The sequence below is a fragment of the Hibiscus syriacus genome, unplaced genomic scaffold (assembly GCF_006381635.1).
Source record: "Hibiscus syriacus cultivar Baekdansim isolate YM2019G1 unplaced genomic scaffold, ASM638163v2 tig00000340_pilon, whole genome shotgun sequence".
Taxonomy (NCBI): domain Eukaryota; kingdom Viridiplantae; phylum Streptophyta; class Magnoliopsida; order Malvales; family Malvaceae; genus Hibiscus; species Hibiscus syriacus.
The window spans coordinates 2,842,427-2,986,605 of NW_024061783.1; the positions used below are offsets into that span (position 1 = coordinate 2,842,427).

Below are 144,179 nucleotides of genomic sequence, written 5' to 3' on the forward strand. Positions count from 1 at the left end.
TCAGCTTAAACCTTCATATTTTACTTCCTTTAATATTTCTAACTTCCATACACATTTTTAAACTCATTTCTATTCAATAACCACTTCTTTAAACCCAAAACTCCATCATTTACATGGCATTCAAGAATCACACTAAATTTTCAATGTGTTCTAATTCCAATTCTAACACTTCATACTTCTTAATTAGATTGATGACAAGTCAAATTCATTCATAAAACTTCAACAACCATACCATATCAAAATTTCATCTTAAAACTCATATTACAAATTCATTCTTAATTCCTTTATCTTTATGTTTAAATTCCATATAAGCTTTCCTTAAGCTTATTTAATACCCAAAGAATCAAAACTAATTTATAAATTCAAGAATTAAGAAGCTGAAATTAACTCACCCTTATGAAGTAAACCAACGGGAAGAAGAAAGAAGAAGAATGAAGCTTTCCAGACACTTCCTCACCCATAAGCTTCTCTCTTTAAATAAGAGATAAATATCTTTTACATAAAAAGACCATAATACCCTTTCAATTCTTCCATAATTACCATTTAATCCACTATCAAAATATTACACTTTAAATCCCTAAACTTTTCAATTTTCCTAAATTGATCACCAAATTCTGAAACTTTTCAATTTAGTCACTAACCCGGTATTGCGGATGTTACAATTTATATTCTCCTTCTCATAATCTCATATGTCCTGATTAATAGCTTATATCATATATGTACAAAATAACTTATCTCATATTATGTATTCGCGTAATCTTATATTTCATTTCTATATATCTCAAAAATCTTATCACATAACTTCTCTTTTATATTCATATAATTTCTTATCATATCATCATAACATAGCATATATTCACATCAACCATGAAATACATATACAATAACATGTCAACACATACCATAACATATAACTCAGACACTCATAACAAACACATGTTCATGTTCATGCTTCATGCACAATACTATAGAAATTAGACTTGTCCCAAGTCTTATTTGCCATTAAACATCATATATAAAATAATACGCACTCACCTTGGCCTCACTAAGTTCCAATCCATTTTTATAATTTCCTCTCTTGCGATCGAATCATAACTTGATAATCGTTCCGGGACTTGTTCATGCTCGATATCTATATAATCATACATTGATACATATTAGTATCCAATTGATATACACTAATCTATCATTTCTTAGACCAAAAGAAAGGTATAATTCTATTTCCCTTGAAGTGCATCGATGCGTTCTACAGTGTATCGATGCATCCCTTAACATGTGCATCGATGCATTAATTGCATTCGATGTTTCCATTTTTAAGGGTGCATCGATGCACTTCCTGTGCATCGATACACACTAAACAATTTCTGGAAATTTACCCTTGATGCATCGGTGCACATTGAATGTGCATCGATGCACATATCCCATAATTCATTTTTAAACCCAAAATCTACTCAAATCAACTCAAATACTTCATCTTTCAACCCCTTTCATGTTCTCAACTCATATACACATGCTTAAACCAATTTATATCCATATAAACCATCTTTAGCTTCAAAATTATTTTCCTTATATGTAACTCAAGAATTAAACCAACTTTGCAATATGTTTTAATTCCAATTCTATGGCTTCTAACTTCTTAATTAGACCATTGACAAATCAAATTTAACTTCCAACTCTAGTTATGAACTCTATTTCAAGATTTCACCCAAGAACCTCAAATCTTTAATCCCTCATAACTCCATCATACTTTGATTTTAAGATAACTTAAGCTTTCCTTAAGCTTAGTTATCATCTAATAATCAAAACCCAACCTTAAAATCAACAATTAATTCATAAACAAAGAAACTCACCTTTGAGCTTAGAGATACGGGAAGAGGAAGAAGAAGGAAGAAAACTCTGGATAATTCTCTTTTTCCCACGTGGTTCCTTATCTTATAAAAGGAATATAAAAATCTTACTTGTCAATTGACCATTTTACCCTTTAATTCATTCAATAATTACTAAATAACCTTCATCATATTTCCAATATATCATTGAACTATTCAATTATCCTACTTTAATCACCAATTTCTAAAACTTTACAATTTGGTCACTAACCCGGTATTGAGGATGTTATAAATCTTCCCTCCTTTAAAGAAAATTCATCCTCGAATTTTCACTGAACAAATCAATAAGAACACATCTTTTATTGTTCTCATATTACCTCATTTCTTAAGCTTTTCTTCCTTTATTTCTTCAACTACCTTTTTCCTTTATACATTTATCTACTGTCACTGATCATATAAACATTAACAAGTAACTTTAATCCCTTTCTGTCTTTTCTCTCCTTCCATTATGCATTTTCCTTTGACCATTTCTGCGACTTCATATAATATCACTAATCATGTAAATAGTAACATCCATTTTCCTCTCTTGCGATCGAATCATAACTTGATAATCGCTCCGGGACTTGTTCGTGCTCGATATCTATATAATCATACATTGATACATATTAGTATCCAATTGATATACACTAATCTATCATTTCTTAGACCAAAAGAAAGGTATAATTCTATTTCCCTTGAAGTGCATCGATGCGTTCTACAGTGTATCGATGCATCCCTTAACATGTACATCGATGTACTCCTTATGCATCGATGCATTAATTGCATTAGATATTTCCATTTTTAAGGGTGCATCGATGCACTTCCTGTGCATCGATACACACTAAACAATTTCTGGAAATTTACCCTTGATGCATCGATGCACATTCAATGTGCACCGATGCACATATCCCAAAATTCTTTTTTAAACCCAAAATCTACTCAAATCAACTCAAATACTTCATCTTTCAACCTCTTTCATGTTCTCAACTCATATACACATGCTTAAACCAATTTATATCCATATAAACCATCTTTAGCTTCAAAATTCTTTTCCTCATATGTAACTCAAGAATTAAACCAACTTTGCAATATGTTTTAATTCCAATTCTATGGCTTCTAACTTCTTAATTAGATCATTGACAAGTCAAATTTAACTTCCAACTCTATTTATGAACTATATTTCAAGATTTCACCCAAGAACCTCAAATCTTTAATCCCTCCTAACTCCATCATACTTTGATTTTAAGATAACTTAAGCTTTTCTTAAGCTTAGTTATCATCTAATAATCAAAACCCAACCTTAAAATCAACAATTAATTCATAAACAAAGAAACTCACCTTTGAGCTTAGAGATACGGGAAGAGGAAGAAGAAGGAAGAAAACTCTAGATAATTCTCTCTTTTCCCACGTGGTTCCTTATCTTATAAAAGGAATATAAAAATCTTACTTGTCAATTAACCATTTTACCCTTTAATTCATTCAATAATTACTAAATAACCTTCATCATATTTCTAATAAATCATTGAACTATTCAATTATCCTACTTTAATCACCAATTTCTAAAACTTTACAATTTGGTCACTAACCCGGTATTGAGGATGTTACAATGCCAAACTATAAGATAAGTGTTATAGAGAAGAAGTATACTTAAAGAGAATTATGGTATAGGAGTTATGTAAAATTTAACTAAACAAATATATTAAACTGGTATAAATGGAAAATGAGATAAGTTAGGTATCATTTACCTATGAGATAAAATAAGATTATATGAATAAGTAACATAAATGACATAAGGAAAACTTATGTGTTATATGATTTAAGCATTGAAATGAACATAAGATATATATTCATTTGAATTTATTCGGTAATATGAGTATATGGCATTACTATACGGTTTAGATGAAATACTATACATGAATAAATGTTTTTGAATCAAATGGTTTGTATTATGTTTTGGTTTTAGCTAAATAGTATTTTAAATGCACTGTTTTGATTTCAGTGCTATGAAAATATATATTATATGTGAAATACTATAAGTATATGATCTATGTGATAATGTTCAATGAGAATAAATGATAAATTGAATATTATTATATGAAGCACTATGTGTATATGTTCTATGTGAATAAATGCTATAGGAAATGCTATGAGTAATTGATTTATGTGAATAAATGATAAATTTGAGTAATGTTATTTGAAATATTATATGTTATATGAATACAAGAACATGAGATATGTGACATGTGAATTATATGGAAATGATCTATGTGTAAGTGAACTACGTAACTATGTGATTATATGAAAATGTGATAATGAGCTATGTGTAAAAACTATGAGACTATGTGCCTAGGTAATATGAATATGTGAACATGTGAAATGACATAAACGATAATGCCCATGTTATGTGTCATGAGAGCTAGGGGTATAGTTGGCATGCTAAGAGTTGAGGGTCTACGCGGTCCTTTGGGACATATATATATCCTTTGGAACATCTATGAGGTCTTTTGAGACACATACTTGGTCCTTGGAATATGTATATGGATCTAAAGGAATTTTCTATGTGGTTCTTAGGGACATCTTATATGGCACTTCGGTGCATTTCTATGCGGCACTTAGGTGCAATTCTACGTGGCACTTCGGTGCATTTATATGAGCTGTGGTGACAACATTAGTGCACAACATCTATAGACTCACATATCTATAGTTCTCACATGTGTACATGGGCTAATAAAGAAGATGATATAAAAGAATCTTGTATGATATTATGTGCTTTGTTTGTAATCTTTATGTTGAGAAATGATATATGTGATATGATGTTGATGTGTATATAGCTTGGTTAAGAAGAATAGGTACAAGGATATCAGACTAAAAGATAAAGAACGAAAATAAGACTTTTAAGATATAATGATAAATGTATTACATATGCTTTATATGCTTTGTGTGTTAGGAAATATATTATCATAATTATATGAAGATATGTGTGTGTGTTTCTTGTGAAACAATATGTATATATATATGCGTTTATGTTTGGAAGCATTTTATAGTTTATCATGATTACATAAATTGTGTATAATAGGAATTAGTTATGATATACTACAATCAGTTTATTTATGCCTCACTAAGTCATCGACTTAACGTGTGAATGTTTCACACGTAGGTTTCGGAAAGCTAGAAGAAAGGTTAAGAGGATTTAAATGACTTTGGTTATTTTGAATATAGTTGGCATATACTAATTGGTTGAGTTAAATATGCTCTGATTAATTCTGGTTATTGTGGTCAATTTATGTAACTAAATCGCTTTTACTTTAATGAAAGTTTTAAATTTTCTTTGAATTTTGTCAAGGGTCAAAGTTTGAAAAGTCAATGTGACACCTCAGACTCGTATCCGGGTCGGGTACGGGTTGGGGGTGTTACATCGACGACATCATGAATCGAGTAGAAAAGAATTTCTTATCGAACAAAATAATCACATGTACAACATTTTTCAGAAGCATAACATAATTTAATTTCGTGAACATAACGAATAATAATGATACAGTTGTAAGCAAAATTGATATTTATGATGATATTATTATTACGAAGATTAAGTGTGGGTAGTCTTGAATTTGATTGGCAACCATTATTGAAAAATACCTTATTAAGTAATTTTGTGGAAGAGGTCGACAATATATTCTCAAGATGAAAAATCTATTCGTAGACGTGAAAAACTGATTTTTGTTGAATTTGTGTGTTTTATCAAATTTGAAATTTTTTCGAACTGTATTTTTAAAATTCGTGTCAATATTGAGATTGCTAGAATTTGACTCGAATTCTATTTTACTCAAATTAATTGGGGGAAAAGGAAACTAATTTGGTTGAAAGTTTGAAGTCTACTCTATTTTTGTTGATTAAGAATAAGAAACATGGTTTGGATAAATTTCTTGCCATGCAAGTTTCATTTGTAATCATGTGATTGTCCTTATAAATAGATATTGAAGAGATTAGGGTTAGATGTCAAGTTGGTAACACAGATTCCTCTTGTATTCTTCTTTTTTTATATTGGTAAAAAATTATCTTTTTGTACTCATATTTTTTCGAAAGAATTTTCACGTAAAATTTTAGTTGTCTATTTTATTGTACGGTCACTATATATGTCGTGACCGTTTAACATTTTGACTAAATTGTTATATTGTCTAAAGTTTGAGAGTCAAATTAAAAAAAATTAACTTTATTTGTCAGTATTTCATATCGTATATGAAAAGAGAGTTAAAATATGTAACAAATCAATAGCATAAGTGACCAAAACATTATTTTCTAAAGTTTGATGATTGGAATAAAAAGAAAACCAAACAAAAATGATCTCTGTTGTAGTTTACCCCGAGTAAACTATTTGTGAATTTTGCTTAGTTATGCTATCTAGACATCTAATTCTACATTATCCAAATGTTCTCGATGATAAAAGAGTTTTTGTTAATTTTTAAAGTCTCGAGTTCTAACATCAAAAATATTAATAATGTGAAAATTTAATAATAAATGATTTAGAGTTATTTTTAAATAGATAATACTTTTTATTTATTCTAGATAATACATTTTGTGATATTCGTCCTTTTAATAACCTCGTTGTCACGTCCCAAATATCTAGAATTGGAGCATTACTATTACCAAACAAATCAATTTTGGTTAATATACTTAGGGATCTGTCTCGGAATGGTTATAGAATGTTTTGGTCTAAAATTTTATTTGAAACGTAAAATTATTTTCAAATAATTTATTTTTAATAAAATATTTACTTTTAAAACATAATTGTTGACTCAAATAAAAAATCTAAAAAAGTGATATTTTTAAATTAAAAAACTCGTTTAAAGAAGTATTCACAAAGAAATCCTTATTCTTACTCTTTGTAAATACTTCCAATTCTAAGACACCTTATTAAACCGAACAACTCACAATGTCAACTCGAGTCTAATTTGATTTTTCTTATTAGGGTTCAATAACCTGCAAAAGACTCGAAAACACCACGAGAGAAAAATACATTGAATGTATTTATTTTGTAATCAACTTGTATAATATTTAATTTAAATTAGGCAATAAATCATATATCGATAATTATATAAATAAATAATGTAACATTGCTTGGGCATAATTCTTTCGAGTTATAATATTATTAACGAGACTAAAATCAAGTAAGATGATATTTTACAGTGAGAAAAGGTTGTCTCATGTTCTCATCCACAGTGGTGGATACACCACACCTAAGATAGATTGGATAAATATCTATTTTAAATTGAGAAAATAACTAACGTGACCGAAAATGCCTTATAATATACGATTTTAACCAACTTTTTTTGGATTTGCGAAAATGACCAACAAATTCGCAACACTGAATTTCAAATTTGCAACTCGATTTCTGAATTCGCAACGCGAATTTTGTTTTCGCAACTCGATTTTCGAATTCGCAACATGAATTTTAATTTTACAACAGGTTTTAGTTTCACAACACAAATGTTTTGGGTATATAACTACGCAGCAGCAACAACAACTCATAACTTAAACCCCTAAATCACAACTCATTCCATATCCATCTATCACTCTTTCCGGCGACATCTGTTCCTATATCCAACGACATCCTTCCCTATCTCTAATTTTTTTATATAATTTTATTTATATATAAATTTTCAATGATTTCTCTCCCAAATTATCAACTATCAACTTAATAAAGGTATGTTTTTCTCTAAGTTAGTGATGATATGTAGTTTATAGCTCGTTTATTTAGTAAATTAATTTACAATTTGTAGAATGAAATCATCTAATGTTGATCATGTTTGGATAGATTTGTGTTTTGGAGGGTCATGGGAGAATGTTCATGGTGTTTTACAATATATACCTTTACCCATGAATCTTCAACTAAAACTGTCATTAAAAAAGTTAACTTATGAAACTCTAATGTTACGTGTTGCAAATAAATTGAATTTAGAGCCTATAAGTGGATTTAGGTTATCTTATCAAAGAAAATGTAAAGTTTATTTGTTAACCGACAATGAAGATGTTGAACGATTCATTGCTTACATTAGTGTTTCGCAAGAAGATGATGTTACATTGTATGTTGTTGAACCTCAAAGTAGTGAAGTTAGGTCAGTAGCGGGTAGTAATCAACTAAGTTCTTCAACCCCAGTTTATGGTGCTCACAATGTACAACATTGTTATCAACCTCAAAATTTAATGGTTACACCACAATTTAATCACCAAGAAAATTTTATTTCACCACATTTCCAATACCAAACACAATCTCAAAACCCACAACCTTTTCCTAATCCAAATCCCAATAAACTTTCAGCACCAAATTCCGGTTTTCGTATTGACCAGTTAGACGATTATGAGCCAATAGAAAAAATTGTGAGTACTAGTCAGTATTCGAAATTTGATCTTGGTCAATACCCGAACTTTGATCTTGGTCAATACTTAGATTTTTTTGATGATGTTTCAGAAGAAGAAACAGACCCTGCGTGTAATGATTTTGATATTGGTCAATACCCGAATTTTGATGATGAAACAGTCGTTGCCGAGGAAGATGTTGTTGATAATAATGAGGAGGAAGTTACGACTGTGAATGAACATGTTGAACATCCATTCTGTAATTCATATAACCCTGAAGAAGAAAAATAATAATAAGAAGTCCCCGAAGAAAAGAAAAAGAAGAAAATGCCACGGGAGTATAACTGGAATATGCCAGAATTACTTCATATACCGGAAGAAGAGTTGGTAAAGATAGCAGTTGATTATTACACAAAAGTTATTCGTATCAAGAAATATGATTGTTTTGATATAAAGGAAAACTTGAAGATAGCTTTGTATACAAAATGTGTGGAAGATGGCTATCAACTAAAAGTTAACAAATCAAGCAAAGATCGTTTCGAAACAAAGTGTATGATTGACAAAAACTGTACGTGGCGTATGATTGCAAAGAGGATAAAAGATTGCGAAATGTTTCAAATTAGGAGTTTTATTGATAAACATACATGTTCAAGAACCCAAGTTTTTCCTCACCATAGATAGGCAAATAAAAAGGTGTTGGGTGGTTTTCTGGCTGAGTTAATGTTTTTGAATGGCATGGTATATCGGGGACATGAAATTATGACTGACATGAATGCTCTGTTCAATATTAGTATCTCATATTCTCAAGTTTGGAGAGCCAAATGTTATGCCTTGGAATTGTTGAGGGGGTCTCCAGAAGCATCGTTTGCCCAACTGCCGACTTATTGTCATAATTTAAAGCTGAAAAATCCTGGGTCGATAACTCATATCAAAACAGATAGAGATGGACACTTTGAGTTGTTGTTTATCGCCATTGGTGTTGTAGTTAGTAAATCAATAAAATTTTGTTGACTCATTTTTGTTAGTTTCGTTTATTACTTGCATGCGCCCAGTTATTATAGTTGACGAAGCACATTTGAAAGGTCGATATCTTGGAGTAAACTTATTAGCAGTAGCCATGGATACTAACAATGGGATACTGCCAATAGCTTACGGGGTTGGCAAATCTAAAACCTCTTATTCATGGACATAGTTTATGAGGCATCTTAGGGATTTCATAGGTCTTATTAGCAATCTAACAATCATATCTGATAGGGCAAACTCAATTGACAACGTTGTTAGAAGGTGTTTCCCATATGCTTTTCATGGACTTTGTGGTGTTCATTTGTACAGAAATCTAAAATCAAGTCAGCTGGTGTAAAAAATCACAAATGGACATACTGGAACGCTATAAAAGCTTATCGGGAAGTGGATTTTAATAAGCATATAAATTGTTTAAGACGTGTTTTGCCTCAATGTGTTCAAACACTAGAAGATGTCGGGTTTGAAAGATGGTCAAGAGTATATCAACTTGGAGCAAGATATGGTTTCATGACGTCTAATAGTGCAGAATCAATCAACACTCTAAGTCATCATTCCCGGAAATTACCCATTACTATGTTAATAGAGTTTTTTCGAGCCTCTATTCAACAGTGGTACTATAAGAAAAGAAACAGTGCAGGTATTATTTCTTTAAATTTGTAACTTATCATATATTTTACTAAGTATTATTTATTTAAATTTACAGGAACATTGGAACATCGTGTTAAACCATGTACTGAAAAAAGATAACGAAACGTGTTGTGAAGTCAACGTCATGGAGAGTTGAACCATGTTCAAACACTTTGTTTGAAGTATTGGATAATAAATTAAATGGGCTTGTCGATCTAAATGCAAATACATGTAGTTGTATGAAATGACAAACATCTGGTTATCCGTGTGGCCATGTTATAAAAGTTGCTCTTTATCTAAACCAAGATGATTCAAGCGCATACGCTATGGATTGCTACACTACAGAAGTATATCGACAGACTTATGCCGAGATTGTCTACCCTATTCCACATCCTTCTGAGTGGGACATACCAGATGACTTACAAACAGTTTTGCCACCAGTCATGGACAGCAGGCTAAATGGCCGACAAAAAAATCACGATCGTATACCGTCTAAGGGTAAAGAGAAGAGGATAACGACATGTAGTCGGTGCAAGGATAGTGGTCATACAAGGTTGACATGTGGATCACCAGTGCCATCACAATCATCTTTTCCTCTACCAAAATATGGATCCTCATCAAAATCCAAAGCTCATATGGTGTCAAGCAAAAGAAAATCAAAATCGCAATCAAAATCAAAATCCCAATCACAACCGACTTCACCTTTTGAAACTTATTAACTTAGGTGATTTTTAAATGCAAACGTTGTATTATGTGTATTTTATGTGTGAATGCATACATTTCAATTAGACATTCATTAGTAACTTGAGTTTGAACATTGCTATGATCTGTTCAGTTGTTATCACTTATCAGATTGTTGTCTGTTATCTTTTTAAAGGTGTTTTCCTTGAATTCGCAACGCAAAAGTCAAATTCACGTTGCGATTTTCGCATTGCGATTGTTGCGAAAGTCAAATTCGAAACGCAAAATCGCAACGCGAATTTGACTTTCACGTTGCGAATTTGACTTTCGCGTTGCGAATTTGACTTTCGCGTTGCGAAAGTGTACCTTCAACATGTCTTTTTTGCCTTCAACATAATGCAGATTGAAATTTAAAACAACAAATCAACTTTTACAAATCAATTAAACAAGCAAAAAATAAGAATTATTTACACATCAATTAAACAAATCAACTTTTACAAATCAATTAAACAAGCAAAAAATAATTCTTATTTCCTCATCAATTAAACAAATCAACTTTTACAAATCAATTAAACAAGCAAAAAAAGTGTACCCTAGACAGTTGTTTATGCACAAATACATCAATTTCACGTAGCTCACTTCAGGATTAACCTGCAAAAACCAAACATTTTCTCAAACAACACTTTCTATACATCTAAAACCAACAAACAACAAATTATTGAATTCTAGGTACTTAACCAAACATTTTCAAACCAACAAAGAGTATATATGTTAACAACACTTGCTCAAACTTACCAATTGTTTATGCACACTTTCAGCACGCGGATGTAGGTAGGTAACGTCTCGAATATATCGCTCGAGCCATAAAATGCCGAAACCACAACCCTACTACACCTCTATCTCTATCTGTGGGAGGTAGAAACTGTTTACTTCCTGTCGTCAAACGTTCCAAGCACATGCATACAAGAGGACCACAATCTCCTATGGCTCCCTTCGTTTGTTGTGGCGCGGTCTCATCTCTGATCATTGTAACTTTGAACTTTTTTGGCTTCTTGTTTCCAGAATTAGTCCAATAATCAATCGCATCCAAGTATTTAGCCAAATGAGTGCTCCATCCCTTACAAATAATATCTCTAAAATCAGACAATTGTATGTAATTCAACATGCTGTCATATACTATCGTCTTCAGGGATGGGAGTTGAAGCTCGACGAGAAGCCAATGACGACGTTCCAAAACAGAGATAAACACCTACAATCATAAATAATAATTCAATTGCGCACATCAAATTTTTATTTATGAACACCTTTAAAATATTCAAAAATAAATACTAACCTTATCGACCTCCCACCACGCATGATAAAGTTTAGTTTTTCCATTACCCAACACATATGAAGTGTCTCTCTGATCCTTCAAGTGAGCTACGTGAAAAGACGTCGGCATAATAGTCTATCGCGTATTTTTTATTTTCTTCAATTTCCTTATTATCAGAAGACATGACAACCATGCATCAATATGTTGTTTTATAAAAAAACACATATATTAGTGAATTTCATAAATTTAAAAAAAATTAATCAAAATGCAATATAAGAAGAATATAAGACTTACCCCCCATTCAAAATAGCCATTGTCTTCAACCCCTAATAACACACCCCCACCAAGACCGATCAAGAAACAAATGCATATAATCATCGAGTTTGCATATGTCAGTGTAACACCCCTGGCTCCGCTCATATAGATAAAAATCAACCGCGGTCTTAGCCCAAAAGGTATTATCAAGAATTGTGTCCAGTAGTGTTCTCCTCTCCACTTGAGATACCGGAATGGTACTGACCAATAACTCATACGAAAACCAACTCCCATCCATCATGTCGGGCACGTGAGGGGGTTTATCAATATATCGACATATTATGCCATGTGAATTGGGCTCTTGAACGGTGGGAGGAACCTCTTGAACGATGACAAGGGCCTCTTGAACTGTGAGAGGGGCCTCTTAAACGATAGTAGAGGCCTTTTGAATGATGACAGGTGAATCGGGCTTCTTCTTATGGAGTCTTGGCACTATTGGGGTGAACGGAGATGTAATGACACGTGCACGACGTCTGAGTGTGAACCTCATTCTGAAACGATACAACAATCTCACGTAGAGCGGCTACCTCATCATGTAAAGTAGATATCTCACCACGTAAAGCACCATTGTCATCGCGTAAAACTTCTACCTCACCACGTAAAGACCGTACCTCATCACGCCATGCATCATTGTCGTCACGTAAAGTACCGACCTCCTCACATAAAGTATTAACCTCATCACGTAACTCCCCTAACTCATCCCGTGGAGGTAGAGAACAGGGAGATAAATGTCGTGGCATTTTTGTTGGTCGCCTATCATGAGGTGATGGTGGAGAAGAGGCTCGATGATGTGATAGAATAGGCGATGGCTCTCGTTGTGGAGGTGATGGCTCTGGTGTCGAGCTGTAGAATCGGCTCGATCAGGTGATGGCTCTCGAAGTAGGGGTGCTCATCATCCGTGCCATCAAAAAACGCTTACTAGCTTGCCACCAATCAGTGGCAAGCTTAGCCTCTATGGGTGTCAGCCTCTATAATGGATAGTTGACCTCCTAATAATATAAAAGCTCAAACAAAGTTAAACGTCTACTAGTAATAACTTGTTTATATATGGTAGTATTTATGTTAACTTACATCATTCATCGTCGTATATGGTAGTAACTCTTCCCAATCCAACAGTTGGATCCTCCTCCAGGAAATAGCCATAGGAATATCATTTGAATTTTTGATTGCATATGTCTGCATGCTGGGAAAAGCCTCAAATATCCAAATCTACAAACAATATAATACACAAATATTAGTAATTGTTAAATAATTAATTATAATTTTGGAAATATTATGTAACATCCCAAATCAGGGTCAGTGACTAAATTGCAAATTTTGAAAACTATATGCTCGGTTTTAAAACAAGTTAAAAGTTTAAGGATTTAAATAGAAAAATTTCAGTGTTAGATTAAATGGTAATTTTTGGAAAGTTTGAAGGGTATAATGGTAATTCTATAAGAAAGATTTTTATTTCTCCTTTATATAGAAGATGGCACGTAGAAAGGGATGAAAAAAATAGAAAAGTCTGGAGACTTTGGTTCAACCTTCTTCTTCTTCTCTTCCCGTAAGCTCCATGGCAAAGGTAAGTTTAAGTTCAACTGCTTAATTCTTGAGTTTTAAACTTAGTTTTGATTCTTGGGGTGATAAGAAAGATTATTTAGAGATTAAAGCATGTTGAAACTCCAAAATGAATGAGTTATGAAGGATTAAATGTGAAGAGTTTTTAAGTGAATTATTGAAATAGAGGGAGTTAATATATTGTGAAGTTGAATTTGACTTGTCAATGGTTAAATTAAGAGATTTGGAGTGATAGAATTGGATTTAGAACATATAGAAAATTTGGTATGATTCTTGAATGCTATGTGGAGGAGTGAATTTTTAAGTTAAAGAGGTATTGAATGAAAATTAATTAGTTTAAGTATGTATATGAAAGTTAGGAATATTAAAGGTAGTGAAATATGAAGTGTTGATCTGAAAATGAAGTGATTTTAGAGCTCAACATGTGATTTCTGGGCTAGGGGAATCGGTACCCATTCAAGGGGAACCGATACCCCCTCAAACGAACCATAATTTACAGAATATCATGGGGGAACCGATACCCCCACAGGAGGGAACCGATTCCCCCCTAAAGGAAGAAAAGAATATTGGTTTATTAAGTTCGTTTAAGTTGTTAGTATCGAATTACAATATGTAGGTATCTAATAATTGTCTTGAAAATGTATAATTATGTAGATTCAGAGCTTGAACGAGTTCCGGAATCATTGTCAAGTAAGATCGATAAAAGGGAAAGATAAGAGATTTGTATTGACTAGTGAGGTCAGGTGAGTGCATACTAGTAACATGTAGTGTTTAATGGAAATAAGACTTGCGATGAGTCCATTTCCTAGAGTAATATGCATGAAGTCATGAACTTGATTATGTGTTTGTTATGATTATATGTGATTATATGTATTACATTAATTGTATGCATGCATGACTAAAGATATTGATATGCTTTATATATATTATATGATTTGTGTAAAACACTATTATGTAATAATAGAAGAACATGAAATAAGTTGTATGATAAAGACATAAGGACTGAAATGAATATCTGAAATAAGATACAAGTTAATGAAACATTGACATATATATATATATATATATATATATATGAATATAAGATAACCAAGTATAAGTCATATTATATGGTATAAGTGATTACATGAGAAAGGTTAAGAGGCTCTACGAGGATAGTATAAATTTGAGGGCATAAACATAAGTAATGATACATAAGTTTTATATGGAAGATTTATATACTTAAAGGAAACTACAGTTTATGAGTTATAAAGTGAAGAATTACAAAACTTTATGAAAGAGTATTATAGAAGTCATGAGAAATTGAATTAAATAAATAGATAAAACTAGTATATAGATGATTTATGTGAGTGAAAGGGGAAGTGAGATATGATAAGTAGAAACTATGTATAGGATAGAATGAGACTATTTGAACTTGTAGTATAAACTTTATAAAGGAAGACTTAGGTAAACTCATTATATGATACAATTATAGAGCATTGCTATGCAAATTATATTAAAGAGTATATATGAGTATATGAGTAAGTTCATAGGTTATTGATAGGACATATAAGGTTATATAAATGTATGATAATATGAAAAAGTGAACTAAGTTTAATGATGTTGAACCGTATGAGTAGAAGTTATGTGATTATAAGTAACATGATTACATGATTACAAGATATGATACTTGACATGAGATATATGAAAGAGAAAGTATATGTCATATGAAATATTATATGATTATGTGATTATATGGAAAAGAATACAATTATATGTGATAAGCTTTGTGATATGTGATTTATATGACAATGAGTTATGTGAAAGAACTATGAGACTATGTGTATATGTGAATGTATGTTAACATAAATATTAATTCCCATGTTATATGTCTTGAGAGATTTGGGGTATAGTTGGGATGCCAAGAGTCGAGGGTCTACGCGGTCATTCGAAACATATAGGTATCTTATGGAACATCTATGAGGTCCTTTGTGACACATATTTGTTCCGTAGCATATGTATATGATTCTTAAGGAATTTTCTACGTGGTCCTTCGGGACATATATGTATTCTTTGGAGCATGTATGAGGTCTTTTGAGACACTTACTTGATCCTTGGTATATGTATATGGTTCTTAAGGAATTTATATGTGGTCCTTATGGACAATCTTATTTGGCACTACGGTGCAAATTCTACGCGGCACTTCGGTGCAATTATACGAGCTGTGGTGATAGCATTAGTGCACAACCTCTATAGACTAACATACCTATAGTTCTCACATATGTCCATGGGCTAATCAGGAGATAATAACAAATATATGTTTGTCATATGATAATTGTTGTAGAAATAATATGATGTTGTGTGTGTATATATTGTTTGATTAAGGGGTTTAAGTATAAAAGTATGTGATTAAAAGATAAACTGTTGATGATGCTTTATGTGTATGTAGGTATATTTTGTTAGGTAATCTGATATGATTTTGTATGCTATGATAAAATAAGGTGATTTAGTATAGCATGATAGAATGAAACATGCATGCATGGTTAAATGTTATTAAGTGCATTATAATTTTTATTTGCCTCACTAAGTCATCGACTTAGCATGTGAGTGTTTCACACGTAGGTTCTGGAAAGCTAGAAGAAAAGCCAAGAGAGCAAGACAGGTCAGCATCTCCCTTACAAATTTCAGATCAGAAAATAGATGATTTAAATGATTTTGGTTATTATGAATATAATTGGCATGTACTAAAGGATTGAGTCAATATGCTCTGATTAATTTTAGTTATTGTGGTCAAGTTATGTAAATAAACTGCTTTTACTTTAATTAAAGTTTTAAATTTTCTTTGAATTTTGTCAAGAGTCAAGGTTTGAAAAGTCAATGTGACACCTCGGACTCGTATTCGGGCCGGGTACGGGTTGGGGGTATTACACATTATATAGAAATTCTTACCTTAAAGGCCCACATAAAATCTGCCAAAGTGTATTTGGAACCATGGCCACGCAAACTTTTTCGGTCCTCAAATGCAGACGATAACTTTTTCCAGGTAGCTTTCCATAGATATAAACCCCACGAAAACACGTTCCATGCATTTAGGTCCTCTACCAATAATATTAGGTCCTCAGAAATAGGTTGTCTGGCCTCTTTGCCTAAAAAATTGGCATGCAAAAGTAATAAAAGGCATACTCGGACAATATCGAGGTCATTCATCCGAGTAAAATCATCTTTAACAAGTAATTTTTTCAAGTCGTCGACGTGTAAACTCGCCTTCGCCTTTGCCAGCTCAGGAAAAACCTGAGATAACCATGATGGGCGGGCGATATGACTAGTGTACCGACCTACTTCATCGTGTTCGAAGCGTAGACCAGTGATTAAGCAAAACTCCTCCCGCCCAAAACAAGTATACGCCGGAGGAAAATGAAACCATATCTCTTCATCACCACATTGTATCGTCTCGGGTAGATCGTTAGTCATGGTCTGAAGAAACAAATGGGTCAACATAACATCTCCACCTGGATGTTGTACTTTCAGCCATGGCCCGAAGAAAGTATCCTCAAACAATTTTCTTTGTACAGGTGTAAGCGTCGACGCAATTATAGTGGCTAGGCTTAATTTATTCCTTAAGGTCAATAAAGCCGAAAAAAATTTCTACAAAAACAATAAACATACCAAGTTAGATATACCAAACACTACAAATTATACACTATAAACATACATGATATTAAACAGTGAAAACAAAGCCAAATATGTTTCAAACTTGCACAGTATTCACCCAAGTCATTATTCTATCATAGTTCACAAAATGCATCAGATAACATTCCAGAAGTAAGCATTTATATAAACATTTAAAAGGACAACATATAGGTTTAGTGCAGGTTCAAGGACAACATAAAGAGTAGTAGTTTATTCTTGAAACTTAAATTCGCAACACTGTGAAATTAGTATTTGTCTTTGTTTTTTGGTTGAAGTAATACAATTCATTCAAGTTTCAATTTGCAGAAGAAGAATAGTTTATGAAACTTAAAATCGCAACGCGAAAATGAAAATCTCAACGCAAAACTAAAATCGCGTTGCGATTTTCATTTTCGTGTTGCGAATTTAGGTTTCAAATAGTCTTTTGCAAATTAAAACTTGAATGAATTGCATTACTTCAACCAAAAGACAAAACAAAGACAAATACTAACTTCAAATGGTTAAAGACTAAACAGTTTAGTAATATTGGCAACAAACGAATGAATTTACTAAGCAATCTAAGTGAAATGGTTAATCTATTATTGAAATTACCAGTAAATTTATCATCAATTTAAATATGAAAAATCTAATAATAATACAAAAATTTCAAAATAAAAATAATTAAAAAAACTAACTCTCGGTGGTTGATTTTCTATTTCTGACCGTGAATGGTTGTGAGAGTGGCTCTGAGAGAGATAGACGGATTTCGCCGGAGATGGAGACAGATTTCGTCGGAGATGGGGACGGATGCCGCCATAGAGAGTGAGAGATGGAGATGGGGCTGAGTTGTGATTTAGGGTTTTAGGTTATGATTTGCGATTATACTGTTTACATTTGTGTTGCTAAATTAATATTGTGTTTCGATTTCGAAAATAAAATTCGAGTTGCGAAAATAAACGCGCTTTGCAAATTTGACTTTTGTGTTGCAAATTTGACTTTTGTGTTGCGAATTACAAATTCGCGTTGCGATTTACAGATTCGCGTTGCGAATTTGGAAATTGAGTTGTGAAATTGGAGTTCGCGTTGCGAATTTGTTGGTCATTTTCGTAAATCCAAAAAAATGATTAAAATCGTATATTATAAGACATTTTCGATCACTGAAGTTATTTTCTCTTTTAAAATTTTTATTTTTTATTTTTTATAATTTTTTTAATTATATTCACTCTAAAATTTTATTTATCTTCATTTTATATTAAAATTTATATATATCCAACTCAAAAATATTTTCGAGTCTGTTGCTTCAAGATAGGATGATTGGGCCTTATTTGGGATTGAGATTGAAGTAATGTGGTTAAATGGTCTTACTGAGTGCCCTTGATATGCTTGGGGTGTCCTATAAAAGTTGCTCTTATTCCCCATTTGGGCCTTTAATTGACAATATTGGCTTTACTATGGTTGTTTGAGCCGAAATCTGGACCAATGCTACTTCAACACACACTCGGTTCTCAGCTTTAGAATTATTGTTTAAGGTCATATATTATATACCTAATCTCTATTATTTGCATGTGCACATTGCTGTGATCTTTATTATCGGCTAGTTGGACTGGTTGGGGTTCACCGACTCCTCCCTCACGATGGATAAGTTTACAAGGACATGTGTCCTACAATTTGACAGTGGGATCTTGTTTTCTACCTTAATCCATGGATCAATGCCTCCATTATTTGTTTACGTTCGGATTGTAAAAATATATAATTATAATCGGAGTAACTTTTTGATAGGACATACATTTTCTTTATTGTTTATATATAAGATAATTATTTGATTAATAGATGGGAACGTAAACAAAAGTATTCGATGATTACATAGAAACTTTGCATAAATGACGATCTAATCAATCATTTATGTTAATAACATTAGGGTAATGTACACAAATCGTCCCGATCGTAAGATATTGTTTTATTAAGTCTCTTGACTATTAAAAGTGGTCTTCTGATTATAGAAAAGTGTTTGGTTGAGTCCCTCGACTATTAAAAGTTACAAAATGGTCACTCGATTATTTATTATGTTTCAAACTCATCATTTTCCATTAAAAATTAACGTCTGTTTGAGCTGAACGTTAACATGCTAACTGAGATACGATAGTCATTTGAGATTATAATATCATATTTTATCATATCTCAGTCAGCAAGTTATCGTATAACTTAGACAATCGTTAATTTTTTTAATGGAAAATGACACATTTTGAACATAATAAATAGCCAGATGATCATTTTGTAACTTTTAATAGTCGAGTGATTTAACAAAGTAACTCCCTATAATCAAGATCATTTTATAACTTTTAATAATCAAATGACTTAATAAAACGATATCCTATAATCACATAACCATTTGTGTACTTTTCCCTATGTATTAATAGACAATTTGATTGCTAAAACTTTAATAAAAAAAAGCTTTATGTTATGTATCTATCTTATAAATTTAGAAAGGTAAGAGGGGGAACAATCAATGCAAGTCAAGTGTTCAATGGACCAAATCTTCATCTTAGGGGTGTGCTCTACATTTCCATAATTGTCCTTTTATTTGTTTATTATTATCATTCCATTCAATAATATGAGCAAAACGTATATTATTTTTTATAAAATAAAGAATCGGAAATCTTTAAAGGACCGAATCCAATGTTGCAGATCATACTGTGTAGGTGCCACTTAGCCTATAAGAAAGCTACTGTACAAGAAATGTGTGATTCATGATAGAGGGCATGCAATTGACACGTGTTATTTGATGTTTTAAGATAATATATAATCTCATTCATACCTGCCTGTCTCGTAAATGGCATGCAAGCATGTGTTGCCATTAGTCACTCAGATTATCCTTTTCCTTTTGCAGTAACTTCAACAGGTTGAAACTAAATTTGATTTATTTACTAATTAATTCAGATTCTTTGACGTGGTTTTTTATTTCAAAGTTATTGATTTATTAAAAAATTATAAAATAATCATTTCACTATTCGTTATGTTCTAAATTTGTCCTTTTTTTTAAAAAAAAATGATGGTAATTTGAGTTAGACGATAACTTGTTGATTGATATATGATATAATTTTATCTCAGAATCTCAAACGGCTATCATATTTCAGTTAGTAGGTTAACACTCACCTCAAACTGCTATCAATTTTTAACGAAAAGGGACGATTTTAGAACACAATGAATAGTCTAATAATCATTTTGTAATCAATATATAATGTAAATAACTCGTTCTCTAAAATTAGCTTTATTATTTACATTACTAACAAACGTGACATATAATATATTTTTATTAAATGTTAAAAAATATAAATTTATAAAATAAATGGAGAAAGTAAGCATAATCGACCATAAGGAGAGCGTCTTGAACGATTACTCAAGCCTCCTTCTTTCTACTTTTATTTCTATAGTTAAAGATTCTTAATTTTTTTAATTTTATAAAATAGTTTATACTTTCTGTTTTTATAATTGAGAGACTCTATAATCTAATATTTTTATATGATTTATTAATATAGTATTAAAATAATTATTTAATATAACATAATATATTTTCATTTTATAGAGTCTATTTTTTAATTTTTTTGCTTAAGATTTATAACTAAGGATTCTTAATTTTTTAATTTTATATAATAATTTATACTTTTTATCTTTATAATTGAGGATCATAATTTAATTATTTTTTATAATTTATCAATATAATATTAAATTCATTATTCAAAATAACATAATATATTTTTGTTCTATAAGACTTATTTTTTAGTTTTTACTCAAAGTTTGTCCCTAAGTTTTTTCCAATTTTATAAAATAATCTCAATTTTTTTTGTTCTCATTACAGTTCCAAGGTTTCGTCATGGTCAATTCGTACCGACCCACATCGCACGCTTATCATTGGTGGGTGAGTCTCCCAGTATGGTTTTTTGCATATACAATGATTCAAACTTGCTTAAGCAAAATCAAATTGTTTATCACTTGAACCAACTATTTTATATCTTTATAACTCGGTGTCTATAATTTAATCATTTTTCTATAATTTATTAATATGTTATTAAATTAATTATTTTAAATCATGAAATATATATTTATTCTATATAGTCTAGTTTTATATCTTCATTCAGGATCTTGAAAATGTTTGAGACATTTTTGAGCGTAAACAGTAATCAATGGTGTAAAAGGAAGAAGATGGTGTAAAAGGAAGAAGATGGTGTGATCGTAGGATGAAAGGCAAGCAAAGGTGATGGGCGAGCCACGGAGAGGCTTTAGTCGTCTTTTACTGGCAACACTCTGTCCATCACGACTCTTTGACCAATGAGTGTAGTCAAAAAGGCAAAACACAAAAGTTTTTTATTTAAACACACACACGCGGCACTTGCTGGGACCAATAATCATCACAAAGGTAGAGGAATCCCTTCCATGGGTTCGCCTTGCTTTAGCTTTCCATCTGTATCGTTGGAGTGGCGAAGATGTTCATTCTAGAGATGAACTTATGCTCCAATTCATCGCTATTTTCTAGTTACATTGTGGTAATAGTTATAGTACACGCTATAATTGACGTTGTATTGTAACTGTGTTATATTTTTTATGATAATTTTGTTGATTTTTGATTTTTGTTATTATATATAGAGATAATGCTGAAGATGAATTACTGTTTTATCTTTAGAATAGAGATAGAGATACTATATAATAGAGATGAGGGCTGAAGATACCTAATAACATTAAAAAAAATAAACAGAGACAATTGAAAGACGATAAAAAAGAATTATGATTAAGAAAAAGAATAAGATTAACATTTAAAAAAAACAAAAATAAAAAGCACAAAACACAATGTTTTGCGATGACGTTAAACTTAACTATTGAATTATTAAAATTAGTAAATTTCAAAATTTTAATTATAAAATTAAAACTTTTGAAGTTAAATGTCTAAACCAGAGACACATACAAAGTTGAGAGATTAAAAACATAATTTACCCAAAAGTTATTACAACGTATGATTGATTTAAAACTTTAAAATATCCAGACCTAGACCGCACTAAATATGGACATAACCCAAGCATTGTAGAACTTAAAATAAAACCAACATAAATTAGAATAAAGGTAGATAGAATAAATTTATGGTGTGACTTAAACGATAATAAATTATCATGAAATACCATTAGATTGATACTCAATATAATTTAAATTAAAACCAATCATTATAAAATATAGCCAAATTAATGTTTGAATATATATATATATATATATATATATAATTTAAAATAAATTAAAATATAAATGACAAATAATAAAACTTAAATTAAAATATATCAAAGTCTGAACATAAATGAATATACATCAACCTCATAGTGACTTGAAACCAAAAGTAAATTTTGAAAGAGGGCTATAGTTTTATAAAGGTGTGACTCAAACATAAAATCTCACTTTTAAATACTCTAATTTTTTTTTGATAAATTTTAAATTTAATCATAATATATTTAAAAGAAAAAAAACTTTAAAAAGATAAGTATTTTTAATGAATTTAAAATTCATGATCTTATAAAATGTAAGAAAATAAAGAAATAATTTAATTTATCGATCAAATATGTTTCCTTATAGAATAATTATGGTATAGTATATATATGTAAACACATTTTATACATATATTTTCTAAATCATACGTGCGATTTTGTAAATATAATAAGTGTAGCACTTGTTAAATAATAGAGGTTTGACGTAGGAGAAGGAGAGAGAAACCGCCGAATGAACCTATGAAAACGCTTCCACTTGCATTGCTAAGCTGATCCATCACATACTGCAAACACTCACTCGTCTTCTTCCATGGACTATCAAAATTAAATTTTGTTAGCGCAGCTCCCACTCCACCTTGCCTCTATCAGAAACAAAGAACCTCGATTCTCGTGCGACCTCTTCTCTTCTCTTTCCTTCACTTCCACCTCTCTCTCTTTTTAGCTTTAATAAATCTCAAACACTCCTGTATATATGTGTCATGTTCCTCTCACTTCTCTCTTATTCTCTTTCTCTCGGTAATTTGTTCAATCTTCAACAGGCAACTTCTGGTTAAGCTAAACCCCCAAGTTTTTTTTATGGATATGAACATGGGGAACCACAGCAACACCGGTTCTTTTTCTACTCAGAATTGGCTCGCTTTCTCTCTTTCCAACTTTGAACAACATCAAGGTGCAGGTGCAGGTGCAGGCACGACCGTGTTCGATAAAGCCCCGAGGCTCGAGGATTTTCTTGGCGGTTCCTCCACCGTATCCGGCGCTGGTACTGCACCCGTGGACGTGACTGTCCCCCACAACGAGATATATGACTCCGAGCTTAAAACCATAGCTGCTAGCTTCCTTCGAGGGTTTTCATCTGAAAATAAACCACAACAGGCGGTGCCGACGGCTGAGCCGGCACCGAGAAAAACTACTGATAGTTTCGGCCAACGTACATCTATCTACAGAGGAGTCACCAGGTAAATAACCAAATCATACGATACAAATTACAAAGTACAACCATGGAATATAGTTTACCAAAATTTATTAATTTTCGTTTCCATTTTTTTGGTTTGGGTTGATTTATTAGACATAGATGGACCGGAAGATATGAAGCTCACCTATGGGACAATAGTTGCAGAAGAGAAGGCCAAAGTAGGAAAGGAAGGCAAGGTAAATAATAACAAGTTCTTGATATCAATCTTGAAATATTTTGAGAATATGATATTTTATATGAATCGTCGATGATTCTAATATTTTGACATCTTACACGACGATTAACGAATGATTGCCGCCATGGATGGATGCTCGAATCGTTTCATCATTGTTTTCTTTTAGTTTATCTGGGTGAGTTTCCGGTTCTAACCACACTATAATTAAACATCATCGTTTTCTTTTTGTTTTTTCACGTACTGTGACAATAATTACTCGAGAGTTTGAACTTCTGTTGGTTTGCATGGATAACATAGATTCTCATCATAATCACTTAATTTGGTTCCCTTTTTTTTATATAATTAGGTGGGTATGACAAGGAAGATAAAGCAGCAAGAGCTTATGATCTTGCAGCTCTAAAGTACTGGGGTCCGACCACCACTACAAACTTCCCGGTAAACACTACCGTTTCTCCGATCTCGACTCGAAATCATCATTCACTTCTTGGATCTTATACCGAAAATTTTATCCTGTTTCTTCAGATTTCTAACTACGAGAAGGAACTAGAAGAGATGAAGAACATGGCCAGGCAAGAGTTTGTTGCTTCACTACGAAGGCAAGTAAATATTAACTTGTGTATACATACGTATTTTAATAATGATTTTGCATCAGCAAAAAGACTAAGCTTTCTTTTTGGTTAAATTTGATTTTCCCAGGAAAAGCAGTGGATTTTCTAGGGGTACCTCGATCTACAGAGGGGTCACAAGGTTCTTTATTTATTATATATACTGAATTATTATTCATTTTAAAGTAGATTTTAATATGTTTTGCTTTTATATTTCAGGCATCATCAACATGGGAGGTGGCAGGCAAGAATTGGAAGAGTTGCAGGAAACAAAGATCTCTACCTGGGCACATTTAGTGAGTGATTTTTTATTTCCTTTTGTTTGTTTATTAACTAATTTATGTTATTTTCTCAAGAAATTGTTTTGCAGCCACCCAAGTAGAGGCAGCTGAGGCCTATGATATTGCTGCAATCAAGTTCCGGGGGTTAAATGCAGTGACGAACTTCGACATGAGCCGGTATAACGTAAAAAGCATCGCCAACAGTAATCTTCCCATCGGTGGCCTTAGCGGCAAATCCAAGGCTTCCGATGCTAAGATCACCTCGGTCACCGACAACGACAACAGAGATCTCTCTTCTGCTGCAGGCTCCAATCTCAGCAGCTTTGCAGTTCCCATCAAGCAAGACCATTCCGATTATTGGTCGAATATCTTCGGAAACGGCATCGGTACAACAAGGCACCCTAGTGTCACAGTTGCACCAACTAGCATGTTACAAACTCCGGCCAGCTTCGGTTTCGATTACGGATTGAATTCGGCAGTCACCGAGAGCATCAACAACAGAGGTGATTACAATGTTAGTTCATCGACTGTATTCGCTACACCGCTCGTAATAAACAACAATGGCAACGGCATCAACCATAGCTGGGACATTGCGCAGCCATTGCATTCTTATCAGACTGCAAAGCCAAGCCTCTCAGTGTTTCAGACGCCAATATTTGGCATGGAATGAGCTCACAGACAAGAATTACAGCTGGTGGGAGTGGTGTAATTTTTTTCTGTTTTACTTCGAATAGGTGAAGTGGACTGACAAAGGATAGAAATTCCCAGGAGCTGACACTACTAACTTGGAGTTGTTTTTGTTTTTAGGGTATGTATTTGGAGGTATAAAGGAAAAAGGAGAACCCTTTTCTCTACTGTTAAGTCATCGTAGGCTATTTCTCTTGCTCTGAATTCAACCAAAATTATATCTACGTTGACAATAAATTATAAAAATTCTAAATAAATATTATTTTATAATGGATACTATTAAAAAAACAATTTTAAATTGGATGATGGGTGTCCTTGTAGTGTGCACCTTTCGGCGCATATTAGATTTTTCGGCAGACCACCATTGTTGTTTCACTTATTCACTTGACTACTAATTGTTGATTTAGTGCTGGTGCATCATTAGGATCTTTATTTTTTAGTTATCTATCTTTCCATGGACTGTTTAGGATTTAATTTATTAGTATAATGTATAGATTAAGCTATAACTATAATCAATATATTTATATCAATAATTAGGGACGGACGTAAGATTTTATGTTAAGAGGTTGAATTAAAATTTCAAGGGCGAAAATAGATTTATAATACAAAATACATAGAAAAAAAATTTAAAATATATGATAATTTTAAATTTTCAGGGAGACGATTGCCTCCATCCACTCCTTTGGTCCAACAATTGATTGGTCTAATATAACTAAGATATTAGAACTTTTAAGCAATGTCATGGTTCAAATTAGGTTAGAACGGTCGTACTCGTCTACATAATACTTAAATTAGGTTAGAACTTTTAAACAATTGATTTATTCCAAATTCGTTGCGATAGTCCAAAATCGCAGAAGTTCGCGTTGCGATTTATTCCAAATTCGTTGCGATAGTCCAAAATCGCAACGACGGTATTGCATTTGTTTCTTAAGAATTTTCTCTAAAAAGATAGTATTCGTGCGGACGTGTCGAAGACACGTATTACCACGACCACGACCCGAGACGAGACGAGACGGACGGCGGCGGCGCGCGAGAGTCTCCCTTGTTCTCTATCACTCAACAAGGAAGTGGGAAAGCCAAGCCTTAAATACCATTCCTATTAGTGTTTCCAATACTATGTGGGATTGAGCATTACCAACACTTGTTCCCAATACTTTGTGGGATTGAGCCTTATATAGTGATACTATTTTTGAATGTTTTGCTTAAAATTGCAATAATCGCGATTGATTGTAGATTGACTTTTAATTATGACATATTTAATCGTATAATACTAATGCAATTGGTTGCTGATTCAGTTGTTTTAAGGTGCATGATTGTTAATTGTTTCCTGAATAATCACATTGTATTGGAAACAAGTGTTGGTAATGCTCAATCCCACATAGTATTGAAAACACTATTGGGAATGGTATTTAAGGCTTGGCTTTCCCACTTCCTTGTTGAGTGATAGAGAACAAGGGGGACTCTCGCGCGCCGCCGCCGCCGTCCGTCTCGGGTCATGGTCGTGGTCGTGGTAATACTCGGATTGCGATTTAGTTTGTCATTTTGGAAAATCCAAAAAAAATTGGTTAAAATCGTATATTATAAGGCATTTTTGGTCACTGAGGTTATTTTCTCAACGTAAACTAGTAAGAGGACTGTCGTGGACTCAGTTTTTTGACATCATCATTAGGGTTGTAAATGAGATGAGACAGATCGCGAGTTACTCGAGATCGACTCGATCAAGGCTCGATAAATACTCGGATCGAATGGACTCGACTCGAGTTCATAACGAGCCGAAACGAGCTACTTGATATTCGACTCAAAAAGCTCGTGAGCAGCTCGAAAATATAATATATTAAGATTTTTTTAAGAAAACAATATTAATAATATTAACATTATGTATTGATTTTTTAAAAATACAGTAAGATTTTCATATATTTAAGGTTCATGTTCGAGTTCAAGTTTGAGGCTTCAATTGAGTTAAGTTTAAGATTTTTTTTTTCATTTCGAGCTACTCACGAGCTTCAATTCAAGATTTCGAGTTCGAGTCGAGCTTGAAAATTTTAAGCTCGCAAGTTTTCGAGTCGGGTCGAGCTCCATTTCAGAGTTTTCGAGTCGAGTCGAGCTCAGCAATTCTCGAGCTCGTCTCGGCTCGTTTACACCCCTTCGTCGTCATTGTCTCATATTTCTATAGATTCTGTAATTGTCAAGTAAAAATATATGTTCCTTAAAAGCACCCTTAATTTTTTTCACTAAAAATATTGAATTATATGTTTCATTAAAAAAGTTTGATATTTAAAACAGTACTTGAATTTAGTTTTTTTTTCAGTTTGGTACATTGAACTTTTTTTTGGATCAAATTCATACCTGAATTGAGAGACACTGCCCAATTCCAGTATCAATTTAAATATTAAATTTTAAAATGATGTTTTTTTTTTTCAACTTAAGTGCTCAATAATATTCGACAAGGAAACAAAAATGTACCCCAAAGTGTCGAAAACGTTGGTAGCTTGTCTTGAGAATCTTGTGCATGTGGTAAGTGAGAGTCAAAGCAGACAATTATATAATGAATTAGGTAACTTGCCTGCATTAGTCGACCCTAAGCCTATAGAACAAATATTATAATTCAAATTGATTCAACTATTCATATAGAATTCTATAAAGTAGTATTCACATAGTTTCAAGGTTTAATTTAGTAATTAAGCTTTTTTTTTGTTTAATTAGGTACCTAAATTTAGTTTCAATATTTAATTTGGTTCTTAATCTCATCAGTTTTATTCAAGAAACCAGGTTCATGTACTAATTTAAAAAAGGGAGGCAAGCTTAGGTACATGATTAAACGTTAAAATCAAATCTAAGTATCTGATTGGACGAGAAACGATTTAGGTACAAAATTAAGGCATAATGTCAAAATATATGCATAACATTTGAATAAATAATCACTTTAATTCTTTTTTTTCCACATATAGCGATATGTTGAGTTAATCGATTGACTGAATCGGCTAAGAGGGGGTGAATTGGCAATAAAAATTTTGGTAGAAGCTTTTGCAGAAAATTGAAAGAAATTGCACAGCGATTTAGAGTGGTTCGACTTTATCAACCAAAGTCTACGTCCACTACCTTAGCTATCCACACTAAGGATTTTCCAACAAATTCACTAATTTGTTCTTTCTTTTGAGGCCAAAGAGATAACCTTACAACTCCCTCAAGAATATACCCCAATTCTTGAGAACACTCTTTTCTCAAAGAGAAATACAAATTTGCAAACTTACAAGAAAAACCTCACAAGGCAAATATGTTTGCACAATTCTAGAACAAAGAAATAACACTCAAGAATAAATACAATTGAGCACAATAAGTGTTCTTGAAAGCAAAATGAATATTGAATGAAAAATAGGCTTGAAATGCTCAAACTTGAGGTTTGATGCTTTCTCTTTGATTCTCTCTTGATTCTAATTGCTTGATGTTTCTTGTTGTTGATCAATGGCTTCTAAACTTGTTTAAATACTCCTTGAATCAATTCTGAACGTTAGTGATAATTAGTGGAGTTAATAAAGCCGTTATTGTGTGAAAACAGTTAATTTTTTGGGTGGGAGCGTCTCATGCATCAATGCATGACCATTATGCATCAGTGCACTAGTGTAAAAATTTCAAATATTTTGACCGTTGGACTCCTAGTGCATCCGATGTTTGAAAAATAGCCTGGTGCATCGATGCATGTATTGTGCATCGATGCATCAAATGCATTCGATGTTTTAATTAAATCAGTGTATCGATGCATGGAGAGTGCATCGGTGCATGGAATGCATTCGATGTTTCAATTTATTCATTGATGCATCGATGCATGGTATTGATGCATCGGTGCATGCCTTTGAAAAATTGATTTAAGGCTTGATTTTGGTTTAAAATACTTTGAAAAATTGTTTAAAAAATAGTTTAAGTACAAATCACAATTTTACACATTTAGTAAGGATTAAAATTGATCTTCAAAGACTTGGAGTAATAATTTGATATTCGATAAATTGAATCGAATATAAATTGTAAAATCATTTGTAAAAATCTTAAAATTCATTTAACTTAATTTGTTATATCGAAATATCAAAAATGTTTTTAACAATCTCCCCCTTTTTGATATAACAAAACACTTGGAAAATTTTAAGATTTAGAAAATTATTTTTGAAATCAGCTTTTGAAAAATTACTCCCCCTTACTATGACACACATCTTCTCCCCCTTTTTGTTAAATCAAAAAGACTCTATAAAACGTTTTAAACAAGAATGTTTTGAAAAACTTAAGCCAATTGATTTATTAATTATAAGCTGCTAAGATCACAATCAAAAGAGAGGTTAGCCATTAGTTTCATAAATCAATATTCATATAACATGCAATGGACAATTGGTCATATATGTCTAATGATGCAAAAATAAGAAAATTTAACCAAACCAAATATATATATTAAGTTCAAGCATCCATAAATATAAATATATAAAATAAGTCCAGTCAAAGTATCAAAAACAAAGAAACCAGAAATATCAAAATCAATCCAAGTTTTAATTTTAAGAAAGCATAACAAGAAATACAAATCTACTCCATCGGAGGATCGGGAGGAGAAGGATAATGAGCTCGAACTTCAAGAGTCAGATCATCCATACGATCACGCATCTCCCTCTGAAACTCAGTAATCTGAGACTCCATGGAAGCAAATCGTAGATCAAATGCCTCTAAAACATATCGGAAATAAGGTGGTGTTTGATCTTCTTGCCGAGCGGGTTCCGGTGCATTAGCTGGATCGTCAATATCTTGAAATATCCCTTGAAGCTCGGATCAACATTCGCAACCGGAGGAGGAGGAGGAGCACGAGAAGAACTAGCTCCCGGAGTTTGTTTATTTGGTCGGAAGACCCAAAAACCGGTGCGTTCATCTTGAACCCAATCCGCTTTCTTTAAAGAAGTGAGATTGATTTGATTTTGGAGAGGAATGGGAGTGTTGAGAGAAACGTCTAGACCAAATTTGATAAACATGTTACTAAGTAGACATCCGTAGGCTAATGTTTCAACATGTTTAGAAGGAACAATGTTTACGATGTCTACTAGTTGACTAAAAATGACTTGTGGAAGATTTATTTTGATTTTATTTTTAATACAATATATCCACCATAAATCCCTAGCACGTAGAGTGGAGTACCTACCAGCAGAAGGACGAAACCACCAAGAAATAATAAAATGAAGGAAACAGTCGTGATGGGTTCGAAGGGTACTGACACTAACATTAGGAGTATAGGGATAAGCCACATATTCTTTTTCGTCAAACACACCATCATCATCTAACCCGAAATGAGAATCAATAGTTGCGGAATCAACAACAATGTACTGTCCTAGAAGATAGGATCTAATTCTGATGGTTCCACATTGGGTTTGATTTTGAATACAGACCGCATTGGAATAGAAAATGCGGACTAATTGGTGGAAAACGATAGGTTGAAGAAAAAAAAGTTTATCAAACTTCCATTGTTTAAGAATTGGGAGGTATTCGAAATTGATGTCAACCATAGCTTGAAGCGAAGGAATACGCTCTTCACGAATTCTATAAGTTTGGAAAGAATTTCTGTACCTAGAGTACAGTTCGTCTCTACGACGCTCAGGCATGTTAAAACAAGAACCTAATAGACTATTGGGTGGTGGAGGAACGGGATTTGGCAGTTGGTTTGAACGATAACGACTAGACGAAGTTCTAGGACGTTTTGGATTAGACATGATTAAAGGAAACGAAATAAGGAATATTACCTGTAATTTGAAAACATATGTATGCACAATCAATCCCAAAACTCAATTGAGTCCTCAATATTTCAAGGTTCTCTAAATCAATCCTAATGGGCATGTTTTGAAAACTATTAAAAAATTGATAATCATAATAATATAGTTTTCATGAAAACAAAAACAATTAAATCAAAAATCTTACTATATATTTTTTTTTGAAAAATTGTTTGTTTTGGAAGAAATTGTCAGTATAATCTTGTTTAGAATCAAACAAACAATCAATGCCCGATATAATGTACATCCTAGAACTAATTAAAACTAGTTCTAAAATCATAAATTTGTAAAATAGAGGTTTTTAGAAAAATACCTTGAAAATTAGGATTGAGAGAGATGAGGAGTTGTTTTGCACGATTTAATGATTGAAGCATGTTTGGGAGTTGAAAAGCTTGAAAATTCCGTCGAAAAATCGTTGATTTTGAGCAAGAATGGAGATTTAAGAGAGAGAGAGACGAACGACTTTGAGTGAGGGGTTTTTAGGTTTTGAGAAAATGAAGAAAATGAGGCATTTTAACCTAAAACCCGACGGATGCATCGATGCATGGTCTTGTGCATCGATGCACATTCAAGGCATGCATCGGTGCATCATGCGGATGCATCGATGCACATTCAAAGGGATGCATCGATGCATTGTTAAGTGCATCGGTGCATTAAGCACAAAAATGTCAAAAATCCATTTTAAACACTTAAAATGCTAAATTATTTAGCTCTAGTGGTTTTGGCAACTCATATATTGAAAATTAACCATGTTCAATCAATCAAGTTAATCTCTTAAAAATATTTGAACATAAAATTAATTTTCACCAAATAACATAAACTCCCCCTAACTAATAGCAATGAATGCAATCAAAAATTACTATTATAAACATTTTTCATTTATTCTTAAAAGTGCTAAAAATTATTTTAAACACTATGTGAAGATAGGTTGGTTAAACCTAATTTTCTCCTAAGTGTCCAAAATCTTTCTTTGTCTAAAGGTTTTGTAAAGATATCCGCTAATTGGTGCAAAGTATCAACAAAATTCTAGAACTACATCTTCCTTAGTGACATGGTCTCTAATGAAGTGATGTCTTATTTCAATGTGCTTAGTTCTAGAGTGTTGGATGGGATTTTTAGTGAGACAAATAGCACTAGTATTGTCACACTTGATAGGAATGGTACCAACTTCAATTCCATAATCAAAAAGTTGTTGTTTCATCCATAAAACTTGTGCACAACAACTACCAGCTGAAATGTATTCGGCTTCAGTAGTAGATAATGCAACACAATTTTGTTTCTTTAAAAACCAAGAAATCAGCATATTTCCAAGGAATTGGCAAGTACCGGAGGTGCTTTTCTTATCTAATTTGCATCATCCATAATCCGCATCAGAAAAAGCATGCAAGCTAAAGTTAGAGTCTCTAGGATACCAAAGTCCTAAACTAGGAGTGTCTTTAAGGTATCTAAAGATTCTCTTAACAGCTAGTAAATGTGATTCCTTAGGGCATGATTGAAATCTAGCACATAAGCAAACACTAAACATAATGTTCGATCTACTTGCAGTTAGGTAAAGTATAGATCCAATCATTGACCTATATAATTTAACATCTACACATTTACCTCATTCATCTAAGTCAAGCTTTGTTGAAGAGCTCATTGGAGTGTCATGAGGTTTCCCATTTTTCAGTCCAAACTTCTTGAGCATATCTTTGACGTACTTAGCTTGATTGATGAAGATGCCATCTTTTCTTTGCTTGATTTGGAGTCCCAAGAAAAATGAGAGCTCCCCCATCATGCTCATCTCAAACTCACTTTGCATTAGCTTAGAAAATTCTTGGCAAAGAACATCATTAGTAGAACCAAATATTATATCATCAACATAAATTTGAACTACTAATAAATCTTTACCTTTATGCTTTAAAAACAATGTAGTGTCAACCTTCCCTTTTGAAAAACATTTTTCAATTAAAAAATTTGACAATCTTTCATACCACGCTCTAGGAGCTTGCTTTAAACCATAAATAGCTTTTGTCAATTTTAAAACATGATCCGGAAAATTTGAATCTTCAAAACCTGGAGGTTGTTCCACATACACTTCTTCTTTTATAAAACCATTTAAAAATGCACTTTTAACATCCATTTGATTTAATTTAAATTCATTGAAACATGCAAATGCTAATAACATTCTAATTGCTTCCATTCTAGGTACGAGAGCATATGTTTCATCATAGTCTATGCCCTCTTCTTGAGTATACCCTTGAGCAACAAGTCTAGCCTTGTTTCTCACTATATTACCACTCTCATCAAGCTTATTCCTAAATACCCATCTAGTACCTACAACAGATTTATTACTATGCCTTTTAACTAATGTTCATACTTTACTTCTCTCAAATTGATTTAACTCTTCTTGCATAGCCATAATCCAATGTTCATAATTTAATGCTTCTTTAATATTCTTAGGCTCTATGCATGAGATAAATGCAACATAATTACAAATATTTCTAAGAGAAGATCGAGTTGTTACCCCTTTTGATGGATCACTTATAATTTCACCATCCTTGACATAGTTGTACTCTCTTGGATAAGATACTTCCCTTTCTTCAATGGTTGGATTCTCAAGAGGATCATGAGTTTCCTCATTTTTTGTTTCTTCCTTTGATGATGGTTCTCCAACGTCATGTCTAACGTCATTTGTATTTATAACACCTACATCATCATTCACACAAGAATCCTTCCTCGGAAGGGGATTATCATCGAAAACAACATGTATAGACTCTTCTACAACTAAAGTTCTTTTATTAAATACACGATAGGATTTAGAATTTAAGGAATAACCCAAAAAAATTCCTTCATCACTTTTAGCATCAAATTTGCCAAGGTTTTCTTTACTGTTGTTTAAAACAAAACATTTACATCCAAAAGGATGAAAATAACTAATGTTAGGCTTTTTATTTTTGAAAATTTCTTATGGAGTTTTCTTTAAAATTGGCCTAATCATTACTCGATTTACAACATAACAAGCGGTATTTGTGGCTTCCGCCCAAAAATATTTTGGCAAATTATTTTCACAAAGTATGGTTCTAGCCATTTCTTCTAAAGTTCGATTTTTCCTCTCAACAACTCCATTTTGTTGAGGGGTTCTAGGTGCTAAAAAATTATGGCTAATACCGTTAGAGTTACAAAATTCAGTAAATCCAAGATTTTCAAATTCAGTTACATGATCACTCCTAACACTAGTTATAGAGTAACCTTTTTCATTTTGGATTACTTTTGAAAACGTGATGAATTGTTCTAATGCTTCATCTTTAGTATTTAAAAATAGAACCCAAGTATATCTAGAATAGTCATCTACCAAGACAAATGCATATTGTTTTCCACCCAAGCTACTAGTTCTAGTTGGCCCAAAAAGATCTAAATGGATCAATTGTAAAACTCTACTAGTTGATACATCATTAATGGATTTAAAAGAAACTCGCTTTTGTTTTCCTTTAGCACAAGCATAACAGATTTTATCATTATCAAATTTAAGCTTAGGCAACCCTCTTACTAGGTCTCCTTGAATTAACCGTTGCAAAACACTCATACTAGCATGTCCTAGTCTCCTATGCCATAACCAACTATCATGTTCATCCTTATCAACTATGCATAAATTAGTCATATCAAAAGAATCTAAATGCACCATGTATATGTTTCCTATTCTATGACCAACAAGCATAATCCGATTAGATGCAATGTCAATGACTTTACAACCATTAATTTCAAATAAGACATTGAATCCTTTATCGCATAATTGACTAATACTCAATAGATTATGCTTTAATCCATTCACATATAAAACATTTTTAATTTGTATGGAAGAGGTATTACCTATTGTACCAATACCTTCAATGTGACCTTTTGAATTATCTCCAAAAGTCACTTCTCCTCCATTTTTGGCGTTAAGCTCAATGAACCGGCTTTTGTCTCCGGTCATGTGTCTTGAGCATCCACTATCAAGGTACCATGAATTTGAATTTGTTTCCCGTGCCTTGTAGCAATGCTTCTTTCCCTACAAACATAGATTAATTTTTTATTTTTGGTACCCAAATTCTTTTGGGTCCATATTCATTAGTTTCCAAAATCCTAGTCCCCTTACGTATCCATTTGTGTAGGATATTTTTATCTTTAGTAGTAATGAGTTCTTTAGGAACCCACATACTTTTAACGATTTTTTCATTAGAGGTTCTTTGGGGACCTCTATGATTGTAGTTTCTAAAACTTTTTCTAACAAAGTTGGATTTTGAATTTCCACCTTTTTCAAAATGTTTTGTTCCAACTTTATCAAAAGAAGTTTTAATATCATCAATTTTCTTTTGATGATCATCATTGATCTTTGAAAGTAAATTTTGCAAATCTAAATTTTTCTTTTCAAACTCTTCTAGTTTGATTTGCAAATCTTTGATTTTACTTTCAAGATCATTGTTGGTTTTGAATATGAGTTTGTTTTCATTTTTCGATTTTGAAACATCATTTTTATATTTTAAAAATAATTTCTCATAATCCGAAGTCAACCCATTATATTCCTCTAATAACTCATCATAGGATAAATCATCAAAATTAGATGAGTTAGAGGTTACCTTAGAATCTTCCTCAAATGCCATCAAGCACAAGTTAGCTACTTCTTGTTCCTCTTCATCGAAACTTTCTTCATCGCTCCATGTAGCCACATGAGCCTTGTGCTTATTCTTTGATTGACCCTTTTTCCTCAATTGTGGGCAATCATATTTGACATGCCCTGGCTTTTTGTATTCGTAGCAAATGATTGGGTCCTTCTCTTTCGGTTCATTTCTTCCACGATAAGGTCTCATCATTTTTCTGAACCGTTTGGCAAACAATGCCATTTCCTCGTCATCGTCATCGTTATTCGAATCACTCTCATCTTTTGTGGATTTGAGAGCAACTCCAATATTTTTCTTATTCTCCTTCTCCTTTGGTGTCTCGTCAATCTTGTCGAGGTCCACCTCATCTTCGAGCATCATTTCATGAGTGAGGAGTGACCCAATTAGCTCTTCAAGAGTTAAGGACATTAAGTCCTTAGACTCGATGATTGCTGTATTCTTTGATTGCCACGATTTTAGGAGAGAGTAGACTAACTTCCTCACAAGCTTTTCATTTGAAATGATCTCTCCATATGATTTGAGACCATTGACAATCGTTGAAAATCTATCCGTCATAGCTTTGATATCTTCATTTGGTTTCATCCTGAAATTTTCATAGCTATGCGTTAGAATACTAATTTTAGATTTCTTTACCTTATCGGTACCTTCATGAGTGACTTGAAGTTTGTCCCATATTTCTTTGGTGGTTGTACATGATGAAACTCTTCCGTATTCATCTAGTCCAAGAGCACAAAAAATGATATGGATGGCTTTGGAGTTGAGCTGGAACATTCTTGTCTCTCCTTCACTCCACAACCTTGGATGAGTGAGAGGTTTAATGTATCCTTCTTCTACAGCATTCCATGCTCCCATGTCACTTTCTTGAATGAAGTACATCATTCTATTCTTCCAATAGGCATAGTTAGCTCCATTGAAGAAATGAGGCTTGTTGACGAGCATCGAGTCGAGACCGGAGTCGAAGTTTGAAGCGGAGGCCATTGATGACTTTGATTATCGAAATAACTCTTCCAGAATCGACTCAAGAGGCGATTAAACCTTCAAATGAGTTAGGCTCTGATACCAATTGTTGAGTTAATCAATTGACTGAATCGGCCAAGAGGGGGTGAATTGGCAATAAAAATTTTGGTGGAAGCTTTTGCAGAAAATTGAAAGAAATTGCACAGCGATTTAGAGTGGTTCGACTTTATCAACCAAAGTCTACGTCCACTACCTTAGCTATCCACACTAAGGATTTTCCAAAAAATTCACTAATTTGTTCTTTCTTTTGAGGCCAAAAAGATAACCTTACAACTCCCTCAAGAATATACCCCAATTCTTGAGAACACTCTTTTCTCAAAGAGAAATACAAATTTGCAAACTTACAAGAAAAACCTCACAAGACAAATATGTTTGCACAATTCTAGAACAAAGAAAGAACACTTAAGAATAAATACAATTGAGCACAATAAGTGTTCTTGAAAGCAAAATGAATATTGAATGAAAAATAGGCTTGAAATGCTCAAACTTGAGGTTTGATGCTTTCTCTTTGATTCTCTCTTGATTCTAATTGCTTGATGTTTCTTGTTGTTGATCAATGGCTTCTAAACTTGTTTAAATACTCCTTGAATCAATTCTGAACGTTGGTGATAATTAGTGGAGTTAATAGAGCCGTTATTATGTGAAAACAATTAATTTTCTGGGTGAGAGCGTCTCATGCATCGATGCGTGACTATTATGCATCGGTGCATTAGTGTAAAATTTCAAATATTTTGACCGTTGAACTCCTAGTGCATCGGTGCACTAAGAGTGCGTCGATGCATGAAGTGCATTCGATGTTTGAAAAATAGCCTGGTGCATCGATGCATGTATTGTGCATCGATGCATCAAATGCATTCGATGTTTTAATTAAATCAGAGTGCATCGATGCATGAAGAGTGCATCGATGCATGAAGAGTGCATCGGTGCATGAAATGCATTCGATGTTTCAATTTATTCATTGATGCATCGATGCATGGTATTGATGCATCGGTGCATGCCTTTGAAAAATTGATTTAAGGCTTGATTTTAGTTTAAAATACTTTGAAAAATTGTTTCAAAAATAGTTTAAGTACAAATCACAATTTTACACATTTAGTAAGGATTAAAATTGATCTTCAAAGACTTGGAGTAATAATTTGATATTCGATAAATTGAATAGAATATAAATTGTAAAATCATTTGTAAAATTCTTAAAATTCATTTAACTTAATTTGTTATATCGAAATATCAAAAATGTTTTTAACACGATATTTATAATAGCGTTTTTTGAACGGACACCGCAAACTGTATAAATTTAGCGGCGTTTTAGTGACAAACGCCACAAAATATACAAATAGTGGCATTTACTGGTATACACCATAATATTCAGGTACGTGTAGTGATATTTTTTTCCCTAAACGCCGTAATAAATTGATATATTGTGGCATTTTTGCATAAACGCCACGTCGAATATATAATTTAGTGGAGTTTGTGCCAAATCTCTAATTTAGAATTTTCTTTAGAGACATAGAACCAAAGCCGCATGTTAGCTTGATATAAACGTGCATAATACAATTTAGTTAGCATTGCGCGCCAAAAGTTGTTAGTTAGTTAGAGAGGCTGTTAGCTTAACAGAATAGCAGTGTTTGCTATATAAGTGATGTATCAGTCATTGTTAAAGTAAGTATTGAATATATTCCTTTTCATATACAGTTTTTTAATATGGTATCTTTCGCCATTAGTCTTGGGGTTTCTTGAATAACTTTTGCTGCGTGATTCTTGCTTGGTGTTTCAATGGATTCGTCCACAAGTACGGGCTTCTCTCACAAGAAAATCAGCGTTGTTCTTGATGAGATAAACTACCTTATGTGGAAGCAGCAAATTCTGCTCACAGTAAGGAGTCACCGTCTTGAACGCCTGTTGACCGGAGCTCTACAATCACCACCGGAGACGATTCTTGATGATACCGGTGTGATTCGTGTCAATGATGCATTTGAGGATTTTGTTGCGCAGGACAGTGCGCTTGCTTCGTGGCTCCTGTCAACCATTAGCCCTCATCTTCTTCCTCATTTTGTTGGTGCCGAATCTGCAGTTGCAGTATGGAGTGTTGTGCAACAACTCTTTGCCAGCAGATCCACGACGGCTGCTATGAGTTTGCACTGCAAGTTGCAGTCGCTAAGGAAAGGCAATGATAGCATACGAGTGTATCTCACTCGTGTAAAAGAGGTATGTGACGCACTTGCCTCGTGTGGTAGTGCAGTTTCGCATAGTGTAGCTCATGACGAGGTATTCTATTTTTAATTATAATTATTCACATAGTGGCAAATATATTTTTTATTTATTAATATTTTGTAAGTATTAATTTATATTCTACATTGTAAGAAATTACGTCCGACAATAGAGTTGGACGAATAAAGCTCTTCAAAATGACAAAAAAAAAATAGATGTCTATCCTATGACTCTTAATGTTGCAGTAATCATGATATATTTACTGGACATAAAATAATAGTTATGTTATACTTATATTTATAGTATAACATTTTTGTTTTAAATAATTTTTGAATTCATTTTAAATTCTTAATTGATTATTATTGAAAATTGAGTGATAAAAGGATGAAGCATGAAGCTACGGTTTATCTCATGGTTTCATTAATATGGACAAGATTGAAAATCAATTTATTTTGTTGAAAATTTTGTTCTCAGAAGATATGATCGAGTCCGCTATTAGGGATCATTCGTTACTCCGACAAAATATTTTGGATCTAGTTTGTTTTATTACATGCCATCACAAAGCCAATCTTATCAATCATAAATTATTTGATTAAAACAACAATTGACTGAAGTGGATAAAAAACTTACTCAAATGAAATATGAAGTTGAAGTGAGAGAAGCAGAGAGAGAAATGAGTAAAGTATCATATTAGACAAAATATGATGAATTTCAAAAATAACTTAAAGCTATGAAACAGACGATGCAGTAAAATCAAGCGTGAAATTCACCACCCTGGGTGATTTGTTAGGTTCATGCTCTGTTTATTCTGGTTGCTGAACTACATTACATTTTACTTGAATGTTGAACTACATTATTTGAATGTTTGTAAACTTTGATTTATTTATGTTGTTAAGTATTTTTTAGTTAATTCGAGTCGTATCAAGGTTGCTATTGGATATTATAACTGGATAGGTTAAATTGGGCAATAAAGAGTACAAAATAATATTTGTATATCAGTTTCGATCAGCAACGTTTCAGGATGAAAAACGCCAGTAAAGGACTACACATTTGCGGTGTTTTTGGCTCTCAAACGCCTCTATATGGCCTTACCTTTTGCGGCGTTTTATTTACAAACGCCGTTAAATGACATAACCTGTTGCGGTGCTTTTGATTTACAAACGCCACAAACATTTGCGGTGTTAGTTTTAGTGGCATTTCTAGCGGTGTTTTTTCTTGGGACGGGAAGTTTATATGCTGCGCTTAAAAACGCCGCTAGATGACTAAAAAAACACCACTATTGAACAACTCTACTTTAGTATTTATTGGAGTATTTTGACCCCAACGTCCGTGCCTAATGCAGCTTTGCTTCGTAAAGGTCCTTCAATTATTGGTGTTCAATACACGTATAACAAAATCTTAAACAATGGGCTAGAAAGAATTTTGTAGCAGTTGAAGGTGTACTATTTTTGTTTAAAAAGAAGATGCTCGTACATATGTCATTCCCTGTTAAGGCTGCCTTTAAAAATAAAAGCAACTTAGTGAAAGATGGCACTGATAAGGATCGTTACCCTGTAAAAGGGTTCACGGCCGGGTAGGGACCCCTTCTTTCTTTGATTAGTTTAGTCTCAATTCCTTTGCTCTTTTGTTTTGATGTGTTGCTTTGACTGAAATTGGCTTTTATGACCCACATCTGTCTTTGTATGTTTTGTTGATGAAAATGAATAGTGATTTGCTCTACCCCAAGTGAAACAACAATACGTGATTAAAGGAGCTTTTTTATTAATATATATGAAAATTATTTAATATATTAATGGGTAAACTATGAATTTAATACCTAAACTATTAATTTTAGTACCTAAACTTTTAAAAAAAAATTGAGATCATACCTAACGCTTAATTTTGGTTTCATTTTAGTACCTAACCATTAAAAACTTAACGGGCGAGCTCACTGGCCATCGCATCTATAATCGTCGGTCGTCGCATCAATCAATTTTAAGTTTGATCTCATGTACTCGAAGAGAGCTTTTGTGCATTGGTATGTTGGTGAGGGCATGGAAGAAGGTGAATTCCCTGAAGGCGCCCGTGAGGATCTGGCTGCTCTTGATGAGGTTTAATATGAATAAAACAATATTTCAATCATACAATATTAAGTCTGTGGTCATCAAATGAATGGATAATTTAAGTTTAAGAACTATATGAACAAATAAATTAATAAAATAATATTCCATCATACAATATATGACCTATGCAAATTATGCAAATTCATGTATATGTGGAGAATACTTGAGTTCTCTTTGAACCAACCAGCAGATCCATGAACATCTCGTTGCACTTCAGCCAGGTCTGAAAAAGAAAAGAAGTTATGTATCATTAATTGTTATGAACATGAACTAATTGAGGATTTGATGTACCCACTTGGATTCTACTTGTGCTTCATCTTCATCATCAATTCTGGTGAGGATGATGTGTGGCTTAGTGGGGGAGGTGGTCTGTTCCTTTTTCGCATATGCTCTCCACCAGCTCACTCGAAACATCATAAAATTCCACCGTCTTCAAATGGGTTTGATGTTTCCAACCGTATGGCAAGCGCCTCAACTCCTTGCATCTCAAGACGTCCAACGTTTCAAGGCCAGGCATCAGGCCATTCTTTATCACAATCTCCTTCAGCTCACATAAATCGCTTAACTGTAAGCGCTGAAGCTTTTTGAACCCTTCAACGAAACATAAGTGCTCTCCCGCAATTGCATTTTCTATAAGATTGAGTCGCAACAAATTAGGCAATGTCTGGATGTGAGAAATTCAATCTTCCCTCAGTTGAGAGTCTTGTAGGGATAAGAGTTTGAGGTTGAGTAGGGTGTTAAACCAATGTGGCACTTTTCCCAATTTCCCATCTAGATAAAGCTTCTCAAGGTAAGGAGGGGCTGATGGAAGAACATCCAGCTTTAGTGCACCCTGAGGCAGTGAGGTCAACCATAAGTAGTGAAGGTGTTGCATTCTATGAATAGAGATGCACAGATGCTCTTCATCGGCTTCTGTCAATCCATCGAGCCCAATCCTTCTTAATTGTTCCATTTCTTTAAATTTAATTAACAAGTCATTCGTTACCCTGACATGGTATAGAACTTGCAAACTCTTTATCATACAAATATTTGGGGGTACCTCCATGCACTGAAAATCCTCCATGACACCCCTCAGTTCACTCTTAGCCAAATAGAAAGCACTTAAATGCCTCAAATTTTGCAGTTTCTCAACTTCATTCGGAAGCTCCTTAATTTTACTAAACTTGAGGAGTAATGACTGCAAGTTAAAACGTTTACCGATGGTTTTTGGAAGCTTTTCCACTTGCGTTCTTGACATGTTCAGATATCTCAAATTAAATAAATCTCCAAATTCAATTGGTTCCTCATTTATTGGAGCATTTCCCAAATCTAACACGCTTTACAACTTTAAACCAGATGGCAATTTATTGAACTTGGAATTTTCATCAACAACAAAAATGATCAAGGAATGGAGTTGAGACGTACCATTCGCGGTCGTTATTTCTTCATCCTTCACTCGAACTAAGTAGCAATGAATTTCTTCCTCTTCTACTCCTTTGTCTCCATTACATTCAGCAAGAAAACTTTCTTCTTTCGCTATCGAAAGTGCAAAGTCTCGTATAAGGTCATGCATTTTAAATTTTCTTGGCCTTCCAAACTCATTTCTCAGCGTGACTTGAACCAAGCTTCGGCTAATGAGTTCCATTAGGTAACTTTCAGAAACCGCTTCTGGTTGTACATCTTTAATACTTTCTAAAAAGCCTTCTGCCGTCCAAAGTCTCATAATTCTTTTTCGTACAATCTCATAATCTTCAGGAAAAAGAGAGAAGTACAAGAAGCCCTGCTCGAGTTGGAAAGGCAAATCATGGTAACTAAGCATAGAGATGGTTTTCATTATTTCGAGTAAAGGATTGTTGCTTAGCTCCCAAGCCATATTATCATGAACTCTTTTCCGCTCGGTTATCGACTTCTTTGAAGACATCAAGCCTCCTAGAGCTGAAATAGCTAATGGCAGGCCTTCACATTTTTTAACTAGATTTCTTGCCAGTGATTCATCTAGATGTGATGAACACCTTCCTAAACCGTTTGGAAAAGCTTTCTTACAGAAAAGATCCCAAGCATCATTCATTCTCAGGGGTTGAATTCGGTGGACATGGCTTAAAAACCCGGATTGACAAGGCACTACATCTTCTCTTCGAGTAGTAACCACGACCCTGCTTCTGCGCATACCTTCTGGAAATGCAATATTGATCTCCTGCCATAAATGAATGCTCCACACATCGTCTAAAACAACGAGGTACCTTACTTGACTACAAGAAATGCACAAGTGTCTCCACCAATCTTCTGTAGGTTATGGTATCAACCTGCATCAGAACTTCTCTGGTCGTCTGGTTGTAGATGTCTTTTACAATGGACCTAAGCAGCTCTTCAATTGCATATTGTTGGGAGACGGTGATCCAAGTGCAGAACTCGAAATTTCGTTTAACACTTTGTTCGTTGAAGGTGTTGGCAACAAGGGTGTTTTTTCCTGAACCGCCCATGCCAACCACAGAAATGACAGTGCGTCGGGGTTCTTCAGCCATTAGCCACCCCAATAACTCGTGTCGTGCCTTTTTTATTCCCACGAGATCATCATCTTTAAAGAATAGTGATGACTCGCTATGTCTGTTCTTCCAATTAGGATCATAGTGAGAACTGATAGCCTTTTCTTCTAGTTGTCCAGCAACTTGGATGCTACTTCATGCGCAGCCTCACGTACCAATCCTTTGGGAAATGAAGACTTCGTTGGATGAACCTTTTGCAAGTGTTACCTCGCCGCCGCTGTTGACGCTTGTTCTCGTGATAAGTGAATTTTTCAATAACGTCTTCGACTTCTCCCGGACATTTTTCACCCAAACCTTCTGAATTTGACTTCCTGCCCCTACTCTATCAGCATCAACGAGAAAGGACCTCATGTTATGGAGTAGAATCTTCATTTCTCGGATTTCGTCAGGAACTCATAATAAGGAAGATGCTTCATTTTGTAGGAGGATAATGAGTCTGCCTAGTACAAAATCAACAGAGCTTGAACTCATTTTGGTTAGAGGCGATCAATCAATGGTTGCAATGAATGAATGCTAAGCATTTGTGTTTTGTTAAAAATCAATGAAGGAGAAAGGAAGAGATTGGAGATTCATAAGTTGGCTAATAGTGAAAGATTGGAATCCCAAAGATGATGGAGGTTCATAAGAAGCGTACAAGTTGAGGAAGAGACAATCCGCCAGTGGTGCTTTGCTTGGATACTTTACAAACGGAAAGCACATTATTTTCAGGATTCATAAGCTGCAACTAATGCAAGTCAAGGATCAGAAAACCAAAGACAATATCGTTTGCTTGACCTCTTTGGTTATTCCAGTGTTGAGCCATATTTCAAACTTCGGTTCATGGTGATGTTCCATTGACTGGGTAACGATTTGTAGTCACTCCGGTTCATGGTGATGTTCCATAGGCTGGGAAACGATTAGTGGCTACGTAATTTGTTTGTACAATTCAGATGCCATAGGTGCAAAATTCAGATACCAATTTCTTTAAAAGAAAAAAATATATTGATATCACATTTGTAAAGAAGACAAATTCGAATACCAAATTGTATATTTAACCTTTTTGAAAAAGAAACTCCCAAGCATCCATGATAACATCTAAAGATAAAAAGAAATTTGCAAACATGATAGGAAAGAGTAACCATTCAAAATTTCAGTTTATAATGACAACGGAGGCAAAATATTTTTGTGCAAACTGAAACCAAAAACACATTTGAGACACCAAAACTGCTACAAGAATTGCCCTTTAATGACAACCCTCAAACCTCATGCACTTAACCCATGAAAATGCAAAAATGCTCACAAACATAAAATCACATTATTCTTCTCTTCTAGACTCAATACCCCCGTATTATAAACCCACAACTTGTAATATACACATTCTACCGAGAAAATAAGATTAAAAGGGATTCACTTCGATCGTCAGTCCGACCACTTTTTCATGCTCAATCAAAGTTACGCTGGCCTGCGAGTAAGACATCATGCAAAGACAAACAATGGGAGCCTTCTCGGGGAAAGAATTGGTAATGAATAATGCTTCAACACACAGACAGGACGGACATGGATGCTGGCTTTGAAAACAGAAAGATGCTTCTTGGCATCAGACCAATATACTATGAGAGCATGGATTGCAGAACAAGCTGTTGCTCTGGCCTGCGAGTAAGACATCATGCAAAGACAAACAATGGGAGCCTTCTCGGGGAAAGAATTGGTAATGAATAATGCTTCAACACACAGACAGGACGGACATGGATGCTGGCTTTGAAAACAGAAAGATGCTTCTTGGCATCAGACCAATATACTATGAGAGCATGGATTGCAGAACAAGCTGTTGCTGTGGCTGCAAAGATGACCAAGTTGAAGCCAATGTTGAAGCTGGCAAAGTTTGCTGAAGCTGCCTCAGTAGATTCACCATCCGACTTGCAGTTTGCTCTGTCGCTAGATCCTTACCGCAAAGAACCTACATAAACAGCAACTGCCTCTAAGAGAACATACTCACAGGCATATTTCACATCCACAAAAGAGTCCAGCTTTTAACCCTTTTAGGATTGTTACATACTTATTACATGAAATATGTGGCTTGCCAATAACATATGTTTAACACTTTATGTAACATCCGCAATACCGGGTTAGTGACTAAATTGAAAAGTTTCAGAATTTGATGACTAAAGTAGAAGAATGAAATAATTCAATGATTATTGGAAATATATGATGAAGGTTATTTAGTAATTATTAAAGGAAATTAAGGGTATTAAGGGTATTATAGTCTTTTTCCTTTAAAAGATATTTTTTCTTTCCCTTTTATAAGAGTGAAAAACGTGGGAAGAGAGTTATCTGGAAGCTTTCTTCTTCTTGCTTTCTCTTCTTCACGTGGGGCTTAGCTACAATAGGTAAGTTGGGTTTTTATAGTTATTTACTGTAAATATTAAGTGAATTTTGATTCTTTGGGTATTAAATAAGCTTAAGGAAAGCTTATATGGGATTTAAACAATAAGATAAAGGAATTAAGAAGGAATTTGTAATATGAGTTTTAAGAAGGAATTTTGATATGGTATGGTTGTTGAAGTTTTATGGATGAATTTGACTTGTCATCAATCTAATTAAGAAGTATGAAGTGTTAGAATTAATTTTGGATAACATGGAAAAATTGGTATGATTCTTGAATGCTATGTGAAAGAGTGAATTTATAAGTTGAAGAGATATTGAATGAAAATTTATTGGTTTAAGTATGTGTATGAAAGTTAGTAATATTAAAGGGAGTGAAGTATGAAGTGTTGAGCTGAAAATGAAGTGATTTTCGAGCTCAAAATGTGATTTCTAGGCAAGGGGAATCGGTACCCATTCAAGGGGAACCGATACCCCCTCAAACGAATCAGAATTTACAGAATGTCAAGGGGGAACCGATACCCCCACAGGAGGGAACCGATTCCCCCTAAAGGAAAATTGTAAATATTGGTTTAATAAGTTCGTTTAAGTTGCTAGTATCAAATTACAAGGTGTAGGTATCTAATAATTGTCTTAAAATGCATAATTATGTAGATTCAGAGCCTAAACGAGTTCCGGAATCATTGACAAGTAAGATCGATAAAAAGGGAAGATAAGAGATTGAAATGGACTAGTGAAGCCAGGTGAGTGCATATTAGTATTAAATGATGTTAAATGGAAATAAGACTTGCGACAAGTCTATTTTCCATAGTAAAATGCATGAATTCATAAATAGAAGTATATATGTGTATGATTTATACGTGTTGACATGTATTGTATATATGTATTATATGGTTGATGTGAATGTGTGATATGTTATGATGATATAAACCATATGATATGATAATAAATTATATGAATATAAAAGATAAGTTATGTGATAAGATCTTTGATATATAAATGAAATATTACTACGTGAATACATGTTATGAGATAATTTAAGTAATAACATGAGAATATGGTAAAAGTGAGTTTATGAGAAAGGATATGAACTAAGTAAGCAAAGGTTACATAAATAATATATTAACTAGGAGACTTGAACTTCAGTGATACTATGAGCATATAAGATAAGATAGAGGAGAAAGATTCATATGCTTAAATAAAATTATGATACATTAGTTGTATAATAGAAGCTATGGAGTGATATGAAATGATTATAGGAGTTGTACGAAATTGAATTAAGTAAATAGATTAAATTGTACATAAAAGAAATAATAGAAGTAATATATTTAGGTTTATAAGTATAATGTAGGTTAGGTAATGAAAGTGTATACTAAGAAATACATAATAAGGTAGATGATATGATGTAAATTATATTATGAATTAGTGATGTAGGAATGAGATATAAATATGCAATAAAACTTATGTGTTATATGATAAATATGAACATATGAGAATAAGAGATTAGATAAGTGACTTGGTGATAAAAGCTATATGACCATGGATTAGGTAAATATGAATAATTTAAGTGATATGTAACTATGAGTATTTGAGTATGTATCCATGTGAGTTGTTTCATGAGGTTATATGAAATATTATACTATATGACTATGTGAGTATATGAAAAAGAATATAGGTACATGCAAGTTATATCGAAAGGAGTTGTGTAACCATGCTTAATATGTATTACATGTATGGGAATATAAGAGAATAAAGCATAAACTATATGAAAAGATATGATTCATGTGATGTGAACCATGTGAACATATGAGAAAGTGTATAAGTTATATGTATTACATGATATATGTGATTTTACAAGAAATGACATGAGCTATGTGATTACATAATTATAAGAGATCAGACATGTGATAAAAGATAATTAATATGCATGTGTGAATATGAAATGATATAAATGACAATGCCCATGTTATGTGTCATGAGAGCTAGGGGTATAGCTGGCATGCCAAGAGTCGAGGGTCTATGTGGTCTTTCGGGACATATATGTATTCTTTGGAATATGTGTGAAGTCTGGTGAGACACATACTTGATCCTTGGCATATGTATATGATTCTTAAGGAATGATATGTGGTCTTTCGGGACATATATGTATTCTTTGGAATATGTGTGAAGTCTGGTGAGACACATACTTGATCCTTGGCATATGGATATGATTCTTAAGGAATGATATATGGTCCTTCGGGACATATATGTATTCTTTGGAGCATGTGTGAAGTCTGGTGAGACACATACTTGATCCTTGGCATATGTATATGATTCTTAATGAATGATATGTGGTCTTTCGGGATATATATGTATTCTTTGGAACATGTGTGAAGTCTGGTGAGACACATACTTGATCCTTGGCATATGTATATGATTCTTAAGGAATGATATGTGGTCCTTATGGACATTATTATATGGCACTACGGTGCAATTCTACGCGGCACTACAGTGCAATTCTGTGCGACACTTCGGTGCATTTATATGAGCTGTGGTGACAGCATTAGTGCACAACCTCCATAAACTCACATATCTATAGTTCTCACATATGTACATGGGCTAATCAAGAGATATAAACAAATATATGTTAGTGGTATGATAAATGTTATAGAAATGATATGATGTTTTGTGTGTATAGTGTTTGATTGAAAAGGTTAAGCATAAAAGTATGTGATTACATGATAAACTGTTAATGATGAGTTATGTGTATGTATGTATTTATTATAATTAATCTGATATGATTTTATATGATACGAAGAAAGCATGTAATTTGGTATAACATGATAGAACAGAACATGCATGTATTGATATATGTTATAAAGTGCATTATAAGTTTTTATGCCTCACTAAGTCTTCGACTTAGCGTGTGATTGTTTCACACGTAGGGTACAGAAGCAAGAAGAGAATAGAAGAAGAGTAAGACAGGTCAGAACCTCCCTTACAAAATTTCAGATCAGAAAATAGATGATTTAAATGTTTTTGATTATTTTGAGTATAGTTGGCATGTACTAATTGGTTGAATTAAATATACTCTGATTGATTTTGGTTATTATGGTCAGTTTATGTAACTAAACCTCTTTTACTTTAATGAAATGTTTTAAAAATTCTTTGAATTTTATCAAGAGTCAAAGTTTGAAAAGTCAATGTGACACCTCAGACTCGTATCCGGGTCGGGTACGGGTTGGGGTGTTACATTTAATGGTATTAGAGCTACGGTTTAGTCGATTCTCGGCATAAACCGGAGTCTAGAGTGTCGTATAATGTATACATGCCAAAAAAAAAAAAAATTCTGATCTGAAATTGTAAAGAATATGTTGTCTTGCTGATAGAATAAGTTTAATAGAATACAATAGAAATGTGATTATAAAAAATGACAAAGTGAATCGATAGCTGACAAATCTGATGGTGATAGCAATTCACTTGCCCTGGCCAGGCAGGATGAAGAGCAGAAACCTCAGAAAGTGTCTTATAAGATTAAAGGTTGATTTCAGAAATTGAAATCATATTCGAATAGTTATAAAAGGTTCTCACTGTTTCGAATCGAAAAAGTGAAACGGAGAAGTTTTGTTATAAAGTGAATAAGATAGAATATGGTGAGCAAGTGTCACCATAATTATGTTAAAAGATCTAAGGATGTGGTTAGAATTTGTGGAAAGTTCGAGAATAAGTGCATCAGTGACAAGCATATAAGATATATACAGTCAGAGTTGATGAGTTTGAAATAAAAGAATAGCACTGTGTATTAATAAGAATGTGGATAGAATAAGGGTTTGTATTTTGGATGGAAAGAGTTAGCGTTGGCTAACCAGATTATGTGATGGAAAAGGTATAGAATTTAATATTTTGAGATGTTGTCATAATAAGACAACCAAATATGAAATGGATCTGGATACAATTGTATATTTGGATCATAGTACTGTGGTATAGTAAAGGGAATAAGGATTGGTATATTTGAGTAAAGCTGAGGATTGATAAGAAGAGTTTATGAATGGGTATATCGATGATTAGTTTATAAGACAAAGTAAGTCAGAATGTTCAGTTGAACAACGGAATATTGATTAGAAAGGATGTATGTGATTGGTTGATTAGGGTTGTGTTCTAGATTGGACAGATGTTATTGATTAACTGTCAGAGTAAAAGTGATAGAGTTATAAGATTGAAATAAAAGGTAAAGTTGAGTTAATCAATTATGATGTGAATCTGAATATAGTTGGGTATTTTGATCAGATAGCTATGATGTAGAAAAGGATATAAGTATTTGCATGGAATTTTAAGAAATGAAAATACAAGTATAAGAAATAGGTTATCAAAGTTATGAGGATGCAATGAAGATTGATATATAGCGATGAATATAGGTGATAAGACAAGAGTATGTGAACATGAAAGGAAATATATGATTTGTGTATAAGGAATAAATAAAGGAAGAATGGAATAAAGAAATGAAATGGGAATGAGTTAAAGGATCAGACACGATAAAGGTTATATGGAAGTGTAGGTGATAATTTTGGATATACAAGTGAGAAAAGAGGGATTGGTGAGGTGAAAAGATTTTATAAAGTGTATGTTGAATCATATTTAAAGAAGATTTAAGGTCGTGTTCTTGGTTAAATGATGATGGAAAACGAATTTGGTTATTATTATAAGGTAATTAGAGATGGATTTATGATGTTGATTGATAAAAATGGATTGAAGTTACTGGTTGTTGTTTAAGTGACATAATATGAATGTAGAAAGAAAAAAGGTAATTGAAAAGTTAAAGGATTGAAAAGTACGTTTCCTGATGATGACAAGAAAGAGTAAGTAAATGAAGCAACATGAGAACATTAGATGATATGTCTTATCAAAATGTTCAGTGAAAATTCGAGGGCGAATTTTCTTAAAAGGAGGGGAGATTTGTAATATCCGCAATACCGGGTTAGTGACTAAATTGAAAAGTTTCAGAATTTGATAACTAAAGTAGAAGAATGAAATAATTCAATGATTATTGGAAATATATGATGAAGGTTATTTAGTAATTATTAAAGGAAATTAAGGGTATTATGGTCTTTTTCCTTTAAAAGATGTTTTTTTTCTTTTCCTTTTATAAGAGTGAAAAACGTGGGAAGAGAGCTATCTGGAAGCTTTCTTCTTCTTGCTTTCTCTTCTTCACGTGGGGCTTAGCTACAATAGGTAAGTTGGGTTTTTATAGTTATTTACTGTAAATATTAAGTGGATTTTGATTCTTTGGGTATTAAATAAGCTTAAGGAAAGCTTATATGAGATTTAAACAATAAGATAAATGAATTAAGAAGGAATTTGTAATATGAGTTTTAAGATGGAATTTTGATATGGTATGGTTGTTGAAGTTTTATGGATGAATTTGACTTGTCATCAATCTAATTAAGAAGTATGAAGTGTTAGAATTAATTTTGGATAACATGGAAAAATTGGTATGATTCTTGAATGCTATGTGGAAGAGTGAATTTTTAAGTTGAAGAGATATTGAATGAAAATTTATTGGTTTAAGTATGTGTATGAAAGTTAGGAATATTAAAGGGAGTGAAGTATGAAGTGTTGAGCTGAAAATGAAGTGATTTTCGAGCTCAAAATGTGATTTCTGGGCAAGGGGAATCGGTACCCATTCAAGGGGAACTGATATCCCCTCAAACGAATCAGAATTTACAGAATGTCAAGGGGGAACCGATACCCCCACAGGAGGGAACCGATTCCCCCTAAAGGAAAATTGTAAATATTGGTTTAATAAGTTCGTTTAAGTTGCTAGTATCAAATTACAAGGTGTAGGTATCTAATAATTGTCTTAAAATGCATAATTATGTAGATTCAGAGCCTAAACGAGTTCCAGAATCATTGACAAGTAAGATCGATAAAAAGGGAAGATAAGAGATTGGAATGGACTAGTGAGGCCAGGTGAGTGCATATTAGTATTATATGATGTTAAATAGAAATAAGACTTGCGACAAGTCTATTTTCCATAGTAAAATGCATGAATTCATAAATAGAAGTATATATGTGTATGATTTATACGTGTTGACATGTATTGTATATATGTATTATATGGTTGATGTGAATGTGTGATATGTTATGATGATATAAACCATATGATATGATAATAAATTATATGAATATAAAAGATAAGTTATGTGATAAGATCTTTGATATATAAATGAAATATTACTACGTGAATACATGTTATGAGATAATTTAAGTAATAACATGAGAATATGGTAAAAGTGAGTTTATGAGAAAGGATATGAACTAAGTAAGCAAAGGTTACATAAATAATATATTAACTAGGAGACTTGAACTTCAGTGATACTATGAGCATATAAGATAAGATAGAGGAGAAAGATTCATATGCTTAAATAAAATTATGATACATTAGTTGTATAATAGAAGCTATGGAGTGATGAGTTGTACGGAATTGAATTAAGTAAATAGATTAAATTGTACATAAAAGAAATAATAGAAGTAATATATTCAGGTTTATAAGTATAATGTAGGTTAGGTAATGTAAGTGTATACTAAGAAATACAGAATAAGGTAGATGATATGATGTAAATTATATTATGAATTAGTGATGTAAGAATGAGATATAAATATGCAATAAAACTTATGTGTTATATGATAAATATGAACATATGAGAATAAGAGATTAGATAAGTGACTTGGTGATAAAAGCTATATGACCATGGATTAGGTAAATATGAATAATTTAAGTAATATGTAACTATGAGTATTTGAGTATGTATCCATGTGAGTTGTTTCATAAGGTTATATGAAATATTATACTATATGACTATGTGAGTATATGAAAAAGAATATAGATACATGCAAGTTATATCGAAAGGAGTTGTGTAACCATGCTTGATATGTATTATATGTATGAGAATATAAGAGAATAAAGCATAAACTATATGAAAAGATATGATTCATGTGATGTGAACCATGTAAACATATGAGAAAGTGTATAAGTTATATGTATTACATGATATATGTGATTTTACAAGAAATGACATGAGTTATGTGATTACATGATTATAAGATATCAGACATGTGATAAAAGATAATTAATATGCATGTGTGAATATGAAATGATATAAATGACAATGCCCATGTTATGTGTCATGAGAGCTAGGGGTATAGTTGGCATGCCAAAAGTCGAGGGTCTATGTAGTCCTTCGGGACATGTATTCTTTGGAACATATGTGAAGTCTGGTGAGACACATACTTGATCCTTGGCATATGTATATGATTCTTAAGGAATGATATGTGGTCCTTCGGGACATATATGTATTCTTTGGAACATGTGTGAAGTCTGGTGAGACACATACTTGATCCTTGGCATATGTATATGATTCTTAAGGAATGATATGTGGTCCTTCGGGACATATATGTATTCTTTGGAACATGTGTGAAGTCTGGTGAGACACATACTTGATCCTTTGCATATGTATATGATTCTTAAGAAATGATATGTGGTCCTTTTGGACATTATTATATGGCACTACGGTGCAATTCTACGCGGCACTACGGTGCAATTCTATGTGGCACTTCGGTGCATTTATATGAGCTGTGGTGACAGCATTAGTGCACAACCTCCATAAACTCACATATCTATAGTTCACACATATGTACATGGACTAATCAAGGGATATAAACAAATATATGTTAGTGGTATGATAAATGTTATAGAAATGATATGATGTTGTGTGTGTATAGTGTTTGATTGAAAAGGTTAAGCATAAAAGTATGTGATTACATGATAAACTGTTAATGATGAGTTGTGTGTATGTATGTATTTACCGTAATTAATCTGATATGATTTTATATGATACGAAAAAAACATGTAATTTGGTATAACATGATAGAACAGAACATGCATGTATTGATATATGTTATAAAGTGCATTATAAGTTTTTATTCCTCACTAAGTCTTCGACTTAGCGTGTGATTGTTTCACACGTAGGGTACAGAAGCAAGAAGAGAATAGAAGAAGAGTAAGACATGTCAGCACCTCCCGTACAAAATTTTAGATCAGAAAATAGAGGATTTAAATGTTTTTGGTTATTTTGAGTATAGTTGGCATGTACTAATTGGTTGAATTAAATATGCTCTGATTGATTTTGGTTATTGTGGTCAGTTTATGTAACTAAACCTCTTTTACTTTAATGAAATGTTTTAAAAATTCTTTGAATTTTATCAAGAGTCAAAGTTTGAAAAGTCAATGTGACACCTCAGACTCGTATCCGGGTCGGGTACGGGTTGAGGTGTTACACTTTACCCATAACCCATCCCTAAAAGCAAAAGAAGGGGCAGGTTTGGAGCAAATAAGGCTAAGACTCGACCACATCCTACTTTAAAAATGCAGTAGGAACAATTCAAGCTTTGACATTACCATATGAGTTTTCTATTACAGCAACAGAAATAAAAATAGGGGCTAAAACAAAGGAAACTTGTTAATGAATAAACTAGCCGTGCATGTGCCTAAATATAGACAGCTGCTAGACAGAAATGTGTGAATATGCGTTCATGTTGGATAACTCATGTAAGCTCCTAGACAGAGACACCTGTAAACGTGACAAGGATGGATATGCATGCTAATGTAGGATAACTCATGCATGTGCCAAGACAGATTCCTTCCAGCATAATGAGTGTGGGACAGTATAACTTTCTCACTCACCAAGAGTCCAACAATATAACAACAAACCACACAAGCACATGACTGTTCAAATTATATTACTCGAAATTTCATAGAAATTATGTAAAAAGTTTAAACAATAGGAAACATAATGCATCCACGGTATTATAACTTATGGAATTATTAAGTCCTAAATGTCAAATTTCTTCCAAGATACTGTTCACTCTTTTTTTTATTTAATTAGTATTTCATCCACAGTTTTATAACTTATGGAATTATTAAGTTCCAAGTGCCTAAAGGAATGATGCATGATACTAAAAAATTGTCAGGTTATTAATTTTTAATTATTTTTCAGAATCAAGTTCATTGGATTATAAAAATAGCATGTGTTTCAAGAAAAATTTAATGCAGTAACTTGAAATTTTACCTCAGCAAATATTGCAACTATCTTAGGAAGATACTGATGGTTAGGACCCAATACATCGTTGTCCGGCCTGAAAACATATTAGATACATTGTTTATAATGAGAAGTAACAGCACATTTAGACAATGAAATTGTGGAAATCAGACCAGTGCAGTTAAAACAAGAAAGCTGAGTTACCTCTCGACCATTGAACAAAGCTGTTCGTGAACAACTTTGGCTTCTATCAGATCCCCTTTTATCGGCAAGCAGTTTAACCATGCAGGAACAACCTAACCAACACAAATGGGAGTATTCAAAGCAAGTCAAGATTGAGAACAGAAGTAAGCACCAAAATAAGTAAAATGACATACACAACCAGAGCATTACTTGGTTCAAAAGAACTTGCGAAATTGATTCAAAAAATTATAGTGACAGAATAACTGCAATCCATCTGAAATTGTAGAATGGATTTAGCCAGAGTATGTATTTTGAATCTTGCACGATAGCAGCACATGCATGTGCTTAATCCAAAGCACAGACCCTCGCCATTCATATCAAAACAGCTAATCAACATGGAAAACAATTTTATTGTCTGCCATACCTGAGCTGCATCAATACTGTCCCGATGGAACAGGCATATTTTTCCAAAAGCGGAAACAGCATTATCGTATGCCATCACATATTCTGATTGCAAAGCATTGGGATGCCGTATTACAGCATTTAACCTTGATAGAGCCTCTGGAAAAAGTCAAAAATACATGTCAATTTTGGAAAATGAAACAAAACACCTTATCAACAATTATACAAAACTTACCTCCAACAAGTGGCTTAAATACAGGACCACCAAATTCTGTACAAACGCCAAGTCCATACACTGCTGCCTGAACATTAATCATGCAATTGAATTACAATCTCAACAATAAAAGGTGCATTAGTTATTCAGAAGTAAGAAAGTACATGCCTGTCGCACATCTGGGCTCTCATCATTGCAAGCCTCCAATATGAAAGGAAGATACGTGTCATAATACCTGTTTCAACAATGTTACCGCAATTGCGTCAAATGAAAGTTCTCTATGGTGATAATTATCCTAAGAAGTTCATGAAGCGTACTTTATAGCTGCCTCACGACACTGCTCAGCAACATCATCAAAAATACAAATTGCAATTCTTCTTTCTTCAGCTGTCTTATCCCTTCCCTGTATTTAAGACACAACACACATTAGCACAGAAAATTTTCTTTTGGCTGTTCCTTGAGAACTGTAATCTGACATTTCAAACAGATAATGTTCTGGGAACTTACCCACATAGGTGTAAGATATGAAGATAGCTCATCAAAGAAAGGCAAGAAAGAGGCTTTAAATGTTTTGACCAAAGTTCCCAAGATTTCACCCACCTGGAAGCAGAATATTCATGAAGTAAAGAAAGAGTGAAGCATTGTTGCAGTCTTGCAGAAAAACTCTTATGCACTTATTAAGACAAAAAGGAGGAAGCATTATAGTTACAGGAAAAAAAAACTTATGGGCAGTATACCATAGATCTTTTATGAAGACTTACTTGGTCAAAAACTTCTTCCTCTTGTTCATTTTCCTCTTTTATCAGCTCTCCTTCCTCAGCGTCAAAGTCTTCGGCTTTGGCTCTTTCAGCTCTCTCCCTTTTCCTGCTTGCACTAGCTGTGATTACTTGTTTTATCTCGTCCACAATAGATCTAACCTGGCTTTCATCCAGAAGAGTACCAGAGATCTGAAAGGAAAATGCTCAGAATTTCTACAAGAGTTATGTACTTTATATGATATACAATAACAAAGAGACATAGGCTGATTAGACCAAAGAACATCCCTGGTCAATGGTACTCATACATGTCCATTAAAATAAATGAACCATAAAGGTCATGAATGGAACTCCGAAATGATATACTCTCTCGATAGCTTAACTACACATGTCAACTAAAAAAGAGATAAAAAATACCTAAAGAAATTACTTGCGTACAGTTTTCAACGTAAGTCAATATGAATGATTTGACTTAGGAATTAGTTCAAGTTACAGCAGATATTGAAATACCATATTAAGTTCAAGTATTTCCCATTTTTCATTTATTTAAATATATTTTCACTTCTAATTATCTGTTGCCCCATAATGTTAACTAATAACCGAAGCAGTATGATTTCAAACAGATGGCAACAAACAGAAAAGACTGTATAATTAAGTTCACTTCTTAGTAGAACAAACCTGTATGCATTCATTCAACGCATCCAACATGCTTGCACAAATTTCTGTATCAGGCTCCTGCAAGAAAGAATATGACAACTTAAGTACTTCACGTAAAACAAGCAACACAATGGCAAAGCAATTGGAGATTCAATAAAAGAAAAATATTAAAGCCAAAACAACAATAACCTTATGTAATGCCTCCACCAAAGCAGGAACGATGTAGTCAGACAATTGCTTTACATAGGTCTCATTACGCCCTTGAGCCATTCCCTTCTCTACAGCTAATTTTGCTGAATGCAGTAACTCCGGCATGGCTAGAAATAAATTAGAAAAAAGGAAAAAGATAGAATTAATAAAAGTCCTAACTTGACAAAGAATTATTCAAACCCGAAAGAAAAGTATATACTTATACCTGAAACAGCAGCTTTTCTAACTTCCTCATGGAAGTAAAATTTAAGAAGAGGAACTAGAGTTGGAGCAACCTGCATAATGTGTTCAACTTTTTGTTGGTATTAATATTGCTAGAAAATAACCTGATACCAATATAATGAATTGAGACAAACCTGATCAATCCATGAAAAAAATCCTTCCTTCAACTCATCAGCATAGCAACATAGCATGTTACATGCTGTAGCCTTTTCCTCTAGGACACTAGTCTTGATCCCAATTCTTTTGTCCCCAAGTGTAATAGTTTCCATACTGTACAATACCAACATAATCTTACAACATCAAATAACAGTACAAACAACATGCCATAGTAATTAGCCATACACAAACACAGCGAAGGGCAAGACTCAGTGCAGCTAGTGGTGTGTGAGAACATGCCAACTTGTGTGCATGTGTGTATCTCACTGTTTCTGCATAACAGAGAGAAGAGAAAGGCAATAGAGTTTTCCAAATCTATATGAATGAGTGAGGAGTGCAAACAAAATATAAATGCATGAATCAATGTTTCTGCTACTTATTAACAGAATATATTATAGTTAAAGTAGCAAAGTATAACCTTTCATCATCATAGTCCTCAATGTCATTATCTGAATCTGCAGATGTAATAGTTACATCTGGCTTAAGTTGAGCAGACTGAAGAAGGGGAGGCATCACAATGCTCATGTAAGGGAGGAAGTCTTGTCCCAAACACTTGCAGAGTCTGGCCCATGCCTATCACATGGACAATATCATCATAAGCAAGGATGACCAAACATGCAAAAGATATGATATTTTTATGTATTTTGGTGCTATGGGCATACTTGCAGCATGTAACTTGTTGTTGGATCATCGGTTTCCATTTGGGATCCTTGCAATGACATAAGCACTTCCATAACCTTGTAAGAAAAGTGGAAGGGAAAAAAGTTAGATAAAAGGTACTCCTATTACTGATGGAAGAACATACAAGATATTCAACAGTTCGATTTCGATATAACTGAAACCATGTAATGAAAATAAAACAAAGAACAATGAGAAAAACAAAAAGAAAAGTACATGATACAAGTTACAGAAGACACAAGTCTGCTCATAAGCAGGAAGGTGGGGTCGATACCGAGGTGTACAACAACAATTATGCAGTAAGGTTTCTCAGGTATAGATCGCATATAAAAATCTAAGACAAAATGGAAATAAAGTACTCACAGTCATTTAATAAAGAGAGACTTTATTTTTGGCAAGTATAAAGAGGGACTTGACTTGGGTTTCCTTATCAACAGGAAATTCAAAAGAAAAAAGGAACAAAACCCAAAAGTGAAGAAAAATGGTGGACATTAATGAAGATCCACAACCAGGTGTTGTAGTCTGAATTCTCAGACAGGGGAGGAAATTATAAAATTAAAAAACTGGTTTTGGCTCCGGAACAAATACATCACGAATGCGCATGACTGCGAGCAATTGAATTTCTTAGGATGTTAGAGTTCAAGTTTGATATAATCAAGAGAAAAAGCCAATAATAGATCAACCTGATGGTACCCTCCCTCAAATTGATATATAGCCCATCACAATCACTTTCAAGGAACAAAAAATGCTTATTCTTTTCTAAGGCTAGAGAACGCAAGGTGCATGCTTTCTGCAAATTATACCATTGCAGACTTGCAGTTCATAACCAATGTCAAATGATATCACTGAACTCAAATAGCTCAAAGTTGTACCATCAATCCATGACATTTTGAGATCTAAAAAAACTACAGTTGTAAAAGTAATCAAATTGAAAGAGAAAAAGGTGTTTCTACACGCAAAATCCACCTGCTTAGCATCATCTCTGAACTTCTCTTTTCCAACAGCCATTCCAACGAGACTAATACACTCCATGGATTTGGCACGTAGCATACGATTAGATTTATCAGTTGCATTCATCAATATGGCTTTCAGGTAAGGCATAACTGCATCATAATATTTTTGGAATTGCTCCTGCAACCCAATATTGTTGAACTGAGTCATTCATATAAGAGATACAAATTAAAGCTCCGTCTAGCTTTATTTTGGGTAAAATTATACCTGAGATGAGTCGGCCACTGATGCCAAAGCAGTCAGGGCACCTTCTTGCACCATTTGTTTCCCATTCTGCATGATATATTTCAAATTCAGACAACAATGATCTCCTTAAAACAAAGCAAACTGATGCATTGGGATTTTAAAACATTTCTCATACCTGTAAAAGTACAAGCAATTTACTAACTATTCCATCCAAGTAAGGTGTTAAAATTTCCGGAGTGCATTTCTCACTGAAGTTGAGTACAGCTGAAGCAGCATGGGCCTGTTTAGACACAAATTACACGAAAAAACAAACAGTTAGCCATATTAAACAAAAAACGTTGAAGTAAAAGAAAAAAAAGAAAGAGAAAACTGACATTATAATAAGAATACTAAAGCATAAGCTAGTTTAGTTCAGTTCAGTTCCTTTTGTAGGCATGTTTTATCATCTATAAACTGGAACTATCATTAAACCAATATCCACATGAAGACTTGAAGATGGTTTTTCTCTATTATCCATAAAATATTTCAAGCAATTACAACTATGGAGAATTGACTTTCCAATAAATTGTTTCTCTTCGCAATCAGTTAAGAGGCTCTTACAGACAAATCCACCATTGCAGAAGCTAATCTGTATAGATGCTAGCAACACTTAAATTCAAGTTCTGTTCTATCTTTCAAGAATCATGAAAGCAAATACGTGAAACAAATCTTTAGTAACTTTAAAAAGCATAACCTTGAATCTTGAAAGCAAAATCATACAACTCTGACTAACCTGCACTCGTGGATTCAGGAAATCATCCATAGCACCAGCTAACGCTGGCAATACTCTTTGGTGATATTGGTTCTGCAAATCTGGACCCAGGTCGGTAGACAATTGCCCAATTGCATTAATAGCTGCCCACCTCACACGGGGATGAGAATCATGAAAGGAGTTCAAGACCATAGAAATCACTTGTTCCAGATTTTTAATCATCACCTGCAAGTGTAGCAACAAATGAAAATTAAAAAAAGGAACATCTTCCTAACTTTTTACTTCAACTGCAGCATCTATGTTTTGTAATACCATTTTTTCCTTTCAAACATAAACTAATTCCCATGAAAAAGCTATGTCATTAGGCTATGGAGAAAGATATTAGGAATCCACATATACTACACAAAGTTCCCTCCAATTGTTAGTGAACTGAAAACACCATGAATCAAAACGAAAGAAGTAAATAGGATTGGGACTAATGTCCAGGTCATGCTAACAATCATTGCAGCACATATTAAACATGTTGAAATATTATGTATACCTTGGCACACCCCTCGGCAATCTGAGCAAGGGCAATCAACGCAGCATGGTGCTTTTGCCACTCAGGTGCAGCCAGGTAAGCCGGCAACTGCTCTGATGCAACTGGAACAATAGTGTTTCCACCCAAAGAAATTGCCAATCGATCTAAACACTCCTGCCCGACACTGTAATTGCTTGATTCTCCAGCATCCTCATCCTCAGTTTCTGCAGTGTGCCATGCTGCATCATCCTCAATATCCAAAAGCATTTTCATTAGTATTGCAAATAGCCTATTAATAAATTGTGGCAACTTCCTCATCATTCCTGGTGCACGCTCTCTTGCTTCTGCCAATGTAACCACGAACTCGATCGACAAATGACGAGTGCCTTCCTCAAGTGATTCAGCTTCTGCTATCTGCAACATTGATCCCACCACATCAACAAGCTGTCTTCTAAGAAACCGTGGCTCAGTCCCGGCCAACTCAATCAGCAACTCAAGGGCCTCTTGTGCAGTTGCCTCGTTCCCGTTATTTAATGCCTCTGTCAACGTCTTCATCATTGCTGGCAACAAATCCTGAAATCTATCCCGATCAGTTGAACAGTCCAAACACTGAACAAAGTTTGTTACCGCATTCAAAGCAGCAATTTTGACATCGGCATTGGTACTTTCACTCAAACATCTCAAGAACACAGCGTGGAGATCCTTTATAAAAGGAGTCAACACATCCCCGATATACTGACTCAACTGTGCAAATATCAAAAACGCAGGTTCCTGCAATTTAGGGGAATCCGAAGAAACACACTGAAACATAAACGGCAAGAGCTCCGGCCAGCCATTCTCGGGCAAAATACCAGAAGCGAGCTCCGCAACAGTATCGCACAACTTTTTAGACAAATTTTTGGCAGTTTCCACTTGGATTTGAGACAAAAGCACGGATTTGATCGAGGACTGAGTGCTAATGTTGAGGCGAGGCCAGATATAAGAGTCGTCACGCGTCAACAACTTACGGAGGAGAATACAGGACATGGCCCGAGTCTCGGGTTGATTGCATACTTGGAGGAGATGTGCGAGGCGGAGACAGAGCGCGTCGGGGTCGGATTGCTTGCATAGATTAAACAAGGCCTCTGCGTGAGAACGTTGCTCGTTCGAGGATGACATCAAGTGGGAGACTAGGGTTTCGAATGGAGCCGGGTCGGGTCCCAAGATGAGGGCGAGCTGCGATTGCTGGTCCATGGCGGCCAAGGAGAAGGAGGAGGAGGAGAAGGATATGGTGGATTGATTCCTTAGTCGGCCCTTTTGATACGGTTTCTGTAATTATGCCCTTGAGAGGGGGAATTAAGGATTTTAAGAGAGAGAAGCAACTAGGGCTGACGGAAAGTTTACAGCACTTTAATATACAAATAATAAAATGCGACATCGAAAATATTATTATTTTTAATATTTTTGATAAAAAAAATTATTTAAAATATTATTATTTTTATCAAAAATATTATTATTAGTCATCTTATCGGGTTTGTTAATATATCTGATAAAACGTTACTTCAAATATTATTTTTTTATAAAAAATGTTAATATGAAACACTTTTGAAAATTTTAAAAAACATTAATGTTTTAAATAAAAAATAATATTTAGATAATTTTTTACTGAAAATATGAAAATGATAATAATATTTCTGATAACTTTTTTTTCTAATCGTAAATTAAGGTTGCTAAAGTTTATGTTGATAACAAAAATAAAGGGGGTTGATTAGTTATTAAAAATATATATTCTAAAATCAATTCTTTCTTTTGATTAATTATTGAAATGTCATTCTCAAAAATAATAAATAAAATGTGGAAATGTATTTCAATTGATGAGTAAAAAAATTGAATCTTAACGTTAAGTTGAAAATATTTTATGATAATAAGCAACATATAATTATTATTTATTATATAACATACGAACATTTATAAACTTCTTCTAAAATTGAAATATCTTTGAATGACATTACAGTTATATGAGCAATGTACCTATGAAAAATTGAAAAACCTTGAATGATAATCTCTTAATGTGCCCTGTAGACACCTATCTACTCTGAACTTTCTTTTACAACCGACAACTTAACATTCATGTGCTTCAACTTCAATGTTTTTCTCATGTTATTGAAATAATGGATTGTAATTTTATACAGATAAGGGTAGCTCACAACCTGTTCATCACGTATTGATCCCATTCTTGCAATCTCTGGTTAAGTTGTAAAAGGTTCCTACTCGTGTATTTGCCCGGTAAAATACCTCCGTGTCCACAGCGACTCTCATAGGCCTGTAAATGAACTGAACGTTCAGCGAACCGTTCATGAACCGTGCGGCGGGAAGTTCGTTTATGTGCGTTTATTTAATAAATGAACGAACATGAACAAGATTTTGTGTTCGTTTAATTAAATGAACGAACATGAACATAGGCCTCGTTCGTTCATTTACGTTCGTGAACGTTCGGTTATGTTCGTTCGGTTATGTTCGTTTATGTTCGTTCGGTTATGTTCATTCATTTATGTTTAACCCAATCTTCTTAAATCAATTTTGGTGACCAATTTGTAAGTATCTTAAAAATATTAATTAATCTGATATTCTGATGACCAATTTCATAATTAACCCAATTTTATTTGGAAAATCCAACAATATTAACACGGTTTAGTTCTTTTTGAACGATCCATAAGCTGCATACCCAGCACCGTCAACATCTACTGCGCCGGAACCCTATGTGACTGCACCACCAGCTAGTTATCCGATGAGCAAAGAGGAGTCCCAAAAACCGGTTGCTTTCGAAACCAAGTCCAAAGGTGATGGATTATGGAAGGGATGTTAAGTATTAAGCACCGTTTCTTCTACTCAAATAATCTTCTTTTCTTTCATATATAATGGAGTATTCGAATTTACAAGTAAATAGTGATCAACCAGCAACTCAAGTCAGCTTACTTTGAACTCAAGAACCCAATAATGGTGAGGCCTTATTACATAGGTTGAGAAGTTCTTTAACGCGTTTAATCAAACAAATTTTGTGCACCATCCGGATATGAAAGTTTAGCCAGCCGAGAAAGAATGGTTTTTGATGTATGAGTTGGTGTGAACAATAAACCAACATACTTCTCTCATCTCCCAATTTTCAACTTCTACATAGCACAAAGCTAAGGACATGGTTGTTTGATCCCCATGGATTAAGGTCGGCAATCACATGAAACACAATCTGTGTTCATATCGACTGTTGTTGAAGGAGATAAGAAGAAAGAAAGTGGAGGAACGTTATGCAATCCGACATCAGTAGCAAACAAGCAGCTCGGGGTTGGTAACTTATATAAAAGAAGATGGGGGAGAATAGGTTTAAGCATATTTGCGCTTGGGGCAATGTCGAGCTCGGAATCGAGCTTGAATCGAGCTCAGAATCGAGCTCAGAATCGAGCTTGAATCAAGATCTTAAATTTTTTTTGAGTTCGAGTCGAGTTTCAATATTATATTTCGAGTTCGAGTTGAGCTTGATAATTTTAAGCCCGCGAGTTTTCGAGTCAAGTCGAGCTGACTTTGAAAGTTTTCGAGTTCGAGTCGAGCTCAGCAATACTCGAGCTCGACTCGGCTCGTTTATACCCCTAGGTAGGGTCTCCAACGTTTATGTTCGTTTATGTTCGTGTTCATTTATGTTCGAGTTAGTTTATGTTCATGTTCGTTCATGTTCGTTTATTTATTAAATGAATGAACATGAACAAGTTATATTCCTTAATAAACGAACATGAACAAAAAATATTTTGTTCGTTTATGTTCGTGTTCGTTTATGTTCATTTATTTATTAAATGAACGAACATGAACATACCTCCGTTCGTGTGCGTTCGGTTCGTTTACAGGCCTAGACTCTCATGTATCCATCAAACTCGATGGGTTTTTTATCTTTCAGCTGTGTCGTCTCGTTGTACCACTCACTCGCGTTGCTCCATAATTTCTTGTAATCATCAAGCAAATGGACCTTGTATTGAGAGTTAAATTTATCAAAGTAATTGTAGAATGGTTCGTTCGTTGCTACGTAAAGGTATTTTTATCTCTTAACAGTTAAATCATTAATTTATCGGATTAGATATGAATTTTTAGGTATTTATTGGCACCATAATTTGATTTTCATTTTAAATGAATAAGATGATCACATGCACATTAGTCTCTTGCACCGTAGTTTCTCTTTGGCTCATTTTTTTAGCTCAATTAGGAAATTATATATGTATATGCTTAGATGCACACATATATTATAAAGTAAAATTTATTTTCATAATTTAAACTTTTTTATTTTTATATATTTTAAATTATTTAATGAGTGAAAATAGATAACTAAAAATAAAAGATTTTAATTTATACTTAATATTAAAAATTTAGTATGAATCACTAAATTATAATTCAATGATTCAAAGCATATAGGGTTAAAAAAGAAATTACATTATATTCGTTAACAATTAATTCAATTTGAAACAAATCAGTTAGTCGAATTAATAAAAAATATCAAATATATTATACATATTAAATACATATTTAAACTTAAATCAATTAAGAATTAAGATTTAACTATTTTTTTCACACTAAACCATTAAATTGTCAAAGACATAACTAAATTTTAATTAAAAATTACTAAAAAATTAATAAATTAGATCGATCAAATTAACTGAATTTAGTTCGATTTAATTAGTTATTTTAAAAAAAAATAATTTGATTAATAATTATTTTATTCAATTTTAAAAATTTTAATTCGGCCCAGTAGTATGGGTTCTAGAATTGGGCTGCCTCGCCGAACTACATAGGTCCAAAATATTCAAAACATTCGCAATCTATGAATTAGCATGAAAAGCGTGGCGCGAGCAAAGAGAAGGTAACCTAGAGTAGAGACGCTATATGGCAAAAAGGGAAATTCCAGAGATCTATTTTATCATCCCATTTTCCTAACCCTAGCTTCACCCCTCTGCCTTTGCCGCTTTCTTCAAACTCCGCCTCCGCCTGGTTTCTTCCATCTTTTAATTCTAGGGTTTTGCAGATAGGTGCACTGTTTGCATTTCTTATCCCCCCATAAATGAGAGGCAGGAGTTATACTCCATCTCCGCCCAGAGGCTACGGCCGTAGAGGGCGGAGCCCTAGTCCCAGAGGCCGTTACGGTGGTCGTGCTCGCGATCTTCCTACGAGCCTTTTGGTTCGCAACCTCCGCCATGACTGCAGGTTTCTTTTGCTCTCAGATCTTATTTCTAATGCATTTTGAAATTTGAATTATTATTAATTCATAGGAAATTTTGTTTTTCGTCTCCCATTGTTGAATGAATCATTAAATCGTAGCTATTTTTCAGTGTGGAGATTATTTATTGATGCGAACTTTTAACCCGTTATTTTTTTCTCTGATAATGTAATGGATAAAATTATTGACTATTTTCTTTTCTACCTGCTGCATTCTGATATTGATTTTTCTCTTTTGCAGGCCTGAAGACCTTCGTAGGCCATTCGAAAGATTTGGCCCTCTTAAAGATATTTATCTGCCCAAGGATTATTATACTGGGTAAGGTTATATTTGTTGCCTTATGAATGTTTCAGTTGTTTAGTTTAATTTTTTTAACCTTACCACAGGTTTTGTGTGGGATAGGCCATCATTAGCCATGTTTGGCGACTTTTCATTCTTTTTGGAACCACAGAAACTCTTGTGTGTTAACCTTTTTATTTTCAATTTCCACGATGTACTTCATTTTCATTCATTTTTATGATTTCTTTTACTGTAGAAAATTCGTAACTTTGATATTCCATTTAGGTTGGCCTTGGGAAATTTGTGGTTCTTCAAAATTCTCTTCTCTAATTTAGGGGTTCAAGCCAAGTTTTAAAAACCCATCTTTTTTCTCTATGCTTTTACCAAGCACGCCCTGCTCTTGCTCCTTCATCTGAATAGCCATTCTGATGTTGGGACATTTCTTTAAGTATACTCGTTTGTAATCACAAATTGGGTGTGTTAATTTGAAGTTCTTGAGGTTTAACAGTGAAAATAAAGTTTTGAAGACAACAATGTAAATAGAGTTCTTTTGAAGATGATGTTAGTGGTAGTGACGATTGGAAGAAAGTTGGTTGGTTTGAATACATTGTGAAGATGTTCCAAGTCTTGAAGATTTTCAAGTGATCTTTAAATTGATACTTGCAATGTTAGCAGGCAAGTCCTTGTTAGATTTAATTTTCTTTTGTTGCCTTGAAGTTACGCTTCCATGTAATTCTTCAGGGAACCTCGAGGGTTTGGTTTTGTCCAGTATGTTGATCCTGCTGATGCTACTGAAGCTAAATACCAGATGGATGGGCAGGTTCTTCTTGGTCGAGAGTTGACCGTTGTCTTTGCTGAAGAAAACAGGAAGAAACCTACTGAAATGAGGCACAGAGAACGAGCAAGGTACAATTTTCAGCATATTTACCGAGCTGTAACATATGTTTTTGACAGTTATACAACACATTCTGTTTCCTTTATTTGTCAAGGGCAAGCTATTTTGTTGTCTGGCTTCCAAAAAAATGTCGTTTTACTAGATTTTGAGCTTGCATCCATTTGAGCCTTTCCAAAGATGACCTCATAACTGGTCTAGTTTACTTTTTTTCCCCTATAATAATTAAGAGAATGTAGGAATATTTTAATTTACTTAAAATTTACAACTTCCTTTGGGGGAGATGATATATAGTAAAATGGTCTTATTGAGATGCTTGTGATATTTTGAAGTAACATTATTTTTAGTTGTAGGTAGCTTATCTGCGTGTCTTAGGAGCAATGTTGATATGCTAATATCCATGTGTATTTAGTAGGTTCAATATTCTTAGAGCTGTATGTTTTTGTAAAAATTTGTGATGCTAAACATATTCATAAATGGCATGGAGCAAAGTAATTTCCTAGGATAGTTTGGATTTGCCTTACATTTCCTCGGAAATTGTTATGATCTTTCCTTGTCTCTCAACCTTCAATGTTTTCTGCACCAGTGGAGGTCAATATCGTGATAGGAGAAGGTCCCCTCCTCGATACTCTCGCTCGCCACCACGTCATGGAAGATACCAGTCTCGAAGTCGTGATTATTCTCCTCCTCCTAAAGATAGGCATTACTCAAGGTAGTGGATGTGTTTCTTCCTCAACTCTAAAACCTCTTAAATACCCTCTTCTTCATAGGCTTATGGTTAACTCCATGATGTTTGCTCCATGCAGATCTCCTTCACCGCAAGGACGCTACAGCCGAGAGAGGTATTCACGTTCTCCTCCACCATACAATGGCTCAAGGAGCCGGAGCCGGAGTCTAGACAGGGGCCAGGGTCCCAGCCAGGGCAGAAGTCGCAGCCCAGTGAGCCCAAGGGAAGTTAGAAGCCCAGTGAGAGGCAGAAGCCGGAGCCCAAGAGAAGTTGGAAGCCCATTGAGAGGCAGAGGCCAGAGTCCATACCATGAGGAGTACAAGAGGGAATTAAATGGAGAAAGGTCTCCTAGTCAATGATATCTGTGCTGCAATCCTTTTTATGGTTTGGTGTTTAAACTGAAGTTTGTTAGGATAATTTGGTGGATTTAAGAGTCCAACTGGTAATGCCGAACATGGAATAGGGGGTGCTGAAATATTCTTTATTAAGGGCCTATGTTAACTAGTACTGAAAGTACTTTTTTGGTGATCCTTTTCTTTTGGTGCAACTTTTGAATTTATGCTGGTATGGTATCATTAGCTTATTGTGGATGAAATTAGTGCTTCTGAGATATTATTCTTTACAATATTACTCACTTTTAATCGCCCCCCTTAGTGAAATCATAAATGTTTAGATCTGATGAATTAATTTACATCTGGGTTCCCTTGTTAACGTGAGTGCCTAGGTTCTCATGTCTTATAAATTAAGGTGATACCATTTAAATTCTGGAGCATTAATTTTTTTTATCTTGTTAACGTGTTCTCATCTCTTATATATCTTTAGAATTTAATTTACATGTCATATGTTTTAGATCATTTAAATTGGTATTTAGATTAATAAACAATTAATAAATAAACACTATTATTTAATTAAATTAAAATCATGATTAAAGTGATAAAATATTTAAATAATAAAGATGATGTATGTAATAATATATATTCATTTAATTATCGTATTTATTTTTTTGTTAATTAATTACTGTGTCAGTTTTTTCGTTAATTATTAAAAATAATAATTCAGTTGCTATTATTTAAATAATTAAATAATTTAATTATAAAATTAATATAGCAATTATAAAATTAGGATCCCATAATTAATTGGCTATTCAAGAAGTTTACACTTGTAAGAATTACACCCATAACGACAAGCTTGATACCTTGTACTGATTTCAAAAGAAATTGATTAATTTAATAATTCATTTATTTACCATACAGTCCCCAAACAAATATTCTGATGCTTTCCTCTGGCAATATTTTCCATTTCATATAAATTATTGCAAAAAAGATAACCCAAAAAACAATAAAGGTGGCGTTTCGTTCGCTGGAATGTTTATGAGAGAATTAGAATCTGTGAAGGAATTGGAATTGGAATCCAATTCCATATTCTGTTTGGCTGGCAGAAAATATTTTGTTTGGTTCGCAGAAATGTCAGATGAATTTGATTTCAATAATGTAAAATAATAAGATTGTCCTTCTTGTTTTTTTTACTTAATTTTAGTTTGTTTTATAAATTACATGTATCAATATATTATAAAAATTTAAAAAATATTAAATTTTAATTTTATTGATTGATTATTCATTTCAATAAATTATAAAAATCATGCTAATAAACACTATAAGTTAAAATCATCCCAATTAGGGATGGTCATGGGTTGGGTTGGATCGGGTTTTTGGTCCACCCGACCCGACCCGAGAACAAGGGAACCTCTATCCGAGACCCTACCCGACTAAAATAAAGTTTCACCCAACCCGACCCGAATATATGAATTAGAAACCCGACCCGAAATAATAAAAAAATATTTTTATTCAATAAAAACAGTGACTTAATTGAAAAAAATTATATATAGAGGGGTATTATTGTAATTATTCATAAATATATAAGGTAAAGTTATATATTTTTTCGGGTCGGGTCGGGTATTTTTCACCCTAAACCCGAACCCGACCCGAATATCAAACTTAAAAAAACGACCCTACTCGACCAAAATAAAATTTCACCCGACCCGACCCGAAATAATAAAAAAATATTTTTATTTAATAAAAACATTGACTTAATTGAAAAAAGTTTTATATAGAGGAATATTATTATAATTATTACTAAATATATAAAGTAAAATTATATATTTTTTCGGGTCGGGTCGATATTTTTCACTATAAACCCGAATTGACTCGACCCGACCCGAATATCACACTTAAAAAATCTGACCGACCCGAATCCCAATCAAAATATTTTAATAAATTACTAAAAGATGATGAATGTACTATACCAAGCCTTTGAAAACTTGAACCAAATATTAAAAAAAATATATAGAATTAAATTTCAATTTTCCTTTATTCCAAATGATTCCTACTAACCAAACGCCATTAAAGAGGTGTTGAGCACCACCAAGCCATTTGTTTCAGGAACACCAAAGAACGTCAAAGATCAAACAAACACAAGCTGACATCACAGACGTTTCTTCACTCTGCATCCGAAACACACTATTTTTTATTATTAAAGTACTTTTTTCCTACTTGCAAATGTAAGTGGATGTTTTTCTTTCTTTTAGTGCTATGAAAAATGTATTTAATAATGTAAATAAAGGATTTCTTTTATCAGCTGAAGCCTTACAGCTCTGTCTGTTTTTCTCCCTAGATTTCTTCTGTTTGCAGCTTGGGGAACTTGGATCAGGTACTCTAGAACTTCCTTATCTTGATTTCTTTGTCTGGGTACTTTTATTTAGTGGAGTTGGCTACTGGGTAGTTTGAAAAATGCAACTTTGGGGACCCTTTGCATCTGGGAATTTTGGAACTAGACTTTACTTTCACAGTTGCATTGCTTGCCATTATTGGTTTTTTTATGCTCAGAATGTGAAAGGGTGTTTTAGATACTTTAGTTTCTCAACTTCTTTTCATAAATGTCTCTCTTTTTCTTTGTGCAAGACGTCTAAAATACTGGTTTGATGAGCAAAATTGATGCGCAATAGGTTTTGAACCACTGTGGAGTCTGGTCTGGGTCTAATATCTCCTGCTAACGCTAAGATTTCCCTTACATTATGTCAACAACATGTTCATACAGGACAACCATTGTTGAGGAAATGGACTTACAGTAGTATCTACTCTGTAATGGATATGGAAATTTACTTTTACTAACCTTTTGAGTTAGCATTTGCCTTTTAGAAGATATGTATATTTTTCAGACACCAAGGTCAATAATTTTCATAGTTTTGCCATATACATAGATTTCTTGTGGCTTTTATGAGTTTATTTTATTTTCTTTGTTCCATAAATTCTTAGTATTTGCCAACCATTGTCTGCTATATCTGATTCTTTTATTTTCTGAACATCTTAGTATTTAAGCCCCGGCTGAGAGTTAACAGCACAAGACAGTTCATTTAAGTTGGCATTTGTTTATGATCAGATGATTCCTGACAGATGTTTTGGAAGCTTGCTTCTGGTTCTAATTGGCATGTTTTCCAATGTTATAGGTAATTTAGAAGTTTTCATTGATTGTTTATCTTTTAGGCCAAGTTTTATTTGAAAGCTTAGTATTATTCAAGTCTGCTATTACTTTTCGGGTTAGCCCTTCCTTCAAGTCTTTAAGCATCAGTTGTAAAATCATACTTATTTTAAAGGATATTTCTTATTAATGAGTTTTTTTTTAATTAGTTTTACTTTTTTATGTTTTTTTTGGTTTTCTGATAGTAACCACTTTCTGTACATTTTATGGATCAAATACCACCAATGAAACCATTTTAGTCATGCTTACTGGTAATAAATACTTTGAATAGGTTCAGTCTGTGTTTTCTTGTCATAGTATTTAGAAGGTGCCTACCGGACATGCCTTCGAAGATCTAGAGACCATTGAAAATCGAAATGCTTGTGTTCTGTTTGTTTCCATTTCTGTTTTTTCTTTTTAACAGGTGCACTGATGATCACCATTGAAGCAAATATAAGCTAAAAAATATGAAGCACAGTGGATTTGTCATTATGTTATATGAATTTACCTCTAATAATCCAATGGGGCAATTTGTTTTTCATTTGAGTTACAAGGGTGTTCTTAATGTTAGGTGATCTACATAAAAATATCATGCAATTGGGTTTTTGGCTGGTTCTTACTGACATAAATTATTGACTTTATAGGTGCATTTGTCGGGGTAAACATAGGCACTGATGTTTCCAGCATGCCGTCAGCTTCAGATGTCGTTTCCATCATCAGAGCCCATCAAATCACTCACGTACGACTCTATGACGCTGACTCTCACATGCTGAAAGCCCTAGCTGGCAGTGGGATTGAAGTAATAGTCGGTGTGACGAATGAGGAAGTCCTAGGAGTCGGACAATCGGCATCAACAGCAGCAGCGTGGGTCAACAAAAATGTTGCATCCTACGTGCCTGCAACCAACATTACAGCCATTGCTGTTGGCAGTGAGGTTCTTTCCTCAGTCCCTCGTGTTGCACCGGTTTTAGTTTCTGCTATGAACAACCTCCATAAAGCTCTTGTTGCTTCTGATCTGAATTTTCATGTTAAAGTCTCGAGCCCCCAGTCCTTGGACATCATCCCCAAGCCTTTCCCTCCATCTACTGCTGTCTTTAATTCCTCACCGAACTCTACAATATACCAGCTTCTTCAGTTTTTGAAGAACACCAACTCCTATTACATGTTAAATGCGTATCCCTATTATGGTTTCACTAATGGAAATGGCATATTTCCAATTGATTATGCACTTTTCAAACCTCTCCCCTCCGTCAAACAAATTGTTGACCCGAACACTCTCTTCCACTATAACAGCATGTTTGATGCGATGGTTGATGCAACCTATTATTCTATGGATGCTCTCAACTTTTCTGGGATCCCCATTGTTGTCACAGAAACAGGATGGCCTTCTCAAGGTGGAGCCAATGAACCTGATGCGACTGTGGAAAATGCTGGGACATTCATTAATAACTTGATCCAGCGGGTTTCAAATAATTCGGGTCCGCCCAGTCGGCCGAATATTCCCATAAAAACATACATTTACGAATTGTTTAACGAAGACAAGAGACCTGGGCCTGTCTCCGAGAAGAACTGGGGGATGCTTTCTACGAACGGCACCACAGTTTTTCCTTTGAGTTTGAGTGGTTCTACTCAGACTATGGGAAATGCTACCGCAGTTTTCTGTGTGGCGAAAGACAACTCCAGTGAAGATAAGTTGCAAGATGGACTTAACTGGGCATGTGGGCAAGGACAGGCCAACTGCAGTGTTATACAATCCGGGCAGCCATGTTATCTCCCAAATAGCATCAAGAACCATGCATCTTATGCTTACAATGATTATTATCAAAAAATGCGTAGTGTTGGCGGGACATGTGATTTCGATGGGACAGCCACAGTTACCACTAATGATCCAAGTAAGTATGACAAGTTTTCTCATCATCTATCTGTAATTTTGATCTTTTAAAAATACATTACATCCTCGACTGAGTTTTTCCCGCCCTGCCAAGATTGTTCCCTAGAGAATGTTCTATGTCTGAATATAAACATATGTATATTATAAATAAACTTTGTGCCAAGCTTCGTGCTGTATCTGAAATCGAGTTCGCGACTTTTCATAACCCTTTTTTTTGCGACATCAACCGTATTGCATACTCATGTTCTTCCTGTCATTGCAATACTCATGCTCTTCCTGTCATGATATCCGGCTTTTTCTTTCTTGTTTTTGGATAATAACTCCATTGGTGAATAACTCGTGCAGGTTACAGGTCCTGCATATTTACGGGAAGGTGAGGTTCAACATCTTGTGCAGTTAAATATGTTCCATATTATCAATTCCTTATATAGGATCATGACCTTTTTCTTTTATTGAAACAGTTCTAATTCAAGCGCTGGCAGAGGGCTTTTTCCTGCCGGAGATTTCGGTCCTGTAAGTCCACTGGGAGAGGGTCCAAAGCTTTCGGTATGGAAGATTCAGTTTGCAATCTCAACGGCTTGTCTTTTCGTAATCTTGCTCTAACATTGGAAACTTCGTTGGGGTCGAAGATCATTACGCAATGAAATCTGCGACCAACGAACCATGATAACGGATTGTTATTTTTGATCTTTTACGAATCATGGTGGCATTCACTTGTTCATCTTTGACCATTATTGCTTACTCTTTCAGTTATCTGCTGTTGTTCAATGGTAGCAGTAGGCTGCCATTTCTAGCCATGAAATTTTAGGGAACTTGGATTTTGTTTTCTTCATTTTTATATTTATTCAATGTTAGTTGCCAAAGTAACATTTAATTAATGACTTTGACATTTTCAAACTGATCCTTAAATTTTAGGTACTTTATATTGTGATATATCATTCAACATTAACTTTTCAAGAAAAACTATAAATCTAAGTCATTTACATATATGCATATTGATTTTTTAGGGTAAACTACATAAATGACCATATAACTAAGAGTTAGGTTGCGAAATGACCACCATTTTCAAATTTGGCTCAATATGATCACTGAAATATTTAAATGGTTTTAATATAACCGCATGCCGTTAGCATTTAATAGAAATGTTTAGTTATAGTTAATAAAATTTGTATATTAGGGCGCGATCCTTGGAAAGTTACATATTCACGGCGTTGGAACCGTACTTGATTTTCTTTCATTTTAATCACAACTTGTATATGATTTGTTTCCTTGGATTTTCATTTAATGCAATTTGATCTTCTGTTTTTAATTTGTCTAATGCCTTTGTTTTTCCTACATTCAAACTTTAAACAAGTCTCCTAATGCAACACTGCTCGTCCACCTTCTAGAAGGCGCGCTGACTAGATCTTCTAGAAACTGTCGCTAACTGGACCTTCTAGAAACTGCCACGTCAGACCGTGTCATGCCCAGAGTCGTGCCCATGTCTCTAACCGTGACCAATTAATAAAAAAAATGCAGAATGCGCCCGTTTTACCACTAATTCTGGAAAGTCAGGCCCTGCACGAAAACAAGCATAACACAACCAAATTAGCACAATAAATCAATAAAATGAAAGAATTAACGAGCAAATATTAATGAGCAAATACTACCGATTATGAACACTCATCGATGAGTAAAAAGTCTATTGAACTTAGGCGCAAGATAAAGACACACACATTTTGTAGACGAGACATACTTTTTGTAAAATACTAGAATTTTTATTATTTTTATTCAAAATATTATACAACTTTTACTTTAATATTTTATATCGAATTAATAATGATTTGTTTTAATTGATATAAGAATAAGAATATATTAATAAAAAAAGTAGATGGAAATACAAATTCTGTAAATAAATTTTATTAATATTATAACTATATAATATTATAATTATAAAAATAATTATAAAAATAGTTATATATATATTTTTATTTATCTATATATTAAATACTTCTTATATAAAGCAGGGTGAGAGACATTAGGCGGTAATATAATGTTTATTATATTAATTTATTATATGAGATTGAATTGGGATTTTTAAATTGGAAACGTAAGAGATTTAATTTTTAAACAAAGTCACCAACTGAGACTTGCACTTCAAACTTTGGAAAGCATTCTGTACACAGCAGGCCCAATAAAAGAGCTTGAAATTATACAAACTAATGGGAACAAGTGATTAGAACATGCAAATCAAGGAAATGCAGAATCAGAACAGGAAGCAAGGAGAAAAAAAAGGTCATTCCATTCGCAGCCTTTAGGATGTATAACTGCTGGAGTCGAGCAATTGGCTTAGTGTTATCCTGTGAAACAGCTCCAGTGAGGGTGGATTACGAACCGACAGCACCCGAGAAACTTGCTGCATACTCGGTCGAGATTGTGGACTGGCATGTAAGCATTGTGATGCTACTTTCACAATGGAGACCACTTCTGCTGCCGTTTGTTTCCTCGGAGATGGAAGTCGCTCGTCTAACAGATCTTTCACTAGTAAATGACCGAAGGCTGATGACGATGAGCATGATGGAGAGAGTGAGGAGAACGATTACGAAATGAAAGATATCAGATCTCCGGGATGCCTTCCCATAAGCGTTTCCAATGTCACCACTCCAAAGCTAAACACATCGCATTTTTCATTGATGTGCATTGTATAAGCAAGCTCTACAAAAGAATAAGCATGCTCAAGTACACGATTATGGCTTCAGATTGTGTTCAACAATTTGCTTCGTCTAAATTCAGAACAATTACAGCATAAAAGAATGAAAAAAACATACCTGGAGCCGAGTAACCAAAAGTGCCTTCAAATGGTGTCCAATTGGATGAGTCAGGCTTTAGAAGCCTAGCAGCGCCAAAGTCTGCAACGTGAGCCACATAGTCTGAATCGAGCAGAATATTCTTGCTTGAAATGTCCCGATGGACTATGGGAGGGGAGCAGTCATGGTGCATATAAGACATAGCATTAGCCAAGCCTTTAACAACATTTACCCTCTTCTTCCAATCAAATTCCGTCGCTTGTTCATCACTCTTTAGTATCTTCTCCAGGCTTCCCCCTTCCAAGAACTCGTGTACCAAAAATGAGTGTCGGGGATGGGAACAGAAACCATGAAGCTTCAGAATATTCCGATGGCGTATTTCGGTCAAGGCCTGGATCTCGCTGTTAAAAGCTTTTTGATCTACCACCCCATCTTCTGAAAGTTGGTGAAGCCTTTTCACAGCAACCATTTGGCTATTAGACAATTGTGCCTTGTAAACGCTTCCGTATCCCCCTACTCCAATGCAGTATTTGGAGTCAAATTCTTCAGTTGCTTCGACGATGTTTTCGTACGCCATTTTCCCATCAATGTTGAAAACTGCAAACATATCTTCACTTACTACAACCTGTGGCGTGTTCTCGGTATGCTTTTCTCTTCGCTTTGAAGAATAAAGAATCCCAAGGACAATGGATACAAGTAGTAGTGTGCATGAAATAGGGACTACAGTTGCAATCACAATTTTACTTTTCTTCTTCTGATCTGCAGTATGGTTTAAATTTGATGAACATGATTCCAACCCTGTGATATTTCCGCACAAGCCTTTGTTGTTTTAAAAGCCTCAAATGAAGCCTCTCGAAAGGCCTTGGCATGTGGAAGAGGACCCTCCAACTGATTGTGGGATATATCAGCAGATGTTAAGCTTAACATACCATCAAAAGTTGAGGGAATGCGACCGAAGAGCTTATTGTGAGAGAGGTTCAGCTTTTCTAATGATTTCAAGTTCCCAACTTGCTCCGGTATTTTACCGATCAACAAATTGTGACTGAGATCAAGAACTTGAAGAAAAGAAAAGCTACCAACCTCAAAAGGAATTCCTCCACTGAATCTATTGGCACTCAGATTTAGTTCCAAGAGTGTCTTGAACTTGCTCAACCATGGTGGAATGGAGCCATTTAAGTTGTTTGCAGCCAAGTTAAGACCAGCAAGTGCAGACAACATTCCGATTTCTGAAGGAATACTGCCCGAGAGATGATTATCATTCAGCGTAAGGTTGAACAAGAATTTCAGCTGTCCAGTTCCTTTGGAATGCCACCGGTTAGATGATTTGAAGAAAGACCGCACACTCTAGCTGAGTCGCCTTTCCAAGTTCCAAAGGTATCTCACCGGATATATTATTGTTCGAGAGCCTTAGACTTGTTAGATTGTGGCACTGACCCCATTTTGACGATAGCTCACCAACCAATTTATTATAACTCAGATCAAGATAGTTCAGTTTCGGGTATATGCCTAAATCTTCAGATATATTCCCTGTGAGTAGATTGTGTTCAAGCCGAACTCTGTATAAGCTAGTACAGTTCTTCAAGCTCTCGGGGATTGGACCTGTGAAATAGTTTCCATATGCAGTAAAATTTTCAAGTACTCCACCAAGGCACACATGTTGTGGTAAACGGCCAGTCAAGTAGTTCTCACCGAGTTGAAACGATTTCAGATTTGTAAGATTGTTCATCTCTGCTGGAATGAAACCACTGAGACTGTTGTTCAACAGCCTTAAGTTAACAAGAGAACCTAGCATCCAATTTCTTTTGGTATGGACCCCAAAATTTTATTGCCAGAAAGACAGATCAGATAAATCGGTTAAATTTCCAATAGATGCAGGGAGAGAACCCACCAGATTATTTTCAGAGAGGTGGAGCCCATTCAAGGACTTCAACATTCCAATTTGTTGAGGTATAGATGCAGGTTTGTCAAGTTTCCAATGGAAGGATGAATTTCACCAATAAGACTATTGTTGTACAAATAAAGAGTTTCAAGGGAACCCAACATTCCAATTTCTTTAGGTATGGACCCTGAAATTTTATTGTTAAAAAGGCTAAGATAAGATAAGTTGGCCAAATTTCCAACAGATGGAGGGAGAGAACCGATCAGATTATTTTCAGAGAGGTCAAGTACATTCAAACACTTCAACATTCCAATCTGTTGAGGTATAGAACCAGAGAGTCCATTTTTGTATAAGTAAAGAAACAGCAGGTCTGTCATGTTTCCTATAGAAGCAGGAATTTCACAAGAAAGATGATTGGAAGACAAGTCGAGGTATGTTAATCTCGATAGCTTACCAACATCTGATGGAATGGTTCCACTGAGATGATTGGAGCTTAGATCAACCACAGTAAGTTTGGGTAAAGAAGAGAAGTTAAAACCATGAAGCGAACCTTTCAAACCGGAACTCGAAAGGTTTAAATGGCTTACACTTGTAGACTTGTCACAAATGATCCGGTCCAGTTACAGGGGCCATTTCTATCCCAAGAAGAGAGGAATGACTGGCTTTGAGCATCAAGACTGGCCTTCCATTTTAGAAGAGCATCGGCTTCCTTCTGTCCTGCCAATGATTCATCTCTAAAAGTGGCAGAAACAGAAGCAAAGACATGGCAAGAAGAAAGAAGCAGCAGGGTAAAGAAGAAGACCCTGAATGATGAAGATGTTAACTTGTTGGCAAAAGGTATCATGGCTTGAAATTGCAGGGGGAAGTATCGGTTACACTTAACTATAAAGGGAAACCAGTTGCTGTGAATATGATTAAGAAGAAAAAGTATTACATTTGTAGCTAACTTACTTTTCCATACCCTTTGACATTTCAAGCATGCAACCAACAGGGTAGCACCGTCTTCATCGGGGTTGAAACTTATGGGGGTGACCACCTGCTTCATATCCTGCTTTTTAAGTACCATTATTTTCAGCCTTTCATTTTCTGAAATAACCTTAACATAGGGCTTCCCTCAACTGACATCTTCCTAGAGCTTCCAATAATCTCAGAAAATCTGAATGTATTAGGATACTCGTCTAATAACTTGAGTCAAAACTAATAATTGAACGTGAAGTTTTGAAAAAATTGAAAGTTTAGCTACTAAACGGCAAAATTAATAATTTAGGTTCTAAAAGAGTTAAATTTTTAACGACGACGTATTAAAATGAAATAAAAAAAACGTTAGATATAATTTTAAAAAATTAAATTTAGATATTAAAACTGAAAACTAATAGTTCACATACTACATGTTTTAATTTACCTTTAATTTTATTGATAATTATTGGTTTGATAAAACTTTCTTTCATGAGAAATATATACACAATTAATAAAAGGCTTAATGCCTAAATAAGTGCTCAAACTGTCCCTTTTGTATCCAATAAGTGCCTACATTATTTTTTAGTCCATCTAGGCGTCTAACGTTACAAACGTTACCTTTAAGTGCTCGGGCCATCAACGACATTGGTTTTCCCTATTAAATGACACGTCTCGCAATCTAATAATTTTAAAATTTATTTTTTAAAAATATTGAAAATATTATTATATTTAAAAAAAAACTAACTTCTTTTAAATTCCAAAAATCCTCAAATCCCTAAAATCCCAAATACTAACAAACACTAACCCGTCGTTAGCACCCTCCCGACCACGACCACTGTTGTCAACGTAGTCCTTGCCATCATCCTAGTTATATGTGTTGTAGTTGTCGTCGATTCATCGTCGAATCGCGTGAGATCACGATTTTCATCATAGGATTCGCGAGGTATAAAACATCGATTTATCGTCTATCGGTCATCAACCGATCATGATTTCCTAAGGGTTTTGGTCTCCGGGAGGAGGGGAGGTAGGGTGGAGCTTCTTCGACGGCAGAGAGCGACGGTCGGCGTAGGTTTAGAGGTTGGAATGAAGATTTTAAAGTTTAGGGATTATTTCGAATGAGCCAACTCTTTCCCGACTCCCAACTCTTAACTTTCTTTGCACTTTAAACAATAGAAAAAAATCCGGCTGCCACGATCTTCGACCGAGGAAACAGCTAATCGAGCACTTATTACACATCAAACAATGCAGTGTACCTTATCGTTCGATAACTTGATTTGCCCCGTTTTGCCTTTCGATGCGCAGATGTTGAAGTTCGTAGGCGGAACATTAGCTGTGCAAATGATGGTCGCAGGTGTGGCTCCCTGGCATGAAAGGAAACGGCAACAAAGAGGATTAATGCAAAATTTCCAACAATGCAGGCCACTAAAATATACGAGCTGACTAAGAAGGCTATCGGAAGGTTCGTTAAAGTTACGGCATTTTGACTTGATGCATGCAAAACACTCCCATCTTGCCAGATGCTTATATGGTTGCCCAAGAGACGAGAGACCGACTGAACATTCAAAAGAACTTAGTGGAAGCAAAGAAAGATCCGTGAAAACAGTTTTAAAATCATTCTCGTTGTATAGAAAAAAGATGCGACATGAGTAGCATCAAACTCACGTTTGCCAACAATCTCGAATGATCTGTGCAACCATCGGATCAATGTCTTCGGGGATTTCTAGATGCTTATTTTCGAATCCAACAGCTCCGACAATTTGCATTGGATTCAAACCTTTCCAGGGAATGCATAGAGTAGCCAATTCCCATAATATCACGCCGAAACTGTACACATAACATCTGCAGCCAAACCAGTCTATTTGTATAAGAAACATAATAGATACATCAAAGAGTAAAAACATTCTATTTGACAATTAAAGTGACTTACTTCTCATTGGCCGGCTCATTCCTTAAAATTTCCGGTGCCATCCATTCAGGCTGCAGTTCAGCAACAAACTTTTACTTCAAGAAAAGGATATGATGGATTTGGAGAAACATTGAGATTATCACTTATGAATATTACCGTTCCAGCAGTAGACTTTGAGGATAGGAAAGTATGATGCTTCATGCGTGACAACCCAAAAGCACAGACCTGAACAGAGAAGCAAATCGGGGAAAAATTGAGAGGCACCTTTCTGTAGAAAATAAAGCAATCTGTTAAAGATGCTTAAATAAACTACAAGCAAAATCAAGATGCTTGGGAAGAAAGTAGTTTTGAGATAAGAACCTTTACGACCCAGTTCTTATCAACAAGGAGGTTTGGTGTTTTCAAATCTCGATGCACTATAGTAGGATTGCTTGTGTGAAAATACTTCATTCCTTTTGCCTGCAAACGACAAAAGAGCTCCACTTTAACTATTTGAAAACACATGCAGGGAGAAGCATGGAAGGAAGCGGGTCCGAGTGGGGAAAGTAATTTATGCACTTGTGGTTCCTACCACATCAAGAGCCATTCGCATTCTTCTTTTCTCATTGAGTTGAATATTGAATCGATGCAGCAGCTTATACAAACTTCCCCTGCATAACGAGGGAGGGGCAAGAAGAAATTAAGACAGGATGACCAACCTTGTCGTTTTAAATTAATCAATTTCTCAATAGAAACCAGATCAACAATAGAGAGATACAGAAATTTATCTGAATATAAATGAAAACTCAGACCTAGAGAAGGATTCCTTGTTTTCATACACAGAAAAGCACAAGATGCAAGCACCAAGTACCATACATTGCAGTAAATGTATCAAAATCCTGGCATAAGGACAAAACATGGACAACATTCTGATCGGGACAGACTACAGGGTACAAGAATTAAGATTATTTTCAGGATCCATCCACAATTTTTTCATTATAGTTTACAACATTGTAGTTCTGCAAATAGCACACAACATATGAATTAGTTTTCCTTTTAAAAAGAAAAGGGAATAAAACAATTAATTGGTCCTGACACTACTCACTGAAGACACGAACATGAACCTTTCAGCCTGTACAGCTAAATCCTAAATATTAGGTTTAGCATATTCGTCAAGGCTTGCTTGGTTACTAATTCATTTTGGGTTTAAATCCAATTAAATTATTTTATTTTTTTCCGCGTAAACTTAAACAAGTTATAAAACATATGTATTATCTCAATAACAAGTGTGAGAATTAGCTCAGCTGTTAAGGCATGTCTAGGTTAGCCTTGGGGCCCCAAATAATTAAATTACATTATACAAAAGGTAAAATGTGTCACAATTTGTTTGAGAAATAAATTTATTAAATTAAATTGAAATTAGAACCTAATTAAAAACTAAGAATTAAAATTAATCTTGATGATCAAATTGATTAATTTTAAAATCTAGGGGATTTAATCTATAAATTTAATACATGACTAGAATAAAAGATTTTAAAGTTAATGCTCAAATTGAGGCATTAGACAAATTAAAAACAGAATCAATATCAAATTGCATTAAATGAAAATCCAAAGAAACAAATCATATACAAGTAGTGACCAAAATGGAAGAAAACAAAGCAGGGTACCAACGCCGCGAATACGTAACTTTAAAAGGGCCCGTATCCTAATTATACAAATTTTATTAACTGTCACGTAAACACTCCCGTTAAATGTTAATGGTAGGTAGTTATATTGAAACCATTTAAATAGTTCAGTAGTCATACTGGCGTAAATTTAAAAATGGTGATCATTTCGTGACCGACACTTAGTTATGTGATCATTTATGTAGTTTACATTTTTTTAAAACTTTAAAATTTATAATAACATATTAATTTTCAACTGATTATGTGGTACAATCTTAGTTTGTCACATAATCGCCTGAACATTAAATCCGATTTTAGAACAAAATTAAGAAAAATTATAAAGTTTCAAGATTAATGTACACAAGATTTAGGGACTAAACTAAGAAAAGTTGACAAGTTTAGTGACTAATGTTACTTTATGCCTTTACTTTTTTATTTTATTTTTTGCATTATCAACAAGGAATCAACACCAGATTTTAAATTAATCCAACTAGAGAGTAATATGAGAGATCCGATCTAGGCAGGGATTTGTGAGAGATTGATGTCGTGATGCAAGGGAAAAAGAAAAGGGGATGGGGGAGTTAGGGATGCAGAAATCAGGGCAGAATGAAGAACATAATTAGAAAAATCCAATTGATACAATGGATAAGTATAAACGACATCGTTCTCTTAAAATGATGTACATAGAGGGGCTGACAAAAGGGACATGCCATACTAATAGCAGCCCAATTGAGGATATAAGCCCACACTTGCAAGATATCCGAAAGGAAGATTGTAACATCCTCAAAATATTAGGAGTAAATAGAATCATTTTAGATCTTTCACGATAATTAAAGAATTATCAAGATTGGGGGGCTATTATATTAATTTACCCAAAATTTGGGTATTTCAATATCCCCACGTTCTTTTTCTTTTCTTTTCCTTTCCCTTCAACTGCAAAACCTCTCTCTCTCTCTCCCTCTCTCCCTTTCCGTTTTTATGTTTTGTTAACATTTTCGTCGCTGTTCGCCGTGTGTATCACCACCAACATCCTCATCTTCAGCTCGTCATCGTTGTTCGTTCCGTACCCTCCCGTTTATCGTTTGTCATTTTCGTTTGCGTCGAGTGAGATAATAGAGTCTCGGTTTTTTAAGAAAACTCAATTTCGTCGCTCTCCATTGTGATTCGATCTCGATAAGTGACTCTCCGCCATTTTAATTTTTTTTTTTGTATTTTCCCATAATTTTCTGGCCACCGAGTGGCATCCCACGCGTCACCGTGTGCGTGTGGGAATGTCCTGAAGGTTAAAATGGACTGAACCAATTACCTTTAGATCGAACCAGTTGAACCCCTGACCCATTGATCGACCCAACTCGTTGACTGACCTGATCCATTGACTTTGATCGTTGACTGTAACCGTCGTGAGTATGTTTTCACATTTTGTTTTGCCAAATTCTGTCCTGAAAGCCCTTGTTTGTGTCATTTATCATTTGAAGTCATAAGTTTATTTAGTAAATTATGGGATTTTAGACTCACCTTTAAGTGTTATTTTCTGAAGGTATTCCCGTGTCTCCAGATCGTTCTCCTGTAGACCCTAATCACTCATGTTTTGCTCAGTTTGATTCCATTCACTTGTTTCGAGATACATGTAAGTCCTATTTAGTGATTTAATAATTTATTTCTATTTAGATGTTGGTATATCATTTAAGGGTTTTATTTTTAGGTCCCCACTCTGCAAGACCTAGTACGATTGACCATGGGAAGTGTAAGGCATCGGTGTTACTTAGCTACTATAGATGTGTCTTCTTTACCTGTTCGATTCTCTGATCTATTATGTTATTATGTTAAATATTAATGCCTAAAGCATGTTCAAATTTTGATTACAAATATGTGTGACATTTATGATTCTGAATATTGTTGTATCATTTGTGATATGTTCATTGGTGCATTCTTGATTCTGTATGGGATTTATTCCCCGTTCTGACACTGCAAGAGATTAATTCCCCGCTTTGACATCTGTATAGGATTAATTCCCCGTTCTGACATCTGTATGAGATTAATACTCCATTTTGTTTTCGCTTGGGATCCTCATTTGAGGTGTAAATCCCCATTCTGATTTCTGTTTCTGATTGAGATCTTTTTAGGAGGGAACGACCCTATTCTGTTTATTCGTGACGAAAGGTAAAGTAATGTGCTATTGGTGTTGCATTTTGATTTATTGTTACATTTTATTTGTACTATTTTGGATATACTTCGATATATGCTTTACTTTAGAGAACACACTGAGCTTTACAACTCGCTTTCTAGTTTCTGTTAGGGATGTAAAAAGTTGACCCGACATGCAAAACTAACTGAAACCAACTTGAGTCAAAACGTTTTTGACTCGAGGTAGTGATGATCCGAAATCGATTTGAGTTTGAACTGGTGTTGACCTGAACCCGAGTTGGACTTAGAAATTTACAAGCTGCACCCGACCTGAACCCAAATTGAACCTGATAATGTGAAAACCCAACCCGACCTACATCCGACCTGATATGAAATCAAACCCGAGATTAACCTGGTAAATAAATGTTTTTACCTAACATGTTTTCAACATGAACTGTTATAAACCCGATCTGTAATTGAGTCAACCTGTAAAAGATCTGACATGTTATTAAACTGAATTGATATTTACCTGACTTGTATTTAACTGTAAGTTGTAATTGATGAAGTTAGGAAATTATAAATTTCTAATATTATAGTGTGACATAATACATCTTCACAATTTAGAATGCATGATTAACTATGATAATTTTTTTGAAAGGTGATTAATTATGATAATTAAATCAAGGGTAAAGTATAGTAATGGTCACTGAACTTTTCTAAAGCTTTCATTTAGGTCCTCTAACTTTTAAAACTTGCAATATAGTCCCCCAACATTTAGTCCATTTTCAATATGGTCCCCAACATTTATTCCGTTTGCAATATGGTCCCCAACGTAACTGTTGGGGACCATATTGCAAACGGAATAAATGTTGGTAGATTGTATTGCAATTTTTAAAAGTTAGGGGACCTAAATGAAAGCTTTAGAAAAGTTCAGTGACCATTACTATACTTTACCCTTAAATTAATTGGTGAATTAGATTAATATAGAAGAGAATCGATTGAGTTAAAAAAAACAACTATAAAAAAACCAATCAAACAAATCGAATGCTCACATCTTGCTTCTCCTGTTATAAAATTTGATTTAAACTGAGTTATTAAATTTTTCAAAGGGTCGGAAATAAATATTTTGTTATTTAACGAAAGGTAAAAATGGATTAAATTAAGTCCATAAATGTTTAAGAGGGACTAAACCTAAAATTGTATCATTTAAGAAAAATGGATTAAATTTTGGTTGTTTATGTTTGTTCCAGAAAACGTGTTGAACCCGAAGTTTCTTATTGTGGAAGTCTACAAACTTAAGGACACAATTATAACGTAAACAAAAGTCTACCAAATTTCCATTGTTAAGAAGAAGTTTTGGCTGAAATCAAGTACTAGAAAGATGTTATAGAAGGAACATTTTCTAACAACGATGAATGGATTCTTTCAAATTATGTTATCCACCCCTAATACTATATTTATGTTTTGAGTTACTACCGCTAACGGACCGAATAAAGTTCCTTTGTACATCACGACAAGCAGCCGCCGTCGATGTACTTTCATTTTGATATCATACTTGATTATCTAGAAATTGAGTGTCTAGTTTTCTTTTCAAATGTGTTACCTTTAAGACCGAGTCCATTGCATTAATTAAATTAACTAACTTTTATTATTCACATGGCACCACCATTTTTGGCATGCATCTCTCGTTGTGTGGCTAGGGTTCTTCCACCTTTCGGTTTGATAAACAGCCCTAGGAATGACTGGCATTTACCGTGATGAGGAACACACAATGAGCTAAAAGTTTTAAACAAGCAGTGTTGGAACGATGTGATCGTTTGATTAATCCCGAAAGGGGCTGAACCTACAGCACCATCAACAACACAGTGTTGACTTCATGGCTGAACATCAATCTTTGTTTCAACATGTCTTCCCGCAACTGTGTTTTTCACATTTTTGTCGGTTTGAACATAGGAAGACACTTTCTTTTTATTTTCCTTCTTTTCATTCAATCTTGCAAACAAAGAAAAAGAATGATGTGGGTATGGTTAAGGTTGATGGCTCGTACGCTTGATTAAGACCATGCATGCTGGTGGCTTCCCAGCTTAACTGCAAACACGTTCAGTGTCGGTATGTTTAAGGAAAATGCTGGAGAATAGCATCCATTTTCTTCAAGGCGATAGATAGATATATGGTAGCATTAGCAAGTTGAATGATAAAGATGGCTAATTTTTCAAGTTGAATGATAAAGATGGCTAATTTTTCAAGTTGAAGAAAAAGTATCCAATCATATTTCCCCTCATCTTGATCAATATGTTAATTATAAAACATGTCAAGATTTGCTTATAGAATCTAAAAACTGTGATGAGCCAGTATATAATTTATATATTTCGAATGCTAGCAGTCTAATATTGTATTTTTAAAGAATCTATATTCGAATTTTAATGTCACCTTTTAATGCTTGGTTGGCATTGAGTTGAGGGTGCGAACCTCCTGATGAAGAAAAAAAATGTGATGAACCTTCATTTTTTGACCCTCTTTCAATATTAGGAGGCAAATTATGTCTTCTCCTACACCCATATTCCACTGCCGACTTATGCCCCTATATATCTTCTCTCTATCCCAATCAAAACTTCTTTTAATTTTATTAACAATAATATTCTCTCTCTACTTAAATTTAACCATCATATTTCATTAATTTACTCCATATATTAACGAGTCAACTCAATAATTCATAATCACAAAACATAAACGGTTGATTATTGCCTATTTTATGTGAATATATTATTTCAATGTTTACTCATTTCTAAACATGAGTTATTGTATTTTTATTATTATAATATTATTTGTATGTTGATAAATTAACTTTTAATTATGATTTATCATCGATGACTCTAATAAAAGAGAATCTGAAGCTTGGAGATTTAATGATGGATACATATCGGGTTAGTCAGAGTTTTTGTCATATTTAAATTCAAATTGAGTATTATACCCTCTGTCAGTCACCCCATCCAATTTAATTTTGAGAGTTCCAACCAATCCGAATCTCGGGTTTAAGTTTTTAGCTTATTTTATTTAAAAAAAAATAAAGATATAATTGAAAAAATATAGACAAAAGGGTATTACTGTAATTATTTTTAGGGTAAAGTATAGTAATGATCATTGAACTTTTCTAAATCTTTCATTTAGGTCCCCTAACTTTTAAAACTTGCAATACAATCCCCCAACATTTATTCCGTTTGCAATATGGTCCCCAACAGTTATGTTGTGGACCATATTGCAAACGAAATAAATGTTGGGGGACCATATTGCAAACGGACTAAATGTTGGAGGATTGTATTGTAAGTTTTAAAAGTTGGGGGACCTAAATGAAAGCTTTAGAAAAGTTCAGTGCCCATTACTATACTTTACCCTTAAATCAATGTATTTACTCTTTATGTTTATAAATTATAGCTTATAAATATTTTTTTTTGATAAGATGTGGAGGTCTCGTTAAAACCCCCCTTCATGATTAAAGGAACACCAATAGGTGCTTCTTAATCAGTGGATGGAGAAAAAGAGTGCCTCAAAATTCATTGATAATAGAAAAGTTATATAATGTTAAAAAATAGCCAAACCCCCTTATAAATAATTTTTTAAATGAATGGCTTGATATTGATAAAGTTACTAATAATTGTTAAGTAAATTAGTAATAATGATCATAATATTATTAAATTTACTTTTTATATTTACATATTAGGTATGCCTGGTTGTTTTACAGTGGATTGTAGTCAACAATGTACCGAAATTGTGTTACTTTGGATGAATTATATTAGAGTGGATATTTTGTCATACTCTATTATCCATATCAATGCTTTAGTTCATGATGGTCCAAATCATTTTCATTTCTCTGGTATTTATGGACATTCAAAAGCTTCTCTTAAAACAGTTACATGGAACACGCTCGATGTAAATACCCAACCCGTATCCGACTCAGATACTAACTCGAGTGACCACATATATGTCCTGAAAGACCTCGTAGAATTGTTCCGAAGGACCACATATATGTCCCGAAGGACCTCGTAGAACCCTCGCCTCTTGGCATGCCAATTATACCCCCAGCTCTCATATCACATACTATGGGCTTTACCATATATTTCATTTATTATTTCTTATTTCACATGGACCAGTGATCACGTAGGTTATGTCACATAACTTATATCTCATGTTCATGTAACCGCGTAGATCATGTCACATATCTTATATCTTGTTCTAATATGTTCACATAACTTATGTCACATAGACATGTAATCTCATAACTTATTATCACATATCTCATGTAACATTATCATATAATCACATAGATCATTGTCATGTAACTCATATCACATAGGTTCATACCACATAACATGTAATACAAACAAGGCATATTTACATAATACAATATCATAATTATGCTCTTACTCGTATAATCATATATTCAAAATGTCGGAAACATACTTGTCGCAAGTCTAATTTTCATATAGCAATACATATATTCTAATAGTATGCACTCACCTTAGCCTCACTAGTCAACATAAATCTCTTATCTCTCTCGTGGCAAATCTTACTTTGTTGACTTGTCTGGACTTTGCTTTCGCTTGATATCTACACGAATATAAGATCCATATAAATATTGTAATTTGAATCACTATTAATCAATCATCAAAACTGAATCTCAAAAAGACACTTGATTCATTATTTCCATTTGACTAGTATCAGTACTCAAGGTACAGTACGGATACTTCTCTATCGTGGTATCGATATTATACTTCAGTATCAATACCTATTCTTGATTATAGAATTCACTCTAAAAATCGTACTGATACCTATATATTGGTATCGATACCCATGGTACCGATACTACCACTTCGGCATCGATACTCTATGAAGGATTTATTAACTTTTATCTTATGGTATGGATACTGTTCATTCAATATCGATACCTCTACTCAAATATTGCTTATTTTCACTAGGAAGTATCGGTACTATTCATCCAGTACCGATACCCCTTGCCCAGAATATACTCATTTTAGCCCGAAAATTTACCAATACATACCTAAATCTTTCATTTTGAACTCCTTTCCAACATATAACTTAACTACACTTATCCATAACTACATATAACACTTTAATACACTCTGACATCAAAAAATTCTCATAGAACACTTAGAACCAAAAATCATACTAATTATTCAACATGTTCTAAATCCATTTCTAATACTTTAGCTTTCTCATTTCATCATATGACAAGTGAATTTTCTTTTCAAAACTCATTTACTAACTCATTTTCACAATTTCACTTAAAAACCTCTTATGTTAAATCCTACATAACTTCAAATTCGTTTAGTTTCTACATCCTTTAAGTTTCCATAATCTTTCCTAATACTCCAACTATAAAAAACATTCATACATTTCGAGAAATAATGAGCTGAAAAGTTCTTAACTTTACTAGGACACTCACAGAGCAAGAAGGAATAAAAGAGAAAAATAACTTTTAGACTTCTATGATAATTTTCCTTTCCTTCCACATGCCATTTAAAATACCTAAAAATGAATTTTTTTTATTCATTTTCTTATCAAATGACCACTATACCCATATATCCTTACTTCTTTGCTATTTAATCCTACACAAAGTTATTCCAATTAAGTCCCTAAACTTTCAATTATTTTTTGAAATTAGACCTGAAGTTTCAAAATCTTACAATTTAGTCACCAACGTGGTTTTTGGGATGTTACACTCGATGCTCTAAGAAGCTCTTCATTGGTACCATGGTTTGTCGGAGGAGATTTTAACAAAGTCTTAAATGACTCTAAGAAACAAGGAGCTACGAGGCGCCATGAGGATCAGGACAAGTCTGATGTCATTGCATGTACTTTTATCATTCATTAAGTTCATTATTTTTCTTTGCTTGATGGACGGGTCTACCCATTCATTTATTACGAGTGTTGTAGCTCATAACCTTGACATTCTTGTCGAGCCGACCACATGTCTTGTTACTGTTCAGTCTCTTGTCGGTCAATCTATAGCGGTTGATAACATCTACTGTAAATTTCCTCTCGAGCTCTGTGGAGAGACCTTTTCAAAAAACCTTATGGAACTTTCTCTTGATGAGTTTGATCTTATTCTTGGTACTGGCTAGTTAAAAGAACATCGAGTCAATCTAAACTATGAACACAAGAGAGCAATTTTAAAGATATCTGATGATAAGGAAATTGCCCTAATCAGTGAGCGATGATGTTATCTGTCTAATGTCATCTTAGCCTTGGCAACTGAGAAAATGATTCAGAAGAGTGCCGTAGTATACCTTGCTTATATTTTGGATTGGAGAGAGTCTACTTCTGAAATTGAACAGATCCATACCAGGAGGGACTTTCTGGAGGTATTTTCAGAAGATTTACCAAGTGTACCACCTGAGAGAGAATTAGAGTTTGGAATTGAACTCTATTCGGGTACTACACCATTTCCATGGCTCTTTATCGCATGACACCTAAGGATTGGAAGGAACTTAAGGTTTAGTTACAAAATTTATTGGATCGAGGGTTTATTCAGCCTAGTACCGCTCCGTGAGGAGCTCATATGATATTTGTTAAGAAAAAGATGGATCATTGTGCTTATGTATCGATTATCAAAAGCTGAATAAGCTGACAATTAAGAATAAATACCCGTTACTGTGCATCGATTATTTTTTTGATCAGTTCCGTGGTGTAATTTTTTCTCTAATATTGATCTTCGGTCTAACTATTATCAACTTAAGGTAAAATATTCTAATATTCTGAAGAAAATTTTCCGTACTCGACATGGGCATTACGAGTTTTTACTGATGCCATTCGGGTTAACTAATGCTCCTGCTACTTTCATGGATTTGATGAACCGAGTATTTCAATCATATCTGGATCAGTTTGTCATTTTATTTATCGACGATATCCTAATTTACTCAGAATTTGAGACTGGGCATGATGAGCATTTGAGGTTCATCTTACAGACTTTGAAGGAAAAACAACTTTATGAGAAGACTAATAAGTGTGAATTTTGGCTTAGCAAAGTGATTTTCTTGGGTTATATTATTTCTGCTAACGATAATTCTGTTTATCTGAAAAAGATTGAGGTTATTCTCAACTGGAAATAACCTAAGAATGTGGCTGAGGTTCATAGTTTTCTGGGTTTGACAGGTTATTACCGGAGGTTTGTAGAGGGGTTTTCTATGATTGCAACTTCTTTGACAAAACTTCTGTAGAAGAGTACCTTTTGCTTGGGGTAAGGCTCAGTAGTCGGGTTTTGAGCAGTTGAAATTAGTTTTGACTCAAGCACCAATTTTGATCCAACTTGAGTGTAGGAAGGATTATACATTTTATAGTGATGCTTCACATACTAGTTTTCGTTATGTTCTAATGCATGATGGAAGAGTTGTAGGTTATGCTTCTTGTCGGTTGAAGCCGCATAAGTGTAACTATCCTACTCATGATCTCGATTTGGCTAGAGTAGTTTTTGTACTAAAAATCTGGAGGCACTATCTTTACGGGGAGAAGTGTTATATCTTTATTGATCATAAAAGTTTGAAATATCTATTGACTCAAAAAGATAAGAATTTGAGACAATGACATTGGTTAGAGTTTCTAAAAGACTATGATTTTAAAATTGAGTATCATCCAGGGAAAGCCAATGTAGTTACCGATACTTTGAGTCGTAGAGTGACTACTGATTTGAGGCGATGTTTGTTAGTATGAGCTTGTATGATAATGGTACTTTGTTAGCTGAACTTCGAGTTAAGCCTACCTTTGAGTCTAAGAATAAGTCAAAGTAATCCATTGATGCATCCTTATACTCATTTCTAAAACAAGTCGAGCAGGGTTCTGATACTAAGTATACCTTCGATGAGGATGGTGTATTATGTTTTCGGGGACATTACTGTGTTCTGAATGATCCTGATTTATGGACTGTTATTCTGAGAGAGGTTCACAATAGTCCATATGTGATGCATCCCGGTGGTGTTAAGATGTACTAAAATCTTAAAGAAAGGTACTATTGGTCTGGTTTAAAAAGAGATGTCATTGAGTATGTGGCTAAATGTCTGACCTGTCAACAAGTGAAGGCTGAGCATCAATTTATGTCTAGTTTACTTTAACCCATTTAGTTTCCCGAGTAAAAATGAGAGTGAGTAACCATGGATTTTGTTAGTGGGTTGCCGTTGATGCAATCCAAGAAGGATTTGATATAGGTTACGGTTGATCACCTCACCAAGTCTGCTCATTTTATTCCGGTTTGGGCCAATTATACTCTGGACAGATTGGCTTGGTTGTATTGAGTTTGTCTATCTTCATGGAGTTCTTTTGTCTATTATTTCTAATTGAGATTTGATCTTTACGTTGTAATTCTAGAAGGCTCTTTATGAGGATTTGGGTACCTATTTGAACTTCAGCACAATTTATTACCCGTAGTCTGATGGTCAATCTGAGTGAGTTATTTAGATTTTGGAGGATATACGGAGATGGTGTATTATTGATTTCCGGGCAGTTGGGAGGATCTTTTGGCTTTAGTTGAGTTTGCCTACAACAATAGATACAGACCAATATTTAGATGGCACCGTATGAGGCTTTGTATTGCCATAGGTGTTATACTCCGTTATGTTGATTGAGTTATCTAAGAGAAGAGTTGTGGGACCTGATCATATTCAGGAGAACGATAGTACAATTAGATTGATCCGAGATAGGCTTAAGGATGCTTTTGATAGGTAAAAGTCTTACGCCGATTTAAAGAGACGGGATATTGAGTTCAGTGTAGGTGATTAAGTCTTTCTGAAAGTATCTCTATGGAAGAAGGTTCTCAGGTTTGGCCGTAAAGGCAAGTTGAGTCTGAAGTTTATTAGACCTTATCAAATTCTATGTCGAGTTGGTCCAATTACTTATCATCTTGAGTTATCGCCTAAGCTTAAGCTCATTCATGATGTCTTTCATGTCTCTATGTTGAGGCATTACAATTATGATCTGTACCATATTATCTCTATGGAGGATGTCAAGCTAAGACCTGATTTGAGCTATGAGGATGAGCCTATTCAGATACTTACCTTTGAGGAACGTGTTGTGAGAAGTCATCGTATACCAATGGTTAAAGTTCTATAGAGTAATCGCGGTCTTTTAGAGGCCACATGAGAGACTCGAAGGTCGATGGAGGAGCAATCTCCTCATCTTTTTCCACCAGGTAAAATTATGAGGCTAAAATTTTCTTAAGGAGGGGAGAGTTGTAACATCCATAAATATTAGAAGTAAATGGAATCATTTTAGATCTTTCACACTAATTAAAAAATTCTCAAGATTTGAGATTTCAAATATTCTCATATTCTTCTTTTTCTTCTTTTCCCTTCAACTGCAAAACCTCTCTCTCACATTTTCCCTATCTCCCTAACCGTTTTTGTGCTTTGTTAATGTTTCCATCGCCGTTCGTTCATCATGTGTCTCACCACTGGCGTCCTCATCTTTAGATCATCGTTATCGTTCGTCGTTTGTCTGGTACCTTCTGTTTATCGTTTGTCATTTTCGTTAGTGTCGAGTGAGATAGTAGAGTCTCAGGTTTTTAAGAAAACTCAATTCCATCACTCTCCATTGCGATATGATCCCGGTAAGTGACTCACCATCGTTTAAAATACTTTTATGTATTTTCCATAATTTTTCGACCATCGAACATTGTTTGAATCAATTACCTTTGGACCGAATTTGTTGAACCGATTACCTGACCCGTTGATCGACCCGACACATTAACTGACCTGACCCTTTGACCGTTGACTTTTTTCGAATACCTCTACCTTTATGTTTTCGACGTCTTGAGTCTGTTTTGCCAAATTATGACCCGAAAGCCCTATTTTGCATCATTTATTGTTTGAAGTCATAATTATATTAAGTAAATTGTGGGATTTTAGACTCACATTTGAGTGTTATTTTCTGAAGGTTCTCCTGTGTCTCCAGTCTCCAAACCGTTCTCCTGTAGGCCTTGATCACTCTCGTTCTGCTCAGTTCGATTATGCTTGCTCATCTCAAGATACACGTAAGTTTTGTTTAGTGATTTAATAGTTTATTTCTATTTAGCTGTTGGCATTCGTTTTCATTTAGGGGTTTTATTTTTAGGTCCCCATCATTTAAAATACTTTTCTATATTTTCCATAATTTTTCAATCATCGAACATCGTTTGAATCAATTACCTTTGGACCGAATTAGATGAACTGATTACATGACCCGTTGACCGGCCCGACACATTAATTGACCTGACCCTTTGACCGTAGACTTTTTTCGAAGACCTCTACCTTTATGTTTTCGACGTCTTGAGTCTGTTTTGCCAAATTATGACCCGAAAGCCCTATTTTGCATCATTTATTGTTTGAAGTCATAATTATGTTAAGTAAATTATGGGATTTTAGACTCACATTTGAGTGTTATTTTCTGAAGGTACTCTTGTGTCTCCAGTCTCCAAACCGTTCTCTTGTAGGCCTTGATCACTCTCGTTCTGCTCAGTTCGATTATGCTTGCTCATCTCAAGATACGCGTAAGTTCTATTTAGTGATTTAATAGTTTATTTCTATTTAGCTGTTGTTATTCGTTTTCATTTAGGGGTTTTATTTTTAGGTCCCCACTCTGTAGAACCTAGCACGATCGACCGTGGGAAGCGTAAGGCTTAGCTGGTGTTACTTAGCTACTATAGGTTTGTCTTTTTTACCTGTTCGATTCTATGATATGTTATGTTATTATGTTAAACATTGCTTCCTAAAGCATGTTTGAGTTTTGATTACAATTATCTGTGACATTTATGATTCTGAATAATGTTGCATCATTCATGATCTGTTCATTGATGCATTCCCGGTTCTACATGGGATTTATTCCCCGTTCTGACACTATATGGGATTAATTCCCCATTCTGACATTTGCATGAGATTAGTTCCCCGTTCTAACATCTGCACAGGATTAATTCCCCATTCTAACATCTGAATGTGATTAATTCCTCATTCTATTTCTGTATGGGATTATGACCCCGTTCTGTTTTCGCTTGGGATCCTCATTTGAGGGCTAAATTACCATTCTGATTTTTGTTTCTAAATGGGATCCTCTTGGAGGGAATGATCCTATTCTATTTATCTATGGAAAAAGTAAAATAGTGTGCTATTGGTGTTGCATTCTATTATATATTTTTTACTGTTTTGTATATACTTCGATATATGTTTTACTTTAGAGAACACACTGGGCTTTACAGCTCACTTTCTAGTTTCTGTCCTTTTTAGATTACTCAGACACTTAGGACTACGACCGGTACTTGAAGTATCGTTAGTAGTCATTTTCTTTCAGACATAGTATGGACGTTTTTTTTAAAACTTTATGTTATTTATTACCTGTTTATTATATATATATTATTTATGATACTTTGAGATTTTACGTTTTATATGTTTATGTCGTTACATTCATATATTTTCTTTTGTTATGAATCAATGCTTTTGAATTTAGTTTTAAATTAGATTTTTGACGGTGCATGACTTGAATATGAAAGTTTCATTGTTTCTGTAAATTTGAATGTGGTATCCGAGATTCGATCGTAACATCTAAGCCGGGTCTAGGGAGTTACATTTGGATCGTACTGTTGGTCATGTATCTTAGTTAAATGGGTGTGATCTTTTGTAAAATATATCACCTGAACTATTAATGAAATCTCTTGTATTCTTCTATCTTCTTAATCTAATTATCGAATATCTTCTTCAATATTTCCTTCAAAACTATTCTTTTACAACCATAGGCTGTGACAATTGGTAATTAAAGCATGTTAAAGATCCACAAATCAAATTGAGAAAGTCCAAGAAAATGCATACCAAGAATTCTGAAGACTATGAGTCTACAACTACACAGCTTACAACCATACAAGAACAGGTATCAGAAAAACAAGAACTTCTTAAATGGTGGGTAGAACATAAATCTACCTTGGAAAGTAGACTGGTGGCACTAGATTCGCGCATGGAAGAAACACACAGGTCCAAAGAATCCTAGTCTTAGTGTCCAAGGCAACATAATAAGTAGAATCTTCCCTCATAAACAATCAAGAAAAAAAAGTTCAAGTTGAATGGTAGGAAACCTTTACAATCAAGAACTTAGACCCTTCCTAATGTAATGTAGGGCTTTATTGGAAGAAGGGTATTTTGATTCTAGTTTCCTTAATGGGCTAAAGGAAGAATCAAACACAAAGTCAAAGCTTATGAACTGTAATCCTTAGCTACTGCATTCAAGTTAGCCAAACTCTATAAAATGACATGGGAGGTAGAAAATAAGAAATTCAAGTATTTTCTTTGAATAAATTATATACGACACAATGTGATTCCCAAAAACTCTAATCATACAGTAAGCCTTCCTCAAAAAGAAACTCCTCCTAATGTTACAAAACAAACAACCCTTAATTGAATACAAAAGGGCAAATGGATTATACCACATATTAGAGATAAATTCAGTCTGAGTCACCAGTGCAGAGCTAAACAATTAAACTCCATGAAAAATATGAAAGAGCACGAGGAAAATGAAGAGCTAATCAAAGGAGAACAAAGAAAAAAATCAGTGAGCAAATAAGACATTGAAAGAAGATCTAAAAATTTCAATCAATGCACTAACTGGTAGTGTAGGACACAACACCTTGAGAATATTAAGATCCATCAAAGCAGACCTTTAAGCATTTTAATAAACACATGCAACACCCACTACTTTGTTACAAAAGGGTGGGCCAAGGAAGGTGCAGAGGTAATTTCTAATAAACCATTGGTTATTACAGTGGCAAATGGTGAAAAGTTGTATAACAATTCTACAAGCAAAAATTTGGTTTGGAAGATTTATTGGACAAATTATCTGGAGTCAAATACTTCTCAAAAATAAATCCACGACTCTTGTACAACAATTCTACAAGCAAAAATTTGGTTTGGAAGATTTATTGGACAAATTATCCGGAGTCAAATACTTCTCAAAAATAGATCCACAACTCGGATATTGACATATTCAAATCAAGGTAGCTGATATACAAAAAATAACTTTTAGAATGCACCATGCCACTTTAAATTCAAAATGATGTCATTTGGCCTAACAAACGCCCTAGCCACATTCCAGTCCTTCATGAACGAATTATTCGATCCTTTATTTTCGAAGGTTTGTTTTAGTTTTATTATGGTATTTTTATTTACAGTGATAATTGAGAATTACATTTAGAACACTTAACATTATTTTTGAATCTGCTGAAAACTAACCAGTTATTTGCAAAAAAAGAACAAATGTGTGTTTTGGACAGAAACAAGTTAGATACTTAGGACATATCATCTCGACCAAAGGCGTGGCTACGAGCCCTACCAAGGTTGAGGTGATCCAGAACTGGCCTCGTCCAAAAACCATTAAAGCTTTACGAGGATTTTTGGTAGTTACGTGATACTACAGAAAATTCGTTAAACACTACGGAGCTATTGTTAGGAAATAAACCGAGTACAAGTAATTTCCCTATAACCAGATTAGTGAGAATGCGAAATAAAAGCGGAAAAATAATACCCGAAAATTGATAACGGAGTTCAGCCAATTGTTCTTACGTCTCCGGGCTACTGCAGATCTTTTACTAAGAGAGAAAATTTACATGTGTTTACAAAACACTCACTATTCACAAGAAAGCTCTCTAGTAAAGGAAGAAATAAATGTTTTGGGATGATTTAGAGGCTAAATGAGCTAGGGTATTTATAGTTGAAACTTAAGGGCTAATCTTGTAAATACCCTAAACTGTACAGTGGATAAAAAGTAATTAACCCAAAAATATTTTAATTAAAATATTGGGGCACCGAATTCGATGCCCCCTTTGCTGAAAAATTGCTCCCTTTGCTGAATTATAATTTGGCTGGGCCCCTCCCTTTTTTTTGACTTTTCTCCAACAATCTCCCACTTGAAGACTGATTTTAATCTGTCTTCAAACCTGTATCAATGCATCAACATTTCTGGTATTATTACTCTAGCATGCCAACTGAAGTTGAACACAACTTCAGTTTGTCCGTAGTCACCGTCTTTGTCAACATATCTGCCAGATTTTGAGCTCCACTAATCTTTTCAAGTTTCAAAATCTCATCTTCCAGAAGAGACCGGATAAAATGATATCGTAATTGTATGTGCTTCGTCCTGGAATGAAAATACGGATTCTTTGCTAGATGGATAACACTTTGACTGTCTCAATACAAGGCATTGTTTTCTTGTTTCTTGCCTAACTCTTCCAAGAAACTTTGGAGCCAAACCATCTCCTTGCTGGCTTCCGTAACAGCGACATATTCTGCTTCAGTTGTGGAGAGAGCAACTATCTTCTGTAGTTGAGAAACCCAACTCACTGCAGTACCTCCTAGAGTATAGACATACCATGTAGTGCTCCTTCTGATGTTAACATTTCCGACTAAGTCAGCATCTACATATCCTGTCAGTATCGTATCTCCACCTTTAAAACAAAGTGCTTTGTTTGTGGTATCCTGCAGATATCTGAGGATCCATTTGACCGCTTCCCAGTGTACCTTGCCTGGATTATTCATGTACCTGCTAACAGCTCCCACTGTTTGAGTAATATCTGGTCTGGTACAAACCGTGGCATACATCAGACTTCCAATTGCTGAGGCATACGACACCTTCACCATATGTGCACGTTCTTCATCCGTCTTTGGTGATTGTTATTTGGAGAGCCTGAAATGAACACCTAAAGGTGTACTTACTGGTTTAGCATCTTGCATGTTGAACCTGGAGAGTACTTTGTTGATGTACTCAGCCTGTGATAACATCAAAGTCCCTGACTTTGTGTCTCTCTTGATCCTCATCCCAAGAATCTGCTTTGCAGCACCCATATCCTTCATAGCAAACTGCTTCGACAATTTTTGCTTCAAGTGTATAATCTTTTGCATGTATGAACCTACAACGAGCATGTCATCAACGTACAACAATAAAATAATAAAGCTATTGTCGAACCTCTTGATGTAGTAACAATGATGTGCTTGGCATTTAGTAAAACCACTGCTACCCATGAAACTATCGAACTTCTTGTACCACTGTCTAGGAGCTTGTTTTAAACCATACAAGCTCTTCTTCAACTTGTATACCAGGTTTTTCTTGCCTGCCTCATTGAAGCCTTCTGGCTGCCTCATATAGATTTCTTCCTCCAAATCACCATGAAGGAAAACTGTCTTTACATCTAACTGCTCAAGATGTAGATTCTCTGCAGCTACAATTTTCAATACCAGTCTGACTGTAGACAGTTTTACGACTGGAGAGAAAATTTCATTGTAGTCAATACCTTCTTTTTGCTGAAAGCCTTTGACAACCAATCTTGCTTTGTAGCGTTTGCTCCCATCGTGTTCTTCTTTGATCCTGTAAATCCACTTGTTGTGGAGCGCTTTCTTGCCTGGTGGTAATTCAGCTAATTCCCACGTCTGATTTGACATAAGCGAGTCCATCTCATCTTTCATGGAAGACTCCCACTTGACTGAATCCTCCACCTGCATTGCTTCATCATAGCACTCTGGTTCACCATTGTCAGTCAGCAACAAGTAGTGCAAAGAAGGCGAATAACGTTGGGTTGGTTTAGGAATTCTGGAGGAGCGTCTCAGTTCTGGTGTGCGTGGTTCTTCTTGAATTGCTTCAGGATTGATCTGAACATCATTTCCAGAAATCTTCTCGAACTCAGCAAATTCCTTTGTTTCAGCCTCGGCATTACTTGATTCTACGGTTGACATGTCTTTATACATCACATTTTCATTGAAAATGACGTCTCTGCTTCTGATGATCTTTCGATTTTCGTAGTCCCAAAACCGGTAACCGAACTCATCACCGCCATAACCAACAAAAGCACATTTGTTGGACTTAGCATCAAGTTTACTTCTTTCATTAGAGTCTATGTGTACATAAGAAATACAACCAAACACTCTTAAGTGTGAAAGGTTTATTTCTTTATTGCTCAAAGCTTCCTCTGGTATTCCGCCATCCAAAGGAACTGAGGGCCCACAGTTGATCAGGTAAGCTGCAGTGTTGATAGCTTCAGCCCATAGAAATTTGGGCAATCCGTCATGTATCCTCATGCTTCTAGCACGTTCATTCAGAGTTCTATTTATGCGTTCTGCTACGCCATTCTGCTACGGTGTTATGGGAACTGTTGTCTCCATCTTGATCTCATTGCTTGCACAGAAATCTCTGAATCTACTGTCTTTGTACTCTCCTCCATTGTCAGACCTCAATCGCTTGACTTTCAAACCAGTCTCATTTTCTACCATGGCCTTCCATTTTCTGAAGGTATCAAAGACTTCTGATTTCTTCTTTAGAAAATAAACCCACACCTTCCTTGTTGAATCATCGATGAAGGTGACATAATATAGTGAGCCTGCAAGAGATGGAACTGGAGATGGTCCCCATACATCAGTATGAACCAATTCTAACCTTTCTGTCTTGGGTGCCTTGCCAATCTTTGCAAAACTGACTTTCTTTTGTTTGCCAAAGATGCAATCCTCGCATAGTCCGACATTTATATTCTTTATATCCGACAGCTTCCCTTTTGATAGAAGTATCTTCATTTCTTTTTCGCTCATATGGCCAAGCCTTTGGTGCCATAAGTTTGATTTTCCATCAGCATCTGCTGTAGCAATGATATTCTCTAAGTTTGAGGTTACATAGTCTTCTTACCACGAGCAATGACGAGTGCTCCTTTTGTAATCTTCCATTCACAGCCTGAAAAGGTTGTACTGTATCCTTCTCCATCAAGCTGTCCAACAGAAATCAGATTTCTTTTGAGGCCAAGAATATGTCTCACTCCTGTCAGCTTCTAGGTGGTCTGGTTTGGCAACTTTAGTCGGATGTCTCCTTTTCCGGCGATCTTCAAGGTTTCATCAGCAGCTAGATGAACCTTCCCAAAATCACCACTGACATAGTTCTCCATGATTTCTTGGCATAGGGTGGAGTGGAAAGATGCTCCTGAATCCAAGATCCATGATTCAATCGGACTGTTGACGGTTAGAATCATGGCATCACCTGTCTCCTCTATTACGTTGGTAGATTCCTGTGCGCCGGTATTTTTCTTCAGTGCTCGACAATCTCTTTTAAAGTGACCCTTCTTGCCACAATTATAACAGGTAAAATCTTTCTTTCCTGTTCTTGATTTGCCCCTTCTGGATTTCGATCTGCCATTATTTGAATTTCTTTCTGAAGTTATTCCTCTGGACTCCGTGTGCAAGTCTGAGGAGGTTGATGCTTCACCCGATTCTCTCCGTCAAATTTCTTCGCTCAGTACCAGATCCCGAACATCGTCGAATTTTAATTTGTTGTTTCCCGACGAACTGCTGACTGCTGTAACAGTAGCATTCCAACTGTCTGGTAGAGATGATAAGAGAATTAAAGCTCGAACTTCATCATCGAATTCAATTTCCACTGAACTCAACTGGGTTGTGATTGTGTTGAGTTCATTTAGGTGTTGTGCCACCGATGCCCCTTCTGTCATCCGCAAATTGAATAATCGCCTCATCAAATGAACTTTGTTTGAGGCCGATGACTTCTCATACATACTGGAGAGAGCCGCCATAAGACCCGCCGTGGTCTTTTCCTTTGCTATGTTGAAAGCAACATTGTGGGATAACGTCATTCGGATAACTCCGAGGGCTTGTCTGTCGAGAAGAGCCCAGTCTTCATTCTTCATACCCTCTGGTTGTTTTCCTGAGAGGGGTTGATATAGATTTTTCTGGTATAGAAAATCTTTAATTTGCATCTTCCAAAATCCAAAGTCCGTACCATCGAACTTTTCAATTTTCACATTCCCTTCGTCTGCAGCCATCGCTTCCACTCGAATCTGGCTTCGTTTGGATCGTTTCTGACAATTTCTGCGAACTACCGTGTATTAGAACACCTCCGTCGACAAACTCGTATCGCCGACCGAATTTCACTATTCACAAAATTCACTATTCATATAAATAGTAACCCGAATAGTAATCTCACAAAAAATTGACAGAATTCACAACCAAAAGCTATGATGCCAGTTCTTAGGAAATAAACCGAGTACAAGTAATTTTCCTATAACCAGATTAGTGAGAATGAGAAATAAAAGCGGAAAAATAATACCTGAAAATTGATAACGGAGTTCAGCCAATTGTGCTTACGTCTCCGGGCTGCTGCAGATCTTTTACTAAGAGAGAAAATTTACATGTGTTTACAAAACACTCACTATTCACAAGAAAGCTCTCTAGTAAAGGAAGAAAGAAATGTTTTGGGATGATTTAGAAGCTAAATGAGCTAAGGTATTTATAGTTGAAACTTAAGGACTAATCTTGTAAATACCCTAAACTGTGCAGTTGCTAAAAAGTAATTAACCCAAAAACATTTTAATTAAAATATTGGGGCACCGAATTCGGTGCCCCCTTTGCTGAAAAATTGCTCCCTTTACTGAATTATAATTCGACTGGGCCCCTCCCTTTTTTTTTGAGTTTTCTCCAACAGCTATAAGTCGACCATTAACTAATATGCTGAAGAATTACAGCTTCAAATGGACTCCGGAATCGATAGCAGTTTTTATCAGTTTGAAATCAATTATGTGTAAAGCTCGAGAGGTATTTGGGTTCTGCTGTCCCAAGGAGAAATACCTATAGCCTTTTTAAGCAACACCCTCATTTCTAAACATTCTGATTTATCCATCTATGAACGGGAGTATCTATCCATTTTAATGGCTTTCACAAAGTGTGAGACATTATTTGGAGGGGGCGTATTCGTTATCAAGAGAAATCATGAATCTTTAAAACACCTACTGAAACAAAAAATTACTACTGTAATACAGAATAAAAAACTAATAAAATGATAAGGATGGAAAGTGAACTTTTGGTAAGGAATATTGAGATACAGAAAACAAGTTTACATTGGAACAAGTAATAATCTACGATAACAAATAGTGGTTCTTCTCTATGATTCTTTAGTAGGAGGGCATTCAAGGTTGCAACTTGCAAGCGACTTACTACATGGTCAAACAATACTTTTATTTGCAAGGAATAAAAACAACAACAAAATGTCATATTATGCAATGTGATACGTATCAGAAGACAAAATCAAGACACATTTCTAAGCCATGATTACTACACTCGATCCCAACTCCAACTAATGCATGGGAAATTATATGTATGGATTTTATAGGTCTTCCCTCTTCAAACTACCTAGACAAGTACACAAAGTATGAACATTTTATTCCCTTAGCTCATCCTTACACTGTTAAAGAGGTTGCTAAGGCTTACTTAAAACAAGTTTTCAAATTACATGGAACGCCTAAAAGAGCTATTTCAGACAGGATAAAGTATTCACAAGCCTTTTCTGGAAGAAACTCATGAAGCAATTGGGAGCTGAAAACTTATATAGTATCCTGAAACGGACGGACAAATCGAGCGGTTAAACCAATGTTTAAAGTAACATTTGAGAAGCATTTGCTTTCTCAAGCCCACTACTTAGGTGAAATGGTTTCCCCAAGCCAAATGGTGGTACAACATAAATTTTTATACTGTTTTAGAAACAACATCATTTGAGGCCCTATATGATTATAAACCATAACTTCTAGCATAAGGAGAGGAATCAACAGTACAGAGTGTGACAAAATTAATGTCTAATTGTGATTAGTTGTACAAGTTATTACAAGATCAATTATAGAATGCACAAGCTCAGATGAACCAGTATACAAATAAAAATAGAAAGGAGAGAGAGTTCCAAGTGAGAGATGAGGTTTAATTTAAGCTCCAACCGTATCGACATAGTTTCATTACCCTGAGAAAACATCTCAAGCTGGCTATACGTTATTACGGTTCTTACAAAATCATCAAACGTATAGGTCAATGGCTTATCAATTGTAGTTGCCTGAATCTTTTAAAATTCATCTGATTTTTCATGTAAGCTTTTTAAAGAAAAAGGTCGGGGAAAAAGTTTTTTTTTCAATCGATCCTTCAGAACTCGATCAGGATGGGAGCTTAAAAATTTACCTTGAATAAATGCTTGACAAACACATGGTGAAGAGAAATAATCAAGTGATAACTCAACTATTGATACAGTGGACAAACATGGTGCCTTAAAACGTTACGTGAGAATGGTTGAAGCGGAGAAAATTATCATGATGCAAGGGAATAAGAAAAGGGGATCGTGGGAGTTAAGGATTGAGAAATTAGGGCATAGTGAAGAACAAAATTGGAAAAACCCAATTGTTACAATAAGAAAAAACAACATCGTTCTCTTAGAATGATATCTGTAAAGGGGCTGGTAAAGGGAACATGCCATATTGGTAGTGGTCCAACTGAAGATATAAGCACCTAAAAGACTATGTCAAAAGGAGAACCGTTTGTTAGTTATCTTAGTTAAATAGGTGTGTTCCTTTGTAAAACATATCACCTGAACTATATAAAATCTCTTGCATTCTTCTATCTTCTTAGTCTAATTCTTGAATCTTTCTTCAATCTTTCCTTCGAAACTCTTCTTTCACGACCACAGGTTGTGACAATTGAAAGAGAAAAATTAGAAAACTGAGAAAAAAAGATCACAATAATATGTAATGGATTGCTCAAGAAATTAATAAATGACTAAGAAAATATAGAAGATAGATTGAAGAAAACAGAATTCTCAAGATTTTCATTAATAGATTTGATGATCATTACAACTGATTTTTATAAGAATAGTCATAAGAGATTGCCAGCTGTACATTATTTTTCAACAAACTAGATTCCTTTAGCTGATTTGTCTTCTACTGTTGATGCAGGTTGTTGGGCTCGTTTTCCTTCTCAGGTCCACTAAGCATTCATTCCTTAGCTCCATCAGCCCACACCCAAGTTCCAGGTCCAGCAGGTAATGAAATATCCTTATTATTCTTCTCTTCATCTAATTTCCCATTTTCAATCCCTAATTTCCATGTATTCCCCTTTTCTTCTTCAGTAATCCCTAAATTCACCTTATGGGTCATGATAATACCCCCATCTACAGCAGATGCTTGTCCCCAAGGATCGAAGTCTAGAAATTGGGATCGAAGGACCGTGAAATCTTCCCAGGTTGCATTCTCAACTCCCAGATTTGACCATTGAATAAGTAATTGAGTCACTGCCCTCTTGTTTCGTTTGATGACTCGTTTATCCAAAACGATTGTAGGATAAACCTGAAGCTGCCCATCAACAGTGATTTCAGGTGGGTCTCTCGAAGCAACATTCTTATTCCTAATTTTTCGTTTAAGAAGACTGATATGAAAAACCAGATGAAGTTTAGAATAATCTGGTAATTCCAATTGGTATGCTACTGAACCAATGCGTTTCTTGATTTTGTAGGGACCATAGTAACGAGCAGATAATTTTAGATTCCTGCGTAAGGCCAAAGAAGTTTGCTTATAAGGCTGGAGCTTAAGGTAAACTTCCTCCCCTTCCATGAATTCCCTATCAATGCGATGATGATCTGCATAATACTTCATACGATGTTGTACTGTAGTCAATTGGTCAAGTAGTATACTGTTAACATTGTCTCGTTCCTACACAAACTGCTGAACATCAGCCACCCTTGATTCAGTTATCCACGTCATAGTTGGAGGTGTATAACCATATAAGGCATGTAAAGGAGTAGTTCCCAATGTTGTATGAAAACTAGTGTTGTACCACCATTCGGCATGAGATAACCACTTAGCCCAAGAACTAGGTTTTAAAAAACAAAGTCCTCTTATATATTGTTCAAGACAGTGATTGAGTCTCTCTGTTTGACCATCTGTTTGAGGGTGGTAGGCAGTGGTAAATAGAGTTGTAGTGCCCAATAACTTCAAAAATTCTTTCCAAAAAACACTAGTAAAATTTTTGTCTCGGTCAGACAAAGCAATCTTAGGTTGACCATGAAGCTTGTAAACTTGATCCAAGAAAATTTTAGCAACTTCAGTAGCAGTAAAAGGATGAACCAGAGGTAGAAAATGCCCATATTTGGTGAATTTGTCAATTACCACCAAAATAGAATTATATCTATTAGAAGTAGGCAACCCTTCAATAAAATCCATCGTAATAAATTCCCAAGCTTGCTGTGGAAGAGGTAAAGGTTGTAATAAACCAGGCTATAAGATATTTTCATGTTTGATTCTCTGACAAACATCACACTGTTGCACATGTTGTTTAACCACTGCCTTCATTCCCTTCCAATAAAAATATAACTTCATCCTGTGATAAGTAGCCTGTATCTCAGAATGGCCACCTTGTGGTGAATCATGGAGTGTAGAATGGACTTTGTATCTTAGAACTCCTTTAGTATAAGACCAATCTGCTATAGCATGATTTTTAAGTAATAATTTAGGAATTAAATCCTTTGCCAAAGAGTCCTGTTCATAACTGTTTTCCACCTCTTGGACCCAAGCAGGAATAATTATTGTAGCAGATAACTGATTTAATTCAGAAGAATCCTCAAACTGTCTTGATAAAGCATCAGCAGCCCTGTTATGCTTCCCTTTATGAAAATGAATAGAGTAGTCCAATCCTAGCAAATTTGTTAAGCCATTCTTTTGAATTGCAGTGGTAATCTTCTGTTCTAACAAGTTATTTTATGATTCATGATCTGTTTTAATAATAAGTGGACTTCCTTCAAAATAATGCCTCAATTTAGAAACAACCATTAATATTGCTAGATACTCCTTCTCATAAATATATAAATCAACCTGCTTTGGTCCCAAAGCCTTACTGAGGTAAGCAAGTGGTATTCCTTCTTGAGATAGGACTATACCTATACCCTTGGAACTGGCATCAGTTTCCAAACAAAATAGTTTTGTGAAATCTGGTAGAGCCAACACAGGAGCATTACACATAGTTTCTTTGAGTCTGATAAAGGCCTTCTTAGCTTTCTCAGTCCAAAAAATTGATCATTCTTCAGCATTGTAGTGAGGGGTTTACTGATTTCCCCATACCCCTTTATAAACTTCTTGTAATAACCAGTAAGTCCCAAAAACCCTCTCAAGGATTTCAAATTCTTTGGAATTGTCCAGTCCTGAATTGCTTGAATCTTTGAGGAATCTGTAGATACTCCCTTATGAGAAATAATATGACCAAGATACTCTATTTCTGATTGGCCAAAAAAGCATTTATTTTTCTTAGCAAAAAGTTTATTTTGCCTTAGAACCTCCAAGACAATTCACAAATGCTGCTCATGACTATGCAAATCAGAACTATAGATTAAAATATCATTAAAAAATACTAGGACAAATTTCCTGAGATATATTCAAAATAGATCATTCATGAGAGCTTGAAAAGTAGCTGGTGCATTAGTTAAGCCAAAGGGCATTACCTTGAATTCAAAATTACCATGGTGTGTCCTGAAGGCTGTTTTTGGAATATCTTCAAGCTTAATCCTGATATGCCAATAACCAGATCTCAAATCCAATTTAGAAAAAAAATTTGCACCAGCTAGCTCATCCAAAAGATCATCCACCACAAGAATAGGAAATTTTTTCTTGACAGTTAATGCATTTAACTGCCTATAATCAATGCACATTCTTCAGCTGCCATCTTTCTTATTAACTAATAAACAAGGTGAATCAAAAGGACTTTTGCTGGTTTGAATAATTGATGCTGCTAACATTTCAGCCACTTGATTCTCAACCTCTATCTTCTGATAATAAGGCATCCTGTAGGGTCTAGCATTGACTGTTTCAATTCCTGGTTTAAGAGTAATAGAATGATCATGCTTCCTTTTTGGAGGCATCCCAGTAGGTTCTTCAAACACATCTTTATACTCAGCAATTACTGCTTGTAGAGTAGGAGGTATTTCATTAACAACAACCTCTGCATTTAACATATAGATCTCCCCCACTACTTCAGGATTTTTAAGTATAATTTTTTGCATCTTGTTACCTGAAATTATCTTCATTGCATTAGGATGCAATCCTCCCTTCAACACAATCTCATGTTCACCAATTTGAAAGCTAAGAGTCATATTGTTAAAATCCATTAAAACTGGACTGTATTTCTTCATCTAGTCAACTCCTAGCACCATATCACTGCCTCCAAAGGGTAAAACCCTAAAATCATATGCAAAAGTAAAATCTTGCATCTCCCAGCTCAATTGTTTACTTTTTACTGTGCTGTAAAGCTTATCACTATTAGCCACTATGATAACTAAGGGATTAGTTTCTTCCAACTCCAACCCTTCTTTAGCCCACATGTTAGTGACAAAACTGTGGGTGCTGTCACTGTCAATTAGGATACTGAGTGGTTTCTTTTTAATGAATCCTTGGATCCTTAAAGTACTGCTTCCTGAATTACCAGTAATTGCATTCATAGAAATCTCTGGATCTTTTTCCTCAGATACTGCTTGTAATTCTTCATTTTCCTCTTGATCTTCTATCTCTTCCATGGAATTTAGTTGCTTCAATTTGCAGCGATGGCCTGGAGTAAACTTATCACCACATTTATAGCATAAATTATTTGCCCTTCTATACTCCAACAATTGTTGTCTGTTTTGAGTGATCCCTGGGTTGTTCTTCAAGGATGAACTCAGTGAAGAATTAAGTGTTCTGAAATTGGTATTATTTCCTGACATCATTGGTCTTGGAATGCTTCTAATTCTTTTGCTTTCCACCTCCAAAGATAGCTCATATAGTTTTGCTTTTCTAGCAGCTTCAGCTACAATCTTTGGTTCCAGAACCTTAACTTGATGTTTCAATTCCTCTTTAAGACCACTCAAAAAACTGGAAACAAAATACTCCTCACCTAATTCAGGATTAATCTGAAATAGATAAGGTTGAAGTTCAAACTGAGCTTCATACTCCTCCACAGAAGATAGTTGAGTTAATTTATTAAACTCATCAATAACATCAATATATCCTTTATCAACAAATCGATGACATAAATCAGAGACAAATTCATACCAAGTAACCCTACATTTTTTCATGATATACCCATCAAACCAAACTTTAGCGTTACCAGTGAAATACATAGCAGTTATCTCTAACTTCTGAAGCTCAGGAACATCAAAAATAGAAAAATACTTCTCACATTTTCTGATCTAACTCCTAGGATTACTGCTATTAAATAATTGTAGTTCTATTTTTGGTTTTGGAATAAACATACCAGTATTGTTGTTGCTGGAATGTTTTTTTCCAGAAATGAATAGCCTTTAATGATCGATTGCTTCCTTAATTCAGTTGTATGATTTACTGCTTTCATTTTCAGAACATGAGGAACTTGTTGAATATCATCCTGTGGCAGACTAGGTTTAGATGCTAAAATTCCAGGTTGTCCCGGTTGAAAGGAATACTTTTCACGCTCATCAATAACTGTGACTTGTAAAGGCAGTTTACTTGGTTCTGTAAGCTGAACTGTAGGTAATGGTTGTCTTTCTGCATGAGAAGAATGTCCTGATTCAGTCCTAGCCTTCTGCATCAATCCCAAAAGTTGCTAGAGCATGGTTTTCGTTTCAATTGTGGTAGTCTCCAAAGCTTGCATCCTCTGCTCCAAAGCACTCTGTTGATTAAGCCACCAAGTGGGAATCGCGTCAGCTTCAGAAGACTCTGCTGGATTAGTAGGAATATTCGGCTGCTACTCAGTAAGAGACATTTGTTGTGTTTTCTTTGATTTACCCAGCTTGAAAAAAAAATATGTACTTTTGGATCAAAAAACCGTGCTCTGATTACCAATTGTAATGGATTGCTCAAGAAATTAAGAAATGACTAAGAAAATAGAGAAGATAGATTGAAGAAAACAGAATTCTCAAGATTTTCATTCATAGATTTGATGCTCATTACAACTGATTTTTATAGGAATAGTCGTAACAGATTGTTAGCTGTACATTATTTTTCAACAAACTAGATTCCTTTAGCTGATTTGTCTTCTACTGTTGATGCAGATTGTTGAGCTCGTTTTCTCTCAGGTCCACTATGCATTCTCCATCAGCCCACGCCCAAATTCCAGATCCAGCAGGTAATGAAATATCCCTATCCTTCTTCTCTTTATCTAATTTCCCATTTCCAATCCCTAATTTTCCCGTATTCCTCTTTTCTTCTTCAGCAATCCCTAAATTCGTCTCATGGGTCATGACATAATAATGATAGGAGGACGGGGAAGATCAGCATCGTCTTCAACAACAGCGACGGCAGCCGGAGGAACATGGGTTTCGACAGCCTCGGTGTCGGATTCAGGGAAGAGGATACAAAAGGAGATGTCTGAGCTCAACGCCAACCCTCCTCCCCATTGCACCGCTGCCCCCAAGGGCGACAGTCTCTTCCATTGGGTCGCCACCATCATTGGTCCCCCTGGTTTACAACTCCTCCTCCTCTTCTTCTCTCTCTGCCTTCTCTTAAAAATCTCTCCTTTTACTTTTTCCCTAGGATTCTTCCGTTTCTGGGGAATGGGTGTTTGTTAAATCTCTGGGTTTTAAGCTCACTTGCATAATTATCGCTTTTCTAGAATTTGGGTCTTTGTTGAATTTACATATGTTTTCATGCTTGAACTTGCTGTTCTGTTGTAATTTCCTTTCGGTTTGAGTGATAACTTAAGGTTTACAGGAGAAAGGGTGAAAAACTGCAGGCAAAATTAGTTGAATTTAACTCAAATTACAGATTTCTTTAGAAGAAACTAACAATTCTTTGGGTTTAATTCTAGCTTCCCAATATCGTCGTCTTTTATTTTTGTTATTGTTTGATGAACAGGTTAACTCAGCTATATTGACAAGCTTCCTAATGTTCATGTTTCTAGGAACACCATACCAAGGCGGCATATTTTTCCTTGATATGACATTTCCGAGTAATTATCCCTTTCAGCCTCCCAAGGTATGCTCATTAATCATATCGTTGAAGATCATTTACAATATTTTTATCATCTAATTTTGCTGTTTGGATCATCGCTGCTCGAGTTTCTAATTATGTTAGAGGGAGAGGGTGATGGGGTGTTTTATGAAAGTGGGAGGTGCTTGATGTTTGGCTAGGCAGACTAGCTGAAAGTACATGATCATATTAATACACTAGCTATACTTGATGTTTGGCCACCTTATATTGCGAATATGGAGAGTTTTACTTCGAATTCAAAGTTGAGGCGAACATACAAGGTTCTCCTTATGTATGAGAACTCTTTGTGGTCTTAGCATGTATAACACTAAACAAATTTCTTCTATTCTCCACATGGGTTGATGCATTGTTGGGGGAACTTTTATTGCACTTCTTTACTTTTTTCCTTATTCCTTTTGGTTACATGTATCATATTTCAGGTGGTATTCAAAACTCGAATATATCACTGCAATGTCGATGCTGCTGGCAATCTTAGTTTGGACATCTTAAAGGATAGCTGGAGCCCTGCCCTAACAATTACAAAGGTTCTTACTGAAATAATAGCAATTTTCATAAACCCTGATCCTTGTAAGTTCCCCAGTACCTCTTGAATTTTGTCTATCATTTCTTAATGGGTAGGCTATTTGTCGAGTTAAACGAGTATCCTACAAGTAACTGTGAGGAATAAAGAGTTTGGTGCAATTTTTGCACAAGGAGCAGCAAACAATATCTGATTTTAAACGAGTAAAATATGTAGTTGCAATGCTGCAACCGCTTGATTTTAAACGAGTAAAATATGTCATTTTTCATATGCCATGATCATGCTGAAGATGTGACTGTTCTTTTTATATGACAGATACTCCTCTCATCTCCAGTGTTGCTCGCTTGTACTTGGCTGATAAAGCTAAACATGATGAAATCGCTGTGGAGTGGACGCTGCGGTTTGCTAAATAATCCATCAGTAATGCTTTAGGGAGCAATATAAGGTGTAACAAGTGTGAACTGAACCACATGCCGAATTCGTTGTAAATTTAAGGGTTACGGATTCTGAACTCCTTGGCATCTAAAGTGGTTTGCCTATCAGCTGCTCTGAAAGTGAACTATAATAGTAAACTGTTTGTAGACCCCATGTTTGCAGGAAAAATGAGGCAATAGTGGACCGTTGAGTGAAATGTGGTTCAGGTTGGCTTATATATTAGGGTTCTTTGTTCTTATTAGTGTTTCATGGAGGAGAATAATTAAGATAGTTCCATGCTTTTATAAAATTATAGTGTAAACATGCTATTTTGTAGGTACCAAGAGAAAGAGAACGTCTTACAATGTGGCGCACCATGTTGTAAATAAGACAGACATATGCAAGTTATTCCAGTTCGACTTATCAAAATTCGATTTGAATGAACTCGAGTGAGTTGTTAATGAGCTGCAGCGAAATACTTGTTATTTAAGTTGAAACTGACGAGCAACTTGAAAAAATAATATGTTAAAATTTTAATTTTAAATTAAATTATTAATTATATTAAAACTTATATGTTTTTTTTTAATATAGTACAAAATTTTTATGTAAGTAAGATTTAGGTTCAAACTTGAGCTTCAACTAAGATACTAGTTCTGAGAATGTTTTGAGTTTAAATTTTTTTGAGTTTAAGTCGAGTTTTAATTTTTGATTTCGAGTTCAAATTGAGTTTAATAATTTTAAACTCTTGGGTTTCTGAATAGAGTCGAACTTAGCTTTAAACATTTTAAGTTGAATCTAATTTAGTAATACTATATTCGTATCATTTATAGCCTTATGTGTAATTCATCTAAATTGGCTAGGCACTAGAGTAATGATGTCCAATAACAAACCATGTCTAACTCATCATACAAAACTAAGATCAATGACGAATAAGGTGTTGTACGACGACACGAGTCTGTAAAGCAATCGGACAACACCAGTAAGCTTGCCGGACATCGGCACGACTTCGGAAATACCTAAAATGCAAGACTCCAGCTCTTCAATAGATGACACACCAAGGATGCGCATGACACAACCGGACACCTAACTTCGTACTCATGCATCAAGTTATGGATATGGGCCACACTGAGTCAAGTAGCTTTTGGTGAGCTGCTATCTACTAATTAATTAGAGCAAACAGCTTCACGTTCACCCAAACTGAATTATTTTGGGACCCAATGCCTTAAAGAGATTCTTGAATATGCAGAATTTGGTCCACACTTAGTCAAGTTGCTTTTGGTTCCATTATTTACACCCTTAAAATTGGGGACAAATAACAATGTAATAAAAATGATTAAACCCAGTAAAAAACTAATCAATTTCATTAATTATACAATCCCATGAAACTAATTCTTTTACAATAATTACTTAAACAATAATCTTAATACATCCGCCTACTGCAAATATACATCCACGAATTTGGCTCCATTGTTGAACTCCGTCCACATCTTGGATTTGCCGACATTTTTCATAACAAAGTACCACAAAACGGTAAGCACAGTCACTGTAGTGCTCACCAAAAGCACAGTCCCATTGGCCACTGACATAATGTAGACCAAAAACCCACAAGGAATCAAGCACGTGATAATCAAACCAGGCAACTCCATTGGCACTTTAAATGGCCTCTTCATCGTTGGCAATTTTCTCCTCAGCCAAAGGAACGATGCAAATTCGAGTAACATGCCTAAACTGTACAAGAAATTAACCGAAGAAATTAAGTTTGCAAAGTTCATATAAGAGACCACGATGGTAATCGATGTTGAGACCACAATCCCCACCCAAGGTGTGTCAAACCACTTGGATCTCACTGAGAAACACCGAGGCAGAAACCCGATCTCTGCCATGCCGAGAAGCTGATACGCGAAACTAGTCAGCTGCGCTTCGTAGAATCCGATGGTCGATAAAATGGCACCGATCTCAACAAAGATCATTAGCCATTCGCCTGCTATGATCTTGGCAGCATCAGCGAAGTACCCATTGACTCATTTCTCTTGCTCAAGTGGTATAGCCCCAGTAGAGGTTAAAAGAGGCACTAAATTGGAGAAAACAGTGAGCATCCCGGCTGAGAAAAGAGCTTTGGGGAATGTCTTTTGGGGTTGGTCGATTTCACCAGCTAAAGCACTGACGTTGTCCCAGAAGTTCAGGTTCCAAAAGAGGGTGTTGAAAAACAATGACCAATTGGTTTGCATTCGGTCCTGACCCAAACCGAGCCAACTAATCGGGTTTTGACTCAAACTAAGCCATCTACTTGGATCAATCTTGGGGATTGAAATCAATGCCAACAATATGAACGGGACAAGTGTAATAACGCCTAAAACTATAGCAGTATAACCAATCACAACCAAGCCTGTGTAGTTTAACAGGGATAACATCGAAGATAAAAATGGTATCGCAATGTATCTAGGTACACCCGAAGAGAAAAGTGGGAAAACTAACCTGAGGTAATCGATGCAAAGAACAGAACATGAAGCGAGGTTGATGACACCACTGACGAATTTCCATGATCCCATAAGTGAACCCCAGAATGGCCCGAAAGCCTGGTGAGCCCAGATGATGTAGCCACCGTTACCGGGGAAGGCGGTGGCAAGCTCAGCCGTGATCAGTGCCTCGGGTATGCTCCATAGGAAAGGGAAAACAAGGAACCCCAGTATGGAACAAAACATCCCGGCGGCACCCACGGCTTCCTCTGCACCGTATGCACCACCGGATACTTCGAAGTAGATGAGGAAGATGAAGGGTAAGATAGACAGCTTTTTGGAAACTTTAGTGGTGGCGGTGGTGGTCGGAAGAGTTTCCTGGCGGTCTAAAAGCTTCTGGGATTCATCACAGGAGACTCCCATCGGGAATTATATATATATATCTTGCTTTGCAATTTCGTTCTGGAATTCGAATTCAAATCCACTCCATTATTTGAACATCAGATGCAGGTAGTCTTAAAAGCATCATCAACTAACTGTGTAATAGTTTCATCTGAAAAGCCAAATAGACATGCCTTGCAAGTTGGCTTTCTCCCTTGATTATTGGAGTATGCCCCATACACGTTATCAACATGTATATATTTATGGCTGAAAATGAATCGAAGTGCAAATTGAGTGATAAGCAAACTCAACAGCTCCTATACTTATATGAAATTTGTAAACCTAGTAACACCTTTATAAAAAATAGGTTAAATTACATAAATAATCATTAAACCATGTGTAAATAATATTTTAGTCACTAAATAATGTATGAACCCCATCCCATGCCTCCTTTGTCTTCTTCATTCCCACCTTTCACCAATACTATGCTTCCCTGCCTGCAAATACTATGAACAACCAATTAATTTACCACCAAGACTAGCTTGAAGGCTACATATACGACAATCCTTTTAGTTATTTCGACTATAATCATAGTTTCAAAATTAAATTATTAAAAAAAATACCAAAAACAAAATTTTAGTTATACCTGAGGGATTAAATGAGATATTTTCAATTAGTTTAGTATCTCATGACATCTTCGTGATGGTAATTAACAGTAGCTAATGGTACAATGATTATTTTATAACCGAATTAAAAAATTAATATATAATTTGTAGTTTTTAAAAGTTTAATGTCTCAAAAATTATTTTAACATAACTTAGTCACTATTTGTGTATTTTACCTGGAAATATTATTTTGGGCTTTAAAAATAATATTAATTAAACAAGTTGCTTGATTATTCATCAATGAATAATATTTATTGGATTGATTGATTGATACTAATATACATCCTTATACATATATTTAATAAATATAAGAATACGAGTAATATATTTAATCGGTTGATCAAATTATTAATTTTTGTTCATTCATATTCTCTTAGGTCAGAATTATAGAGTGTAAACTCGTTAAGAGCACTCATCTTAGAGTTTTCTTTTCCCTCCTTTAAGTAGATTAGAATGAAATTTAAAATTTATAAAAAAATAATTCTAAATTATATAATTCATTCTTACAAATTTTTCTCTAACAACTCATCATGAATAAAAGAAAAAAAAATATTATCATCTATAATAAATTTTTTCTCTTATAATTCAATATACATTCTCATATAATTCTCTTATAGTTTATTATCGATCGATTATAATAAACTTATCGAACTAAGATACTAAAATTTAATATACACTCTCACATTATTCACTTATAATTTACGATTATAATAAAATTTATCTTTTTAATAATGATTTTCTAAAAAACTTGTTTTTATAAATCTGTGATAATTTTCATTTACTCATCATTACTTTGAGAAAAAGAAAATAGAAGTACCCAACAATAGGTCGTTTACTTCCAAATCTGCATGCTCAAGAGGCCCCAAAAAGCTCAATTCTGCCATTGTCATCATTGTAGAAGTCATTTAGAGCTTCCAAGCAACTTCACAAATCTTCTAAATTTGTGCTCCTTGTTTTTTTATTGCAGTGATTGTTGAACCTTCGTAATACCGTCCAAAAGAACATATTGCACTTACTCGTGTTTAATTTTCTTACCCTCCAATATATATATATATATATATATATATATATGAATTAAAAGGAATCTAAAAAATTAGGTTATAAATCTTACAGTTATGATGTTTGTTAATCGATAGGTTTATGGCTAAGATACTTGTCTGTAGGTGGAGTGTCGTGGACGGAGGATCATCAACTAAAAGTGTTGTGGTGGAGCTGTCTTGGTTAATTCATCGGCAGTTTAGTTTTTTTCGTGTAGAAGCCAACGAATGTCCGTTACTCATGGATGTTCCTTTAGACTTATAACCTAACAAAAGGCTAGTAGTTGCATTATAATCATCAAGGCTAGTAGAACCGTTGGAAAGCTAAGAGACATTTGGTCATAACTCCAATAGACATGTTGACCAATAATACGAGAATTCTATTCAAAAAGTTGTCGTAAGGCTGTTCCAATTAATGTATTCTTTTCCAAGGCTTAGTCGAGTGTATCAATTGGAAGCGTTAGTCCATATTCCTTTGATGTGAGCCTTGTGATGCATGTATCATTCCCCCTCTCTTAAAAAAAGATTCGACCTCAAATCTTGGAAATCCAAGGTGATGAGTGGTTCTTGTTCTTCCATGAGACAGTCGTCGTAGGAAAACAAAAGATCAACTTTGCTCTCCCAATCTATGTAGCTGTCCGGATCATACTCGTCTTTGAACTATGAAATTGTGAATTTCAGGTTAGTAAAAAGTTATGACATTTAAAGTCGAGGTTGTGCATGTCTAGGTTGTATTGGATTATTTTATTTATCTCCTTTGGCTTCTCTTGGTTGATTTTCATCATTCACATTTGCTTGTTGTTGTGTTTTAATGGTAAGATCGACCATTTGTCTTTGTATTGTCGTTGTTAGCTATTGTAGAGCAGCAAGTTTTATCATTTTTGGGTCAATAGTAGCCATGAGGCTTCGTATTACCTCGACAACTTCTTTGTCTTTTACCATATTTGGCAGTGTATGCATGCAAGATGAACCAAAACCAATTAATTCTCTACAAGAATCGTCCCAAATCTGATACCAATTGATAAAGATGTGATGGCAAATAAATGAATGTTGCTCATTGTGGAAGTGGAAAGATTTGAATGGAAGAAGAAGATGATGGAGTTGTGGAAGTTGAAGATAGATGGATAATTGTCCTATCGAAACCTCCTAGTCGCAATAAAAAGTCAAACTCGATAAATAACTCTAACCATCCCTCCTAATTGCAATGAAGAGGCAAACCGAAGTATGGACATCTCTCTCAAGAAAGAGTTGAAAAGAACTTAATGAAAAGAAAATTCGAAGGCACGAGGTAATCAACACTTGCAAAAAATAAACTCTCGTTTTATTATTTAATCAAAGAAATCTAGTTTACAATGATGAATGAAACCTCATTTATATAGGAGGGGAGTTCTAACAATACTATTAATGAATAAAATAGTAATAAACTAAAAATATTTTAATTCTAATTATAATTCTTAATAATAATAAATTAAGAATAATGTATTAATTCGATCTTAATTTCTAATAAAATAATAAATATAATCTTAAAAGATAATGCATCATCATATATTAAATTATATTACAAATAATTAATAAAATATTGAAAATTTGTAATATTTATAAAATCTTGTATTAATCATGTATAAGAATTTCTGCATGCGTTGTCTTCACTAAAATGAGCACATCTTGAGTTCTCGATATCGGATTGATGCGATTTAAAAATCGTTGGAAAGCTAAGAGACAACTGGTCGTAACTCCAATGTACATGTCATCCAAATAACCTCAGCATCTCATTCAAAGAGTCATCGCATGTCTGCTGCTATTACGGTCTTCTTTTCTAATGCTTGGTTGTGTATATCAATCGGAAGCATTAGTCCATCTTCCTTTGATGTGAGCATTATGATGCATGTATCATCTTTAAAAAGATTCAAGTAGTTTCCTTTATGTATATGTTGTTAATGGTTAAAGAAGATTATGATCAAATACTATATTATACTCATTTTAGACTATTAAAAAAAGATAAACTATGCATTTTGTACCAAAATTATTAGTTTTTGTCCGTTTTAATACCTAAACTTTCAATTTTTTTAAAAATCATACCTAACGTTAGTTTTTGTTTCATTTTATTACTCCGCGTTAAAAACTTAATGCGTTTACTACTGAAACTATAGGTTTTTGTCTGTTTTAGTATCTAATTTTTTTTTAAAAAATTCAATATTTAATGTTAAATTTTGAACGAGGTACTAAAATAAAATTAAAAACTAAACTTTATGTATAGTTTTGAAAAAATAAAAAATTTAAATACTAAAATCGATTAAATATGATAAAATTAAGTACTAAATGCACAATTTATCCTTCAAAATTACAATAACAATAAAGAGTATCAGAAACCAAAAAAAAAACAATAATGATACAAAATGGTAAACAATAACAATATTTCAGAATCAGTCCTCCAAATGCTATATCCTATCAGTATTTCATTGTTTTCCTAATTATCTAAATTAAAATTAATTTATTATTATAATTTTATAACTTTATTTATAAATATATATATATATATATTTCACCGTTGGTGACAGCATCAACCTTGGACCGGTCACCTACAATTGAATTTTTCCAACTTTTCTAATAATCAAAATTATGTTATTTTATGTTTAAATAGTTCTAATTTTCATATAAAAATGATAGATGGTTTTCTCTGCTTCATATCATGTCTAGTTTTTTTATGGTATTGTCGCAACCGTCTTTCGGTTGGGCCCCGGAATTGGGCTTCGACTTGGATTAAACGAATTGGAGTCGCCACCGACCATTTTAAAACGAATTTAGGTAGGTCGGACACCATCTTACCTGATCTGCGTTTTACCAGAAATGTGTCGGGTTCGGGAGTCGGTTATGGTTAAGGAAGGATTAGCACCCTTGAACCGCCCTTTCGGTACCAATTAATTTGTCGGTTGTCTTTAATTGCAAAAATTAAGAATTTAAATTGAAATTTAAAAATTCGATTCGAATTACTTACATTTGATCGATTGGAATTACCCCTAAAAAGGTCAAAAATGTTAGATTGAAAAATAAATACTAAATAAATCGAAGAGAGAAAAATAAATAAATAGATAAATTGAGAAAATAACAATAAATATATTAAGAAAAAAATAAGAAAATATCAAACAATACATATACTAAAAGAGAAAATAACCCCTATTAATATCACAAACCTACAAACCCTTTTAAGGTTTCATTCGCACTCCCACGGCTCTTCAGCAGCCACCCGTAGTCCTCCATCCATGATGAAGGCACATCAGCGCCCAAGCCACCCCCTAACAGTCGAGTCACACGCCGAGTGATCCCCAACGCTCATCCACGCCAGCAGCTGCTACCAACAAGCCCCAGAAGCTCCCTTCCACGCGAGCAGTATCTACCAACAAGCCCCAGAAGCTCCCTTCCACGCGAGCAGTAGCTACCAACAAGCCCCAGAAGCTCCCTTCCACGCGAGCAGTAGCCCCAAGCCAAGGTCCTAGCATCTTTAATTTTGTGCTAACAGTCCCAGACACCCTCCTCCACGTCATTTGCCAGCATGGTGGCCCCAAATTCTCCTTGGATTTTTGGTTAAATGGCTTGGTCTTCTCATTTTCCATTTCCCTTTGTCGTTGTGTTAGCTGAGTGCTGCGAGAAAGAAGCAGTGGCACAGGTTCATTCTTGTACAGTCCCTCAGCTCCTTATGCCCGAGTGGAAGAAGAATTTTGGACTTGCAATCTATTTCAAAAATCTGGTGTACCACTTGATCTAGAGGAATACTCGGTTACTAACTTTAGGAACATTGATGACTTATCCTCCAAAAGACGTGCCGGAGTATCAAACTCTGTAACTCGACCATCACTCAACACCAAAACAAGATCATTGTCGATTATGGTGGAATACGATGTGCAATAGTGCAAACAGTGCAATTCATGAACTCTGTTCTGATGATCTTCTGTGTGAGATTATTGGTGGCAGTATCAACCGATGCTTTTGCCTCATCGAGCACGATTATTCTTGCATGTTTGAGTAAAGCCCTGTCGAGGGTAACAAGTTGCCACTGCCCATGAAATCGTGCGTGTTCTTGGTCAGTGATGAAGAAGAAGATATGAGAGCGGTGAGAGCCAAATTTTAGGATGGGTTTTGAGGTAAAGCTACTTTGACAAAGTTGAAAAAGAAAGGTATTGGATTCGTTGTCGGCGCCAGTGGTTCTTTTAAAGATAAGCGTCTTTTCCAGTTTGCAGAGGGAAATAATTAATTCCCCCACCAGGTTAGACTTTGGGGAAATGGAAAGAGTGGGGCTGTCCCCAGAAATCCACCCCCTTTCTTGTATAGAAAAGTGGTATATAAATGTGTGGAGGTGGAGGAGTTCGCGAAGTGGCATAGAGTGGTAAGGTAGTGGTGATAGTGGTAGGTTATTAGGTGGGTAGTTTGTTGGTAATATTGGTGCCGAGAAATCCGGTGCATGGGTTGTTGGATGCGTGAGAAGCGGTGCTGGTGGAGGGCTGAAACGGTTGTTGACTGGTTCGGGTCCTGGAATCTGTAAAATAAAGAAAAAATATTATTTAAGTAATATATATGTGATATATATGATATATATGGATGAAAATTGGTGTCCACAGCTGCCCCTCTTTGTCCTTTTTCGTGGAATGAAAAATAGGACAAAGACAAAAAGACACAAATTTTCGTTCGGTGGAGTTGAAAATTGATTCTAATATTTCAATTAAGAATAACTCCCTGTCGATTTGAGTTGCGGATGACTCCTTAGTTGCGAAGTCAGGTCCATCTTGAAATGAAATTGAAGCCATAATTCTGAATTTGAATCAGAATGTGGCTTATCGTTGTCAAATTGTAGTCAACGTTGGTCTTCTTCTCGGTTTGAAGACTTCGGTTAAAAATTCGACTGGACAATAATTCATTGACTCCACCCTATGGTTGATAGGCCCTCGAGTTGAATGAAATCGAACTCAGAAGGTCTTCGTTGGCAGATAGCCCTTCCCGACTTAAGCTATGCTGCAAATGACATGCCTTGGAGCCGAGCGTGGTCGATCTCAAAGGTCTTTGGTTGGCACGATTCCCTTCACCGTGAAATTGAAACCATGGATGGCCTATCGTTGTGAAGTTGAGCCTCGAATTGGATATCCTTCGTCGTGAAGTTGAAATCCAATGAAAGTTATGTTGTCTCGAGTCCAATATCCTTCGCTGTGAAGTTAAAATTGGCTCTGAAATTGGGAAATTGTTTGTTGACAACCAGTCGTCCCTTCGTTGTGAAGTTGAACTTGTGTTGTCTCGAGTCCAATATCCTTCGTTGTGAAGTTGAAATTGGCTCTGAAATTGGGAAATTGTTTGTTGACAACCAGCGGTCCCTTCGTCGTGAAGTTGAACTTGCGTTGTCTTGAGTCCAATATCCTTCGCTGTGAAGTTGAAATTGGCTCTGAAATTGGGAAGTTGTTGTTGACAACCAGTGGTCCCTTCGTCGTGAAGTTGAACTTGCGTTGTCTTGAGTCCAATATCCTTCGCTGTGAAGTTGAAATTGGCTCTGAAATTGAGAAATGTTTGTTGACAACCAGCGGTCCCTTCGTCGTGAAGTTGAACTTGCGTTGTCTGGAGTCCAATATCCTTCGTTGTGAAGTTGAAATTGGCTCTGAAATTGAAAAATGTTTGTTGACAACCAGCGGTCCCTTCGTCGTGAAGTTGAACTTGCGTTGTCTGGAGTCCAATGTCCTTCGCTGTGAAGTTGAAATTGGCTCTGAAATTGAGAAATGTTTGTTGACAACCAGCGGTCCCTTCGTCGTGAAGTTGAACTTGCGCTGTCTGGAGTCCAATATCCTTCGTTGTGAAGTTGAAATTGGCTCTGAAATTAGGAAGTTGTTTGTTGACAACCAGCGGTCCCTTCGTCGTGAAGTTGAACTTGCGTTGTCTGGAGTCCAATATCCTTCGTTGTGAAGTTGAAATTGGCTCTGAAATTGAAAAGTTGTTTATTGACAACCAGCGGTCCCTTCGTCGTGAAGTTGAACTTGCGTTGTCTGGAGTCCAATATCCTTCGTTGTGAAGTTGAAATTGGCTCTGAAATTGAAAAGTTGTTTATTGACAACCAGCGGTCCCTTCGTCGTGAAGTTGAACTTGCGTTGTCTGGAGTCCAATATCCTTCGTTGTGAAGTTGAAATTGGCTCTGAAATTGAGAAGTTGTTTGTTGACAACCAGCGGTCCCTTCGTCGTGAAGTTGAACATGCGTTGTCTGGAGTCCAATATCCTTCGCTGTGAAGTTGAAATTGGCTCTGAAATTGAGAAGTTGTTTATTGACAACCAACTTTTCTTGACTTAAGTTGTGCTGTAAATTTCCTTTAAATGAATGATGGCCCTTCTCGCCAAATTTTGAGTCGGATATCTTCCGTCGTGGAATTGAAATCTGGCTTGAAAGTTTTAACTGGAAACATGATGCTCATGGATGAGTTTGAGTCGAACTGGATTTGTTTTGAACTGGTTCTCGAACCTATCTGAAATTGGTTCTGAGATATCAAGTCGGTTGAGGTGTAGCTCCTTACTGCCGAGTTAAGCAACCACCATCCTTCTTTGAAGGCGCTTGAGAATCGAGTATCCTTCATCCTGAAGTCAAAACTTGACTCTAAAAGCTGCAAAAACGTGTATGTTAAAATGATGAATGTGACGCACCTAAGTATGTCTAAGATGCATGCAACATGAATGAATTATGTGTTATCTCTTCGTGCTTTGTCTGCCAATCTGGTCCATGGAATCGATCGTGCCCCATTTGCTTCTCGAGCTTGGGCTTTACAGACATTTCATATCTGAGATTGTTCTGTTTGAAAATGTTTTTCTCATTTTTCTTGTTTCAGGAGAGAAAACGATAAAAATGTTGTACAATATTATTCGTAATTGAATCAAATTATAAACATGAGTTCAAAGAATATCAAAGGAATCAATAGCTCTTTTAATGTTTTCAGAGTTACAGCTCTTTGACCAGTGTCAAATGGATGGGTTGGCTTTAGCTTGGCCTCCTTTATAAGGTTTTGGAAAAAAAAATGTCATTTTTGAAATATCGCAACATGCTTTGGCACTTCAATTGGGTGCGGACAAAATGACACAACTAGCATGATGACTTACTGGACCTTTTATTTCAGTCCTCTGAAATCTTCTATTTGTTCAAGCTTTGTAGGCTCCTCTAACAAAGGCAGTGCAAAAACATCGGTCTAAAAATGAAATTCTTGAGTGCTCGTGTGTAGTTGACTATAACAGGTGTTCCTTAACTCCCTTAGTCCATTTTACCGAAAATTTCTTGCTTAGATAAATTTGATTTAATTTGTCGTTATCTGACTAGCTGAATCCATAAAGCCGGGGTGTTTAACCAATTGCTTTAGAGGGACAGCTTAATATTATAATCACAGTTATCAAGTTAACTGAATGGTTCATCTCATCACAGAGTCTTCAGCCTGACAAGAGCAGTGGAGCAAACACCGAATTGCCAAGTGTCCGAGCAATGTCATGGTTTGAACGTAATCTACTCATAAGGCCAGGGCTTTCAAGTTTCCTCTATAACCAATTGCCTTAGCGGAATAGCTCAGTTTTTTACGGATTTAATTTCCTAAGATTGTCAAGAAGAACCTGTTATAGCCTAGGTGTTTTTTGAAAGTCAAGGAATCTCATCTTTAGAGTTCAATTTTCAAGCAACTGACCTAAACTGGATTCACCTACTCGACTCTTTCATTTGTAAAGATCATCATCGTCATTGAACGTCTTAAATAAAAACTTAGTAATTGTCATATGAAAATGATGCCCCGTGTTGTCCGCACCTTATGAAAGGAAAAGGGTATATTGGTTAATTACAAGAGCAGGGTATGGTGTTTGAGGGTATATTTTGGATAAGGTCAAAGTCCTTTTTTTTTAAATCATGTTACTTTGTCAAAGATCCGTAACTTTGAACCATTAACAGAGTTTCTTAATTCAAATGATATTCAAAGAATTGCAAGTTTGCAAATGTGATTTATTGCTCGCCATCATTAAAGCAACATAAATTTATTTAAAAGTCCTTGCAAAAACTTGAGAAAAGAATGAAAAAACAAATCCAAACAGAATGGCTCAAATGATGAGATGATATGCCTCACTTGGATGCCCCCAAGTTGTTGAAGTTGATCCGATTGTTACGTATTTTCTGTATGATTCTCTTGATGGTGGAGTAATTCTCGATAGTGCACCCTGGGACTCCGCTATGATTTTCGCAATGAGCGTTCTCATCATACTACCTGGGGTACGGGGCTTCATGGACACCACATGTGCATCAAACAACTGTTGGTAAAGCTCCTTATATGTCATAGGATCGGAATGTTCTCATTTTTGATGAGACATGTGAATGTAATGAAAAAAAGGAATCATAATGCGAATGTAAAGAAAAAATAACAAAATGCACAATATGTCTGAATGTATGATGCATGAAATGTTCGAGGCATTGATCCGAAAAATGTGCCTATTATTCTGAATAATCCTTATTGGGGACAAAAATGTTACGTCTGAAGAGACAAAAAACTTTTTTGATGGTATAGATCCTGCACAGCCTCTGGAAAGTTGATTCGTCTTCCGCTTTTTCACCGGTTGAATATCTTGTTGAACCATTCCAGTTCCTTTGGCTAAACTTGTGCGGGTAACGAGTTGCTTGCCCCAAAAAAGGTCTCGAATGACTGCATCTCCGGCCTTCACTCTATGCCGAGCTCGTTCCAAACGAAAGTGCCATTGGAGCCCTCAATCCGAAGTTTGTCGACCTGTTCTTGGAATTAACCAATAATGGTCTCCGGCTTAGCTAGGGTTTCACCATCTTGTTCTCGTAATTTTCGAAAGGACTCTCCGGGTCAGTAACCATTTCCTCGTCTTGCCCCTACAACTTTTGCCTCTGAGTATTCTTTGATCACGGTTGGACTTCTGAGCTTTTTATCTCTTTGTATTATAACCCCTTTGTCCATTAATGCAGATTATTTACGTTTAACAAACACATTTTTGGTGGATCAATACCTCGTTTTAATGATGCGAATGATATAAAAAATGCCAAAGAAAAAAAATGAAAGGAGGAAAAAAAAAAGTTAGTGAGATAATGATGATAAAAAAATGATAAAAATGAAAAGCCTTACCCCACATGATATCTACCCCACATGCTTATTATTCCTACCCGGACATGATCTCTATCCCGCAAGTTGATTTTGAACAAGTCCTAACCGCATAAATTTCTAGTTCACATGCTTTGAACAGAAAGTAAAGCAGGAAATAATTCCGGCATCCTAGGGTTTGAAATGAGGTTTTGGGAAGGGCTCTAACTCCTTCAAAGTCTCCAGGTTTAGGTTCTAAAAAACGGTACTCGAGTTCTCCTTGCCGGTGTCCCCTTGGGCTTACCAGACCCTTAGTCCTAAACCCATCACAGGCTTGTGTGGACTAAGTTAAACTCGAGGGGACACATTCCCTTATGCCCGCACGGTGAATAAATTCACACGAAGACATAAGGTATATGAATCCCGAAGGCTACTTGCTAGGCATATGCGGTGAATAAATTCACACGAATGCGTCGCTTTCACCCCCACTTAAAAGGGTTCGGAGCTCGGGTATAGAGCCTGAGATGAAACTTTTCGAAAATCTGAAATCATTGAAAAAATGTTAGTACAACTAATTACTTGGAAAAATAATCAAAGGTAAATAATTGGAATCGAATAAATAAATTAAAATTTAAATTTACAATCTTCACATAAAAAGACAACCGAAAATTAATTCTGGCCTGACTCACTTACCTTTCCCCAGCGGAGTCGCCAAGCTGTCGCAACCGTCTTTCGGTTGGGCCCCGGAATTGGGCTTCGACTTGGATTAAACGAATTGGAGTCGCCACCGACCATTTTAAAACGAATTTAGGTAGGTCGGACACCATCTTACCTGATCTGCGTTTTACCAGAAATGTGTCGGGTTCGGGAGTCGGTTATGGTTAAGGAAGGATTAGCACCCTTGAACCGCCCTTTCGGTACCAATTAATTTGTCGGTTGTCTTTAATTGCAAAAATTAAGAATTTAAATTGAAATTTAAAAATTCGATTCGAATTACTTACATTTGATCGATTGGAATTACCCCTAAAAAGGTCAAAAATGTTAGATTGAAAAATAAATACTAAATAAATCGAAGAGAGAAAAATAAATAAATAGATAAATTGAGAAAATAACAATAAATATATTAAGAAAAAAATAAGAAAATATCAAACAATACATATACTAAAAGAGAAAATAACCCCTATTAATATCACAAACCTACAAACCCTTTTAAGGTTTCATTCGCACTCCCACGGCTCTTCAGCAGCACCCGTAGTCCTCCATCCATGATGAAGGCACATCAGCGCCCAAGCCACCCCCTAACAGTCGAGTCACACGCCGAGTGATCCCCAACGCTCATCCACGCCAGCAGCTGCTACCAACAAGCCCCAGAAGCTCCCTTCCACGCGAGCAGTATCTACCAACAAGCCCCAGAAGCTCCCTTCCACGCGAGCAGTAGCTACCAACAAGCCCCAGAAGCTCCCTTCCACGCGAGCAGTAGCCCCAAGCCAAGGTCCTAGCATCTTTAATTTTGTGCTAACAGTCCCAGACACCCTCCTCCACGTCATTTGCCAGCATGGTGGCCCCAAATTCTCCTTGGATTTTTGGTTAAATGGCTTGGTCTTCTCATTTTCCATTTCCCTTTGTCGTTGTGTTAGCTGAGTGCTGCGAGAAAGAAGCAGTGGCACAGGTTCATTCTTGTACAGTCCCTCAGCTCCTTATGCCCGAGTGGAAGAAGAATTTTGGACTTGCAATCTATTTCAAAAATCTGGTGTACCACTTGATCTAGAGGAATACTCGGTTACTAACTTTAGGAACATTGATGACTTATCCTCCAAAAGACGTGCCGGAGTATCAAACTCTGTAACTCGACCATCACTCAACACCAAAACAAGATCATTGTCGATTATGGTGGAATACGATGTGCAATAGTGCAAACAGTGCAATTCATGAACTCTGTTCTGATGATCTTCTGTGTGAGATTATTGGTGGCAGTATCAACCGATGCTTTTGCCTCATCGAGCACGATTATTCTTGCATGTTTGAGTAAAGCCCTGTCGAGGGTAACAAGTTGCCACTGCCCATGAAATCGTGCGTGTTCTTGGTCAGTGATGAAGAAGAAGATATGAGAGCGGTGAGAGCCAAATTTTAGGATGGGTTTTGAGGTAAAGCTACTTTGACAAAGTTGAAAAAGAAAGGTATTGGATTCGTTGTCGGCGCCAGTGGTTCTTTTAAAGATAAGCGTCTTTTCCAGTTTGCAGAGGGAAATAATTAATTCCCCCACCAGGTTAGACTTTGGGGAAATGGAAAGAGTGGGGCTGTCCCCAGAAATCCACCCCCTTTCTTGTATAGAAAAGTGGTATATAAATGTGTGGAGGTGGAGGAGTTCGCGAAGTGGCATAGAGTGGTAAGGTAGTGGTGATAGTGGTAGGTTATTAGGTGGGTAGTTTGTTGGTAATATTGGTGCCGAGAAATCCGGTGCATGGGTTGTTGGATGCGTGAGAAGCGGTGCTGGTGGAGGGCTGAAACGGTTGTTGACTGGTTCGGGTCCTGGAATCTGTAAAATAAAGAAAAAATATATTATTTAAGTAATATATATATGTGATATATATATGATATTATATATGGATGAAAATTGGTGTCCACAGGTATTTAATTATCTTATTGAATTTATTTTTACGTTGAATCTTTAGGTTAAATATTGATAGGATTTCGTAATCATTGAATATGAAGTGTAATTTAGTTGTGGTAATGTCAATTTATTAACAAGTTAAAGTTGTTATATACATTTTTATGTTAGTGTTGATGATGTTTGTTTTTTTATCAGTAATAATGATATTTATTTGTACCCATCATTTGTTTGGTCAAATTTTTAACACTTTTTTGTATGATCCATTTTATTCTTAGGTAATTAGTTTGTGCACTTCGATTATTTTAGGAGAAATATCCGACTTATATATTTAACTTACTCTTATTTATTTATGAAGATTTTATTATGATTTAAAGTATTTTTTATTTAATAAAATTAATGATAATTAAAAAGTATACATTAAAAAAAGAAAATAAATATATTATACACATAATTTTATTTATAAAAAAATAAATTATTAAATGATTATAGGTGAAATAGGAAAATCAAATGAAATTGAAATGGTTTTTTTATTAACAGTTAAGTAAACCAATGCCTATACTTGGCCCAAATTATTCATTACCTAGCCTTTGCTTAAATCCAAAACCCATATCCAATCCAACCCATAATTAAATTAACCTAAATGCTCAACTCAAAAATATTATTTATTTAAAAGAAAGTAAAAAGGGGTTAAACCTAAATAAATAATTTTTTACAGTACCACGAGCCGAATGACCTTGAGATTTCGGGATCGAGTATCAAGAATACTAGAGATATGAACGTTTAATGTCAAATGATTGATAATTATCTTTAAACAACTATTATCTTGTAATTAATCAAAACAAATCTTAGAGAAGAAAAAAATAAAACTCAATTTAGTCAATTTTAAAATTCTCTCGAATTATAAGAAAAATAAGTCTTTTGTTTTTTACATTGTAAACAACATGCCCATTTTGGATATTAATTATGAACACTTCCCGGAATATTTTCAGAATAATATAAAATCCTTCCTTGTTGCTCTAATATTTGGTTTCTTATCATTGTTGTGAATAGGGGTGATTAAATAGTTGAGCAACTCGTGAACAACTCGAACTCAACTCGGTCAAAACTCGATAAACGCTTCATTCGAGTTGGCTCGACTTTAACTCGATAAACGCTCGAATCAAGTTGGCTCGACTCGAACTCGAACTCAACTCGAGACCTTAACGAGTTGAGTCGAGTAAAGTCTAACTCGACTAGATAAGTTCGCGAGCAACTCGTTAATTTTAAAAAATATATTTTTAGTAATTACTTCAAAATTATTTCATTCAAAAAATAAATCTAAATAATAATTATTAATATATTAATAAATAATAAAAAATAATAAGTTAACTAATCTATTATTTTTTAATAAATAATAAATTATTATTAATTAATAATATTATTTTATTACAAAAAGAAAAACAAACCCAACCCTAAAATCCTCATATAGTATTAGTAAATTTTATTTTTAGTTAAAAAATAAGGGAATTTTTTTAGTGAGCTTAACGAGTAACGAGTCGAGTTGAGTAGCAATTTTTTTTTATGAGCACGAGTCGAGTACAATTTTAACGAGCGTCGAGTCCAACAACAAAATTATTTAATGAACACGAGTCGAGTACTACCCAACTCACGATCGCCTCGCTCGATAATCACCCTAGTTGCGAATGTCTTTAGGTATTTTAAAGCTATAAATAACAATGCGAAAGCTAGACTTTAATATTATCAATTAACTTTTTAACTAATAGCATCAGTTACTTTTATTAAATATACAAGATATTAAAATTATAAAAAAATAAATATAAAGCAATCACATAACATAAGTTTTACATTTTCTCTAAAACCAGCGTAATATACAGATTAATCCCTTAAGCAAAAAAATTATATAAAAATGTTAAAAACTCGATCATATAACTTGAACAAATGATAGATACAACATCATCAACTATGAATAATAACATCATCAACACTTATATAAAATACATATAGCAACGATGACTCGTTAACAAACTGATATTACCGTAACACGACCTAACTTTTTTAATTACGAACATTTATCAATATTCAATCGGGTAATCTAAAATAGAAATAACATTATAACAAAATAACATCGTTTAAAATTTGAGAGACAACGTGAAATTTAAAGCATAGAAAAAATTGCTAAAAAAAGATAAAGAAAAAAGAATATACTACAACAATCTGCAACAAGTAACCCCCATCGACATAAAATCAAAATCAAAGTGAAAAATCTAACAAGGCATCAATCTACAACAAGATTCCCCCATCTGGTTCCCGAAACAGAACAGGGACTGCACCCTCTCCACAAATCCACGTCATGTTTCAAAAGCTATAATTTCTTTTGAAATAAAAACAATACCATATGGCTTAAACAAATTATATTATAAAAAATAATATGATATGATCATGTGGGTTTGTTTGGTGTCACCTTGTGTACAATTAGATAGTTTAATCCTTAAAAAAAAACAAATACAATCGGACAAACATCCAACGAGTTAGATCTTGAAATAAAAGATTCGTGGTAACACTGTAGAGATGGCAAACAGGCGGGTCGGGTGCGGATACCCCCTGCCCCATCCCCATACCCACCTAATATTTTTCAATCCACCACCCGTCCACCACCCATGATGGGTAAAAATTTTTAAATCCACACCCGCCCACGCGGGTACATTCTCAAATCCATCTCCACATCCACTACCCACTAGCGACGTACCCGTCTAGATCCGTCGGAAAATAAATTTTTTTTACGGAAGAGGTTTCGGGTTTTGACTTTTATGAAAAGCAATGATATGTAAAGATGAATTTATATTTACAGTCATTCCAACCAGAGTCATAAATTTGATGAAATTATTAATATCTTCATCACGTTCACAGGTGCGGTCAATAAAATACATTCGTGCTATGCTTGAGACTCTCTGGAAATCTTTTCAGCTTTAAGTGTATATAATGATTCATACTCAACGAAGAGGTTCGACAGGTAAAATTCTAGAATAAGTTTATCTACACCAAACATATGATATCTTGCTAATTCACAATTCACAATTCCAGAATAAGTTTTGACAGGTACAATCAACTCAATGATATCAAATACTTCTTGTGGCACAAATAATATTCCCAATAACAATATTTGGTTAAATTACATGTTATATCTTATACAATATTACAATTTATAAATTAGTCTCTAAAATTATACCTAAATTCATAATGGTCCAAAATTTAATGGATATTTAGCTTGATGGGCGGATGCGGGGCGGACGGATGCGGGGCGGGTAATGACTCAAACCCATTACCCGCCCACTACCCGCGACGGGTATCACTTTCTAAATCCACACTCGCCCACTACCCGCTAAAATTATACCCATCCCCGCCCCAATTGAAGCGGGTGCGGTGCGAAATCCACGAAACTGTACCCGTTTGCCATCCCTAGGTAACAGCATATAACATACGTGGATCAAACATTACAATTCCCCAATATTTCTGTGAAACTTGCTAGTATTCCTCGATGTGCATAACATTATCCTTTACATCTAAACCTGGCATCGGAGCCCGCAATGGAAGCGTACCGGTCCTGAAATCCATGCCCGCAACGGCAAGATCACAAGTGATCGCTGTTCCGATAATACCGGTAGCCTTCCCCGGATCGACAAAGCAATGCATTTCCGATATGGATTTAGGAGTTAATGAAGTCGTCCGGAGGCAATCGTGGCCTAATTACTTAGCTTCCAAAGCCGGAAACTCCCGGAGATCACGGTTCGATCCTATGTTCATCAATGAGGCTTATGACAAGTGTAGGACGATTTGCGCGGAGTATGCCAAGACTTTCTACCTAGGTAGCAAACTCATTTCAACTGATCATCGGGTTTGCTTCTTTAATGGGAAAAATCTTTTGAACATTTATGCGTTAGTTTCTATCATGATGCAGGCACCTTGTTGATGACAAAGGAGCGGCAAAAGGCGATATGGGCAATTTATGGTAATTATGAAGCTCTTGCTGGATTTGCAGATCATTTAGTGTGTTGAAATTCAACATTATTTTCGCGACTAAAATATGTGGCTGCAGTTTGGTGCAGGAGGACGGATGAACTGGTCGATGGACCAAATGCAGACTACATGAGTTCTACCGTACTTGAGAGGTGGGAAGAGAGACTGGAAGATATCTTCGAGGGCCGCCCCTACGACATGCTAGATGCTGCTCTATCCGATACCGTTTTCAGTTTTCCCTTAGACATTAAGGTATAATTAGACACTTGTTATCTGTTTATTCGATCGATCGCAGAACGAATGCCGTTTTATCTGTATCTGATGCAGCCTTTCAGGGACATGATTGAGGGCATGAGAATGGATACAAGAAAATCACGCTACAAAAGTTTCCAAGAGCTTTACCTTTACTGCTACTACGTAGCCGGAACTGTGGGATTAATGAGTGTTCCGGTTATGGGAATCTCACCAGAATCCTCTGTTTCGGCTCGTACCATATATAATGCAGCACTCAACTTAGGCATTGGGAATCAGTTGACCAACATTCTTCGAGATGTAGGGGAAGAGTAAGTGTTCGTCTCGATCATGTCTTTGATCTTGTTGAAACCCCGAACTTATTCCTATGTCTTTGTTTCCTCAGCGCTTCGAGGGGAAGAGTTTATCTTCCTCGAGACGAGCTCGGACAGTTCGGGTTATCCGACAAAGACGTGCTCTCCAGGAAGGTGACCGATGCATGGAGAGATTTCATGAAAGAGCAATTCGTAAGGGCAAGGTTCTTTTTCAATCTAGCCGAAGAGGGAGCTTCGCAGCTCGACAAGGACAGCCGATGGCCGGTATATATATATACTCCGAGAGCCTCAAATCGGACATCGATAGTTTACTCTAGTATCGGACAAAGTTGAGATGAATTGTTCTAACATTGTGAAAACGTGTTTGCAGGTTTGGTAGTCGTTGATATTGTATAGGAAGATTTTGGATGCGATTGAGGAAAACGATTACGATAACTTGACGAAACGAGCCTATGTTGGAAGGACTAAGAAACTGCTCTCGCTGCCCTTAGCGTACACTCGAGCTTTATGGAATCCTGGTTTGAGCATTCGTTGAACTTGAATCAGCATTGCAATTCAAAATGTTCAAAATATATCAATCATCACAAAATATAATGTTAGAAAATATGTTTTATATTATTTTATTTATTTTCTATGGAATATTCTACATGAAAAAGATCTTTTGCATCAGCGTTTCAGTGTAATTTTCATTTTGATAAATAAGCAACATGCATTTGTTCTTTCCTTTTCTGGAAAGACCGTATGGATTTTGGTCGTATTGGTGAGGATGAATGATTCATGCAAATAGAATCTGGCAACGATATTCTCCAAGCGCCCATATGGGAAAAGTGTTTCGGAATGACGAGTAGTGCAGCGTGCAATTCCTCATAAACACTCCTGTAATTTCCTGTCGTAAATAATATCTATGTTACTCGAATTCAGAATCATATTTCGAATATAATTATGTGTCTAATACGAATATATCTTGAAAGATGGTATATCTAACATGTATTTTCAAAGTTTACCTGCTGAGGAAAGTCGCCATCTTCCATCTGTGAATTAATCAAGACCTTTATCCCACGATGAATCGGTGTAGAATCCACATTAGCCTACAAACACAATGTAACATATTCAAGAACTGGTTTTCGAAAGATTTAAATTATTCGAGTCGTGTTAAACACAAGTATGCATCTGATACGAATATGATTAAATGTTGAACATGATTACTAGAAAGATGGAGTTACAGGGAACTTTAGACTCACCTGTCCAGCATCAATGAGGGATAACAGTGCCCATGCTGTTTGAACCAAATTTGCACGGTTGCCCTCCAAGTTGGTATATACCTGTAAAAATGGAGTTCATTACTAAGTATTTTCTGTTCATAGCGTTTGTACATGTGTTACTTCGATTCATTACGAATATCAGATAACGGTATTGTTATATTCATATGTTAGACGCGAGTGTCAGACACGATTACTCAAAGAACATTACCTTATTTTTGCTAGAGAGGTAACTCTCCCCCCAGCCACCATTGGGCAGCTGCTTTGACAATAAAAACTCACAAGCTTTGCGCATTGAAGGACTGTTGTGGTAGTTTCTGCCACAAGCTGCCAGCCCTTCCACGGCAAACCATGTACCATAAGTGTAGCAAATTCCCCAGCAACCGTACCTGTTTCATCAGGCTATCATATAGTGTGTGTATATATATATATATATATGATTGTTCTTGCTCAAATCATATCGAGAATGTACGTTATACTCTACCATGAACCATCTGGGTTTTGTGTATCTTCGATGAACTGAGCCCCCCTCGCTATGCAATGATCGATCTCGACCCTCCGGTGCTTGGGATGCAGTTTCCGAAAGAGTGCAAGGGCTTCGATTGCAGAAGAAGTACATTCTACATACCTAGAGTTAAAAAAGAGTGGATGTTGAAGTAAAATACTAGTACTATGGGCTAAAATCAATTGCATTGGAGAATGCTCACTCTCTTTCTATGAGTGTGTCTTCAAAGAACTCAGTAGGATTGAATTTCTATGTAAGACACAAGGGAAGTTGTCAGAAACACCGGATCATTTCGGATAAGTGCAGGAACTAAAGGTGTAAACGATGTCAAATGAAATACCTCCAGCCAACTATAAGCCCGTTGAGGCTCCCAGGCCGGGAAACCGCCATTGTTGCTCTGCATTAGAAGTTAAAATATGTGCATCATTTGGACTGGATTCTTACTAGAAATGGAATTCTGCTCATGACTTGTGTCTCAAGTAAGAAGTCAGGAATATTGGGCTCTTACTTGCAAGGAAAGTATAACATTGACAGCGTCGTAGAGTTGTTGGGTTTCCATTTTTTCTCCGACGAGGTCAGTTGGCATTTGTGAAAACAAGAGTGCACACTGTATCACATAAACACATTGCCAGCACTTACCATTCTTCCGGGAAAAAAGGTCCAGGAAACATGAAATTACTAGTATAATGGAGTTTGGGTTACCACCTTTAGCCCTTCTGAAGTACAATCAGAGACTTGCCAGCCATGGTCTTGTGTGGAGAATGTCCATGAACCTTTTGAAATGTGTCGGTACATAGCTGAGAAGTCACCAGATGGATTCTCTCGTACCTTTCAGGATAACATCATTTAGTAAGCTAAATTCCAAGGTTCAGATTATCACTGGTACTGATGCAGAACAATATTGGTAACTAGAGAGTTAACCTGTGAAGCTTTTACGAAATCGTGTGCCTTGCGAAGAGTTGGTCCATAGTATTCACTTAGATTACTCGACAAGATTGCCTGAATAGCCAACGCTGCATCCCACATTTGTGAACCAAAAGTCTGCATTTCATAATGTAAATATTATCAACAAATTGTCCCAGTTTCTTGCCATTGGTATTAAAACATGGGATTGATCTCTAACCTGCATTTTCAAGCCATCTTCTGCCATCCAAAAGTAATCTGGAAGTCTAGCTAAGTGACGCTTATACGCCTCGGAGTTAGGATCTTCGACCCAACAGGCTATTAGACACAATACCTTCTCTACACATCCAATGCAGAGGTACCTGCTGTTCTCATCTTCATAATGTACATGTCGAATCGCAACTTTCAGCGCCTTCTCCCTTAGCTTAGTGAACGGCCACCGTGTTAGTATCGGCTCGGCAACATGGTAAAGAACACCCCATGTTAGATCCTGAATAAGAGGATGTGGGAAGTAAAGATCCTCCTGAAACAGAACCATGATTAAACGTTAGTATTTAGCTACATACATGTCGATCGATCTCGGTAACGATAAGGCAAGCACCTTGGCGACAGTGTTTCGAGCTGCATTCCAGTTGATTTCATGGTAAGGTTGATTATACAGCTCTTCTCTTAGTTGTTTAATCAAATCGGTGATGGCACCAACAAATCTCTTCCCGTATAAGTACGACATCGGCATGTAAACTAATCGACAGTAGCATAACATTTTCCCGGGATGAACCGGCAAGATGTTGGGTAGAAGCCAGAATTCCGGTGGCATAGGGTTGCAACCGTCCCACTCGTACAGTCCAAGTACCTGTGTTCAACACATATATAAAACCACTTTCGACTACAATGTTTAACTATGCATTTAGAATCTGTTAACTTGTGACATAAAATACATATATACGTACCGTGACCCAGAACTTTCCCCATGATGGAATCCCGACCAGACCACCATGGTCAAGAATCCACTTTCGACCTTGAGCAACGGCCATTTCCTCGCCGTCTTCGGGCCCTTCCCCCAGCAACCTCAATGTAATGTAGCTAAATGCAGTTCCGAACATCGTACTGTGACCCTCGATATGTAGTCCCCAACCTCCATCTTCATTCTGCATAGAAGAAAGGGTATCGTGCTTGGTATCATGTGAAACAATGGGCGTGTGAGGTCTTTTTTATTTGATTTCAATCTTGTACCTGGTGGTTATAGATATATCGAATGATTTCCTTTTGATGTTCAGGAGATAATATAGCATTAAGTCCCCCAGTAACATACAGCGCCATCACCTACATTATAATAACGTTTATAATGTAAATGGAAGTTATATACTTATGAAAATGACATGTAGGGTGGAAATTTACCAAAGGAGGAAGGAAGAACAGAGGGCCAGCATTTTCAGCAGGCCAGTGACCATCATGAGCTTGAAGAGAAGAATAGAAACTGATAGCCCTTCTCAGGTAACCGTTACGTCCTCCTCCGTCACCGCTTGCTCTTCTTCCACCGTCACCGGCGACGGAATCAACCCACGTGGATTTTCTTCGGTAAGCTGCAAAATTATACATAAAGTAATTAGGGATGTCCTGAAAATTTCGAATTATCACATGTTTAAATATATTCTTTTATATATATATATATATTGGAATATTGTGCGATGTTAACAGCTAACTTAATGCATATTTAGTGCAGATTATATAAAGGTAAAATTAAATACATTTCAAGCCGCCCTTGATCCTGCGTCACAAACAAAGGACACATCATTTCGCTCTCAAAATCGACGCAAACAAGATTAAATTGTCTAAGAACTCAAAATAATATTTAAATATTAAATATTAAATATTAAATATTAATCTAATTAAAATTATTCTAAATTTTAAAATAAGTTAAACCATGGCGTATCCCATATTTTGTGTAGCTATTTGCATCAGATTCATCCGAAAATGAATATTCCAGATTTTATGTAAGAGCGGTAACTATTAACTAAAATTAAGTGTAAACTATTAGTATCCTAAGTATGACTTTTATTTCCTTTTAACCATCAAATTATTATTTGTATTAAAATTATATCTTAATTTTACGTTTTGATTTGATTTTAGTGATTTATTATTAAAATTTAACAATAATACTATTATATCATCATACGAGAATGTCATCATTAAAAATGAATACGAGTGTTCAACTCTAAAACATTTAAAAAAACAATACCTTGTTAGCTAGACTTAATTAAAATGAAGTACGCTATTTTTTTATTAGGTACTTAAATTATTTTTTGATCAAATTAAGTAATGTAATCACTTTAAGTAACTAGTTTTTGTCAAAATAAATCCTTAAACTATACCCTTTTTATTTTAAGCCCCTAAAATGTTAAGTAAATTTTTTTAAACTTTTCTAACTAAAAAATATTAGAACTTAAAATAAATACTTATTTTAAGTACTTAGTTTGACCAAAATTTATTTTAAATACCTAAAAAAATATAGTCTAAATATTTATTTTAAACTAAAATTGGGTGAACAAACTTGCCGAGAAAAGTCATTACTACGAACATATAATAATGAGAGCGATCCCACCACAAAAATCACAAACAAAAAATTTCAACTACAAATTCAGGTCTCTGACCTATATAAAATTTATTGCCGGTATATATAATGTTATATACTTGTATTATGTTGTGAATCATTATTTGATATATTAATTATTAATTTTTTTTGGTATATCTAAAGTTTAGGTCAGGGGTAATTCTCCCAGTCTAGGGTCAGGGCATACTTAAGATTCAAGTGGGATTTATATAGGAATTTACAGATTATTTACTAAGGTGGCGTTTAGTTCGCTGGAATGTTTCTGAGGGAATTGGAATCTGTAAAGGAATTGGAATTCAATTCCATATTCTGTTTGGTTCGAAACATGTCAGATGAATTTGATTTCAGTAATGTAAAATGACAGGATTGCCCTTCTTGTTTTTTTTGTTTAATTTTAGTTTGTTTTATAAATTACATGTAACAATATATTATAAAAATTTAAAATTTAAAAAATATTAAATTTTAATTTTATTGATCTATTATTCATTTCAATAAATTATAAAAATCATGCTAATAAATATCATAAGTTAAAATTATCCCAATTAGGTATGGTCATGGGTCGGATTTTTGGACCATCCGACCCGACCCGAGAACAAGGGAACCTCCATCCGAGACCCGACCCGACCAAAATAAAGTTTCACCCGACCCGACCTGAATATATGAATTAGAAACCCGACCCGACCCGAAATAATAAAAAAATTATTTTTATTCAATAAAAAAAGTGACTTAATTGAAAAAATATATATATAGAGGGGTATTATTGTAATTATTCCTAAATATATAAGGTAAAATTATCTATTTTTTGGGTCGGGTCGAGTCGGGTATTTTTTACCCTAAACCCGAACCCGACCCGACCCTAATATCACACTTAAAAAAACCGACCCGACCCGACCAAAATAAAGTTTCACCCGACCCGATTATATGAATTAGAAATCCGACCCGAAATAATAAAAAATTATTTTTATTCAATAAAAACAGTGACTTAATTGAAAAAATTATATATAGAGGGGTATTATTGTAATTATTCCTAAATATATAAGGTAAAATTATATATATTTTCGGGTCGGGTTAGGTATTTTTCACCCTAAACCCGAACTCGACCCGACCCGACCCGAATATATGAATTAGAAACCTGACCCGACCCGAAAAAAAAAATATTTTTATTCAATATATGAATAAGTTACCAAAATATTAATGATGATAGTATGGTCAAATTTCAATTCTCTCCATCATAGAATGGATGAAATTCATTTTCCCTCATTTGATAGAAAGTTAAAGTCATGAGGGATTCCAATCCCCTTTGAAAACTTGAATCAAATATGAGAAAGTGGTGAAATTGGATTCCAATTCCCTCTAATTCCAAGGAATTCCTGCGAACCAAACGCCACCTAAGAGTGACAGTGATAGAATTCGAACTTAACCATACATGCTCAAATTCCTATATCCTAACAACTTGTGCCAACACTCGTTGATATTAATTTTTTAATAGATGGTTTAATATATTATTATGTATCTTATTTATGTTTTACATATATATATTGTTTTACAAAACTTATGTTTTAAATATTACGAACACATAAAAGATTATTAAGACCGTTTGAAAAAAAATATTTGATTAAGTTTTGATTCGATATAATAACATTATTTTTTTATGTATTTAAAAAATAATTATTAAAATATATATTTTATATTGACGAAACCAATAAATCTTTTGTTAAAATAATTTTGTAAATATATAGTATAATATTTTTCATTTATCTGTGTCGTGAATGTGAGAAAAATTAGTATTTATAATTTAATATAAATAAGTGTAAGAAATGATAAAATTAAGAGTTTGTAAACAAGAAGCCTTTGTTGCTTTGGTGAATCCAAAGCAAATAATAAGAAACAAAGTGAGGTTAAACAAAATACCTGCATTCTCAACAAGAGATCGGAGCTTTGTTTGGCTCGAAATCGATTGTTTTTGAAGTCGAGACGAAGCTTCTCCACTCGGGCTCGTTCTGCAGCGGTTCCGGCGTCGGGGTCGAACTCCCAATGCTGTCTTCCAATGTGATCGTTGACCGAGCTCAGCCATGCTCCGCCTTCTGCTATCTTCAGTTTCCACATCTTTTATTTTTCCTTCTTCTTCTTCAACTTCACTATATCCACATAATAAAACATCATTAATCACAACTATAAGTAAAAATAACAATACTTATTGAGTTGAGTATACGAGTTCTCGTGGTTAAACCCTGTTTATTTTACCTGGCAGAGAATAAGCAGAATTTTTGTGTAAATGGAGAAGAAAAGCAGGGAACGAAAAAAGAATGAGAAGAAGAAGAAGGATGATTGTCTAATACTGAGTGCAATATCCTGCGAGAGAAGAGATGAACTGCCTTTTATAGAAGCCAAGAATGCGAGTAAACGCGCGTAGTTCTATTTGTTCACGTCTTCGTTTTATTTATTCGTATCTATTTCGATTGATCTTGTAGACTTTAGGTTTTCTTTTTCTGGAGCAGCTTCTCATCATTTATTAGAGCTCAGAATTAGGTTATATGGTCGCCAACTTTAGGCAATTAATGCAGCGTATAATTATTTTGGAAAATAGGGTTTCATGAAAAATAATTAACGACTACGATCAATATTATAGTGAAGATGGAATTCATCTTTTTCGATTAAGGAGTTTTATAGAAAATATTTTTTTAGTGGAATTTATTATATCTACTTGACGATTTTCAGGAGCATTAATTTTTGGATAAAGTATACAAATGATCCTCCGACTAAAGAATAATGTTTTATTAAGTCTATTGATTATTAAAAGTTATAAAATATCTCTAGGGAGTTATTTTGTTGAGTCCATCGACTATTAAAAGTTATAAAAATAGCCACTCGACTATTTATTATGTTTCAAACTCATTCTTTTTCGTTAAAAATTTAACGGTCGTTTAAGTTGGACGTTAACATGTTGATTGAGATATGATCGTCATTTTGAGATTAGAGATTAGATTTTATCATATCTCAGTCAGCAAGTTAACGTACAACTCAGATTGTCATTAAAATTTTAACGGAAAAAGACAAGTTTAGAATATAATTGATAGTCGAGTGATCATTTTGTAACTTTTAATAATCAAGTGACTCAACAAATCAACTTCTTATAGTCGATGACTATTTTATAACTTTTAATTGTCATGAAACTCAATAGAATATTATCTTATAGTTTGAGAACCATTTTTTATACTTTACCCTTACTTTTTTTAATTTAATTTAACGGAACTCGTCAAAATAAAATGACAAGTTTAACAAGCAAAATAAAAAATTATGAAAGTTTGAAATATTATATTAACATTTTTCTAAAAATAAAAGTTAAAACTTCGCTATTTAAGATTTAGAGTTTAAGGTAATCACATGACGAATTCTCATGAAGACAATTATTGGGTTTAAAATTTTCAACTGCTAATTTTTTACCGTTTCAACAATTTTTAAACAAATGAAAGTTGCTATCATGAAATGATGAGTTTATGGTGTTACAGTAAGTGGCGGATGCAAAGGTTATTCAAGATGGACACATAGTTAAAATCTGAATATTTTATATTAATTTATTTTTATTTTTATTAGAGGTGTACATCCTAATATTTTAATTACATCTATTTCACATATAAATTTATATTATTAATATATATATAGACCATAAAAACTATTTTTGAATATCTTACTAATTATAATTATTGTAGCGTCCATTTCTTAACTGTTTGTGATTTTTTTAAATATAAGTAGGTGGATTGGTATAGAGTTATGAATTACCTTTTATAAAAACCAAGTATGCAAGTAAACGCGCGACGTTTTACCTGCCCACGTCTTTGTTTTATCTTTTTTCTTTTAGAAAAATCTAATTCAAATTGATTTTGCAGCCTTTTCTGTATGACAATTAATTATCTAGTCAATGCACCGTTTGGAGTTCATCGTTTATTAAATTCTTAATTATTTAATATTATATAATTATTTATGCTCTAATTCAAGATCTTTAAAAATAATAGGATCTTTCTAGCTTTTCTATTTTTTTTTGTTACAAAAAATTTAGGTTAAGGGTGACTCTCTCAATCCAAAGCTATAGTATACTTAGGGCTTAATTGAAATTTACATAAAAATTTACAGATTATCCATAAAAAGGACAATAGTAATATTCGAATCTGACCTTACGAAAGAGCAATATAAAAACATCCTTACAATGTTTATATAAGCTTTAAAGGGTATTAATAAGTTTAATGGTAGGGTAAACACTTGATAATAATCACATAAGGTAGGACCTAAAATCGAGGTAAATATTTCGTAAAATAAATAAATTATGGAAAAATATCGATATTATTATATGAATATTAATATAGTTTTATCATTATTGATATTTGTTGGATTCCTCTTTAATTGGAGAGGTTCTAGAAAATTTTAGAGAAGTATATAATTTTTTAGAACATTATGGAGAACTCTAGAGAAGTGTGGAACTCTCTAGAAGTTTTTGAAAGAGTGTGGAATCCTCTGGAATATTCTGGAGATGTGTGGAACCATATGGAAGAGTATGGAAGAATATGGAAGGGAGTAGAAGAGTTTAGAACTTCTTAGAGTGTGTGGAGCATTCCAAATAACTAACCTCCACCACTGGATGTAAGTAATCTCCACCATTCATTGTGGAGGTGGAGTAGTATAAATAGGGGTGAGAGACTTCATTCCTAACAATCTAAAAATCCAAAAATACTAAGAGAATCCACTTCTTAGAGTGAGAAACTAAAGAGTTAGAGAACCTCTTTGAGAGAGAAGGGAGATAGCTTAGAAAGTCTTTATCCTCAAGCTTGAGTGAGCCACCAAGTATGAGTCAAATTTTGTGAACACATCCTTGTAATCATACTATCTATCGGAACTGTCTTTCGGGTGGGCCCGAAATTAGGCTTCGACTTAGGAAAAACGAGTTGGGAGTCGTCACCGATCATTTATTTTAAAAATGGGTTGATCAAATACCTTATTTCTTACATGATCTGTGTCTTACCAGTGATGTATCAGATTCGGGAGTCGATTACAGTCAAGGAAGGGTTAGCACCCTTGAATTGCCCTTTCGGTACTACGCAACTTCCAGTTGTCTTAATTTAAGAAAATGGTAACTTTAAATAAAATGGTAAAATAACGAGCCAAATTACTTACCTTTGATGAATTTGAAATTGTACCCTCAAAAAAGAATGTTAGATTTAATTAAACAAATATAAAGGAAAAATGAGGACAGAGAGAAAT

General features: G+C 34.7%; 12 protein-coding genes and 2 pseudogenes across 15 annotated transcripts; 5 read left to right on the plus strand and 9 right to left on the minus strand.

The window, feature by feature from the left end:
• The first annotated feature begins 23,147 nt into the window (after positions 1-23,147).
• Positions 23,148-39,905, plus strand: LOC120202693 (AP2-like ethylene-responsive transcription factor AIL5). 2 transcript variants are annotated; one of them, XM_039203089.1, is made up of 9 exons: positions 23,148-23,860; positions 23,971-24,053; positions 24,219-24,227; positions 24,399-24,487; positions 24,575-24,648; positions 24,749-24,799; positions 24,877-24,953; positions 25,028-25,632; positions 39,894-39,905. In XM_039203089.1, the coding sequence occupies exons 1-8, from the start codon at positions 23,481-23,483 to the stop codon at positions 25,606-25,608; spliced, it is 1,344 nt and encodes a 447-aa protein (XP_039059020.1). In that variant the 5' UTR covers positions 23,148-23,480; the 3' UTR covers positions 25,609-25,632; positions 39,894-39,905. The 2 variants fall into 2 exon arrangements, with proteins under 2 accessions (XP_039059020.1, XP_039059026.1); XM_039203095.1 differs by lacking the exon at positions 39,894-39,905 and having other exon boundaries at positions 25,028-25,636.
• A 2,794-nt stretch (positions 39,906-42,699) lies between these two features.
• On the minus strand, positions 42,700-45,547 carry LOC120188889 (disease resistance protein RPM1-like). The gene is made up of 5 exons (XM_039192298.1): positions 45,431-45,547; positions 44,538-44,627; positions 44,111-44,225; positions 43,664-44,010; positions 42,700-43,554 (listed from the first exon to the last, which is right to left on the minus strand). The coding sequence occupies exons 1-5, from the start codon at positions 45,545-45,547 to the stop codon at positions 42,700-42,702; spliced, it is 1,524 nt and encodes a 507-aa protein (XP_039048229.1).
• LOC120202710 (importin-5-like) lies at positions 45,533-62,610 on the minus strand. The gene is made up of 20 exons (XM_039203103.1): positions 61,305-62,610; positions 60,785-60,988; positions 60,188-60,292; positions 60,034-60,099; positions 59,782-59,946; positions 58,800-58,874; positions 58,556-58,710; positions 58,116-58,251; positions 57,965-58,034; positions 57,739-57,866; positions 57,571-57,627; positions 56,899-57,084; positions 56,645-56,737; positions 56,455-56,540; positions 56,306-56,372; positions 56,159-56,225; positions 55,946-56,082; positions 55,543-55,634; positions 55,369-55,435; positions 45,533-45,839 (listed from the first exon to the last, which is right to left on the minus strand). The coding sequence occupies exons 1-20, from the start codon at positions 62,514-62,516 to the stop codon at positions 45,681-45,683; spliced, it is 3,327 nt and encodes a 1,108-aa protein (XP_039059034.1). The 5' UTR covers positions 62,517-62,610; the 3' UTR covers positions 45,533-45,680.
• A 3,544-nt stretch (positions 62,611-66,154) lies between these two features.
• On the plus strand, positions 66,155-68,978 carry LOC120202741 (serine/arginine-rich SC35-like splicing factor SCL30A). Of its 2 annotated transcripts, XM_039203132.1 has the most exons (6): positions 66,159-66,500; positions 66,754-66,831; positions 67,534-67,698; positions 68,271-68,396; positions 68,491-68,606; positions 68,658-68,970. In XM_039203132.1, exons 1-6 carry the CDS (start codon positions 66,358-66,360, stop codon positions 68,768-68,770), a joined length of 741 nt encoding a protein of 246 aa, XP_039059063.1. In that variant the 5' UTR covers positions 66,159-66,357; the 3' UTR covers positions 68,771-68,970. The 2 variants fall into 2 exon arrangements, with proteins under 2 accessions (XP_039059058.1, XP_039059063.1); XM_039203127.1 differs by having other exon boundaries at positions 66,155-66,500; positions 68,491-68,978.
• A 2,718-nt stretch (positions 68,979-71,696) lies between these two features.
• On the plus strand, positions 71,697-74,669 carry LOC120202731 (glucan endo-1,3-beta-glucosidase 4-like). Its single transcript, XM_039203118.1, has 4 exons — positions 71,697-71,913; positions 72,569-73,816; positions 74,161-74,188; positions 74,277-74,669. The coding sequence occupies exons 1-4, from the start codon at positions 71,847-71,849 to the stop codon at positions 74,416-74,418; spliced, it is 1,485 nt and encodes a 494-aa protein (XP_039059049.1). The 5' UTR covers positions 71,697-71,846; the 3' UTR covers positions 74,419-74,669.
• Positions 74,670-76,093: 1,424 nt separating this feature from the next.
• On the minus strand, positions 76,094-78,889 carry LOC120202720 (annotated as a pseudogene).
• A 2,249-nt stretch (positions 78,890-81,138) lies between these two features.
• LOC120195386 (serine/threonine-protein kinase EDR1-like) lies at positions 81,139-82,126 on the minus strand. Its single transcript, XM_039197454.1, has 4 exons — positions 81,915-82,126; positions 81,704-81,802; positions 81,500-81,568; positions 81,139-81,414 (listed from the first exon to the last, which is right to left on the minus strand). Exons 1-4 carry the CDS (start codon positions 81,933-81,935, stop codon positions 81,361-81,363), a joined length of 243 nt encoding a protein of 80 aa, XP_039053385.1. The 5' UTR covers positions 81,936-82,126; the 3' UTR covers positions 81,139-81,360.
• Positions 82,127-106,627: 24,501 nt separating this feature from the next.
• LOC120188987 (uncharacterized protein K02A2.6-like) lies at positions 106,628-109,095 on the minus strand. Its single transcript, XM_039192366.1, has 6 exons — positions 108,701-109,095; positions 108,426-108,598; positions 108,018-108,185; positions 107,851-107,901; positions 107,228-107,577; positions 106,628-107,158 (listed from the first exon to the last, which is right to left on the minus strand). Exons 1-6 carry the CDS (start codon positions 109,093-109,095, stop codon positions 106,628-106,630), a joined length of 1,668 nt encoding a protein of 555 aa, XP_039048297.1.
• A 1,992-nt stretch (positions 109,096-111,087) lies between these two features.
• On the plus strand, positions 111,088-113,182 carry LOC120195487 (constitutive photomorphogenesis protein 10-like). Of its 2 annotated transcripts, none has more exons than XR_005523081.1 (4): positions 111,088-111,376; positions 111,816-111,889; positions 112,324-112,575; positions 112,740-113,182. XR_005523081.1 is itself a non-coding variant. In XM_039197521.1 (4 exons), the coding sequence occupies exons 1-4, from the start codon at positions 111,148-111,150 to the stop codon at positions 112,835-112,837; spliced, it is 549 nt and encodes a 182-aa protein (XP_039053452.1). In that variant the 5' UTR covers positions 111,088-111,147; the 3' UTR covers positions 112,838-113,182. The 2 variants fall into 2 exon arrangements, 1 of the variants encoding a protein (XP_039053452.1); XM_039197521.1 differs by having other exon boundaries at positions 112,324-112,471.
• A 999-nt stretch (positions 113,183-114,181) lies between these two features.
• On the minus strand, positions 114,182-115,663 carry LOC120202768 (probable polyamine transporter At3g13620). Its single transcript, XM_039203144.1, has one exon. It carries the CDS (start codon positions 114,806-114,808, stop codon positions 114,272-114,274), a length of 537 nt encoding a protein of 178 aa, XP_039059075.1. The 5' UTR covers positions 114,809-115,663; the 3' UTR covers positions 114,182-114,271.
• LOC120202758 (probable polyamine transporter At3g13620) lies at positions 114,182-115,749 on the minus strand. The gene has a single exon (XM_039203138.1). It carries the CDS (start codon positions 115,715-115,717, stop codon positions 114,860-114,862), a length of 858 nt encoding a protein of 285 aa, XP_039059069.1. The 5' UTR covers positions 115,718-115,749; the 3' UTR covers positions 114,182-114,859.
• Positions 115,750-127,913: 12,164 nt separating this feature from the next.
• Positions 127,914-132,522, minus strand: LOC120189089 (annotated as a pseudogene).
• Positions 132,523-132,583: 61 nt separating this feature from the next.
• Positions 132,584-134,168, plus strand: LOC120195613 (phytoene synthase 2, chloroplastic-like). The gene is made up of 6 exons (XM_039197606.1): positions 132,584-132,931; positions 133,024-133,074; positions 133,162-133,334; positions 133,410-133,645; positions 133,720-133,912; positions 134,019-134,168. The coding sequence occupies exons 1-6, from the start codon at positions 132,604-132,606 to the stop codon at positions 134,025-134,027; spliced, it is 990 nt and encodes a 329-aa protein (XP_039053537.1). The 5' UTR covers positions 132,584-132,603; the 3' UTR covers positions 134,028-134,168.
• A 74-nt stretch (positions 134,169-134,242) lies between these two features.
• On the minus strand, positions 134,243-141,261 carry LOC120202777 (lupeol synthase-like). The gene is made up of 17 exons (XM_039203153.1): positions 141,171-141,261; positions 140,838-141,064; positions 137,714-137,898; positions 137,549-137,638; positions 137,266-137,463; positions 136,917-137,168; positions 136,536-136,838; positions 136,334-136,453; positions 136,118-136,240; positions 135,921-136,019; positions 135,753-135,809; positions 135,615-135,661; positions 135,392-135,535; positions 135,119-135,296; positions 134,890-134,970; positions 134,653-134,736; positions 134,243-134,534 (listed from the first exon to the last, which is right to left on the minus strand). Exons 2-17 carry the CDS (start codon positions 140,998-141,000, stop codon positions 134,424-134,426), a joined length of 2,235 nt encoding a protein of 744 aa, XP_039059084.1. The 5' UTR covers positions 141,001-141,064; positions 141,171-141,261; the 3' UTR covers positions 134,243-134,423.
• Between the last annotated feature and the right edge of the window lie 2,918 nt (positions 141,262-144,179).

Excerpts from the sequence above, each read along its gene's own strand:
- LOC120202693 (XM_039203089.1), top strand. The coding sequence starts at position 23,481 with ATGGATATGAACATGGGGAACCACAGCAACACCGGTTCTTTTTCTACT. Across the intron at positions 24,488-24,574 it reads CCACCACTACAAACTTCCCG|ATTTCTAACTACGAGAAGGA; the intron begins GTAAACACTACC and ends CTGTTTCTTCAG. Across the intron at positions 24,800-24,876 it reads ATCTACAGAGGGGTCACAAG|GCATCATCAACATGGGAGGT; the intron begins GTTCTTTATTTA and ends TTTATATTTCAG.
- LOC120188889 (XM_039192298.1), bottom strand. The coding sequence starts at position 45,547 with ATGTCTTACTCGCAGGCCAGAGCAACAGCTTGTTCTGCAATCCATGCT. Across the intron at positions 44,628-45,430 it reads CCAGCATCCATGTCCGTCCT|TTGCAGCTTATGAATCCTGA; the intron begins GTCTGTGTGTTG and ends GACTTGCATTAG. Across the intron at positions 44,011-44,110 it reads GCGTCAACAGCGGCGGCGAG|AAGAAAAGGCTATCAGTTCT; the intron begins GTAACACTTGCA and ends CTGGACAACTAG.
- LOC120202710 (XM_039203103.1), bottom strand. The coding sequence starts at position 62,516 with ATGGACCAGCAATCGCAGCTCGCCCTCATCTTGGGACCCGACCCGGCT. Across the intron at positions 60,989-61,304 it reads TTGCCGAGGGGTGTGCCAAG|GTGATGATTAAAAATCTGGA; the intron begins GTATACATAATA and ends CTACACTTGCAG. Across the intron at positions 56,373-56,454 it reads TGTCGTGAGGCAGCTATAAA|GTATTATGACACGTATCTTC; the intron begins GTACGCTTCATG and ends TTGTTGAAACAG.
- LOC120202741 (XM_039203127.1), top strand. The coding sequence starts at position 66,358 with ATGAGAGGCAGGAGTTATACTCCATCTCCGCCCAGAGGCTACGGCCGT. Across the intron at positions 66,501-66,753 it reads AACCTCCGCCATGACTGCAG|GCCTGAAGACCTTCGTAGGC; the intron begins GTTTCTTTTGCT and ends TCTCTTTTGCAG. Across the intron at positions 67,699-68,270 it reads AGGCACAGAGAACGAGCAAG|TGGAGGTCAATATCGTGATA; the intron begins GTACAATTTTCA and ends TTTCTGCACCAG.
- LOC120202731 (XM_039203118.1), top strand. The coding sequence starts at position 71,847 with ATGATTCCTGACAGATGTTTTGGAAGCTTGCTTCTGGTTCTAATTGGC. Across the intron at positions 71,914-72,568 it reads CATGTTTTCCAATGTTATAG|GTGCATTTGTCGGGGTAAAC; the intron begins GTAATTTAGAAG and ends TTGACTTTATAG. Across the intron at positions 74,189-74,276 it reads TCCTGCATATTTACGGGAAG|TTCTAATTCAAGCGCTGGCA; the intron begins GTGAGGTTCAAC and ends TTATTGAAACAG.
- LOC120195386 (XM_039197454.1), bottom strand. The coding sequence starts at position 81,935 with ATGCGAATGGCTCTTGATGTG. Across the intron at positions 81,803-81,914 it reads TGCGAATGGCTCTTGATGTG|GCAAAAGGAATGAAGTATTT; the intron begins GTAGGAACCACA and ends TGTCGTTTGCAG. Across the intron at positions 81,415-81,499 it reads CAAAGTCTACTGCTGGAACG|CCTGAATGGATGGCACCGGA; the intron begins GTAATATTCATA and ends GCTGAACTGCAG.
- LOC120188987 (XM_039192366.1), bottom strand. The coding sequence starts at position 109,095 with ATGAAGAAATACAGTCCAGTTTTAATGGATTTTAACAATATGACTCTT. Across the intron at positions 108,599-108,700 it reads GAGAATCAAGTGGCTGAAAT|GCAGTTAAATGCATTAACTG; the intron begins GTTAGCAGCATC and ends CATTGATTATAG. Across the intron at positions 108,186-108,425 it reads AGCCTTCAGGACACACCATG|AAATAGAGTATCTTGGTCAT; the intron begins GTAATTTTGAAT and ends TTGGCCAATCAG.
- LOC120195487 (XM_039197521.1), top strand. The coding sequence starts at position 111,148 with ATGGGTCATGACATAATAATGATAGGAGGACGGGGAAGATCAGCATCG. Across the intron at positions 111,377-111,815 it reads CACCATCATTGGTCCCCCTG|GAACACCATACCAAGGCGGC; the intron begins GTTTACAACTCC and ends TCATGTTTCTAG. Across the intron at positions 111,890-112,323 it reads ATCCCTTTCAGCCTCCCAAG|GTGGTATTCAAAACTCGAAT; the intron begins GTATGCTCATTA and ends ATCATATTTCAG.
- LOC120202768 (XM_039203144.1), bottom strand. The coding sequence starts at position 114,808 with ATGATCTTTGTTGAGATCGGTGCCATTTTATCGACCATCGGATTCTAC.
- LOC120202758 (XM_039203138.1), bottom strand. The coding sequence starts at position 115,717 with ATGGGAGTCTCCTGTGATGAATCCCAGAAGCTTTTAGACCGCCAGGAA.
- LOC120195613 (XM_039197606.1), top strand. The coding sequence starts at position 132,604 with ATGTGCATAACATTATCCTTTACATCTAAACCTGGCATCGGAGCCCGC. Across the intron at positions 132,932-133,023 it reads TGCCAAGACTTTCTACCTAG|GCACCTTGTTGATGACAAAG; the intron begins GTAGCAAACTCA and ends ATCATGATGCAG. Across the intron at positions 133,335-133,409 it reads GTTTTCCCTTAGACATTAAG|CCTTTCAGGGACATGATTGA; the intron begins GTATAATTAGAC and ends TATCTGATGCAG.
- LOC120202777 (XM_039203153.1), bottom strand. The coding sequence starts at position 141,000 with ATGGCTGAGCTCGGTCAACGATCACATTGGAAGACAGCATTGGGAGTT. Across the intron at positions 136,454-136,535 it reads AAGATGGCTTGAAAATGCAG|ACTTTTGGTTCACAAATGTG; the intron begins GTTAGAGATCAA and ends TATGAAATGCAG. Across the intron at positions 135,810-135,920 it reads ATGTTATACTTTCCTTGCAA|AGCAACAATGGCGGTTTCCC; the intron begins GTAAGAGCCCAA and ends CTTCTAATGCAG.